General features: G+C 43.1%; 5 protein-coding genes across 9 annotated transcripts in view; 1 reads left to right on the top strand and 4 right to left on the bottom strand.

Moving 5' to 3' along the window:
* The window catches only part of wdhd1 (WD repeat and HMG-box DNA binding protein 1), a 40914-nt gene extending 26513 nt beyond the window's left edge, over positions 1–14401 (bottom strand). The window contains exons 1-9 of one of the 2 annotated variants that reach the window (XM_083759018.1): positions 14317–14401; positions 13423–13519; positions 12291–12402; positions 11885–12036; positions 11140–11251; positions 10325–10375; positions 9992–10087; positions 9053–9145; positions 7883–7989 (exon numbers count right to left, since the gene is read on the bottom strand). In XM_083759018.1, the coding sequence (XP_083615144.1) occupies positions 7883–7989; positions 9053–9145; positions 9992–10087; positions 10325–10375; positions 11140–11251; positions 11885–12036; positions 12291–12402; positions 13423–13499 (800 nt within the window). In that variant the 5' untranslated portion in view covers positions 13500–13519; positions 14317–14401. Of the gene's footprint in view, positions 1–7882; positions 7990–9052; positions 9146–9991; positions 10088–10324; positions 10376–11139; positions 11252–11884; positions 12037–12226; positions 12266–12290; positions 12403–13422; positions 13520–14316 lie in introns of those variants that run through there. The other variant, XM_083759019.1, reaches the window with a different exon arrangement.
* Positions 14402–18166: 3765 nt separating this feature from the next.
* On the bottom strand, positions 18167–19636 carry socs4 (suppressor of cytokine signaling 4; the record flags this gene model as incomplete). The annotated part of the gene is made up of 1 exon (XM_083757680.1): positions 18167–19636. The coding sequence occupies one exon, from the start codon at positions 19634–19636 to the stop codon at positions 18464–18466; it is 1173 nt and encodes a 390-aa protein (XP_083613806.1). The 3' UTR covers positions 18167–18463.
* A 10541-nt stretch (positions 19637–30177) lies between these two features.
* On the top strand, positions 30178–103580 carry LOC310855087 (C-myc promoter-binding protein-like). 4 transcript variants are annotated; one of them, XM_083759962.1, is made up of 33 exons: positions 30178–30362; positions 47468–47798; positions 50964–51210; positions 54508–54577; positions 57112–57281; positions 61224–61513; positions 61944–62010; positions 62436–62494; positions 62819–62963; positions 64355–64530; positions 65202–65302; positions 65689–65904; positions 69192–69337; positions 73135–73173; positions 76928–77061; positions 78600–78732; positions 78833–79039; positions 81235–81363; positions 83766–83907; positions 84691–84819; positions 86883–87005; positions 88146–88295; positions 88407–89614; positions 90641–90854; positions 91854–91942; positions 92534–92709; positions 93878–94042; positions 94805–94985; positions 98576–98830; positions 99305–99422; positions 101015–101177; positions 101623–101687; positions 102063–103580. In XM_083759962.1, exons 2-33 carry the CDS (start codon positions 47488–47490, stop codon positions 102197–102199), a joined length of 5955 nt encoding a protein of 1984 aa, XP_083616088.1. In that variant the 5' UTR covers positions 30178–30362; positions 47468–47487; the 3' UTR covers positions 102200–103580. The 4 variants fall into 4 exon arrangements, with proteins under 4 accessions (XP_083616088.1, XP_083616089.1, XP_083616090.1 ...); XM_083759963.1 differs by lacking the exon at positions 73135–73173; XM_083759964.1 differs by lacking the exon at positions 84691–84819.
* A 2946-nt stretch (positions 103581–106526) lies between these two features.
* Positions 106527–129706, bottom strand: LOC310854598 (sodium/potassium/calcium exchanger 1-like; the record flags this gene model as incomplete). Its single annotated transcript, XM_083759273.1, has 12 exons — positions 106527–106776; positions 107682–107848; positions 110890–110979; positions 111427–111684; positions 117407–117552; positions 118999–119052; positions 120702–120804; positions 122415–122541; positions 125250–125580; positions 125771–126200; positions 126312–126556; positions 128740–129706. 12 exons carry the CDS (start codon positions 129704–129706, stop codon positions 106527–106529), a joined length of 3168 nt encoding a protein of 1055 aa, XP_083615399.1.
* Positions 129707–134473: 4767 nt separating this feature from the next.
* The window catches only part of LOC310853358 (very-long-chain (3R)-3-hydroxyacyl-CoA dehydratase-like), a 10788-nt gene continuing 1082 nt past the window's right edge, over positions 134474–144179 (bottom strand). Inside the window, exons 4-11 of the mRNA XM_083757669.1 lie at positions 142400–142564; positions 142217–142265; positions 141986–142096; positions 139918–140045; positions 137486–137598; positions 136453–136559; positions 135170–135301; positions 134474–134729 (exon numbers count right to left, since the gene is read on the bottom strand). Coding sequence (XP_083613795.1) covers positions 134653–134729; positions 135170–135301; positions 136453–136559; positions 137486–137598; positions 139918–140045; positions 141986–142096; positions 142217–142265; positions 142400–142564 — 882 coding nt within the window. The 3' untranslated portion in view covers positions 134474–134652. The remainder of the gene's footprint in view (positions 134730–135169; positions 135302–136452; positions 136560–137485; positions 137599–139917; positions 140046–141985; positions 142097–142216; positions 142266–142399; positions 142565–144179) is intronic.

Raw genomic sequence — 144179 nt, 5'->3', positions numbered from 1 at the left:
ACCGTCACCTAACACAAGCACTGAGAGTGTGTCTCGCTCCACCGCGTCACCTAGCACAAACGCTGAGAGTGTGTTTCGCTCCACCGCGTCACCTAGCACAAGCACTGAGAGTGTGTCTCGCTCCACCGCTTGCCATCATGGACAGCATCTGTACTGCATGCTCGGCCTTACTGAGTCTGGAAGATGGCCATGATATGTGCCCGACCTGCCTCGGCATCGCCCATCTAAGACAGGCACTGACAGAGGAGGCCTGTACCAACTGTGCCAGCATGTCCTATGCGGCGAGGATTGCGAGGCTGGCTGCAGTGGAGAATTTCTTTAACGACACAGCTTGCCCAGTAATGCCCACCCTGAGCCTGGTGAGTGATCCCCGTAAACGCAAGGGTGTGGCGGTAATGGCCAAGGGCTCAAAGAAGCCCAAAGTAGCCACTGTGGTTAAAGAAGCCACTGTCACCAGCGTTGACCCCTTGGCTCACAAGGTGGACACGTTGGCCGCTGAGTTTGCACAGATTAAGGCCCTCCTGCTCAATCTGCAGCCTGGTGTTCCTACCACCAATACAATGGCTTCAGTGCCTCGGCACCGGGGCAGAGATGACCACAATGGTCATGCCAGGGAGAACAGAGGGTGGAATGAAGATGCCATTTCCATCGCAGCCTCTGATTCCCTCTTCACTAGTCTTGATGACCTGGAAGAGGACGAGGGGGGGGCACATTCGCCCCACTGCTCAGAGACGAGCTCTCTGGGGCCGGAGAGGGATGCTGCTCAGATGTCTGGGGACGAAGTCTCTTTAACCAAGCAGACCATCCTGGTGGCTTTGTCACGGCTGGGGCTTGACACCTCTGGGAATACAGCCCCAATTCAAAATGCCTTTTTTAAGGGCACTGACCAGCCGGCGTCCTTCAGTGTGCCGCCCTCTGCAGACTTCATAAAGGAACTCCATTCGTCTTGGGGGGACCCGAAGTCCAAGCTCCACATCACACAGGACTGCAGGACCTTGTTGGCCATGGAGGGTGCGGCCGCATTGGGTTTGGACCACATGCCTCCAATTGGTGAGACCATTGCGTCTCTGGTAGTGTCCCCAGACGAGGCCCTCAGGCACGATGCTCGTTGTCCACGAGCGCAGTGCAGAGTCACGGACGACTTCCTGACAAAGAGCTACGACACAGCAGCTCGTATGGCGCGTCTCGGCAACTCCCTTTCACATCTTGTCCTGGCCCTATCCCAGTCTCTCCAGACGGCGGGGGCTGATGCCCCGACACAGAGCCTGAGCGACGTTTCCCTCAGGACCTTTGCCTATATGACCAGGGAACTTGGCAGACTGATGTCCACTCTGACCATGGCCCGTCGCCAGGTATGGCTTGCCCAGGCCCCATTGTCGAGCAGATGCAGAGATTCGCTCCTCAAGCTGCCCGTCGTGCCAGGGGCGGTGTTTGGGCCCCCAGCTCAAGAAGCCCTGGAGCGTGGTGTTCAGACAAGGAAGTCTAGGAAGCAGTATGCAGACCTGCGTCAGGGATCTGACAGGTCTGCGTCCCGGGCTGGCAGATACTCGGCTTCTTCCTACCCAGCAGCGGGTGCTAGACGTTCCTCGGGAGGCAGGGATTCCTTCCCTCGGCAGGACCGACCCCAACAGAACCCCCCGCAGGCCTCCTTTCGGGCACCCACAGGCAGGGCGTTTCTCCGGACCATCTAAGGCCCGGGGGAGTCGGACATGACCCCCCGGACCCAGGCCCCAGCAGGTTCACCCCACAACATCTCAGCCGCTGGGAAGCCTTGACCACAGACCCCTGGGTGCTAGCGACGCTGTCCAGGGGCTACAGGATCCAGTTCAGACGTCGGCCTCCGCCATTCAACGGGGTAAGAATGACCGTGGTCGACGACCCACTGAGGTCTCAAGCCCTCAGTCGGGAAATTACAGAGCTCCTACAAAAGGGAGCCATAGAGGGTGTACCTGGTGCAGCTCAACTAAGAGGGTACTACTCCTTTTACTTTCTAGTTCCAAAGAAGGATGGCAGGCTTCGGCCGATCCTCGACCTCAGGCGGTTAAACCAGCACCTGAAGGTGTTTTCTTTTCGGATGCTGCGCACGGTGGACGTTCTCCAGTCCGTGTCAGCGAACGACTGGTTCACGAGCATCGACCTGAAAGATGCTTATTTCCACGTGCCAGTGGCACCACACCACAGACAGTTCCTTCGCTTTGCCTTCATGGGGCAGGCTTACCAATTCCGGGTGCTCCCGTTCGGTCTCTCTCTCTCCCCCCGGGTCTTCACCAGGTGCATGGCAGCGGCACTTGCCCCACTACAAGCCAGAGGTATGCGGATCCTTCCATACCTGGACGATTGGCTCCTGGCCGCCTCGAGTCGAGAGAGGGTGCTCTGCGACACGTCTGCCCTGCTGGACCATGTGGCACAGCTGGGACTCGCGGTGAATTTCGCCAAGAGCGCTCTGACTCCTCGTCAGGACGTAGTATTCATTGGCATTGCCATCTCAATGAGAGCTTGCCCCTCCCCGCAGCGGGTGGACAGCATCCTGGAGCTTGTCTCCCGTGTCCAAGGGGGTACAAGGTTGACCTATGGCCTGCTACTCCGGTTGCTAGGCATGCTGACGGCTGCATCCACAATCGTGCCCCTGGGACTCCTCTCTTTGCGCCCCCTACAGATGTGGACCAACGTCTTGGGCCTCGACCCCAAGAGGCACCAGAAGAGGCTGGTGAGTACATCCAGCCAGTGCCGGCGGTTGCTGGATCCTTGGAAAAAACGGCAAGACATTTGCCGCGGTGTCGTCTTGGGCTCAATACCCTCCCGCCGGGAGGTTATTGTGACGGATGCGTCCCTCTCAGGCTGGGGGGCCGTGTGGGAACACAGAACTGTCAGAGGGACCTGGGACCCACGGCGGCACATAAATGTACTCGAGCTCCGTACAGTGTGGCTTGCCCTCAGGCATTTTCTTCCTGCCCTGGAAGGGAAACATGTCCTTGTCCGGACAGACAATACATCAACTGTCTACCATATAAACCATCAGGGAGGCGTCAGATCCGAGCAGTCTCTGCAGGAGGCCCAGAGACTCCTTCGGTGGGCGTTCCCTCGCTTGGCGAGTCTCAGAGCGGTGCATCTCCCAGGGCTGAACAACCAGGCTGCAGACCTGCTTTCACGTGGATGCCCTCCTCCGGGGGAATGGAGGCTGAATCCCTCAGTGGTTCGGGAGATATGGAAGAGGTTCGGGAAGGCTGGAGTGGACCTGTTCGCCTCGAGTGCGTCGACGCACTGTCCTCAGTGGTTCTCCCTGTCCGAACCATCCAGCCCGTTGGGGCAGGACGCACTGGCCAACCCCTGGCCTCGGGACTGTCTGCTGTACGCGTTCCCTCCACTCCCACTACTCAAGCTCACGCTGCACAGGATCGCCACAGACGGGCACACAGTGCTGCTGGTGGCACCATACTGGCCTGGGAGGGTTTGGTTCCCCATGGTCCAGCAACTTCTAGACGGGACGCCTTGGCCTCTGCCGTCGAGGCAGGATCTCCTCTCTCAGGTAGGGGGCCGCATCTGGCACCCCTGTCCGGACCGACTTCGGCTCCATGTTTGGCCCCTGAAGGGCCGGACCTCCTACTGAACTCCTGTGATCAGGCAGTTATCCACACCATGCTCAATGCTAGGGCGCCCTCCACTAGAGCGCTTTATGCGAACAGATGGAAGCTGTTCTGTGGCTGGTGTGAGGAGCAATGTGTGGACCCAGCCACGTGCTCTGTCCCGGTGCTGCTCCGCTACCTGCAGACGCTGCTGGATAAGAGTCTTCAGCCCAATACAGTGAAAGTGTATCTGGCCGCCATTTCAGCCCGGCATGTGCCAGTCGACGGGCGTACCCTGTGGTCTCACCCATGGGTGGGTAGCTTCCTGAAAGGGGCCGTTAGGTTGCACCCCCCACACGTCACCCGAGTGCCTTCATGGGATTTGCCTATGGTGCTGGAAGCCCTGTGTTCAGCACCTTTCGAGCCACTGGAGCGAGCTGACCTCAAGTGGTTATCAGTCAAGACTGCCTTCCTCCTCGCCATCACATCCGCCAAGCGGGTGGGGGAGCTCCATGCCCTGTCAGTAGCTAGCGAGTGTGTTAGGTGGGCTGCGGACGGATCTGGGGTCACACTGTGGCCCAACCCCTCTTTTCTCCCCAAGAGGATCTCAGCCTTTCACGTCAACCAGCCAGTCAGGTTGGCGGCTTTCACCCCGCAGCCGGGAGCGGAGGAGCTATTCCCTGCCGCTGGGTTGTGCCCCATCCGGGCCCTGAGGCAGTACATCGCCAGGACGACAGCCCTTCGGAAGTCAGACGCCCTCTTCCTGTGCTATGGAGGACACAGAAAGGGGTGTGCCGTCTCTAAACAACGGCTTTCCCACTGGGTGGTGGACGCCGTTTTACAGGCCTACAAGCACCGGGGGCTGCCGGCTCCCCCTGTCAGGTGCCACTCAACTCGGAGTGTCTCCACCTCCTGGGCCGCGTTGAGGGGTGTCCCGCTGGCCGATATCTGTGCTGCAGCGACATGGGCCTCTCCGTGCACGTTTGCCCGCTTCTACAGCAACTGCAACTGAGGTTCGGTGAGTGCAGGTTCCTCGTGACCATGTTGGTATGAGTCATCCAGGTGTTGAAAACACCGCCCCTCTGGCGGTCAGTAGGTATGAAATAGAACGCAAGTTATCTATATAACTATGGTTCTATGAATACCGGATGACCGCCAGAGTTCATTGTCACTCGGAATCCCGACGAAAAGATTTCATGAGGATGATCCCTGTGGACTGAGCACCTATATCCTTGGCTCACGCCCACAGGTGGTCACGAGTGACAGTGTTGGTATTAATATTCGACCAATGCGCGAGCGCGTGATGTATATCCAGGTGTTGAAAACACCGCCCCTCTGGCGGTCATCCGGTAATCATAGAACCATAGTTATATAGATAACTTGCGATTTATTTTGTTGCGATTCACTTGCACTTGCACTTACTGGCCTACCAGCATGTGCACTTAGGCCTCTCCAGCTGATCCAAAATGCAGCAGCTCGCTTGGTCTTCAACCAGCCAAAATTCTCACATGTCTCCCCCCTGCTCCGCTCCCTCCACTGGCTCCCGGTCGCTGCCCGCACAGAATACAAAACTCTGATGCTGGCATTCAAAGCAACCAAATGTATGGCTCCCCCATATCTTGCAAGTATGATTGAACCCTACAAACCCTCCCGCGCACTCAGATCAGCCAACGCAGGGAAACTGGAAGTACCCTCACTAAAAACGCCGGGACAACGCTCCACACGTCCCAAACTCTTCTCCCTTCTGGCTCCAAAACTGTGGAATGCACTTCCCATTGCAGTCAGAACTGCAGCATCACTCCCAATCTTCCACCGTAGCCTGAAAAACAACCTTTTCAGACTCCATCATGGCCCATAGCACTTACCCTAACCCCTTAGATAGCATTTCTGTTGGCTTAGATAGCATTTGACACAGACTTATAGCATGTTATGTAGACAGCACTATAATTGTATTGTATATAGTCATAGCACGCCATAGTACATATGTATAGCATAGTAGTAAATATGTATAGTGTATGTATAGTTTCATTATATAGATATTCCACTGTTACTTTCTTAGCTTACGCATGTTTCATGATAAATGCTTTTATGTGATGTATTCCCATGCTTTTGTTCTTGCTTAAATGTAAGTCGCTCTGGATTAAGAGCGTCTGCTAAATGCCTAAATTGTAAATTGTAAATTGCATGAATGAACGCAAACTGTTGATTATCTACAGCCACACGGCGATGGAACAAGGTTGATTTCTCACCACAAATAAAAGGCATCAACTTGTATGAATAATGAGGCAGCTAGGCCCCAACTTACAGTATATACTGTAGTCTTGATATAAACATACTCACCAGAGATTTTTTGCATTGTTTATTAATAAGTCACGCTTGCAGTGTGTAACGACCTTTACAAATGGATAAATTAACACTGAATATTTTAAATGGCAGCACCTCAGGGTATCTGGCATGTTCTTCAGTTCATTCCCTTCACAGGCCCCCGATTGCTTTTTAAATCCTCATAATAATTAAAGCACGGTTGACTGGACACATACATATATATTTTTAGGCCTGCCTCCTGCAGGCACTTTACACAATTACACACATACAAGCGAGACAGCTGCCCAAAATTACCATTCTCTCTCAACTCAAGTGTGAAGTGCTGATACAGTGCCTGCCTAAAGTGCACATCAGGACGGGATCATTGTTCATTTTGCAATCAACACCCTATTCCACTCAAAGGCTCTGTGAATCAACACCCTATTCCACTCAAAGGCTCTGTGAATCAACACCCTATTCCACTCAAAGGCTCTGTGAATCAACACCCTATTCCACTCAAAGGCTCTGTGAATCAACACCCTATTCCACTCAAAGGATCTGTGAATCAACACCCTATTCCACTCAAAGGCTCTGTGAATCAACACACTATTCCACTCAAAGGCTCTGTGAATCAACACCCTATTCCACTCAAAGGCCCTGTGAATCAACACCCTATTCCACTCAAAGGCTCTGTGAATCAACACACTATTCCACTCAAAGGCTCTGTGAATCAACACCCTATTCCGCTCAAAGGCTCTGTGAATCAACACCCTATTCCACTCAAAGGCTCTGTGAATCAACACCCTATTCCGCTCAAAGGCTCTGTGAATCAACACCCTATTCCTCTCAAAGGCTCTGTGAATCAACACCCTATTCCGCTCAAAGGCTCTGTGAATCAACACCCTATTCCACTCAAAGGCTCTGTGAATCAACACCCTATTCCTCTCAAAGGCTCTGTGAATCAACACCCTATTCCACTCAAAGGCTCTGTGAATCAACACCCTATTCCACTCAAAGGCTCTGTGAATCAACACCCTATTCCGCTCAAAGGCTCTGTGAATCAACACCCTATTCCTCTCAAAGGCTCTGTGAATCAACACCCTATTCCGCTCAAAGGCTCTGTGAATTTGAAATGGTGGCCATCCAGTAGTCACATAAGCACTTTGCTCAGAGGTTGGGTCAAGGAAAAAAATAACTGCCATGGTCTCTGAATGAACCCTTCTGCGGCTGCCCAACCCTGTTTTTGGTAGTGATTAGAAGGAGCAAAAGGGTTTCCGTCCAAGCAGTCTATTGTTGCTGTTGTCTCAGTCTATGGGACTGAAGTCTACATTATTACCGCCGCCAGTACAAAAAAAGTAGAAATAAAAAAGAGATCAGAACACTAAAGAGACCAAATGTAAGGGCAGAGGAGAGTGAACCCAGTTACTCTATGTTTTCGGCACATTAACTGATTTAACCAAGGGACAGAAACCGTCTCACTGTCGTATACACACACTTCTCCCTCCTACCTCCCCAGTCCTCACCTGTCATATACGTATACAAGAGAGAACGAATCAAACTGGCACAGTCATCCACTGGGCGGCAGGTGCATAACAGTGGATAAGCAGTAATATATTAAAAAAAATATATATATATATATTTCTTTATATATATATATATATATTTATTTATTTTTTTATTATTTTTTTGAAATGCGCACACTAACTTTGTAAAGCTCTCAGTCAAGGCTTTATTATAGATTAACGTTTCGACACAGTCTTCATCTGAACTGACTGAGAGCTTGACAAAGTTACAGTCTGCAGACTTCTATTGTGTATATGTATACATATATACAAACAGACTTTACTGCAGTCGTTCTCAAATATTCTCCAGAAAGAAAAGTGGTTAAACTAAAGTGACATTGATGAATTCCCAAATTATCTAAGTATTCTGAGGCACCCCTGGACTTGCGTCACAGCACCGGAGCACCCAAGGGTGCAACGACACACACTTTGAGAAGCCCTGCTTTACCGTACCTTTCCACACACAGCTTGCGGTCCACGTCCCACACCGCCAACAGACCACCGACACAGCCAGCAGCCAGGAAACGACCACAGGGTGACCAGACCACTACGTTAATGGGCTAAGAGAGAGAGAGAGAAATATTGACTGATACACAGAGATTTCATACAAACCACTGCCAAACAAAACCCTATGCTTAAACCAGTGATTCTAGAGTCAGTGAACCACGACCCCAAAATGAGCCATAAGATAAGGTCACAGACTACAAACAGAAGGGTTCCAGAAGGGGTACGCTCGTCATAATGTGCCTCATTACGACATATTGTCTCTTTATTGTTACGTTTAATGTTTGTGTTGGCACCATTTGTTTTACATCACCATTACATCACCATATCAACATCAAGGTCAGGGTAAACTTCATTGTCTATTTCTTTAGGCAAAGCGAGCAGGCCAGCAGTGGAAGACCTTAGGGGGGGCGGTTTGGGACATATTTAGGCAGGCAGTCATGTAGGTAGGAAGGTGCAAGACCATTGAGAGCTTTATAAACAAGTTAGTGGACTGTACACAAGAAAAGGTTCTTTGGGGCATTAATGACTAATGTTGAATACAACAACAGATGAGTTCAGCTAAACTGGGGGCAATTAAAGAAAAGTGACTGATGGAAAACTGCAATTAAACACTGTAAGAAGACCATCTATTAACCAATAGAACTCCAGTCCAGAATGATAGTTCAATCTGTGTTTCAAACAAGCGCTGAGAGACCAAGTTAGTCAACATTTCCACTTGGTTAATGATGTTGCTATGCTATGCCTTATAGCGATATGTGGGTGACTGAGTTTATGACGGATCAAATATAATTACAGTTTAGACCATTACATACAGTATCGTTATAGTTATTAACAAAGCATTGTTTCCAGGTGATAAACTCGACAATAATGCTGGTTTTAACACCATTAAACGAACAAGATTTGGACTCGCTCTTACTGCAAGCTCTCAGCTGAAGAATGAGATTTTTCTTAAACTTGAAGCTCACTTCTACAGTTTAATCATACCACTTTGATTCCTTCACTCTGAGCTGCTAATGTCTGAAATATGACCGAAACATTTTTATTGCCCTTTGGTCCACTGCATTTGTGTCAACAGTAAAAGTTGAATATCTGTGTGTGTAATTTAGACTCACTCACCTGTGTGACCAGGTCATCAGACAGAGTGCTGACATGGTCCCAAGAATCCCTCTGATATAAGTGCACCTTTGTGTCCACGGGAACTGCTAGAAGCTGTGTATATATGCACAAAATGGAAAGTTCTCATATTGCTCTCAGGTATAAACTGTATTTTGTGGTGCATTGCAGATTCATAATACGACCTCATTAAGAAATAATAAGACTACCTTTTTACAACGCCTCTCATCTCTTAACACAGGGTTCTTGCACCATTTTGAAAGTGAAATTTAAGACTTTCTAAGACCAATTTAAGACCTCAACAAATGTCGTAACGTCTTCCTAAATTTTAATTGGCTATTGGGAGGGCCAGCAGACCCATCTTGGCCCGTAACCATGCACAATATCGTGTTTAAAAAGAAACACTTCTCAAGACCGATACCCAATGTTAAATAATAAAACTTACATTAAAAATATAAAAATATTTGCACAAAGAAATACTAGGAGTGGGCAAAGGTGGACTTAGCTTAGACCTAAACAAATAATATAGTAGGCCTATATGACATCATCACTATTAAAACAAAACAAAGAAGAGTTCTGACTGAAGATATTTCATTTTTTGAGGGGTAAAAAAAAAAGGCCCTCCTATATCCAGTTTTTGAGGGGCGCTAATACAGGTTTAATGTTTGTTTTTAGTTCAATGTTTGTTTTAAAAAAGCCATTGACAATGAAGGGAAAATGTACGTCATATTGTCCCTCATTACATCATATTGTCTCTTTATTGTTAATGGCATTTAATGTTTGTGTTGTCACCGTTACATCACCTAATCAACATGAGTTAGACTTTAATATATTAGCGCCCCTCACTTCACATGGATGTTTTTGTTCACAAACTTTGTCTTACAAACATTAAATTCCCATTGACAATGAATGGAGAATTTAACACAAGAGTCAGTCACTGACCTTGGCGTTCCTGGGTTGCCATGCCAGTCGACACAGGGACTTGGCGTTGCTGACATCAGTGGATTTATGCAGTACAGGCCAACTGATGACCTGAGTCTGTAAGACACACAAATATGCTTGTTACTGAATGCCAGGCTGGAGATATGGAGCCAACACATACAGCAAGTAAGTGACTGACTGACTGACTGACTGACTGACTGACTCGAGTTGAAAAGCAGTGAAGCAGGTAGATTAGTAGTAGTGACAGAAAGAAACTTTCCAAAGGAAAAAAAGCAAATCAATTAAAGATATAAACAGTAGACGGAAACAATAGAAGAAACTAATCAGACCAACCTGTTCCTCAATGTTCCACACCACTACAGAGCCATCACAGCTAGCTGAGGCCTGTTGGAAGAATGCAGAAGAATGAGTGTTATTGTATTTCTCCCCATGGTATCATGTACATAAAGCATAACGATCAACACGTAGATTCTAAGTGTTGATGAGGCAAATAGGAGTCGAGACAATATTCTACGATGTAACAATTATTGTTGATTGGATCAATTGCTGATTGATCCAGAATACCACGACAAAGAGAACACAGAACTTCATCATGGGTCTTTTCCATTCAATATTCTTTCTCCTGTATTCCATGTTGGAAATACCTGCAAACTAACTATTAATAGTGTTTTGTTTTGTTTGTACAATGGATTTGTTTTTAAAAATAAAATTGACAGACACCCTAAATGCTAATGTATTCTCCCTTTATGTATCATAATATAACTGGAAGTGCTCAGTGTTCACATACTTCTATGCAACCTTTGCATTGGCATAGAATCTGTTAAGCAATATCCGCTAGAGGGCAGTTAAGAGTCAAACATTTTCACACTCATGGTGATGGCGACTCTCCCTGCCTCCCCCCCCCCCCTTTTTTGTTGTTATTTTTCCTGAAAACAAAAGGAGCTTAGCTTGCACAAAAACTAATTTCACCCACTTCTTTACACTTGTAAAACTATGATGCGATAATAAAATAGATACAATTGATATTGTCAATATGAACTTAATGTGCTTCGATGTACATGTATCTGGACCTACTTTTCACAAAATCAAAGTGCTTTTGTTGTTCTTGGTGAATAAAGTGAATCTTGTGGAGAAAGATTAATACCCACCAGGAACTCATCCTTGGGGTCAAAGGACACACTGAGAACAGGTGCATCATGGCCCCGCAGTGTCTTCTGTTGACTGCTGTCTGACACCTCCACCACCTTCACCATGAAATCACTGAGGACATTGAAGGAAATAGTGAGAGATTTTTAAATTAAGTGTGTGTGGCTGCTGGTGTGTAGTTGTGTATTTGCACACATGCCTAGTAGCGAGCAGCAAAACGATGGAAAGGGCATGCTACACAAAAGGGTAAATTGATTAATCGAAACACAGGAGAAACATAATAATCCTCATTTCCTTGAAGATCCGTCAGGATGGATGTCAAACGTGCCCAAACGTGCACAATCAATATGACGACAGACATTAGCTGTAGGTGAATATAGCAACATCAATACGGCGCCGTGGCCTGTGCTTTTATTGTGGTGATAAACCTGTTTAGAGCAAATCAATACTGGCAGAAAACAGATATTCACCTCCAATCAAGACCAATCATATACCAATGCTAAGTGGCAGTGCTGCTCTGTCTCTATGGTAGAAAAATCACTCATGTGTGATCTGCTTTGTGCAACTGAAACAATGGAGCTAAACTCAATTTTTAGCAGCCTCCCAGTTCTGGGCATGTCATAATAGGTGAGCAAAATTGACGTTATACAAGCTGCTCGTAACTTACTGTCGTAACTTAATGTTTGGCATTGAAATAGTAAAAAACGAAAGAACAATTCCTGGCTCCGTAAGACAGGGCTGCTCTACCTGGAGCCTGCAGCGACTCTGGTGCCAGTGCTGTTGAACGTAACATGGGTGACATTGGTGGTGAAGCGGGTCAGAATGCCGTCTGGATCACCATCAGGAAACGTGTGGCACTGTACTGTGTTGTTGGAGCCCGCCGTCACCAGCTTGCCCTTCTGCAGAGTGAACCAAGAGACATAAGCCAATTTTTTATATAGAATTCAGACTAGGGGTCTAAGTACTGTATCATCATAACTGGAGATCACATTTGCAACGAATCAGTTTCCAGCGCTAGTTTGTTTCCGCCCCTCTATGCCCAGAAAAACTTGGGGCTCTTTCAGGCTAAGCTCCTCTTAATGAACCTACCTTCAGGGCTACAGAGTAGGCCTTGTCACCAACGTTGATGGACTTAATGGGTTAATGAACCTACCTTCAGGGCTACAGAGTAGGCCTTGTCACCAACGTTGATGGACTTGGGGTCATCATCATCCAAACCCTCCCAGATACGGACATCCCCATCACTTCCACAGGTCACTATAAACCTGAGAAAAATGTGCCCGTGGTCAGCCTTACTGCTTCTATGATTCTGCCCTGCAGTAAGGCTATGCTACTTTCGTTTTTAAATCTCAAATGGAAATCAGACCAGCCTCTCCTCTTTAGCGTAAATAAAAATAAATAACGTTTTTTTCTACTCACCAAAACAAAGACGGGTTGTGTCATTAGAAAGAAAAAATATATAAATGGTACTTTTTGGCCAAAAAGGGATTTTGTTTCCACCGGGAAAAAAATACTTTGTTACTCCAATGCGCCCTCTGCCAATATTGCCTAGAGAATTGCCTCATAGAGAATATTTTTCCTCCGGTGAAAGAAAATCCCTTTCTGGCCAAAAAGTACCGTTTATACGTGTGGTGGGGGGCTCAGAGTGCGTCCACTAAGGAAAGTAGGCTTTCTAATGACACAACCCGTCTTTGTATTGGTGAGTAGGTCAAACGTTCTTGAGATTTCCACTAAAGAGGAGAGGCTGGTCTGATTTCCATGTGAGATTTAAACACGAAAGTAGCATAGCCTTATACTGCAGGGCAGAATCATAGAAGCAGTAAGGCTATGGACCAGAGCTAATCAAGCACTAGCCTCGATACCCAGGCTTTCATTTCGTCTGAATCAAGCACCAACACTGCTGTCTGACCTCATGAAATACTAGCCTGGATTAGCATTGGTTCCAGCTTGCAAATAGGAGTTGTGACACAGTAATTACATTTTCATAAATAATACTATATTAATTCATTTTCATAAATACTATATTAATTCCTATCATGACAACACTTTGATGAATTGAAAATGGTTGGCCCTATTGTAAACAATTGTAATGCTTTATGGTGTCGTCCACTCACTGTTAACAGTTTTTGTATTGAGTTGTACTGTAATTCTGCAAAATGTTAATAAATCAATCAATCAATCAAACACATGAGGGTCATGCCTTGAGTTGTGTACTGTGGCGAGGATGCAGTTTTGTCTTATATGGATATTGGTAAAGATTATAAATGTAGGCAAACAAGACATACTTCCCGCTGTCATCAAAGCAGACATCTGTGTGTCCCTCTGAATGGCCATAACGCATTGGTTTTCTTTCACATGGCATTCTGACAAACAATGACCCGACTGTGGATGAGAGTACAGAACATGAATAACGTCAGACTCAGAGATTAGTTATCTCGTAGATTGAAAATGTCAGAATCGATAAATACATCTACGAGACATCTAGCCCCATATGTGCCCTCTCTCCCTAGCCCAAACATTTAGATTCTCGTAGAGGGTTTTTTTTCGATTCTGACGAATCTCTCTACGAGAGTCTAAAAGATAACCCCCCCTTTAACGTCGAAAGTTGAACGTTTGTGCCTCAAGATCACTCTTACCTTGTACAAATGCAAAATCTAAGCTGCTTTAAATGTTGTAGAGAGATTCGTCAGAATAAAAAAAAAACCCTCTACGAGAATCTAAATGTTTGGGCTACTCTCTCCCTACGCTCATTCTGTAGCTCCGAGATGAGCGTAGGGAGAGGGCACATAAGGGGCTACGAGACATCGAGAATCTAAATCTTAGGCTATTCACAATTTCACAACGTAGCCTAGCTGTTTTCGGGACACATGTTTGTATTTGGGACATTCATTCACAAGCGAAGTACCCCGCTACTGATTAGCCGCAAGATAGAAGTTTGCTCACATATTAAAGTTACTACCAAAACAATGCAAAATAATTGGAACATTGTAGCCATTACGCTAGTACTTCACGAATCTGACGGACAGTCATGTTAACTTTCAGGGCTAGGAACATTGCAACAATCTGGGCTGGCTCGTAATTCAATAATAATATATACACCTCAACCAAACGTTCAGCGTAAAACGGGTTCTTAACTGATACTTTATACCTATGCAAGTATGTCGTGTAAATAAACTTACGGTATAATTGAGCACGTAATGGAACTATTTTCGGTATTAGATGATCCTGCTAAATATCCCGCGTCCTACTGTCACTTGAAAACAAGGAACTGTGCGTGGGAACTCCCGCCAGCAACCTGACGTCATTGAGCTTAAATACGTCTACCAACGTCACATCCGGTTTCGGGAGAAACTACAGTTACATTTTAGCCAGTTTACTGGTATAATGTATGGAAATAATTTAATTTAGTCCAGAGTAGACTCTATCATGATGTCGTCCAGACCACAGTAACAGTTTTTGTATTGAGTTGTTGTACTTTAATTTGAAATGTACTCATTCTGCATACTGTTAATAAATACATAAATCAATCAATCATGTAATGTTTGTATGTGTTTCAGTCTCTATGTGATTACTGTGATAATATAATAATCAGAACCTAGATTATAGGTTCTGATTATATTATCATAGTAATCATTGCTGTATTAGAATAGAATGTTGTTTTTGATTGATTGATTGAAATATTTATTAACAGTTTGTAGAATTTACAGTACATTTTAAGCACAAACTCAATTAGTCTCAATACAAAGACTGTCAACTGTGAGTGGACGACCCAATTAAGCATTACACTTGTTTACAACAGGGTCCACATTGTTCAATTCATCAATGTAGCGATTGAAGTGATGCACATCAGCGTCGGAGAGTTACGCAACTTTTGGGAAATCGAATCCATTGGAATCCACATGAAAGAAATGCATTCTGAGAAGGAAGACATGGCAGTGTATCCCAAGCCGTGCATATCCACGGCTTCCCAAGCCGTACATGCCTATTCCCACTATAGGCTGAGGAAGAAATGCCACTTGACAGTTTTCAAATCAGCCTCATGGTGGCGCTACAATATGCCAATTAAGTTGCGTCTCACACACACACACACACACAAACCCAAACAAACATGTTTAAATTACTCCTAAACATTTTGCCAAACATCACACACTCTCCTGCCTACCTATTACTCCCAATCAGGAGAGACTCGTTGCAGGATACAGGATAAACAAGTGAAATTGGAAGTGCTGGGAATCGGTAGTCGGTACACTATCAAATTGAAGCTGATAAATGGGTTCTCTCTCCTAATTGGATTGAAATTGGTGAATGAAGAAAAAAAATCTGTTAACTCAAATCTTTGCTTCTTTGGAACAACATATTTTCAGATGGGGATCGGCGGCCAATTACAGATAATTCTGGGGGTCCTTGACGTAAGAAACATAGGTTTTTTGTCATGATTTTAGAAGACATTTTGTAGAATCGTCCTCAGGTCAAAATGGGTTAAAAAGCAGGAGAGATTAAAAAAAACACAATTCACAGAATATAAAGCTTTGATTTAACCAAAACATATGCCTAGAGGTTATACTATAGGGGTCGAGCCATCTATGCTTTAAACATGATCAGTAAAATATTAAAATGATAGTAATTCCAAATGTAGACCTATACTGTATAGATATAGGCCTATGTCTATGCTTCTTTCTTTCCAACTGAGACTGGATCCATCATATGACTTTTCACTGGTCCCATTTGGGAGTTATCCCACAGGATAATTTGATTAGCATAGCAAATAGCAGGAAATACATTGCTACCAGACAGCTGTGTTTCTACACATTACATCAATGAAATCTAATAGTCCACATTCTACAAGAGCAGGCATGTGTGTGAGTGTGAGTGTGAGTGTGTGTGTGTGTGTGTGTGTGTGTGTGTGTGTGTGTGTGTGTGTGTGTGTGTGTGTGTGTGTGTGTGTGTGTGCGTGTGTGTGTGTGTGTGTGTGTGTGTGTGTGTGTGTGTGTGTGTGTGTGTGTGTGTGTGTGTGTGTGTGTGTGCGTGTGTGTGTGGATGAGATGTCTCACATTCCCACTGAGATACCTGTGGGATTGTAGAATGGGGAAAAATCTTGGAAAAAAATGCATGTCTCGTCATAAGCTATTTATAAGTTAGTGCTGTGGGCCTTTATGGCATATGGTAATACTGCTAATGTTCCATTCCTCAGTTTTGGATTTCAAATGTATTGTATAGAAGGCCTTCTATAGTATTATATCAAATATAGCATAATGGTTGATATATTTGATATGCTGTATACTTAAGCAATGGATCATACGAGACATCATTAATATTTCATATCCATGTGGTCCGGGGGAATCAATATGTGTGGCTCCTTTGGCCGTCCATTGACCCAGACTGTACATTGACGAGCGTGGTGTCATATTGACCATTGAGGATGGTGTTACAGTGAAAGGGGATGAATAAGCCTAGATGGCCAAACAACAAACTCAAACCACCAGTGATTCGGTTTAGACATCAGCTTTTAGTGAAAAGTGCAGAATATTAAGGATTTCCATGTTTTGTGGCTCTTACGTATATGTCCATTTAAAGAATCACAAGTAAAGTTTTGATGCATGATAGGCCTACTTGAGCAGTAGTGAAGATAAGAAAAATCCACACAATTATAAATCAGTCTGTGTAAGGGTACAGAGTACTACTAACACTTAAATAGAGGTACATGTATTTGAGTTAGTCTAATAGTAAATATAGATGGTGTTGCACGTATACAGTGTAGAACAAATATATATGTCTAAAGGGGCAAAGCAAGAGCTGATGTTGTTTTACCCTACCATTCAAGGACATTAGGATGAATTACAAATGATTCATGAACAATTGCAGAATCTGAATGCCACCCCCCAGACATTTTCATTTTTATGTTCTTATCTCCCCATTCTGTGCTCAAGAGTTTGGATTTTATTTGGTGGTGCCACCACAGACCCTGTTTACAGACCCTGGACCACTACATCAAAAGGTGTCATTACCCTGTCTGATAAAACAATCTGCAGCCAGTGAACAGCGATAAGAAAGCATGACTTCTGATTTACCATTAATAGTGTGTCCAATCATATGCAAATTAAGTGCCTGGATAAGATAGCTTGGCTCTGAAGGTAAGCAATGGAAAACTGTCATGCTACAGAATCAGTGTAAATTATACATTTATTGGTCTGACATTTATTATGATGGAATTCAATCATGTGCCTACCCAGGTGTGAAATCTTGAATGTTTCAGTATTGCAACACAAAATTCTGAATACGGACTGAAGGTGAAGATTTCAAGCACACTGGGCTTACATGGGCCATCAAAATTGTCATCAATTGTTATAGATTATCGTTTGGTAAACCTGGTTAAAGTACCATGTGAGCATTGGCCCCAGCATGTAAACAATATCCAAAAAGCAATGCTTTTTGTTGGAAAGAAAGCTGTAAAGAAATCCACTGAGTCTTTAATATCACACTAAGTGATATTTCAGTCAGTATCAAATGAAGTAAAGATTGAATGGTATGTCAAATGAGTGGTTCTAAACATTAGCAAATTTAGCATTGTATTATGTAGATTTTATCTGTGCACTTGTCCTGCCATCTTGTGGCCATAATGAAAACGGCACCCTTGTCAGATCAGTTGAGTTGAGTTACCAAAGTAACTTCCCTGTGTCTAAAATAGGAGAATGAAACTGCCTCCCCCTGGCCAGCCAGGGCGCCTGATGGAGGGGAAAGGAACTGTTGCTCTCCCCAGGTTGGCGGAGGGTGTGTAGAGCCCAGGATCACATTAGATAATTGACACAGGGGTGAAAAATGGGTTACAAAAATCGTGGGATAAAAATTATAGGAGAATGAGGTGAAGCATGCAATATTTCATGGCATTTTTTTAACAGAACAGGTTTACACCAGAGTGACCAGATACGTGCAGCAACTTAGCAAGTCTTACCAAACTCTCTCTCTCTCTCTCTCTCTCTCTCTCTCTCTCTCTCTCTCTCTCTCTCTCTCTCGATATAAGGTGATGTCAAATAACTAAAGTTACCAGCTCTCCTGTATCTTCATCTAAACTTTCTCACAAGGAAACAAATGTGTTCAAATATTCATATGCACTCTGCAACACTCACTCTATGCTCAAAGTCAATAGAGGGAGATATTGTCCGTCAGCAGTATTGTACAGCGACCATGTTCAGTTATGTATTTTCTAGCTGACAAGTCAAAGCCCCTGGAAGTCCCATGGCTGTTTTCGCTACATTGTTAAGTGCTTGTGTATATCTTTTGGCTTGAATGGGGGTTGGTAAGGTGCGACAGCTGTTCCCCAAGACCATGTTACACAGCACAGGCCCCATTGCACTTGATGTGGTACTGTCGGAGGTAGTCCCTAAGTTGAGGTGGTAGCAAAAGACATTCAATGCCCTGATAGGTGGTGCAGCTACAGATGACAGCCCTGCACAGGTGCTGCAGTGGGAAAGGGAAGTTCCTGGGCAGCGGCCGTGACAGGAGGGGCTCAAAGAACAAGCAGGCGGCCGGGTCACTGTAGTGCCTCAGTAGCCCTGTGACACTGAGGTCCCGGTACATGCACGGGTCACGTCCGTCGAAGCTGAACCGCTTGCCGTTCTGCTCAATGCGTGCGTGCAGCGAGCGGCTGTAGCGGCGGAAGCTGACGGAGAAGAGGAACTCATCCTGGGCAGAGTCTCGCAGGAGGAATGTGCCCTCTGGCTGTCCTTCAAGCAGCTCCTCTGCCTCAAAGCGGTTCAACACACCCCAGTAACATGGGCTGTTGTTGATCTGAAGGAGATCTGGGACCAGGATGTAATCTGTGTGACCGCAGACATCTTCTGCCCCCGCATGGGCACGTGATGGGTCCCAATCATCCAGACTGCCGCTTCCCAGCCCAGGAGAGCAGCTGATGTCCTCCCAGGAGAGGGGGGTCGGAGGTGGGGAGGAAGAGCATGCCGGCACAGCATTTTTGCTGTGCGCTTCCAAACTGCTGATGGCACTCGGGTGGGTGGCGTGCTTTTTAATAAGGTGCCAACAGTGGGCCAGTTCAGACTTGGGCGAGAAGGGGCACTTGTCCTGCATCAGCTCAGAGACGTGGATCTTGCGCTTGGACCAGAGGAGCACAGAGAAGGGCCGTGAAGAGCTCTGTGGGTGGTGGTGGTGATGGTGATGGTGGTGATGGTGAGAGCGAAGGGGCAAACACTGGCCCATGGCATCTTGGAACTTCTGCCGTAGCGAACGGCGAGACAAGGCCTTCCGGCACGGGACATCTACATCGTCCAGAGTGCTGCAGCTGCACTTCCTCTCCCTGCGGCGCCGTGGACAGGACGTGGAGCGCACACCCAGCTCTTCTACACCCTCCGCCTCCAGGCCCCCGAGACCCGTCTCATTCCGGGAGCTCCGGGAGCGCTTCTTCGCTCGCCAGACGTAGCTGTCGGCACTCCAGCTCCGGAGTCCACATTTGGGACGGGTGTCTGAGCCCCGGGATTTCTTCTCTGACATAGTTTTCTCCTCCTCTTCTCCTTATTCTGTGGTATATAAAAAAAGGAAGCAATGCTAAATACAGAGTACAGCATGTTGTCATAATGAGTATATTTTACAGTCTTAAATTACAGCATCCCAGATTAAGTAGCCTATGCAGCTACAAGCAGCAACAATCATACTGTAAATTGTACAAGTGCCACAGTTATCACAAAGGGTATAGCAATCCTCAAAAGGGGAGATAAGTGGAGATGTAAAATCATATTCATACCAAAAATATTCCGCAATCTCATTGTAGATTTATCATAGGCTTATTAGGTCTAATTTATTAGTTTTTGGCATGTAGGCTAAAATGTAGGCCTATCCATTTCAAGGGTCATCTTCCTTTGTTAATTAATAAAATAAATAGCTCTATCTGATACTAATCATTGCTGTGTTTGTTCAGTAGCCTAAAAGGCGTCTCCCCATCTCTCCAACTCTTTTTGGAGAGAGAATGCACACAGGATAAAGGATGAACAACTTGAGTGATGACATGACACAAAGAAATAAGTTGACAAAATTGGAACTGGAACTGAAACACTAGCCTATAACATGTTGTAACTAGTAAGCCAATAAATGGGCACTCTCCAGTCCATGATTGGCCGAAAAAAAGAATAAGAAAAAAATAACCAAAAAATATCACTTATCCTTATCCTACCTTTATTAAATTTGGGGGGCAATCTGGTTCTCTGACATAGCCTACCGACACCGTAATCAAACAATGTCAAGAAATCTCGCACCGAACGGTATAAGTTCTGTATGTTCCTCACATCGCTTTAAAATTAGAAGCAGCTTGGTTGTTTTAGCCTATTCAATTTGACAGGACAGAGGACACTAAAACGGCGACTGTGGTGAATGAAAGCCAAACACTAGTTGTTAAACAACGACTCGTTTAGGATAGCCTACTGAAGTCCTATACTTTACTGGATAAAAAAAAGCCTTACCTTACCTTACCTTTCAAACTGTTTTAATTGGACTGCTCAATATGATCCATGACCATGATGATGACCAAGAAGTCAAGTAGACTGCGTACAGGACGTGCACGTGAAGACGAGCCGTGAGCGTTTCCAACTCTGGAATGGGCAGTGCCGCTCGATCTCTATATAATGCCCAGTCCCCGAGGGAGCAGCCGTTTCCTCCCAGACAGGACAGCACAGGGCCAAGGATGGATGAATGAAAGTGTGGAGGCGGGGTCTCTGATTAGTGTGACCGCGAGATGATTCCCCAAGCTCCTATACACATTCATTGACAAATTCTATAGAAAACAAGGTAGCCTATTAATCCATTAATCCTATTGTAGCCTATTATTATTATTATTATTATTACTGTAGGTATTTGATAATAATAATAATAATAATAATAATAATAATAATTATTATTATTATCAAATACCTACAGTAGCCTACAGAGCTTTTTACCTTTCCCTCGTGCCATAGCTATAATTTGATCAGTAAAGTTTTTAAATTGCATTTTTAATTAAAGCTCCCTCAGTGTTTCTGTTCAATTTGTAGCCAATCAAGACAGTTATATACTGCAGCATATTTTGATTTTACTTATAAATGCCATGATGATTTTTTTTAATTCAGCATAGGCTATAATTTATTATTATTTTCAAAATCGTAGACTACCATTACCATAGCCTACAATACCCCCTCACCTGGCTGTGAAGTCACCACCCCCAGCACCTCCAGCTAATAAATAGTTCCTGTGTAGCTACAGTATTGATCTGATAATCAATGTGTTTCCTGATCATTTTGCCTACATCCGGCAGTTAAAACACTGTAATAACACTCAACTTCCCTTGAGTTAAATATTGATCAACTTTACATTAAAGGAACTTGCCTGTTCAATTTATCAGACTCTAAACCAGTGTTTCTCATCTGGGCCATGCAGGATCTCTAGCCTATTTAGAGTAACAAATCATAACATTTTGAATCATGCTCGAACTAACTGCACTGCATGGTCACGTTTTTTAAATAGCTATACAGGACCTATTGACCCCTGCAGATGATTGGGGTTGTCCGGTCACACACTGTAGCCTACATTCACATTGCAGTAATCAGTCCGCTAATTGCTGTCTTTTATGATTTTTCAGCAAACACACATAGCTGCATGCACACTTTAGTCTCAACGAACGCACTTGCCATCAAATGGCTTTAACTTAAATTTCAGGAAGCAGGTGAAATTGACTGAAAAACACACACAGGATTACAGTTTAGGCAATTGGCAGTTTTGGCACCGGGTGAAAAATGGGTTAAAAAATCGCGGGATAAAAGATTTGGAAAAACACGCATGCACGCACGCACGCATGCACAGACACACAGACACACACACACACACACACACACACACACACACACACACACACACACACACACACACACACACACACACACACACACACACACACACACACACACACACACACACACACACACACTCATTCACTAAATGAAACGGGAAGTGTCTTAGTAAAAAACACATTTGAAGGGATTTAATAATTTACCAGCAGTAGGCTATGTGTTATAATAGACACATCCAGGTCACATTTATACATGGATGAAATTCTTCACATTTTGAGGGGTTTCTATTATTCGCTTGTATTTATAATTATTCTCATCTCACTTGCTGTCTGAGATGTCTCCAGTAGCTCCTATAAAGTATGCTATAGTTCATACAGTTCAGTCAGCACACAATACATTATCAAGTACACTGTGCTCCCCCGTACTATTACACAGCCATGGGCGATCAGATTACAACAGTAAAACACCCTTTTGTTTGTCATGCTCGTCTCACTGTAACATCGTCAGAGTTAAATTAACACTAGGGATTTTAATGTGTAGTTTAGCCCAGGAAGTACTGTACCTACTACAGTAGCTGGCGCAGCCCCACCTTCCCATTAATATGCCACAGTCCATCACGGCGGCACAGGGGGAATCAACCATAGGGGCTCATATCTGGCCAATATAACTGGGGCATTGATCTGATGGCAACAGAACTAACAGTAGGAATCATGAATAATTGATGTAACTCTGACTGACTGGGAAGTGTAGGATTAGCAAGCTGTGCTTGTGTTTTACAGGCATACCGTTCTAGTTTCCATTTGCCTTCATGTGGTGTCAAATATGTGTTAACATATAACATTGAATAACAATTGTGTAACAATTTTGTGTGATTTAATATGGGGGACATGAGGAGAGCAACAGACTTGAACTCATGCTTCCTTCATGCCTGAGTGTCTAAGTTGCTCCTTTACACCTGACAGGGGGGAGTTTCCCTGGTTGGACGTAGCACGTGGAAGGAACACGTTATTCCAACCAGTTCCTTTCCCCTCCATCAGGCGCCCCGGCTGGCCAAGGATAGGCAGTTTAGAGACCAGGATTACTGCATGTTTTTGTGAGGGTACCTACTGTACCCTAGGGGACACAGGGAGAACTCCACACAGAAAGGCCCTTTCGCCATATGCAAACTCCACACAGAAAGGCCCTTTCGCCATATGCAAACTCCACACAGAAAGGCCCTTTCGCCAACCCCGCCTTGGGTTTGGGCACTGATGACGCGGAGGAGGAGACACGCCACCAGTACCAATAGCGTCCCGAGCGGGAATCGAACCCAGGACCTTCTAGCTGTGAGGCGACAGCACTACCAACTGTGCCACCGTGCCCCCCATGCTGCCAAAACCATACTGTGTGAACTCTGCATTAGTCCTATTCCTTTATAATGCTCCCATTATAAAGGACTAATGCAGAGTTTCCATTACAGTATGGTTTTGGTAAAATGTAATATAATACTGTATATGATGTTATTAAGCAAGTCTGAGAGAGGGAGATTATTATGAAGCTGTTTACTGCACACATTTGATAATGGATAAACACAGACACACATAAAATGAAAAGAACAAACCCATACGTTCCCTGTGTGTGTGTGTGTGTGTGTGTGTGTGTGTGTGTGTGTGTGTGTGTGTGTGTGTGTGTGTGTGTGTGTGTGTGTGTGTGTGTGTGTGTGTGTGTGTTTCATGGGTAGCAGTGAGATCATGTGAATTACAGAGATGGTAAATTGAATCATAGGGGAGCCTCTGGCTCCACTGGTCTCAGTTCTCTCATTGATCTGTATCAGAGGACCGGGTAGAGGCAACTCACTCCTCATCCCTGCTTTGGCAAATAGCACTGGACCACTGATATTACATATCTTTGTCTCATTTGCATAATTGATTTTAACAACACTAAACTTCATTTGCAGTGAGGTCAAACAGTGTTTCTCCAGTTCCTCCGGTGTCACGGTAATGGTGTTTAATCTATAGTATAGTCAAGATGCAGTCCATAGGAAACCATATAATGGAAGATACTGCGCAGTACTTAGTTTAGACAGTTTTTGGTTTAGACTAGTCATTGGTTAGACCAGTCATTAGTCCTACAACTACAACCTTTCTCAAACCCTCACCCTAAACCTAACCTCCCACGGGGCAGCACACCTAAACCTAACCTTAACCCATGTCTAACCACTGACTAGTCTAAACTAAGTATGCACCCCATTATGTTTGCGCTGGTGTTTTGTTCCTATATAGGATATATGACCTACTCAAGAAACACATCTTGATCCCGCTGTTTTGGGTAACTATCGACCCATTTCAAATCTACCCTTTCTGGGCAAGGTTTTAGAAAAATGCATCTTCCATCAATTGGATGCGTTTCTACAGAACAATAATGTCCACAATAAATTCCAATCTGGCTTTAGGAAAGGTCACAGCACAGAAACAGCACTTGTAAAAGTAATTAATGATCTTAGGGTGTCTGCTGACAAGAAACATGTATCCGTTCTCTTACTTCTAGATCTAACGGCTGCATTTGACACGATTGACCATTCAATTTTAATACAGCGTCTGGAGCACTGGATAGGCCTGTCTGGTACGGCCCTGTCCTGGTTTTCCTCCTACCTATCAAACAGAAGTTACTTTGTCAATCTAGCCGAGTTTGACTCAGACAAACATGACATCAGTTCTGGTATTCCACAGGGCTCGATTCTTGGCCCTCTGCTTTTCTCCTTGTACATACTGCCATTGGGCGAACTCATTACCAATCACGGAGTCAATTTTCATTTCTATGCTGATGATACCCAACTATATCTTTCTGTGGCTCCAGATGATCCCTGTGCTTTAGACCCGCTGTTGACCTGCCTGTCTAGCATCAAATGTTGGATGAGTGAGAACTTTCTCAAGCTAAATGAGGATAAGACAGAAGTTCTCATAATCGGTTCTAGTGAGCAGAAAGAATCAATAATAAGCAGACTGGGCAACCTAACTGTAGAAACTAACAGTACAGTAAAGAACCTGGGGGTTATTATTGATTCTGAATTGAACTTTAATTCACACATTAATCATGTCACCAAGATTGCCTTTTTTCACCTTAGAAATATTGCACGAATCAGAGCCTATTTGTCCTTGGACGATGCAAAAACGCTAATCCACGCCTTTGTTTGATTGATTGATTGTTTGATTACTGCAATGCACTTTTTTCAGGACTGCCTAAGAAAACAACTGACAGATTACAACTTGTCCAAAATGCAGCAGCCAGAGTTTTAACTAGAACTAAGATGAGAGAACATATTACTCCAGTTTTGGCATCACTGCACTGGCTTCCGGTTGTTTTTAGGATTGATTTTAAAATTATTTTACTTGTCTATAAAGCTCTCAATGGTCTCGCACCTTCCTACCTACATGACTGCCTGCCTAAATATGTCCCAAACCGCCCCCCTAAGGTCTTCCACCGCCGGCCTGCTCGCTTTGCCCAAAAAAATGGCAACAAATAAATACGGGGAAGCAGCTTTTTGCTTCTACGGGCCGTCGGCATGGAACAAGCTCCCACTGTACCTTCGTCAGGCAGCCTCTGTAGACATTTTTATAGCTCAGCTCAAGACCCACTTCTACAACATTGCCTTTAATTGATCTTATATTTTTTATTTTTCATGTCCTCACTGTACTGCATTACTGCTTGTTTTTTAATGTCGTTGCCTTGCTTTTCTTTTATTCTCCATTGTTCTGTAAAGCACTTTGAGCTGCATTTCATGTCATGAAAGGTGCTATACAAATAAAGTTTTATTATTATTATTATTATTATTATTATTATACGGATCATATGTTCCATTTTAAGTAGGATACAAATACATCAGTCACAGACAGTACAGTCTTTCAGGCTAAATGCAGAGTTAAGATCATGTTTTCATCCGTGTTGGGTGAATACGTGGACCTATGGGTTTTTACTTTCAGATCGAAAAAAAATAAGCCAGGACTTCCCTCAGACCTGCAGTAGTCTACATAATATGTCTAGCCTACACTACATGTGATGTAGTTGTATAGGCTACTGAAGGCATGGCAGTCCACATGCCGTGCCAGAGTACCTACAGACGGATTGGATAATGTATATCTGCCTCTCAGTGTACAGATCTATGCTGTGGACATGTGAGCCAGTGGATCAGCTTTCCACAGGGGATATTTATTTATGCTTGCAGGCGGACCCATTTCCCGCAAGGTCCATCCAATACCTTCTGGTCCGATGCTCCGCCTTCTCCTCCACATGTCCTCACAGGCTCACACTTTAAGCTTCTCTGTGGCTGATTCACCACCGTAACCAAAGCCAGGCCTGACACTATAGGCTATGTGGTTAAGTCTGAATACACATGCTGTACAAGCGTGGATATGCTTAGACATAAGCATACTACATACGCACACTCCGGTACAAGCGTGGATATGCTTAGACACTGTGACTGTGTCACTATATTTGTAGCAGTGGTGATTTGTCATTTTCTTTCCCATTCCACATTTGACCATGTTAAATTGCTTCTAATGTTTGCTCTATATGCCAGTTGCAGTGTTAACGGTGTAAAAATACACGTATTAGTATATATATATATATATATATATATATATATATATATATATATATAATTATATTTGAAATATTGGCATTATTCAGCATTATTCAACTGCTTCATGGTTTTCAACACCTTTTGTTGTGTTCCACATCCATATGAGCCAGGTTTATTCTGAGGGCAGCAGGGGTTGCAAAGCATTAGGAAGGTGTCCCTAAAGTTCTGTACACTCAGTTTGAGTTAATTAGTGATAAAATACAGTATTTTGAAGATATAAACAGGCTAATAAGTGAAAGCTGAGCCTGCTGACAAAGGGTTAGTTGATCTAATCTGAGTCATGATGTGATTCATTTTGGAGCAGCGCACCTGATGATATCTTTGGGATTTATCAGGATGCTAATAGAGGATGCAATCGAATATCCCACAAGATGACTTGTTTCTGTGTCATGCTGTGTCACAGTGACTGACCAGTACTGACTGACCACTGTCCCATCGTGTCTTATATCTCCCCCTGAAAAGTATCAGTTTAAGTGGCAAATGGTAATACAGATAAAGAGTGAGCTTAACCACGACAAAAATGTAGATCTACTATTTCTCCGGTGGAACACCAGCGTATAAGATATATAAATTAGGCATATAAGTCCAGGCTATTTTTGACAATTTTTCCCTATAATGACATGACCAAAATATGTACACCAGCGTTAATGTGCAACAAATGGGTTTCTTTTCATGTTGACATGCACATCCATGTTACTGTAGTTGTGCTTGTGCTATGTACGATTAGTCAGGATTGGAACAGGCTATAACTGAGGAAAAAAGGTTTTAGAAAAGGAACAAAAACTAAAGGCCAAGTTACCTACCCAGGGCTGTGTTGTGACCCATTTCACTTTTTTCTATTCATTTAACTTTAACTTTGTATGATTTGTGTACCTGTTAATAAGAATCAAGGATGACTGATTCGACTCACCTGTTTCGACTCACCTCTGCTTTCTAGCTGACATAAGTCCAGGGTTGGACAGGAGACCACAAGGTGAAGAGTAATGTCTGAGGACCAGACAAGACCAGAAAGAATTCACTCAGATAAGCAATATAGATTTTATATTGAACTGCTTCTTACACAAGAAAATAAGACAATCCAGTTCAGGAACATTTTGGTTGTGTCTTTCAGAAATGTAATCACTTCATTGCAGACAGAGTTTTTGCGCTGTTGAGGGTTGCACTATAGACTCACCAATACACACCCAGGATTTTATCTACAGCATTCCTGGTCAAGACTTTAAATTAAGATGTCAGTCTCCGGCTGACATCTTATCAGTATTATAGACAGACATACAGACAGTAAGTCAGTCAGTCAAACAGAACGACAGACAAACAGATAGATGTAGAATTCCCTGACAGCTTTTCCATCTCTCATTCCTCCCAGAGCAGCTTATCTGCCAGCTCACATCCTGCATGTCTGACCTCTAATGCATGGGAGGGGGAGGAATCGTTGCTGAAGGCTTGAATGTCTCTGCAAGTCATGTAAATGTTCACAAAGACCACCATAAAATCAATAGCAGAGAGGCAAAATTCCAGTAACTCTGGTGTCTGTGTGTGCATCGCCTGCAGCTTGTCTTATCTTACAACGGAAGCACAGGGTCCTGGTGACATGCTAAAACATTAGCATCCAGAGCCATTAAACATATAGCCCATGATACTGTACAAGGTGTTTGGTCAGCAGTTGTATTAATGATGTGTCTATTTCTAGTAGTAGTAGTAGCTCATTCTACAAAAGAATCTACAAAAAATCAAGAGACTTACAAATGCTTAAATCAATACACCCGTCTAATATTACACCATGATACATAAGCAGTATGACTCAAAATGAAACAGATCAAGCCGCTGGATCAGCATGTGCTCTTCTAGGATCACAGGAACATTGCTGAGGGGTTTGGACCCCCTGTCCTTATTACTGTTAGTTTGTTGTACTATTAGCTGTTGATGAAATTCTTCCCCATGTCCCTATATTGATACACACAATCCAGACATGTTGGTTAATGTTCTCGTTATTAAGTGCTAATTACGTGTAGGAATTTGCCCCTTATGAGGAAGTGTAGCCTACTAAGTATTTTTTCTTTAAGTACTGTTAAAAGAATATAACAAATTGTGAAATGTAAAATAGAAAATACCAAAAAGAATTAAGGTTAATGATACTAAGAAATGGTTAAATATATAGCTAAAGAGTGCACTATACAATATATATATATATATATATATATATATATATATATATATATATATATATATATATATATATATATATATATATATATAATAGAAAATATATAGTAGCCTACTGTTAAAAAATAGAACAGTAGGTCCCTGGAGATAAAAAAAAAAATACTTTTGACATCATTGTTGTGTTGTTGGGGGTATAAAGAACAGTGGGTTAAATATCACAACAACAAAGCACCATGCTATGTAAAGTTCATCCAGGTGCCCACATGTCCTATAGTGCCCAAATGGTTTTGGTGCAGGTGCCCAGTCTGCCCACCCCACCAGCACTAACTAAGAAACACAGTTTCTTATGGTTCAGCTAAATAACTGTGCTTGCGAGCATAATACACAAGATGGCAGCAAAGGGCTATGTCAGAAAATATTTGTCATGTATTGTTTCTAGCCTACTGCTGTAGTTAACAAATAACAATTGTAATATCATCATCAGATCAGTTAATACAATTAATACATTTCTAGACTTCTCACTTGAACACTTCTGTTCAAATTGGTTATACATTTCTGGACTATTTAATTTAGGCTACTGTTAATTACTGTTACGGCTACAAATCAAAGCAGCTGCGCTGGCAGGCGCTTTTTCAGCAGTCTCCCTCAATTGTGTCCGACTCCTATCTGAGACCGATCTCGACTGTTGTGCTGTCTCAATAAAATCAAATAAAATACACAGAAGTAAGTAATAATTAAGTGACACCGAACAGAACACAGTTAGAAACATGGTAGCGGAGACAATAAATAAGTAGGCTGTATAGATCTGCGAACGTAGGACTAGGCCATGCGACAAGAGTCGGTCTAAATGCGATAAGCTAAGCGACGAGCGTACGAAAATAAATATTAATCATAATAATTATAGGCCTAATATAGGAGTCAGTTCAGTTGCCGTATTACATTTGATATTTAATTTGGGAATGAAAACTGCGTGCGTATAACTTTCATTTCACAATCATTTTTATATTTGTAATTTTGTATCATCTTCATCTTTGGTCTGCAGACCTGTGTATCCGACTATCCGTACAGATGTGATTTACACTGAGAGAAAAGGCAAACACGTAGACTAGCCTTGGATCAAGACTGTCTATGTCTATCGTAATGTTATCTATAAAATACATCTACGATAGTCTTGGTCCAATTAAGGCTGCTGCTGCAGTAGCATGACATTTTCTCTGCATTATTATTATCTAGTCTATAGTATAGGCTACCGTACTAGTCAATAGAGTTTTTTGGTCCCTTTGGCTTTTTCAATTAACCGAAGTGACGCTGTTAAAGTGTTATCGCCCGGCCCTATTTGCACTGACACGCGCTGTGCCAGCCAGCCAGCCACGCAGCCTCTTGCCCCGGGGCTGTCGTCAGTAAAGTGATGTAAACCGTACTCAGACGGATTCCCATCACAACCAAAATGGCGTCGGAGCGTACAGCAGCCGGGTCGGCATATTGAAGGGTCGGGATAGAGTCAGGCTTATTAAAAGATCTCCCCGTAACGTTTATGCACTGACAGTGCTGTAATGCAAGTGTGTTATTAACGCGATATACCAGCCGAAGCTGTGTGAGGACCAATTTCACGTTCGCAAGTGGTGTAAGTATGACATGATGTGATGACTTGACTGACTGTGTGTGGACGGATTTACCGAACAGCTGCCGATTACTGTGTGAATTACCCGAACAGGCTAGAAATCCTAGGGAGAGAGTGCCAACCAGGCTGTCGCTGTGTGCACCCTGTGCCCGTACTGATAGGGCGATGATCTAAATGGCATGCAAATGAACCGCGCAGTGGGCATAATTGTTGCAGATGTCATGCTGGCTCGATAAGATTTGACCGGACCCAGAATTGCCATGCTCTGCTCTGAGCTTGCCTCGGCTATACGCATGTGCCACAGGTTGTTCTGTATCATTCCTAATCCTTAGATTGAGCAGCTGTCTATATGTGCGGGGTAAAAATGCAAATCGACACTTTTTGGAGTCATACATCTATTATGCTCGTACACAGGTCGTCCAGCGAGCTGATATATTTACCCAATGTATACTGTCTGTAGGTTAGCCCTAAAAATAACTGGTCTGTCGGACTCTGTCCCCATCTCTCTCTGCCAGCAGCATACGTGCTGTTAGAGAAATATGTTCTTTAATACCAGAATATTTATTCAGTAGATATAGCCAGTAGTAGTAGCCTACTACTATAATGTAGTTGTCAACTGATTGCTTTTAGTGTTCCCCACAGGGTCCTCTTTAATTGTGGTAGCAGCCAGGGAGTCAGGGACACAACATCGATCTGCGCAAAGAACTGTGGATGCATGCTCTGACAGTCTGACTGCTACTATATCGAATCAGATCGGGAGCTCTATTCATGCTGGCCCTGTCCAATATTGTGGCGGATCATAATATATCATAGGGAAATAAATGAGCTGAAAACTCATCCATTGAGCTAAGATTTCAGAATGGAGAGAGTGGACTATAAGACAATGGATGTCTTGGCATTTTGGAGGTATATGCGTCACAAAATTCCCTCACTCTGAGTTTAAGTGGTGACACACAGGACAGGCATGTCTGGTCAAATCATACAATACAGAAATACTTCCAAGCCTGTAATTTAAAAACCTCAGATGTGCATGAAGGTAGCTCTGGAGCCTGCAAGAACCCAACATGGCCTTATTTGTGCAGTTATTGGTCTCCATAATTCATGAAAAACGCAAGCTGGTAAGGCTTGTTTTTTTGTGCATTTTGGGCAGAATGTTTGTAATCTCTTTGCCTTGCCTGTTCTTGTTTGGAGCCGTGATGACTGCCACATTGGAATGTCGAAGAGGAGACATGGGTCGGCTTGAAAATGAGTACTGTTGTGTCACGCATTTGAGTTGCACACGTGGAACGTGCAGGCAACTTTACTGTAACTAGGTTCTGCCCTATGAAGTTCTGGGATGAGGAGGATTCATTGCATTGAGTAAAAGATCAAAGAGCAGTCTCAGACGCAGGACATCTGCTTAGCACCTTTAAGACCACACGAATGACCCTGATGCCCGGCCTTTGCCCTAACACTGACCTAAGGGTCTGTGTTTATAGTCTTTGTTTATAATTTAAGCCCAAGAAGCATTTGATCTATTTAGGCTACGGTGTATGGTAACTGGTATTCCTTACTTGTCAGTATAATGGACATTTTGGAAGATTATTTCTAAGGCATTTCAAAGAGACGACAGAGTGTTATGCTCTGATTGAGATATAGATCTAAATGAGTTCCTGATAGGCAGGTTAGAATGTCATCCATTTGTACTTTGGGCAGACTCGAGGGCTTTTGATGAATGGAGAATGTGTTTTTTTGTCGAGATCATAAATTAAGATAGAAAAGATGCTAATCTCTCCCGTTCTAGAGGGTTGGTATAGTAGAAACCTAGACTAACGAAGGATTCTGGTGTTCTTTTAACATGAATAGCAATTACATTACATGGTTTATTATTGCAGTTCATTGCATTTGGCCCGTTGTACTCTTGAGTTCTTTATTACAAGTGTCCAATTCATTCGCAGAGATGCAGGTCAACAGTGACCAAGGTCAACTTGTGGATGTGTGACAGAGAGACACACACATCTGAGTCTCATTTGGCCCTCCATGTTTTGGAAAGTCCCAGCACCATTTGCTGATGTTGTTTTGACCGATACTGATATTGATTAAAGTTTTTGGTAGGTATAGGGTGGTCTATAATGCATCATAATCACATTTAAAATGCATTATTATGCACTTAATGCTTCATAACACTAATTATAAATGTTTATATTCATGTATGACAACTTATAACAAGGTTCATAAAGTAATGGTCATAATACATAATAAGCTCAGTGGAACAGCACATTATAAGTATACCATACAACCATACAATATATTAAGACACTTTATGACTAAGTTATGGCTATAATGTGTTGTTCTGATGATCTTATATTCCCATTCCTTTAATCCACTTTCTCCCACTTTGCTATATATTTCCCCCATATTTCATCCACTTATTCTGTGGCGTTGTTGTTAGCAAAGTTGGAGCACTAAATGTGTGTGCCCCTGAGTCATGCTGGGAAGTCCCTCACTCATTCTGTGCACACTCCAGGATTCTACAGTTGTAATAATGTGTGGTTTTGGGGGCATTCTGGTTTTTAAGAACATTAGAGTGATTAGACACTGTAGTGTAAATGACACACCTTAAGAGTGAGATATGTTAAACCAGTCGTTATTGTTTTGGGGCATTTTAATTATTATTATTACTTTTGAGAATTTTTGCCCCAAAAGGAGGATATTCATGTCACAGGATCAACACAGCACAGCATTAGGTGTGTTTTCATAAAGGTTTTGGGTAAAATGAGACCCTGCGTTGGGAACGGGGCACTGGTGTGGATTAGTGGTCATGAAAATTGAGCACCTGGATTATATGAACCCAGGAAGTCCTATCCATAAACACTAATTACTCATAAACTCAGAGTAGAGTCTCTGAATTGAGAGGGCAGGATGTCGTCTTAGGTGTGGGTGGTGTCTGGCTTCGCACACCATGAGTTAGGATGGGTTGGTATTAAGGAACACATACGGTAACAGCTTATTTTTCACGAGTTCATCTCATTCCCACAAGTTAGGAACTCATGAGATAATATTAAGGAGAAGTTGTTGGATTTATTTATTTATTTAATTATTATTATTATTATTTTTGGCTACCTAACCAGTTTGTCGCCCTAGGGCAAGGTCGCGTGCAGGCCCCGCCCTTCTATACAGGCCGACGATGCAGCCGCTTGGGGCGCCATGGGGGGGGGGAGGGGGTCTGGCGCTTTGGCAATGGGGGTCAGATAAACATATGGAAGCGTGTCTTGAGTGTACAGGGTTTGAGGAGGTCAGATCAACATTATGGAAGAATCCCATTGTACATACATGCTATGCCAGCGCAAGCAACAGCACATACAGTAGGCCTACATGATGGCGTGAAGCTCGGCCAATCCAATCGGGGAAGCTAATGCCTATTCCCCCCACACACAGAGATTCAGTGAGTCCTCCACAGACCCACGGTACTGCCCACAGATAAAGACAAGACTGACTTCCGAAACTGCACACTCTCAGGTCATTATGGAACATTGGGACACGCATGCCAAGATTGAGGTCAATTGGTCAGATGCCACCCCAGCTATGCCTGGGAACTAGTGTGTTACTAGTGTTACACAATTCTCTCTAATAACATTGACACAAAAGACAATAGCTGAGGATGTAGAGCGGCTGCTCGGGAAACAGAAGGTTTCCAGTTCGATCCCTGGCTCCCCCTGGGTTAGTGTCGAAGTGTCCTTGAGCAAGACACTGAACCCCTTCTGCTCTCGATGAGCAGGTTGGTGCCTTTGTTGCATGGTTTTCACAGCCATCCTGCTTTGGACAAAGGTGCTATATAAATGCACCATGTACCATTTATTTATTTTACCATTTACAAAGATTATTAGTAAGGGCTGATCTGGAAGGTTTCAGATTCAAAGCTGGTGATGAGATTCCAGAGGAAAGACCTCAGAGTGAAAGGGGATCAACCTGAGAGACACGTGTGACACTTGGCTGACTTGGAGGCAAAAACTAAAGCACTGTCTGAAGAATAGTTTGTGTGTGAGTGAAGACTGTTTGTGAGAGATTCCCTTGCTTCAAGACATGGCTATAATTTCTCAGGCGTTGGCAGTAGCACTTCACTGTACCTCTCTGAATTAACAGAGGAAGAGAGGGAACCTCTGGTTATTCTGGTTATTAGCTTTCCTTTGATATTTATTAACAGGATATGGCGTTATTTGATTGCAACAAAGCATGACACATACGTCTCATGCTACATACATACTGTAGTAGATTATAGACATAGCCAACTCCTGTGCATAGAGTTTTGTCTATAATCGGTTAAATTAGCCAATTAAATCCATTAGTCAGATTAAGCAATAAGGGCTATTTTATACTTGAATACAGAAATGCTATGAATGAACACGGAAAAATAAATAAATAAAATAGCTTAAAAGGGTTAGTTCAGATTTTTTGACTTAAAGCTGTAGGACATACTTGCCATTAATATAGTGGTTGCAAAGGTATTGATTGCCTGAGTCCCGTGGTGAGAATTAAGTAGTTTCTGTAATTTGGAACGAGTTGGAGTTTCGTTCAGCCATATGTGGGGCACATTAGGCAGTCCTCAGTATCAATAAAACTTCAAACTTGGCAGGTATGTTTTCTATTTGTAGATCACTGTAGTAATGTGGTCTCTGTCAGGCTCTCTATCGAGCACTGCCCACCTAATCTCTCAAGACAGATGTTGTTTACCGAATGGGTTTTCAGATTGCTGACCAGTGACCACTCAGCGGGTTGGGGTTTAACGCCCCAAGCTGAATTGATATGATTATTTTATGCACTCATGGCCCTCAGGGCCATTAAATCAGTTGAAGTAATGATCATAAAACTAAAAGACACCACTTTGAAATGACAGGTGGTCATTCTCTGTCTGTAGAGATACATACTCTGAACTAAGCAGTGTTGCCAGAGGAGCTTGTGATTCTTTCAATGTGATCTTTTCAAAAAGCTGAGCGACTTTTGGTAGTTGCATTCTGAATCTGATGGGAATCTGTGTTCTGCTGCAAGCAGAGTTCTAAGGGGCATTTATTTATTTTATAGCCATAGATGAATTGACACCTTTTGAGATTTTGTTGATAACCATAAATAATCTTAAATTCACAGCTTCAGCTTCCCTTTGATTTTGAATAATTACGATGAAAGTTACTTTGCCACGCACTATGGGAAGAAGGAAATTGCGGGAGTTGACTCCACATGTAGTAACGGATGGGTTATTACTTATTATTATGTGTCCTTATTAGTGTAGTGTAGTGTAGTCAACACGTTATGGCTCATACACACTGCCCGGTATTTGATCCGATGATGCTGTCGGGGAGCAGCCTATATTAGCCCAATATTGCCGTTACGCATTTCACTTGAATAATGTTGTGTGCGCACGTGCGCGTGCGGAGAAAGACAGTTATTTAATGAAACTCAAGATTATAACGTCCTGTCTCGCTGCCGCGGCGCCGCCGTGCGTGTATAGCCTGTGTGTGTGTGTGTGGCGTGGTGTGGCGAAAGAGAGAGAGAGAGAGAGAGATCGTGGCTTCCAGGCGTGCGTGTGTGTGTGTGCAAGCCAGGCGTGCGTGTGCGTGTGTGTGCAGGCGTGTGTACTCGGCAATTGGCTGGCAGGCGAAATAGCCAAAGCGTTCCGTGTAATCGTAATATGTAGGCACAAACAAACAACTGACAAAGTACAATGTTGATGTAACTAAGAGATTCGCTGAGAGAGCGATATTTTAAATACAGAGATTTAGAAGGAATAAGCAAAATCGTGAGGCTACAATTCCTCTCCCCTTCAATTTACAATTTACAATTTAGGCATTTAGCAGACATCCAGAGCGACTTACAATAATCAAGAACAAAAGCATGGGAATACATCACAAAAGCATTTATCATAAAACATGCGTAAGCTAAGAAAGTAACAGTGGAATATCTATATTATGAGACTACATATAAACTATATATATATACTACTATGCTATACATATGTACTATGGCGTGCTATGACTATATACAATGCAATTTAGTGCCGTCTACATAACATGCTATAAGTCTGTATCAGATGCTATCTAAGTCTACAGAAATGCTATCTAAGGGGGTAGGGTAAGTGCTATGGGCCATGATGGAGTCTAAAAAGGTGGGTTTTCAGACTACGGCGGAAGATTGGGAGTGATGCTGCAGTTCTGACTGCAATGGGAAGTGCATTCCACAGTTTTGGAGCCAGAAGGGAGAAGAGTTTGGGACGTGTGGAGCGTTGTCCCGGCGTTTTTAGTGAGGGTACTTCCAGCTTCCCTGCGTTGGCTGATCTGAGTGCGCGGGAGGGTTTGTAGGGTTCAATCATACTTGCAAGATATGGGGGAGCCATACCTTTGGTTGCCTTGAATGCCAGCATCAGAGTTTTGTATTCTGTGCGGGCAGCGACCGGGAGCCAGTGGAGGGAGCGGAGCAGGGGGGAGACATGTGAGAATTTTGGCTGGTTGAAGACCAAGCGAGCTGCGGCATTATTTTCTCACATGTAACTTGTTTCTCTTCTCCTGCGGGAGATCAGAATCAGATTCTGAGAGCTAGTGTGGGCCTATTAGAAGACAGGACAGTGTTGCCAGGTTTGCGAATTGTAAGCGAGTCGTAGTGTGTGTTGAATGGCATTTGAATGGCATTTGTGGGCTTGTGAATGAATTTTCTCACATGTAATTTGTGCTCACTTGCATAGACCTGGCGAGTTTAGCGTGGTGAAAGGGCAACAGTGTTCCGGGGGTGTGGGTGCTTCGGGCGATAATGTTTGTAGTAAACAAATGCATTGGCGGCGTGAGTGTGGAAGGGAGGCATTTTTGGTGGCAGTGCCAGTGCCAGTGTTTGGCGGGTGGTGTTGAGTTTTGGCGTTCGGCGCGATAGGAGGAGATAGCGTTGCAACACTGCGAAGGTAAGTGTGTGACGTCACTGCCGTGTGAGTGTGTGTGGGTGTAGTGTGTAAGATGGTGTTGTGGGTGTTGCAATAGTGACGTAGCTGTTGTGGCTTTGGGTTTCTTGCCATGTGTTGGGTACAACTTCTCCAATATAGAATAGATGGCTCCTACCATGTAAACATTTATTCAGTTAAAGAACGTGTATACAATGTCACTTCTGACTTGTTTGTTTCCATAGTATGTTCAATTCTGAACATAACACTTCAGGTAACTAGGTTGGACATGGTTGCACGGGTGAAACACACAAAAAAAGATATCTGGTTCTCTATCAAAGAGAAACAGATTGACTTAGAGTCTGTATAAACCAACATTGGACTCTTGTGCTAATTCAAAAACACCCTGTTTATATCCATAGCCCCCAGAGGTCATGCATCTGTGATATATAGCTTACTATTAATTTGCATGGTGTTCAGAGACCAGGGAGTTGGCATTACAACTCAGTCAGGCGTGTCACAGACACCCTTGTGGGTCAGAGGGGATCTGGGTGGGTTCCTCTCAACATTCAGCATCGTCACATCGCCTCTAGCTCGCATCAAGGAACCAGAGGTGTGCGGATCACGTTCTGACATGGAAAAATAAACTGCTAATATCCTGCTGGGTCATCATCTTCTCCCACCACACAAACATGACCCGACAGTGATGATGGAGAAGGGAACTTGCGCCTGAGCTGAAATAACTAAGTAGAAGCAGATGCTTAACCCCCGTGAAAGCTTCCTACCGGCTTGTGTTTGTGTTCTTGTGCATTCCTGCAAACCACCCTGTGGTCGTGTCTCTGCTGGATGTCAGTCCAGCTGGAGCCAAGGACACCAACAGTGCTGTCAGAGTGCCCGAGAGGTCACCTTATTAAGGGCTTTCATTGGTCCTGGTTCTTCCTGAAACTGTAGACAGCTGGTAAACGTTGCCATGTCATGCTGTCTCTATAACCCCACCCCCCCCCCCACACACACACACACACACACACACAGAGAGTAGTGCCAATAAAGCCCTTTGAATTGAATTGAATTGAATTGAGTAGTGAAGGCTTGTGGAGCTTGGAAACTGCATTGAACTCCTCCCTGAAATAGTGACATACTGTACAAACCAGGGTGTCTTGGATGACACCCCTGTTAGTTAGTTTCTTTTTTTTCTTTTTTTTTATCAAATGTTTTTTCTTTAAGACAAAATAGCACAATCAATGTTAATACCATGAATGAATAAAGAAAACAAAACAAGTAATACACGTACAACAGCAAAAGAAAAGGAACACAAAAACAAACCCACCCACCCCTCCCCCCGGGACCAAAGATGCCACAAAATGCACACCTGTGCCAAGATTCCTACCACTGTGCAATAGGAAAATAAAGACTAAATCATGTCCTTGACCAATCATGTCCTTGACCAAATCTGCAATACTAGACCAAATATTAATGTTTTCCTCTTTCGCTCCGTGTAATCTTGCCGTGGACATCTCCAGATAGATGATATCTAGAAAGGTCAAAGCCCATTGGCGAGATGTCAATGTATGAGGAGGTTTCCAGCGCATAGCAACCATCTTCTTTGCGGCCGTTACGCCAGCAAAGAAGACACGGATACGGTTATCATTTAATGGCAACTGGGATACATCATTTAATATGAATAAAGATGGAGAGGGTGTAATGTTAATTTGTAAAATAATCGAAAGATTAGCAGCAACCATATTCCAAAATGTGAGAACACTTGGACACTCCCAACCCATATGGAAGAATGTACCTATGGTGTTTCTTTTTTGTCTTTTTTTTCTCTCTCTTTTCTTTGGTCTTTTTTTGGTTAGAATAAATCAGTGGTTCTTGGTGGAGGGGGGGGGGCAACTCACATTGTGGAACCGAGTAAAACTAAATGTAATGCCTCAACTCCTATAATATTCCAAGTGCTTTAATATCAGGGTGGGGGGTCCCCAGTTCAAATTTCTTTGGGGGGTTCATGGCCTGAAAATATTTGGAACTACTGTTTGAGTGAAATGTCCAAGGTTCACCTGCATGAACTTTGGATTACACAGTACACACAAACATTGCATTTGGGTCCATATAGAGGCAGGTGCACACTATTGTCAGTGAATTCTGCATGTCACATGCTCTGTAAGCACGTAGCCTGAAGAAGTGTTACAAAGACCAGAGGGTTAAGCAGACGATGCACAGCCTCATTTTAAGGCATTTGTTCTGCTTTTTCTTAACAAATCTTGCATCATAAATAATTCAGAAAGGCATAAATATATATAGTGCCGCAGGACCCTGGCGGAGGGCTCGAGTGATCTTTTTGAAGAGGCGTGTGGCTACAGCAGTTTATAGCCTGATAAATCAGCTGTGTGACTTGATTCTGTGTGTTCACCCCAAGTTCAAGAAACACTTTCTTAAAAGGGTTGGTCTGGTAAAGGGAACCTGCTAGCAATTAAGTTACTTGGATTAGTCCCATTACAGTAATGTGATTTTATATTCTATTCTGTGGCAGATTCAGAATGAATCATGATTTCAGCTTGGGTGTCGTGTTGTGCAGCTCTCAGTAGGGTATCTAGTTATGATCTGTGCTTTGAAGATGCATGCTGCTGTAAATCTGACATCATGTGGGATATGCTTTCTGAGTAATACTCAGCAAAGGATATCAGTTGTGATCAGTTGTGTGGAAGATTACTCGGCTTACGATTCTTATGGAGCTTGCATTCTTAAGTCTTAATTGCCCAGCAAAAGCATTCACATGAATATAAAGCTTTTGAGTTCCAAAAGAAACAATTCCCTATCAGTGGCCTTTCCTGTCTGCCTTCAGCGTATTATCAAATAAAGCAACAGCGTGAAAATGCTTTTAATATCTTCACTTTGTTCTATACAGTGATGCCAAAAATAGCCTTTCACCTTCCCCAGACATCAAGTTACAAGTTCAAAGTTCTGTTTGAGTGATGGGTATGCATTTTTCATTTTGTCTTCAGTGTTTCCACTTTCAAAATTGTTAGCTGAGCAGTGCTGCTGATTTCCTCTGTAGACTGTATATGTACTGTACCCCAGATAAGGCAGAGAGCTGAACACAGACAGAGTGGGGTGGCGAGTGGGAAGCGGGAGCCCTGGATGTTGTGCTATATATACTCTTTATGTAATGTGTGGCATGGTGCTGTTGGTGTTTGGATGGAATTATATTTTTAGTAGGCTGAGAGCATGGCTTGGATGCGTTGGATTCTTTAGTCTTTCATGTTGTGCTGTGCTCTAAAATGGGAGACACAGTGGACTTTGCGGCTCTGTGTGTTTACCGTTTACTCTTTCAAAGTTAAATTTACACTTAGGATCTTTCTGTGTGCTTTGCCTCAGTTTTGAATCCAATAGGTGCAATAGGCTACAAAATTCATTTGTATTAGCTTGTACAGTGGGTCTGTCTAGACGTTATAAAAATGCCGTATCTCTCAGAAATGCAAAATAGCTCCCATTTACATTTAATATCTTAATAGTCATTTAGGTAGCTGATAGGCGCACCTGTACACTATAGATTGTTCTTTATGCTTCATTATGTGAATGCAATTTGTATTTAAGTTTTTTTTTTCTTTTTTCAAGGTCTTGCTTTTAGTAGTTTATTTTAATGAAGAGCAATTTATAAGCTTGGGTTGGCTTTGAAGGTTATAAGACAAGAGTGTAGGCTAATTGCTAAAACCACATATTGCACATAGTACTGTACATGCACACGCACGCACGCACGCACACACACACGCCCGCGCGTGCGCACACACACACACACACACACACACACACACACACACACACACACACACACACACACACACACACACACACACACACACACACACACACACAGTGGTGTCCATGAGAGGCAGAGGGGGCATGCAGGAGGAATGTGTTTAACTACTGTTCCCCTAATGAAATCTTGTTAAGCTATATGAGCACAAATGATGAGTAACCCTTGCATGCAGCATCATACAGATTAAGGTTAAACCACTCTGAACTAGTAGGGTTAACACCAGTATCAAACTTAGTATGCTATAACTGTAACTGTTCAGTCACCTTGATACTGGCAAAACTGGTGGGAAGATCCTGTTAGTGGTTTGTTATTGTGTTTGACACCTGTATTTACTTTGAAGCCATTATCAATATTGCTGTTTGATCTACCAGGGGCAAAAGAGGCATGCACACATTTTGCTGGCAATAGAGCGCCGAAGTCCTGACGTCACTCGCTCATCCCCTCGATTCCCCTGGTTCACGGAAGTAATTTCTCTATGGAGAATAACATCTTAAAAACGTTTCATATACTGTAAGCATTGTGGTCCAAAAATAAACAAGCTGTCACAGCGTTATTGTCAGGGAGGTGTCTCTGTATCGTTTGCGACAGTCAGTCAGTCATATATGATACATATTTTCTAGCGAAAATGTAACTAATTCAGTAGCAGTAACAATAGCGTTTTCTCTCAGTCAGTTGATTCTTCATATCCATATGAGTGAAACGGCCGGGATGACTATCGCCCTCTAGTGATATTGACGTCAGACTTCTGTGCTCTATCCAAACCCAAGAAAGACTCAGGAAGTACTAATAAAATCTTGCTAATAACAGGGTTACTTATACTACTTATAAAATCCTGTGCTTCTTTTAAAGTAATACGAGTGTTCCCATTGAGGGTCCCTGTGGCTCTTAAATTTAGGAGGCCGTATAGTGTTTTGGAGTTGTTTTTGTCACTTTTCTGTGTTGAATTACTTAGTTATTTCCCAACTGCACAAGGTTTGACCAATCAAGCAGTATACACTCACAGTAGCCAAAAGGCGAGTTAAATGATCTACTGTATGTTGTATGAGGCCTGGACATCTTAAGAAAGTACTCATTATGCAGAATGTCCCGTTTCACAAGTTTCCAAATATATAAAATCCTTAGTGTAGAAGTAAATAAAGGGCTGGTTAATTTACATTTTAGTTATTCGTTACTTCAAAGTGACTAATAACTAAAGTTTTCAAATAATAATTGTAGTTGAGTAAAAGGTAAAATGTTTGCCTCTCAGATGTAGTGGAGTAGAAGTAAAAGTATTGAAAATTGTAAATACTTAAGTAATGTAAAAAAATAATACCTAATTGAGTAAATGTACTAGTTACATTCCACCACTGGACCAGACACTGTCAAGCACAACTCTTCCCCTTTGGCTTGTCACTGTTGGAAAATGATGAGGTGAGAGACATTTGTAATCTGAGTCCAGAACACAGTGAACCAGCGTTTTCCCAGCATCTGTCAATAGTTGTAGAGACAATAAACTCAAGCTCCCATCCCTCACATATAGGTACAGTATAGTAGAAGCTGCACTCCTTGACCTTGCTAGGATAAAACTGTTGCAAAGAATACCAAGTCTTGCTTACTTAAAAGCTTTTGAAAGAGATGCATATGGCTAGAATGTAGTTAGGCCTGCATTCACCTTAATGAATGGTGGGAATCAGCATGTCTTCTAGTCATGGGTAAAAAACATTAATGGCCTTGTGAAAGGAAAATATCAAGGATTGGGTTAAAAAGAACATGGAACTGGCTGACCGCAATAATTAGTTTTCCCCGCAATACTAGACAGTATTAGTATTATTTTAATCTGTCCTTGTTGAGTATCATCCATCATAGCCTCCAAGAATTGATTCACTTCACTGCGTCATTGGTACTGCTGAAAAAGGTTGAAGCATCTTCATGTCGCTGGCTTCCATTTGAAAATTGATGTGACAATTTTAAGCCGGCTTCAGCATCACTAAATTCTTGCTGAGTCTGACAATAAATATCCTATTATAATTAATAGACATCATTGTGTGCTACTGCAAAGTTTAATGAGTTCTTTCCATAGTGTTAAACTAACAACTACAACTCTTGAATACAGTGAGTGGAACAGTTCAAACATGTTAACGAATAGTGCTGTGATTGGTCAAAATCCCACACATAAAGTGCATAATGTAGGTCTTGTAGCTCTTAGTTGGCGCAACTTGGCACTTAACTAGTATAGCATCCCACAAACTTAGTTTGGGCTTATAGTTGGCAGACTTTTCATGTAGCCTTCGGCCAATACATTTAAGCGAGCTAATACACCCGCTAATTAAACCACTCCTCCCCACACCCTCTGACACCATATGCCTGGAATCACGGGCCATGTCTTGCTGGCCACAGCTGAAAATATTTAGAAATAAAATAAACAGACTCCCAGTTTAGAAAACCTGGTTGTAATAAACGGTCTTTCTCTAGAGTGTGGGGTGGGCCGGTGGGGTGGGGGTTAATAAAAGTACAAGGTTTCAAATGTTAGCCGACCTGGTGGTGTCCGCCCCAGCCCTGAGAGTCACTCAGCATGCCTCCAGTCTCGAGTGTGACATTCCCTAACTTAGTGGTTCCCAAACTTATTACCATTATAAAAAATCTTTTGAAATATTTACAAACTAATTGTAAGAAACAAAATAAACTGACCTGCGACCCACCACACATTCCCCCCGACCCACTGTGCTCGAATACTGGACAACTCACCCCGGTGCGTGCCCGTTTTTCCTCCCGGAATTTTCACCAGTGAGGGCGATAACTTTGTAATATGCTATTGGCTGTTTGTTGGCTTTTGTTGGCTTTTGTTCTTGATTATTGTAAATCGCTCTGGATTAAGAGCGTCTGCTAAATGCCTAAATTGTAAATTGTTATAAATTGTTTGTATTATTTTTGGAAAAATATAAAAAGATACTCCTGTGGAAAGGCTATATTATTTTACTTATATTGACCCTATAAACAATTTAGTATTATTTAGTATATGTAAGGTTTTGCCCACTCAAATGGTACCTCGTCAGATAATCCCCACATATCCTACAACTTCTGTGAACAGACTTCACTGTAGTAGCTTTTCATGAAATATATTTGTACTTAGGCTGTCTGCTGTCATGAAAGTTTATAGTTAGAGAAATTCAAAATCCAGCCGTCTGCTGTCCAGCCTCTCCCACCCCTCACTGGGGAAAATTCTGGGAGGAAAACAGAAACGGGGTGAGTTGTCTTGTTACCGCTCTAACTCCCGTGTGTGCAAATCTAGCCAACCCTCATGAAACCTCTGGGATGGGGTTGAATTGTGACCCACTCTGGATCACATCCAGTTTGCACTACATGTCTTTGCAGGCACTGTTATACTCTTTTCTCTATTCCGTTCCCTGTGGAACTTGGGAAGTGGTTACCCCAGTTCTCCTTTTCTGCTAGATTGTGAGACTGAAGAGGGCAGGCTAGAAGGGCAGTAGTGGAGTTGCACTTGAAACCCACGGGGACAGGACACTCTCGCCCTCCTCCCCGGGGCTCTGTTGTCAAGGAGTTGAGCGATGAACCTGAGTCGGCCGCTGTGGAAGAATGGTGTATGTTGAAATAAGACTGGTGCTACCACACCCAGATGCTGTAATAGAAAATGCCACTTGAACAATGAACATAATTCACATATGTATACAGTACATTATTTCTATCATAACTAAAGCCGGCCAAGGCATGTATAGTGTGTGTGTGTGTGTGTGTGAGTGTGAGTGTGAGTGTGAGTGTGAGTGTGAGTGTGAGTGTGTGTGTGTGTGTGTGTGTGTGTGTGTGTGTGTGTGTGTGTGACTGTGTGTGTGTGTGTGTGTGTGTGTGTGTGTGTGTGTGACTGTGTGTGACTGTGTGTGTGTGTCTGTGTGTGTGTGTGTGTGTGTGTGCGCATGCGTGGCTGAACGCGCATGTGTGCCTGCGCAGTGGTCCAGTCCTCACACATGCGTCACAAGTTCAGACACGGTCTTCGACAAAGACAACTTTATTAACAAAATATTGTGCTGTTTAGTTTTGTTCCTTACTTACTTACTGTCTAAACACAAAATCCTGATCCCCACTGCTCTACCCCCTGAGCCAGTGAATGAATGGGGTATTGGGTTCACACTTTGTGGAGCTGTCGTTTTCTGAGCTTTGACGACCAAAAGTACTATATAACAATGAACGAGATAGTTTTTGGAGGTTATAATTGCATTTACAATGACTGAAGGTATCCTGAGTAAAGGTGAGAGCAGAGTTGTGTGTACAAGCCAAGGCAAAAGTGACGTTACTTACAGTTTCTTGGAATAGCTGTAACAAAAATAACCGTTGGCCATATACTACAGTATCATATGATATACAGTAAGAGCAAAATTGAGCTGTATGAAATGAATATGATCAATTGTACTGTACTTCAGAATCACTATTAGTATTATTTTAACCTGTCCTTGTTGAGTGTTACATCGTGACTACATCGTGTCAGATGTGAGGTGACAGACTTTGGTATCTCTTGGCTTCATTACATTGCTTTTTGTCCCTCAGCCCAATGCTCAATGGATTTGTAAAGACCACTGTCTCAACCATTTGGCAAACATTTTTTTATCTATTTCCCTGTGCCACGTGACTGCACAGCCTCACAGTGTTTCATAGTACAAACTGCATTTAATCCAAACTTGTGCCCTCTTTCTCTCTTGACCTTCCCCTATTCTATCTCCCTCTGCTTTGCACTCGTCTCATTGTAGAAGTCCAATGGGGAGGATTATAGATTGTCCTTTTTAGAAAAACATATACAAAATAAAAATATGTTTTGCAGCTGTGAAGGAGTGAATGTTTGTTGTCACTTCCTTTCACAATTGAACCATGTGTGAACTTGACAGCAATAAATACTCAGTATTATTATTATATAGGACTTTTAGCTGCAACATGGACGTGGTGTCGATAATAGTGTGATAAGAATTCTCAGAAAATATATCTCTGGACTGAATTGTCCATGTCTATAGTATGTAACTGCTTTCCCACATGATTTCTTGTGAGCTACGCTAAATTTTGCATTATTAACAAAACAAAAAGAAGATTATGAATTGGTTGTGAACTGAGCTTGCCGGCTTTTCATGGTTTGTTTTGGCTACACAATTGTGACGTCCATGATGTTCCAAGTTTCACTCGAAGGCTCAAAGCTACCTTTGATCTGTGATAATTCCGGTGTCAAATAATTATTTCCTACATCAAGAGTAAGAATTTGTCACTTACTCATACAGTCACATAGATACTCATCAGCTAAATGTTGGTGTGGCATGTTCCGCAAGACTGTGCTAACAGCAACACTGTACAATAATGAAGATAATACTGGACTGTAATGAAATGGAAAAAAATAATAATAAAAAAAAAAAAAAAAAAAAAATTAAGAGAGACACAAGATATCTCAAGTACACAATTTTCTGTGGTTTCTGTGGTATTTCTTCTGTATTCTGTTAGTTGTGTCCTTTTTTTGCTAAGTAACACCAGGGCTCCACCGGGCGCGTCAGCGTCGCGTCTCCGTCACCGTCAGGGAATGTTCCCTTTTTAATCAATGAAGGGTGGCTCCACTGCTCGCGTTGCGTTGCGTTGCATGACTGCATTAAAATTTCCCCGGTTCGTTTTTTGACGCACGCGACGGAGACGCAACTCACCCGGTGGAACCCCGCCGTAACAGTTTGGGTTCTCCCCCTCCCCTTTGGTTAAGATGAAAAATGCCATGAAGCCTTCTAATCAAGAGGTGTTTATGTTTATATGGGCACACCGGGACATTATTTACATGAGGTGTGAGGAGAATAGACCGAATCATCATGTTATCACCACAACCTATTATTTATTTCTGTGTAGATAATGCCGGCAGCGTCACATTAGAACAGTATTATTTATTAATTTATCTGGAAGAACATGATATAGTATAGTTATGATTATTAGAATACTTTTTGTTCTGAATATCAACAGGTTGACAAACTAAACATAGCTAATGTTTTGGGTACTTTATTTTATATTGTGTAAAATATCCATAGACAGTCTACCGGAAATATAGTTTTTTTGTTTACGAACATTCTGATTTGGTCTATACTGCCCTTTTCAAAAGAAAAGCCTAGGCCCCTCTGCGTTGCAATTAGTCCGTAATGTTAACGCGTGCTCTTTTGTGTTATGAAAACATGTCTGGCAGCCATATGTAGCTCTTCTCCTCTGCACACACACAGGCACATTCCATTCACATTCCACTAGCTTCATTTCAGCTTTATGACTTTATGATATTATGGAATGTCCCCATCCTCTAACCACAAAATAATATTTACACACCGCCCGTTGTTTCTATCGTTTTCCTTCTCATCTTCCCTTCCTTCAACCTCCTTCTTCTTTCCCACCTTTGCCATGCAGGACGCCAGCGGGGATGGGAGATGATGGAGGACAAAGGCCCTCGCGTAGCCGACTACTTTGTGGTGGCTGGACTGACGGATGCGTCCACACCGCTGGACCAGGCGGTCCGCTTCGACGACGCGTGCCACAAGACGGCGCGGCCTAAGGCGCCCATCACAGACGTGGCGGTGGTGATCCGCTCGCTGGGCGAGGAGGTGCCGCCAGGCTTCACCTGCATCGAGAGCACGCCCGGCGGCCTGTCGGCCGACCTCAACAACGGAGGCCTCATGGCGCCTCAGATCTTTGTGTGCTACAGACGGGGCCGCGACAAGCCGCCGCTCACCGACCTAGGGTGAGTTCCTTTAACGTTTTTAAGGCAATAAGTATTTCAGTAAAGTGAAGTATCACACAGTGTGTGTGTGTGTGGTATAGTTCCTCGGGTTTGATTGCTCCACAGTGCCTCTGGCTTGGCCATGAGCTTCAAGGAATACAATTCCAATTCCACTGTTCATGGGTGGGAACCTGGTAAGGTATAGGTGACCCTTACATGTTCAGCATGTTCCTCCACACACATTACATCCTCCCGGGAAACTCCTTACTGTCAGTAAAAAGAACCACCTTGTGGTTTATTGTGTTCTGGAGCTGGAAACAAAAGGTTGTCTATACCGTCCACAGAAACATGGATGAGTTATCTCCATATTTGGGCAAACCTTCAGCCCAATCTGGCATTGACTTCTAGTGTGAAATCAAAGTTATAAAAAGTAAAACTAAATATTCACAATATTTATACACCACCATGCACACACAGCATTATGTCATAGTAACATCCGGTTACAGATATTTGGCTCTTCAAAATAAGGTTTGCAAGCAGAAAACGTAATAGATTAATTAATCCTGGCGGTCATTTTATTAACAGTTTCCGTGCCGCGAATGGATTACTCCAGGTTAATGTCGCTGCCGTATCGGACATACCCGCCTTTTGTTTTATGTGTTTAATCCGCCGTAATGTAATGAATCAAAAGAAAATCCGTCTTCGTCGCGGAGTATGAGCCTGGATGGCTTCGCTGTGATGACGAAACCGGAAATCGTCACATGCTGTGGGCTGCTAGGGCTTCTGGGAAATTGAGGCCAATGGAAATGCATTGGGTGCAACGCCTCATTGAGACGAGTCTTGTGTGCGTATTCCGGGAGCATCCGGGTGGTGGATGCGACACTCGGATCATAACAAACCACGGGACCTTTTTTCGCTGGATTTTCGCGGATTAAAAGCCCAAATAATCAGCGTATGCTCTAAAGGTAATACAACAATCTCGGCAGTGAAAGGGGGTTGATTAAAATGCGTGTTAAACGTAAAAAACAGTCAAACTGTTAATTGAGCGTGTCAGAGTGTGGCAAAAAGCAACAGTTGCTAAATTAGCATTGGACCATCGCTATTGGGGGATGGGGCTTATAGGGAACGGTCCATTGGCTCCCTTGATTTCCACTGGCGTCCCCTCTGGGGGCCACGACCCCCCCAAAACCTGTGAACTAGCCATATCAGCAGCAAGTGCTGCCTCTTTGGACTATCAGCACATACGGTTTGCTGAGGCCCTCTGAACACAGCCTCTGTCTGTGTAAGCGCTTGATAAGCATTTAGTCTGCAGTCGATCTGCATGGTGTTAGCACCGTTTTGTGTTGTCACCACCTGCTTGTGTCAGTCAGAGGTGACAGGCCTGTCCAGCAGCCTACAGTACAATGCTTTCAGTCCTTAAAGGTTGTTTTTGTTGAATTGGTGATGGCATATGTGAGTCTCAGCCCGTTTCCATCACATGTTATACATCCACTTAGATTGCTAAAGTTGGCAAAAAGTATGTGCTGGGACTACTACAGTATGTATGCATACTGTCCATAATGTCCAAAAGTGTTGTGCCGGAGTGTCACTTGGAGTTCTACTGTATTTGTCTACGTACTTTGCCAGTGTTAGTGAATCACAAATTCAAGTTGTTGGCTCCCGGTCGCTGCCCGCACAGAATACAAAACTCTGATGCTTGCATTCACCCATGTCAACTATACATACTATACTATATTATATATTATACAATATACATGTGTACTATAAAGTGCACTATAAAGGGCAAGGTGGAGCCTGCGGAACCGTTGCGGCTCGAGAATCCACCATTCCTGAATAAAGTGCCTGGTGCTGGGAGTCTGGTGTAATGCACAGGGCCTGACCTGGTGAGAGCAGGAGTGGACCTGGTGAGACGTAGGAGGGGCCCGGACAGGTGTCAACCCACAGAGCCTAGTCCTTCCATGTGCCAGAATGGTACCTCCCAGTCCCGGCAGAGTAGTTCAGGAGGAACGGATTGTGTGGCCCTGGTTTTTCCCTAATGGGACTTATCGAGGGTAGCTACTGGGACGTAAGTTGGGACTTGAACACTCCCGGCTGGGTCACCTGAGTGAGGGGTATGATGTTGCGAGACCCGAAACCCTGATGACCTTGGGATACATCACTGAGGATACGTCCCAGGTGCATCCATTTATGTGTGTATTTTGTTATATATTATACAATATACATGTGTACTATAAAGTGCTATGACTACATAAAATGCAATTCTAGTGCTATACAGACTTATAGCAGCATGTAGACAGCACTATAGAATTGCATTTTATGTAGTCATAGCACTTTATAAGTTTATAGTATATGTATATAGTATAGTATAGTATATAATGTATAGTTTATATGTATAGTTTAGTTTCATTATATAGATATTCCACTGTTACGTTCTTAGCTTACGCATGTTTTTTTTTTTTATATATATATATATTTTTTTTTATCCCACGATTTTGTAACCCATTTTTCACCCCTGTGTCAATCATCTAATGTGATCCTGGGCTCTACACACCCTCCACCAACCTAGTCTCCCCTAGTTCATGATAACTACTTTTTATGTATGTGATGTATTGCCATGCTTATGTTCTTGCTAAATGGAAGTCGCTCTGGATTAAGAGCGTCTGCTAAATGCCTGAATTGTAAAATGTAACAGTTAGTTTCACTGCAACACATTTCAATAAAAGTTCCTTGCATATTGCCTGGCAATAAAGTACTTCTAATTCTGAAGACATAAAGTAATTATGTGACTGACTGACGGCCGTTTCCCCACCCACCAAATGGTTTGACAGATGAACCGCTTCTGTTTGCATGCCTTACCAGAGGTGGACAATCAAGGAAAGGAAAGGAAAGGAAAGGTACTATGTTTACCCAGGGTAACTGGACTAAGCTCAATAACTTGTTTACAGCCAGGCCCTGCTCATAGAACATTTCATGGTAGGGGTTCAATGCCTTTTCCAAGGGCACTTCAGTGGTGGTAATTTTAACGTGCCGGTCCGGGGATACGAACTAGCGACCTTCCGATATCAAGACAGCTCCGCAAACCGTTCGGCCACCGCTGCCTCAAGTGGATTCCACCCCTCAATTGTCAACGACAACTACGCGAATGAATGCTTAGCAGCATATACACCAATGTATCCTCCTCTACAGGGTGTTGTATGAGTGGAAGGAGCGGCTGAAGGTGGGCTGTCACCTCATCCAGACGACACCCTGCGGTCGTCCTGCCAACATCAGCAGTACGTCGTCCCAGCGGATCTACATCACCTACCGCCGGGCCCCCGAGGGCCAGACGTACGCCGCCCTGGCCGTCACGGACATCTGCATCATCATCCCTGGCAAGGGAGAGACGCCGCCGCACACCTTCTGCAAGGTGGAGAAGAACCTCAACAGCAGCATGGTGAGGTTTGACCCTCTGTCTACTAGTGCAATTTTTAGATTTGACCACTTTGTTACACAAAATAGGTAATTATCCATAAAAACCCTGTTTCAACAACACTAGGGGTTCACTACAACATGGCTCGTGGATCTCAGACTTCATATAAATTAACCTACAACCAGCAATGTCCGTGCGTATCTATCTATGTATCATGTATGTGTCCGTCATGAGCACGAGTATGTGACTTATTAGTACCAGTAGGGGGCGCCAGAAACAGAGAGTGATGTGCCTGCTGCCTGCTAATGAGAGAGAGAGAGAGAGAGAGAGAGAGAGAGAGAGGGGTGGGGGGGGGGGGGGGGATTGCACCACTCAGTTCATACGGGTGTGATTTCTTTTTAAACATATGTATGTGGAAGGTACTTGGCCTACTGGGTGTGTGCACAAGAAATCTTCCAATTCTAATAATGACTATTTGGTTATTATCAGTGATGATTACACAATTATGAATTTCTTTAGTTGATATGAATTGGGATTTTGGTTGGTTTTGAACAAAAGAAAAGGACATACTGTACCAACCTTAACATGCTTTGCTTTGGGCAGTTTCCGCACATGCTTTATCGGAAGCTTTGACTGGAGATCATTAGCACTGAAGCGTCTCTCGTTATTCTGAGGTTTGGTTGATACAGTGCATGGAGGTTGATAGGCTCAACCCTCCTTCCTGCACCCCTATACTTTATTGAGACAGACAGACAGACAGACAGACAGACAGACAGACACAGAGACAGAGACAGAGAAACAGACAGACAGACAGACAGGACGAACTACATGATGTAGGAGAAACACACAGGATGAAAGCCATCACAGGATTTGATCCCGGGCCATTTGGGTGTGGTTCCCAAAGCGAATGTCTTAACCGAATGTCTTAAATCGACAGACAGGCACTGGTATCATTTCCTTTGTTGAGACACATGGCAGGAAAGCTGAGAACGTGTGTGTGTGTGTGTGTGTGTGTGGGTGTGTGTGTGTGTGTGTGTGTGTGTGTGTGTGTGTGTGTGTGCGTGCGTGCGTGACCATACTGGTCCATTAAAAAGTGGGATGCTAACTTATTTTTATTGGATTGTCATACTTTCCCTCAGACAAGACTTTTCCATAAGAAATGTAAATGATGCGGTGGTACTGGGCTGGTGACAGTGACTTTCCGCCGTGCAATCAAATCAGTCACATTACATACCATACATACACATACAGTATATAGCACACCTATTAGTGGTGGCTGCAAGGTTGAGAGAGAGGAAAGGAAAGGGGAGAGTACATGGTGTAATGCAGAGCCATAGAGTAAGCCAGAGTTACGCAAACTCCGTTCACTTCATGGGGCCAGTCCAATATGGCGGCTCTTCTACATAGATTTCTATTGAGCATGGGGACAACCAGGAGGTTTACAGAATGCATTGGAGTCTATGGGCTCGCGCGAGTACATGAACCACGTGAACGGGCTGTTTTCTGCCCCCTCAATATCGCAACTCTTCTATTAGATGGCTCAGCCTCTGGTGTAATGATACTGCCAGTCAGAGCTCTTGCCCTTTCTGCACGACTCTCCAGCTGAGTTGTTTTTAAGTAGCGAGGGACAGATTGTAGATCGTGGGTAGGATGCACAAACCACAAAAGAAAGCTGCCCCAAAAAGCATTTGAATACCCCTGGATATTTTCTCCCCAAGTGTGTGTTTTGTGGAATCAAAAGCTAATAAATCTGTCTTTTCAATGAGAGTCACTTAACTTTTCCCCTCTCTCTCCCTGTAGGCTATCTGGTTTTTCCTCTTAACTCCTAGCTATAGTACTCTACTCCATCTCTCTCTCTCTCTCTCTCTCTCTCCGCACACGCACAAGCACACGCGCACACACACACACACACACACACACACACACACACACACACACACACACACACACACACACACACACACACACACACACACACACACACACACACACACACACACACACACACACACACACACACACACACACACACACACACACACACACACACCACAAGATATATATGACTTGGCTGGCTGGCGGCTGCACTAAAAGTGTCCTTGCTGTGTCAGCCAGGTCTGTTTTTATCATTGGGTTGAGCGGGCCAGTCCGTTGAGGAAACCTCTGACTGTGTATGTTTTACATGCATGTGTGTGGCAGGCTGCACGTGTGTATAAAAAGTATTGTAAGCCTAGAGGGAGTGAGCCAGGAAATGGAGCTGGGTAGAGAGAGAGAGAGAGATTGAAAGAGAGACCATCAGAGACTTGCAAATGGTGCACACAGCAGAAATGGCCTAAACACACGCACGCACACATGCATACACGCATGCACGCACAAACAGTAGCCTACACAAAAAAATCATATTTAGAAAGCTTGGCATGTTTTTGTCTGTTACTTATTGTACAGGTTTTGAATATTCTAATAGTCATACTAGTCATAATAGTAATTTATTATTATGACGTTATCTTGAGAAGTTATAGTATGACGGGATTTGCAAAGCAGTTTGTTGAAAGGTTGGGCCAATTAACCCATTGACGCCTGGTGCAACGTATACGTTGTTCTACCCTTGATGCCGGCGCGCTCTCTGTGTCTCATCAGCTATTGCTATACATGTAGCAACATAACTATTTAAAAGAAAATCATCAGAATTTGAAGGTTTTCAGAAACCTTAGGTCAGGCCCTAGAAGGCGTTCCCAGATTCGGCCTCAGGCATCAATGGGTTAAGGATGAACCTTTTTCATGCTGACAAAAACATTCATGATAGAAATGCACATAACTTCTGAGCAGATTAACATAACGCCACAACACTTTAAAGGTTTGTCATGAGCCCAAGAAGAAGTGATTAACTTGTCACACTCTGTTTTGTACTTCACGCGTCGGCTTATGCATCATGAAGTTATAATTGGCCAAAAGGGGACATGGCGTGCCGTCAGAATCACTGCAATACCTAATAGACAAACTGACACCTTGGTGGAGGGCTAGCTGTGCTCTACTGAGCACACTTCAGAATGATTTATTGTAAAGATAAATTTAGCCTCTAAAGGCAAAGGGCTTCTTACCACTTCTGTGTCATGCAGAGCAGTGTTGGCCCTATGATAACATCACACTGAACACTCAGCATTCATTAAGCTACAGTGCCACACAGTAGATTGTGGACCCCAAGATAACATCACCCTGAACAGTTATTAAACAAGCTTCTATAACCATGGCACCGTAGAGTTTTCCCCAACATGTAAAATATTAATATGTGGCTTTTCTAACACCATTTTGTGTCTTTTTCAGTGGGGATCCTCCGTGTACCTGTGTTATAAGAAGTCTGTGGCTAAGACCAACACGATAGCCTACAAGGCAGGTGAGTGGCCTCCAATGTTCTCCCTCTGATAATAAGAAATAAATAAAACTATGGTGGTAATGTAATGTCAGCAACCCAGGATAGGAAATGGATGAAGCAACAGGGGGGGAGGAAAGATTTGGCAACAGAAGATAAATGCGGATATCATTAAAGAAATTAAAATGAATATGCGTAATCTCAGCAGGTGTTTGTATCTGCCGCTACAGACAGTGCAGTGCACTATCAATTATTTACCCCCTACAACTCTGCATGGTATGTAGAAAAGAAGAGCTTGTACAGGTTGTCACTGTCAGTGTAAAATATGTGCAGCATGAATCCTGAACATGCACTGAGGGTCTACAGTTTTACAGTACATTTTAGATATAGATTTGAACAGTAAATGTAAATGGTGTGCATTTCTATAGCACCTTTATCCAAAGCACTTTACAGATGTGTATTCACACACCGACGGTGGAGGCAGCAATGCGGTACCATCCTCATCTGGAGAGGTTAGGGGTTTGGTGTCTTGCTCACTGAGAATAGAAATTCCAGAAAGAGCTGGGAATTGAACTGGGAATCTTCCCAAATGGCCACTCTACCTCCTGAGCAACAGCCACATCATGTGATTAATGTGTACATACTTTAATAAGTAGGACAGTACAAGCTGTCCTGTCTCCTAGTTCCCCATTATCACAGGTATTGACCAGAGTTTCAACAAATCGTTGTAATGTACTGTGGTCGTTGTTGGTCTGATTTGGAAGGCTGACAAAGAGGCTTGTGTTCGGGGAAGGGAAGCTAGGCAGGGAGGCTGATATACAGCATTTGTCACTGCAGTTACTACTCCTACGGGCTGCACCTGTCAGCAGGGACTGTTGGGTGGGAGAAGTAGGAGGGTCCCCCCGGTGGGGGCTCCTCACTGGCAGGGGAGCCCGTAGGCTACAGTAGCTGTGGCAACACACAGACATGTGTGTGGGGAGGAATTAATTGGCATAATGATGACTAAACTGTGGAGAAAAGGGGCTAATAAGCAAAAGCAAATAGAAAATAATCCATAGCAATACATCTGGTCATTTTTTAAGATATCTTGTCTGGGAACAAAGCAAAGTGGTGCACACATGAACTGACATGGAATTGACGCATGGCATTTTCCAAGCCACACCAATAGCAGGGCTATAAACAAAATAAAACAACAAAAACAGTGTCAGTGTGGGATTCTGTATAGCAACGTGGCCTTTGAGGGCCCATGAGACTGCTTGTCGTGTGCTGGCATATCCAGGCCTGTTTAAGCTTGCATAAGTCATCGTCTTATTTTTATTTCAATCTGTTGAGGTTTTCAGCACAAGTATTGTATGCAGATGCAGTCATTTCCTCTGACATTCTTAGATCCTAGTGTCACAATATAGTTTATAGTACACAATATAGCTTTTCTCAAACAAATCAGTCAGCTCCATATATGGGCACAAAAGGGGACATTCCCATATATGGGCATATACTGATGACATCAGCGATCTCCATAAAAGCTCATAAAAGGGATAAGGACTGACTGACAGAATGATACAGAGATCACCATGTATGGGCATATTGGTCCGATCGGCGCTCAGCCCTCACACCTACGGCCAGGTCACTATGACTCAGACATAACCATAGACAAACCCGATATGCCCATTTATAGGCATGTCACTATGACTCAGACATAACCATAGACAAACCCAATATGCCCATTTATAGGCATGTCACTATGACTCAGACATAACCATAAACAACCCCAATATGCCGATTTATAGGCATGTCACTATGACTCAGACATAACCATAAACAACCCCAATATGCCCATTTATAGGCATGTCACTATGACTCAGACATAACCATAAACAACCCCAATATGCCCATTTATAGGCATGTCACTATGACTCAGACATAACCATAATAAACAAACCCAATATGCCCATATAAAGACATAAATTGAGTTCCGGCTGTCCAGAGCCACGGATCTGACCTCTATGCCCATATATGTTCATGCGCATACTGTATATGGGACTGAATGGGTACTCTGACATTAAAACATACAACACTATAAATTGTTTTATATAAATACATATTTGACAGGGTTTTTATTATTCCTGTTACTAAAGGCTGAGGAATGCAAAACAAATCATTATACAGAGGTGTTTTTTATTAACCGTTATTCCAGCAACTGCTAATAATTACAGAGTTGACACATTGAATTGGTCTCTGCATACTGTATATGGGACTGAATGGGTACTCTGACATTAAAACATACAACACTATAAATTGTTTTATATAAATACATATTTTCGACAGGGTTTTTATTATTCCTGTTACTAAAGGCTGAGGAATGCAAAACAAATCATTATACAGAGGTGTTTTTTATTAACCGTTATTCCCGCAACTGCTAATAATTACAGAGTTGACACATTGAATTGGTCTCTTAACGCAGTAATCACAGGGGAGTGTTTGCACTCTGTGAACTTCAGGGAATGAAGTTGTAGAGTGGTAATAAATAATCCTCTCTTGGTTTTCGCCCCTCTCTCTAGGTTTGTTCAGCAGATATCCAGAGGAGGACTATGAGTCCTTCCCACTGCCAGAGTCTGTCCCTCTGTTCTGTCTGCCCATGGGGGCCACTATCGAGTGCTGGCCTGCCCAGACCAAATACTCTCTCCCTGTCTTCTCCACATTTGTTCTGACCGGAGCTTCTGGGGAGAAGGTGAGATACAGGGACACACGCGTTGCTGTTTGTTTATCTCTCTCCCTTCATGTCTCTCTCTCTGAAGCTCTATTAGTCCATAGAGTCCATGCATTAGTCCATGCATTAGTCCATGTATTATACACCGCATGGTCACAGTCCAATGTGACATGTGATGTGACATCCTGACATAACAATGAATAAGAATGAATGCATTCTACAAACAAATCCCCGTACAATCCAGTGATCCATGATCCATCTTTTCATTGTAAGAAACCTTTCTGAAAATGTAAGAGAAGAGGTTCAAAGCATAATATGCCCCAGTGGAATATCCTCCTGATTGTGTCATAATTAACAGCATAAATGTAGGCTACCCTGCAGTGTTGTGGGGAAGCTGCTCTGAAAATGTAGTTAACTAAACTATTACTCTATGCTGAAAATAGCTGAACGGAGACCAATGAGCGAGAAGTAGTTACGCTAAGCCAACTGCATTGAAGCTACTTCTTACAACATTTAACGATAAACATGCTTTTACTAGCTGTGTTGTCAGAAAAGCAAAGTGAAGCCGAACAATAATCAAACATGGATATTGTGAAAAGGATAATGTAAATCTGTTGGCTTGTCGCATTAAAAAGGTTGCTATAGTATGCTGAAGTCTCTGATATTGAAGATTCCCACTAGCACTGGGATGTAGCCTGTAGGGCATACAGTTTGCTACACAACTTATATAAAGAAAAAGCCAGCAGCATGAATTTAAGTGAAATCAGGTTGGCATGGTGAAATCGTGCTGCACTAGAAATGAGTGGTCACAAAGTGCAACAACTAATTTCCATAAAGTGTGGAGGAGTTATTGTATATTATACTGTACACAACTCTATTTCTGTCTGTCTGTCTGTCTGTCTGTCTGTCTCTCTCTCTCTCTCTCTCTCTCTGATGCAGAAGCCTCATAACATTCACTTGACAAACACTGTCCCATTTACACTGGCAGCCAAATCTAGCCTGAATCTAGCCTGAACATCAAGACTGAAATCTGATTTGTTTAAATAAGGCCCCATTTACATTGGCACTTTGGCAGACAAATCTAGCCTGAATCAGATCTGTGCCACATCGAGATTGAAATCTGATCTGATTTAATTTAGACCAACATGTCACATGACTCATTTAAACAAATCAGATTCCAATCTGGATGTGGCTCAGATCTGATTCAGGCTGCATTTGGCTGCCAGTGTAAATGGGGCCATAGTCTGAATGCAGACAGGTCACATGGAATCCGATTTTTACAAATGTTACTTGAGTCACATTCAGAGGTGGGTTCAAATCTGTTTTAAATCTGATTTGAGGACATCTGTCTCAGTCTGAATGCAACAACCTGATCTAAATCAGATTCCATGTGACTTGTTTGTGTTTAGACTTATTTAAACAAATTGGATTCCAATTTGGATGTAGCACAGATCTGATTCAGGCTGGATTTGGCTGCTAGTCTGAACACACAGATCTGTGACAGATCCGATCTGATCACTTGCAAATGCAGTGTGAATGTGTGAATGGTCGGGCCAAAAGATCAGATTTGAGAAATAAATCAGATTTGAATCAGATTTGACTGCATGTGACTGCAGTCTAAATGGGGCCTAGCTTAACAGTCAGTATAACTGCCGGCTCAACAGCTGACAACAGGCTGCTAGAATGGAACAGAAACAAAACAAAGTAGCATGCCAGGATGGAAACTGGGTCAGGCAATGGCATACATATTCATGTGCGTTGTGCACGCACATACGCACGCACGTACGCACGCACGCACGCACGTGCACACACAAATTCACAATACTATTGTTTTAACTTTGGAAGAGTTCAGACATAAGTATTCAGTGGAAAAGGGTACTGTACTACTTAAGATTTATTTTTGGCATTGCCATGCTTTATTCAGATAGTTAGAGTGAGAGAGAGGACATGCAGACAAAGAGCAGCAGAGTGACATGCAGCTAATGGTCGGACTGGCCCAGAATCAGATGTGTGTACTCTCGCTGTCTGGCATTAGAGTTAGGGTGAACAGACGTCCCAGTTTGGCTGGGACTGTCCTGGTTTCAAGCAAGTCTCAACAAATATCTCTAAAATACTAATATGTCCTGGTTTTCAACATTCACTATGAAATTGTCCCGGTTTTAGAATTAAAATAACAATCCTAGTTTTCAGTGGTTGCATAGATGTTTATCATGTTCTTTTCATGCGCTGCTCACCTAACCAATCAGAAAACATGAACAAATGTACTGCATGTCTGAATTCAGCACTGGGGCTGATGTTTGTCAATCAGTCGCTGCCTGTATACGGCCCCTATGGTGCATATACAATACATGTGTGCGTGCATGAGCTTGACGAACGTATACATTGATTTAGGGGAACTGGTTTGAGGGGCTGAATTATTATTGTCACCCTAATTAGAGCCTGTGTGGTATGTGGCCACTATTTGTGCAACACGCATGCACGCACACGCACACACAGAGATAGATAAACTGTAGACATAGCTATGGTGAAAAATGGGCTGTCTGTATATAGACAGATATGTTATGTACACACACAGACAGCCAGGTCTACGTTCAATCTCAAATTCTCAACCCCTGGAAATAGGTGCTCCTACTGTAGGCCCAACTGTTTGCTGAATCCCTGAATCACCATGAAACCCCCACCTTTCCCAGAGCCTGTGATCGTCTGTCTTGTTATGTTTTGCATTGAATGGAAATTACTGTACATTACCTTCTAATAGTTTGAGCAGTCCTAAATTATGTAAAGTTAATAATACACATCATACCTTTAATGGACCTACTAATACTATACAGTATACCACTATACCCTCCGTAGACTTTATGCACTCATCCCTCAATACATTTATTCAGGTGTTTAACTGTTAGTTGTGGCTTCCCTGTCTGATCCTCCAACCTCTCATTCCTGTACTTGGAGATCGGGGCTTGAAAAGTGGGCCATCGAGATAAGACCATGTTGATACATATCTGTGCTGATGTTGTGGTGTAATATCTTTGTAAATGAAAAGCAAACATCACCCAAAGCCCCTTTGCTGTTTAGACAGCAGTCAGTGAATGTGTGGGTTTTCACAAGACAAATCAAAAAAGACCAGCTGATGTCAGACCTGCTGATGCTTGCGTGTGAGAGGAATCTTCAGTTTGAGTGTTCTGTATGTGTTCAGACTGTGAGTGAGTGTAGCTGAATGTGTGAATGTGTAATGTGTGTGTATGTGTGAATGTGTAGCTGAATGTCTATTGTGTCTGCTGTAGCAAGCAGGAGGACAGTTTGCTGCTGTGAGCAGTTAGGTGAGCTCTGTTTGTCTGTTCCTGGTCCCTGGGGGCCCCCCTGGTCAGACAGGGCCCCCCTGGGGGCCCCCCTGGTCAGACAGGGCCCCCCTGGGGGCCCTCTGCTGAGAATGCACATGACTCCCTCTTAAAAATAAGATGTCAAAATAATACAATAAAATTAAAGCAAGGCCTCATTTAGAAATTGTCATGAAAATGTGAATGGATTCTGCAACATACAGTATAGAAAAGATCTTACTGCCTCAAAACAGAAAAGGCCTCAGGGCCCCCAGTCTCCCACCCCAGATTGTTGCCACCCCCAAGTTGGGAAACATTTTGATTAATATGGAAGAAGAGGAGATCTGGCTGTCCTACTGCTTACTGGCAGATACTGTAGCTAAAGCCCCACTTGTTTGCCCAGAGTAGCTGGCTGGCACTGTGTGCAGCGACTGCAGCATTCAAGACTGATCAAGGTCAAACAGAAGAACAGAACATTTGTATCATTCTCATTCTGTGCCGACTGTGGGTTCTGTCTCTTTAACAACTTCTTCATGCATGGCTTGTTTCAGTGAATCAGAGTCTTGTCTGTTCCACATCATTGGCTTATTTAAATCGGTTTCAAATGGGCTGAGTGTTCAGCTTTCCGTGTTGTCCTTTGTTGCAGGTGTACGGTGCTGCCATTCAGTTCTACGAGCCCTACCCCAAGGAGTGCCTCTCTGACAAGCAGCGCTCTCAGATGGGCCTGCTGGCTCCAGAGCCCCAGAAGCAGGCTTTGCACAATGCCACGGCTTCGGCTGTCACCAGCAGCGCCACAGCATTCGACATGCGCACCGTCCACACCATTAAGTGCATCTGCCTGCTCTCTCACTGGCCCTTCTTTGACGCCTTCCGCAAGTTCCTCACATTCCTCTATCGCTACTCCATCTCTGGCCCACATGCCCTGCCCATTGAGAAGTGAGCATCTCCGGCTTTTATTTTTTATTTAAAGGCTTTGGTTTTTTCGCCATTAAACAGAGTAGGAAAGGATGGCAGGAAAGAGATGGTGGAGAGAGAACATATTGCATGTACTGTAACATATATACGTAGGCTGTGAGTCGGATTGGCACCCGTGACGTCATGTTAACACTAGACTAGATGATGAAAACTGACAAGCTACTTATACTCTATAAATCTGGAGGATTTCTTTTTTTCAAAATACTTAATCCGTTGGAGGAGACTGTAGAGCTGTGTCAGGTTGATTAAAGTCACATTAGACATCTCTTGCTGACATTTACTTTGTTCCATACTAACCACGCTTTACTGCCTCTTCTAACACACTACTGTACATTGATAGATGATTCCGCCGCTCAGAGCTTCATATCCTCCTAATTCTGCTTACTTTCAGACACATCTCTCATTTTATGCACAAAGTTCCCTTCCCTTCCTCACAGAGGCCCCGCATACTGGTTCAGGTACGTTTAGGTGGCTAATTATGCATTTAATTCTGAGTAAAAAAAAACACTTTGATTTTCTTAAACACATTCTTCTGTATGTCCATTTATTTTGTGCTCATACGTACAAACAATTTGTAAATAATTTTAAACATTCTAGGTTATTGTTCTGTGTTGCTGTCAGTATGTTTGTTGTATTTTGCACTAAGATAAAAATTATACCGAAGCAGCACATTGTATGCAATGTGGGCCTGTTGAAAAGAAAGAGTATAAAGTATGTGTAGCCTCAAGGCACTGTAATTTCTCTGCATAAGGTGCTGGTTGGAATGATTATAATGACTGCATAATTGGTGCTCTCAGCAAAAGAGTTGCAAGTTTATTGCCATGGACAATTAGATTTGCCCAGGGTTTATTTGAACCTCTCAACTTTTGAATTTTCCCATCAGCTATCCCCTCACGACAGTTTAATGTTGAGCCAGCCAGTGTCTTCTCCTTTACCTCTGAGGTAAGACTCCATTTCCCCATACACAAACATACAGTTTCTGTCATTTTAATATAAAGTATTATAAAATATTATACATATTTTAGACACTCTAGACACCTATAATGGAGACAATATATTTTAAGCGGCCAAACGTATCCTAAATGAATTTGAGAAACTGTCTTTCCAGGATCCAACATATAATTTTCAAATGCTTTCGAAATTGAGTGTAACTTGTGAAACATGCACGTGTCTTAGTCTGGGTTACATTTTCACTTCCTCGACATTCTATAACACCAACCAACCAATGTGAATGGGAGTTTTGTTTTTGTGTGTTCTTTGTTGCAGTGGTGGTCGGTTCTCCACGTTGCTCCAGAACCTCGGCCCAGAGAATGCTGTCACCTTACTGGTGTTTGCCGTAACGGAACATAAGATCCTGGTCCATTCGTTACGGCCGGCCGTGCTGACCAGTGTCACAGAGGCTCTGGTGTCGGTAAGTAACTCCAGCAGAGTATTCAGGGGGCGCCTGGGTGGCGCAGGCTGTAAGTAACTCAAGCAGAGTGTTCTGGGTGGCGCAGGCTGTAAGTAACTCAAGCAGAGTGTTCTGGGTGGCGCAGGCTGTAAGTAACTCAAGCAGAGTGTTCTGGGTGGCGCAGGCTGTAAGTAACTCAAGCAGAGTGTTCTGGGTGGCGCAGGCTGTAAGTAACTCAAGCAGAGTGTTCTGGGTGGCGCAGGCTGTAAGTAACTCAAGCAGAGTGTTCTGGGTGGCGCAGGCTGTAAGTAACTCAAGCAGAGTGCTCTGGGTGGCGCAGGCTGTAAGTAACTCAAGCAGAGTGTTCAGGGGGCGTCTGGGTGGCGCAGGGATAAGTACTATTCATACTCCAGTTTTAGGTGATGAGGTGACCATCTCATCACCTAAAACTGGAGTATGAATAGGCCTATACAGTTCAGTGGCCTTGTGGTTAGAGTATGTCCGCCCTGAAACTGGGAGGTTGGGGTTCGATCCCCAGCCGGGTCATACCAAAGACTGTAAAAATGGGACCCAATGACTCCCTGCTTGGCACTCAGCGTCAAAGGGTTGGATTGGGAGGGTCAAATCAACTAATAAAATTATTCCCTAGTGGGCTCACGCCGCTCACCGCTCCTTGGCTGTGGCTCACCGCTCCAAGAGATGGGTCAAATGCGGAGAACAACTTTCACTGCGGTAACGTGTGTGACAAATCGTACGACTTTGACTTATACAGTTCCAAACAGTAGGGGTCAGCAGTGACGGGGGATTGGGAAAATGAACAAATGCGACGGAAAATGGAAACAAGATAGAGGGCTCAATTATATAGGTCATATAATATTACATATAATATTACAGTTTTAAGAGGTGGAAGCGTGGCCAATGTCATATTGCAATTATAATCACGGTAAGGAGTGTTTAAGGCGTACCCAATCAACATGTCCGTACTATTCTGTTCTAAGCATGAAAAACAGCTGTAATTTGATTCATAAATGAATAACTAAGCCTTTGAAATGGCACCTACCTACCTTTCAGATCGGAATGGAACTGCGAGTAGATACGCAGCATATGGCTGGCAAATTAGCAATCCATGCGTAATGTTCCCAGAATCGTCTAACCCCCGAACATACAAGTTCGTTTGATATTGTTTAATTCGATAATAATAGAACCATGTACCATACAGCGAATGAAAGCAAGATTCATAAGGCATATGAAGATTTTTTTGTTTTGTTATTACTATGTAGTTGATGCTCTCTTGTTGTGTTTTTGCTCTTTGTTGTATTGTATTTTATTTCATTCGAGTCACGACGCAGGAATGATAAATTGCATAATAATAGTAAAACCCCTTATGTGTCTCTCTCTCTGGTGGTCTTCAGATGATCTTCCCCTTCCACTGGCCGTGTCCATACATCCCCCTGTGTCCCTTGGCGCTGGCGGACGTGCTCAGCGCCCCCTGTCCTTTCATTGTGGGTTTGGACTCGCGTTATTTTGACCTCTACGACCCCCCGCCAGACGTCAGCTGTGTGGACCTGGACACCAACACCATCTTCCAGTGAGCACCACAGTTTATGAAATTAATTCGGCGAGCTCGGAATGCTGATTCTCAAAACGACGATGCCATTTATGCAGAAGTTAGTCTTTCTGCTCCACCCTGCACTGTTGACTTGTTATAATGGATATTGCATCATGTATAAAGCGTTTTAATGCTCTTCGGTTCACTGTGGCATTGAAGCACAGTGCATGCCGAAGAAAATCTCCCTCAACTCTATTTCCTTTCTCTAACCTATGTTTGGGGGGGCTGACAAACTGCTAGCTCATTTAGTGAAATGGTTCTTATTCTGGTCTCCGTTGACCATAAGCTTGAAGCAGCAAATAGAATTGTCTGGAGTGTATATAATATATATATAATAATATCATAATATATAAGAACCAGGGTTATGCTAGTAACCCATAGTTATTTAAATAGTATCAGGTAAATTAAACAAATGATTTCTTTTACATTTTAAAGGCAGTTTTCTGCAGTGTTGGGTCCGTTCAGTAATGGTTGACATCTTTGTGGCCTCATGGCCTGGCAGCCAGTCAGGCAGCGGGCTATGTTGCTCTGAGGTGGTCCCAACTACTCCCGGCCCCAAACCCATGTTGCTTTTGGCCTATGAGCCTATTTGGCCTATGAGCCTGTGTGCTCACTGCACACTTGTGTGTTTTTCTTTTCTTTTCGTCTAGCAATGATGATAAGCGCACAGTGACATGGAAGATTCTGCCAAAGAAAGCGTGCAAAAACCTCATGCTTGTGCTGAGTAATCTCTACCAGCAGCTGGTTGATGGTAAGTACTGGACTGCTCAAAGGTGTGGAGAGAGAGGTTGCTATAAATGTTGCTCCCTTAAGCGGTCACACAGTAAAATCCTGTTAATTAAGTTGAGTGTAACCAAACGGACCCCTACTCTGCATGTTGTTAGTGTTTTATCATGTACTTATTGCTATTGATCAAACTGTTCAAACATTAGAATACATCATGTGGAATTGTGGACAATACAACATGTTCTATAGTTCACATTTACAAAACAAAGTGCAAAGTTTCTAGAAGATCATTTAGAATAAACATGGTTTCATGCAGCACAAGTAATGAATGAGGTAATGCATGTGAGCTGACAAAAAGACAGGGTTGACATTCCTTAGCAATAACACATGGTTCATAAACTTATACTTTAGGACAACTCAGACCAGATGGTCTTCTGGACCTGAGCATGAGCGACTCCTCAGAACTCAGCTGCGGTAAGAGCCTCCACACATTGGAGTTGGAGATCCAGGAAGCCTTCCTGCGCTTCATGGCAGCCATTTTGAAGGGCTACCGCTCCTACCTGCGACCCATCACCCAGGCCCCTTCCGAGAAAGCCACAGACGCCAGCTCGCTCTTTGACTCACAAGGTACACAGGCTAAATGTCTTAATTCATCGTCAAAATAAGTTTGGAGTTGGCCTCTCAAAGAAATACACTGTAGGCTACTGCAAATGTTGCCAAACTTACCCAAAATAATATGACTACCATATTCATGATCTACAACCTCACAGTTGTTTGCCTCTTTCTTACTTATTTTTAGAAAAAAGGGGTCCTAAAAGAAAGGTGCAGATACCCTGTATATACAGTACACTTATACTATATGTTGGTTTGTTTACTGTTGAGTGAGAAAACAATGTTGCACAATTTGCGGATCCCCCTGTGGATCCCGACCCCCAGTTTGAGAACCACTGTTGTACAGTACGTACCACCATTGTTACTGAGTCCTACCACTGTTTTGAGGATCTTGATCTGTTTTGTGTTAACTTGTTTTCTGGCTCTATGCTGAGTCACGTTGTGTACAGTAACTTGATGTAGCAATGGTGTTTGCTGTTTGCTTTCCGCCAATGTTTTTAATTTTGGACTATAACTACTGTAGGCTATGACTACCATATACAAGAGTTCCTATGGCAACATCCTACTTTATACCGACCCCAAAAAGCTCACAAATGTTTAACAGGGAATTCCCACGGTCATGAAATTCCTGGAAATATTTGTCATTCCTTTGCCGAACGGGATGCGTCATTGGATGTAGTCGATGTGACAAAAATAACAGATCTACAAGCTCACAACGTGCTGCAGCGTGATCCTATGCCCTATGCCCATAAGTGGTGTAGTAAAGAAATTGGCACAGCATTTGGAATGGAATTATACCCTTCTATAGTCTATGCTTTATTTTTGCTCAATGATTGTTATAATAGGCCTGGACATTGGGTTAAATATTCTAGAAGTTTTATGGAAAAGTTTTGGAAATGAATTGGTAAAAATGTGTGGGAACCCTGGTTAAATCAGAACCCACAAAGCATTCCAGCATTCTGTCCATCACTAGACTTGTTGGTCTGTCTGTGTCAGTACCTTCCCTATCCGTTCAGTCCAGCTGGCCAGCCTAGCTCTCAAACCCAGATGGTGTTTAATACATGACTGACTCCACTCCAAGTAAACACACACGCAAACAGTTTGGGGAGGAACACTGGGATTTGAAGGGGATTTGGGTTCAAGGCTGTTTCCAGCCTGGAAAAGATTTAGCTAGCTCGCTATAGTTCTGCAGCAGTTAAATTGCTTCTTAGGGTTACTTGTGGCCTTACGGAAGTGGCTGAAATCACAGCTGAAATGTGTTAGGTTGATGTCATCGCTGCTCCACGGGAGGAGAGCCGTAGCCAAGGTCATGTCCAATAGTGTTTATGATATATAGCCCCAATAGGAATGGGTAACTTGTTATTTGAGGAGAGCATTGCAGTGAAGGTATTATGTGAAGAGACAGGTGGTGATTAATAGAACCCATTCTGACCTGAGATCAGATTCTAAATCCTCTTCTACATCCTGAAAGTTTTCTGAAAAAGCTATGTTTCTATGTCAGTCGTTCTTCGATTAAAAAAAAATAGCAGACCTACAAGCTCAGCAACACCAAAAACGGGTTCCCGCCCAAAATGGGTTAAGGCCTGACCAAGGTGGTTCAAGGTATGGATATTTTAAGGAGAAACATTCTGTTTATTTAAAAAAAAAAGCCAAACTTTAATTTAGGACGGGAACCCAAATGGGTTAATTATGCAGTGTACACTTTTTCATACAGCTTTTCAATTTGAGTGTGCCTCACACAAATCTAGTACAGTGATCAAGACATTTCTGTTCAGACACTGTTCAAGACATACTGTTCAGACACTTAACTCAGAGCACGGTGCTCTGAAACTAGAGTGGGCTCTGATGCACTGAAAGTTCATTTCCAAACGCACTCAGCGTGACAGTTACACAACATTCGCAGCAGGAGCTGCCAGTGAATTTATAACGCCATTGGTGGCATGTCAGGTGGCCTTACTGTTCAGCTGTTAGGTCAAATCATTGCACAGTGCACACAGGTGGTAATAGTTGTAATGTGTGCGTGCGTGCGTATCTTGTTTAGGTTTGTGTGCTAGGTTTGGTGTTTCCGTCAGTTCTAGCGAAGTGCTACTCAGCAGGGACACGTGACCTGGCAGGGACACGCGACCTGGTGCTTGGCTTACATTGCCGCACACCGAGCCAATAGCCATTCATCCTGCTGTCCATCCCATGGCACCATTGGCCCATTACTCACTGCAGCTGCTTTCAATGCACGTTAGGGAAGCCATTCACCATCTTGTTGTAACTCCCTAATCAACCATTATACTAATAACACCTAGTTGGCTGCGTTGTCCAGAACAAGACAAATGTGACATTTCACACAGGGTCGTTGATTGGCTAATGATTTTTTATCATCTAAAATTATTACATAATCCCCCTTAGGGCTTCTTGTAAAGGAGGAACTTGTAGATGATTTGTTTAAGTTTTGAATTATGAGTGATTACACATACTATTATCTAACAACAACAATCAACAATGTATACATGTTCTGAATGCCTCTGCTGACAGATTCAGTAGCGCAGCTCGGAATCTGTTCTTGAGAGATTATGTCGCAAATGGATGTAAATTTGCTCTTAGCTGGGCTCCTCTTTAACAATCCATGTATGTGTAATATATTTTGTTTCACATTGGAAAAGCCAATAGTGGACAAGAAAATGCCTAGAAAATATGCTAATTTTCCAAATATTATTTTGTAATGGCATAGAAATGCTACAGTAGGCCTATATGTAGCATACATTTCCATGCAATTAAAAATAATATATAACATGTGGTTGTGCTGCTGTATGTATAATATATGGGTGAGGTTGGGGTTAAAGTAGCTATAAGCAATAATATGTCAAAATGTAATGACTTTTCTTTTTTTTTTGGTATTCAGACAGAGTGAAACGCTCCCCCAAAAAATGTAGTGTCTATGACACATCAAGGGGCAATCTGCATTCAAAGATGTTCCTAGAAGCTTTGCATTGGTCAAAAAAAGCCCGGCCGAAATGACTAACCAATCAGGTCAGACAAATCGACCAATGACAAAGCTTCTAGCTAAATCTTTGAATGCAGTTTGCGGCCCTTAGATGTGTCACAGAGACTAAATAATTTTTGGAGCGTTTTACCCATTGCTTGCCGTCTATAGGCATAATGGCTTATAGCAGCTTTGATCCCGAACACTCTTCTGGTACGGGGAGAAGGTGGAAGAAGGGAAATAATTGTCACTCTGTTGGGGGGAATAAGGTGTGTAGTATGTAACCCATTAGCTTGACCCTCTCCCCCCACCCCCTACCACCCATCAGGATTCCTGAAGAGTCGCGACCGCTCCCACCAGAAGTTCTACTCTCTGATGACCAAAACCCAGATGTTCATCCGCTTCATCGAGGAATGCTCCTTCGTCAGTGACAAAGATGCCAGCCTGGCCTTCTTTGATGACTGTGTGGATAAAGTGAGTTCTTGAAATAATATTAAAAACAATATAGGGACCTATAAAAATGTGTCTGCGACCCACAAATGGGTCCCGACTCAGTGTTTGGAAAACAGTGCTCTACTGAATGTCCACCTTGTTTCTCTCCTGCTTGTTTTCCGTTAAAAACCAAGCTTGTTTGTTCTGAGTTTTATGGATGAAGCCCTCCGAAAGGCTAGTAACAGGCAGCACACACGGGCATGACTCGTGTTAGTCAATTTATTGATACAAAAGACCACAGGTGATAAACCTGGAAGAAAAAACAAAATAAAAATGGCATTACAATAATATTCTTTTGAATATAATGCAATAATTAACAAATAAGCATCACAATATGTTATTGTAATTGACTTTCACAAAATATAGCTATACATTCTCCCTGAATATACCTGCTGAATATAAGTATAACATCATTTTACAGCTCCTCTCATTACTGATACAAAACTGCAATCATGCATACATTCCCTATATACACACAAGTAGCCTACATATAACCAAACATACATATACTGCATATACACTAAATATATATATATAAAGCAGCACAAAGTAAACTCTGTTACTACAGCGAGCTGGATACAATGAGCATAAACTGCATTTCCCAGCATGCAATTCACCGAAGTGCCTTGCGCAGATCGCACGCACGCACGCACGATACTACAACATTACCATGGCACAGAGTCCGTATGTTAATACTGACGTGACTCTTTGTGGACGTACAAAACACCACCACGCAACAACACAGCCTACAGGACTTCTCCACCACCCACCACACTACAGTCCGCTAAGCGTCCCGACAGAGCAACCTGTCTAAACAGCCAGCGCTGACCACAGCTAAACGGCAGCATTGCTACATAACATTCACTGCACCCCATGCGCCACTCGCTCAATACTTGCGGTATCAAGAATGCGGACACAACGTGATAATTGTATTGTGATAATACTACTGCACAAATGCTCATAGCAAACATTATACATTCACACGGTTCCAAATCTAACTTACCAACGGCTGTGTGCTCCTGATAGAATGAACTGAGTGACGCTCTAATCAACCCTTCATACGGTCGCGGTCGCGCATGCGCAAACACTACCATCAAAGTTCCATAATCATGACCATCATACTGACACACGTATTAGTACAGCAGTTTAGCTCCACTATATCAATGAATCGTTCAGTTTGTGATAAAAGCATGAAATTTGGTACACTTATAGCCAAAGGCATTCTAAAAAGATTTGGATGTGGACCCAACTTGAATTTTCAACATGGCGCCCATAGCAGCCATTTTTCAAAATGGCCACCAGCAACAACCGTTTTCTTATGAGTGATGGATATAATATGATATTCGAGACATATTTGGACATATTTCCATGCATAGTACTTGGTAAATGTTTCTTTTGGATAATATAACATTTTAAATGAAAATTCAAAATGGCCGCCATTTTTCAGAATGGTTAAATATGGATGATCTCTGTCTTGAATTATACAGTATTCTTGATGCAGAATTTGAATTAGGAACTTTGTAATTTCTAAGAAGCTTCCTTCTGTCTCACAATACTCATATTACTACAGTGGCTAACAGCCATATTGTGAGAGAAGATGGCGGCCATTAATTTCAAGATGGCCACCAATATTAGACTGATTTTGCATTTCAGCATATATTTGGCTATACCTTTGTGATGTACTGTACCATACTGTATAATACTGTACGGCACTGTAGGGCATCATACTGTACCTTACTGTATGGTATCATACTGTACTTTACTGTACTGTACTGTACCGTACCGTACCGTACCGTACTGTACTGTACCTTACTGTACAGTATCGTACTGCACTGTACTGTACCTTACTGTATGGTATCATACTGTACTGTACTGTACTGTACTGTACTGTACTGTACTGTACTGTACTGTACTGTACGGTACTGTACTGTACTGTACTGTACTGTACTGTACGGTATCATACTGTACCATACTGTACTGTACTGTACTGTACTGTACTGTACTGTACGGTATCATACTGTACCATACTGTACCGTACTGTACTGTACCGTACCGTACCGTACTGTACTGTACCGTACTGCACAGTACCATACTGTACCGTACTGCACTGTACCGTACCGTACCGTACTGTACTGTACCGTACTGCACAGTACCATACTGTACCGTACTGCACTGTACCGTACTGTACTGCATTGTACTGTACCATACTTTATGGTATCATACTGTACCATACTCTACTGTACTGTACAGTGCCGTACCGCACGTTACTGTACCGTACTGTACTGTACTTTACCATACTGTACTGTCATACTGTAGTGTACTGTACAGTACCGTGTGTGTGTGTGCACTCGCAGGGAAAAGGGAGGGGTCGGTTAATGTGGAAATTGTAATGTAATTTGCGTCACAGTGAAATGTTGCGCAATAACAGTATGTCATACAAAAGCAATATCAAAACTATATATTTTAAATACTTTTCATTAGCACATGCTTGAATTTTACATTCCATAGGGCTGGACCACACATGGACCCCATTTGGTTTTGTTTTCTGCATCTTCCTCTGTGACCTGCCACCTTCATGTCATCTCTCACAGCATCCTTAAACCTCGTCTTTGGCCATCCTATTACCTGGCAGCTACATCTTCAGCATCCTTCTCCCAATGTACCCTCATCCCTCCTTTTCACATCTCACATCTCAACCTCACCTCTCTTGCTTTATCCCCAAACCTTCTAACCTGGGCTGATCCTCTAATTCAGTAATTTCTGATAATGTCCTTCCTTTTCACTCCTAATGAGAACCATAGCATCCTTAATTCTGCCACCTCCAGCTGTGCCTCCTTTTCATCAGTGCCACCGTTTCCAACCGTACGGCATGGCTGGTCTCACTACCATCGTATACATCTTCCCTCTCACTGGTAGCCTTCTGTCACAAATAACTCCTGACACATACTATGTCCCATATTCTCAATACATTGGCTTCTCTTGCTAGAACATTTCCATCTCTATACTCACCTTAAACTGTTACACTACTGTCTACTGTCTAGTCAATTGGTACAAATCATTTTCTCCCTCCCTCACCATCTCTCTTTGCACTTACTGTACATCTCATATACTTTATCTTAGCCCTGACCACTTCTTAGCCCACACCACCTGACATCACATCTCTCTCTTCTTACCCATCATCTAAAGAAAACCCAATGGGCATTGCCCATTGACATATATTCAAGTCTGTGTGTGTCTGTACATCTGTAATCCACGTAACTCGAGAACCGTTTGCCCCACCGACTTCAAATTCGACACACACGTTCCACACCCCCACAGGGAGTGCAGTGCCCGGTGTCGAGTCGGTCGGACCCACGGTTGTCCAGAACCATCACAAAAGGTGGCGGCCATCTTGAAAAATGGCTGCTATGAGCACCATGTTAAAAATTCAAGACGGGTCCACATCCAAATCTTTGTATAATGCCTTTGGCTATACGTGTACCAAATTTCATGCTTTTATCACAAACTGAACGATCGTTTTGCTTAGCTGCTGCACTAATCAAGCATAATGTAAAACATGAAATTAGAGTTATGAAATTATTAAATAGGACAATTATGAAATAACCATCTTTTAACATCCCACAGTTCCCATTATTCATAAATGAACCTTTTTATACCCATACATTTTACTTGTTTTTAAACCAAAACCCAAAAGAACCGAACATTGTTTCTCTCCTGTCCTGTCCCCTACTCCTTCTGTTTCTCTTTCTGTTCTAATGCCTGCCTCTGATTGTGAGCAGCTCTACAGCTCAGAGCGCAGTGCAGACAAAGCAGGCAAGGTACGTGGACTCCATTGTGGTCTCTTGTGGTGTATTTCCATTGTCTCCATGCATTCAGTGTAGATATGGCTTAGGTTATTTACAAATTGATAAATTAACATTGCATGCAGTAAGAGGATAAAATAAGACAAAACTCAGTTGATCCAATAGGACTTTTGGGCCTGCCATAAATATTCTCACAATGCCTGGAAAAAGGCCACGTATCACTGTGCACCAGACCTGGCAGGCTTCTAGCCGTATGCTAGGTTTGGATGATATTAGCTGTCCTGCCTGCTACCAATCCATGAGTTCCATACAAAGCACACAGTTGGAATCATTATAGGAGCCTTTGATTATCACCTTCTGCCAACATGAACCTCTCTTAATTTACTGTAACAGCAGTTTGACTGGAGATGCAGATTGACTGACACCCCATGCGTGCCGCTTCTAGCTACATTGGGCTTTTTTTTCCTGTCTCAGTGCCTCCCAAAGTCCTGATTGAGATGTACAGTGAGTCCTGAATTGGTCCCAGTTTAAAGGGGTGCATATCTTTGGTTGGCAACAAACCATAGCACTATTTTAAGGGGGATTTTCATGGATAAAAGGCGCAAATACTTCGGTGTATGCTCCAAAGGTAATTAAACAATATCGGCAGTGACTGTGGCTTGTTATAATAGGCTATAACGCATGGAATGTGTTGATGTTATCTAAATTAGTAAATGTTAAATAATTCCAGCAAAAAAATAAAAAGAGGAAGATTTTTGCCCACCTCTTTCTGATTTAAGGGGCATTGTAAGCTGCTATGGTTATGTGTGCCCTTTGCGCTCTGGTATATACAGTATATGTATTCCTTGAGGCTGAACTTCAGCCTGTAGTCAAAGCCATGTCTCCATATCCTTCCTGGGAGTGAGTTTTCTGGACCATTAATCCCTCAGCCTGCCTCTTTACGCTGCACCTCACAGAATTATGGCACCTAGGCTCATTTGGGGGAGAGGGAGGAGGACAGGAACTCAGACCACAGCCAGTCAATGTGCCAATGCACGCACATGCATGCACATGCACGCATGCACAATCACACATACATGCACACATGCACACACACTCACTATATGTGCACACACACAGAAACATACACTTGCCTGAACACGCACACATACTGTTTCTGTTCCTTTCACACAACACACAGGGACACCGGTGTGATTTAGGCAATATTGGAGACAGTGCACTTTTCTCTTTCTCTTAATCCCTCTTCCTCTCTCACACAGTCTTGCTCACGTTACAGTATTTACTATTTACATACATAGTAGTGCATACACAAATCTCTCTCTCTTGCAAGGCAAGGCAAGTTTATCACATTTCAACAACAATGTGCTTTACCCAAAACATTAAGAGCATTAAGACTTTTGTATTCAAAATGACTTTTGAATACCATTAAAAGTAGTTTGTAATAATTAGTAAAGAGTTAGACACTGTTCTTCAGTCATTCGACTATTCAACATACTTTATCTCACTTTCTCTCTCACTTTGTCTGTCTGTCTGCCACACACACACACACACACACACACACACACACACACACACACACACACACACACACACACACACACACACACACACACACACACACACACACACACACACACACACACACACACACACACACACACACACACACACACACACACAGACAGGCCTACAGGGAGAACATATCGGAAGCAAGCTGAACTGAACATTCTTTAACAGACAAAAGTAAGGCAACTAGTTCCTGACTCAACAGCTGTGTGTAGTTGTGTTTGGTCTTTGATGTGTGTGTGTGTGTGTGTGTGTGTGAACTAGCAGAGGAAACGCTCCTGAGACCTGTGTTCGTCACAGCTGTCCATCAGACTCTCACACATCCAGTAACTCCTGTTCCTATATCCACTGTGAAGCGTTACTGGAAATGTTGAAAAATTGAATTGTCAATTATTCTTCAACTCTTGCATGTGTACAGTAGTTTGCAGAATTAGTAAATGGTTGTGTTCTGTGATCAGCATTTTTTTCCTCCACTGCACATTTGTCATAAAATACTGTAATACTGAAAAAGATACTTGAAATAGTACATTATAATGAAGCTACCTTACTGAAAGCTCAGGGTACCCAAGTAAGTAAAGTTTTGTAATAGTAATCAAATTCTACAAAGTAACTATAACTAAAATTCGAAAATAATTGTAGTGGAGTAAAAAGTATATATTTTTAATTTAAATATTTGCCTATGAGATGTAGTGTAGAAGTAAAAGCATTGAAAATGGGAAATACACCAAATTGTACTATAAAGCACAGTACTTGAGTAAATGTACTTAATTTCCACCACTGTCATGTGTAGTGTTGTTGTGGTCTTGTTGGAGATGTTTATCTTAGCAGATGTGTGTACTGTAGGAACATGTGCTTTCTACACATGGGCTCATGGGCTCGGTCGTCCTAGATATGAGGTCCAGAAGGACAAACACTGCTTAGTTACACGGATCAATATGTTGTCCATCTGTCCTCTCTTGGTGTAGCATTCACCATGATCACATCAGATATTGTCCCATTTGGTTGCTCTCTACACACAGAGATAAAAGAAATGTAAATGGGATGTATAACTACTATATACTATACTTATTTAACATTTTTAATAAATATTTGAGGCCAAGAAAGAGTTTGTCTGGGCCCTATTTTTGCCTGGCTGCCTTACCCCTTATCCCTAAACATCTTTGCCTTTTTTTCCTTTTTTCTTATTTATTTTTACTATTTTGAAAAACATTTTACTTCAAATACTTCAAATAGCCAACCTACTTCGACACATTATGAGCTTGTAGATCGGCTATTTGAACTATTCAAAATAGCAAAAAAAAGGCAAAGAAGTTTAGGCATAAGGCACCTGCGGAAATAGGGCCCAAAGAATGACCTGCATACTGTGTGCGGTAAGCATGCTAACTAGTTGAAGCAACAAAAGGTTGCCCTTTTGCACTTTTTTTTTCTTTAGTACTGTAGCATGCTCAAATATTGTCTCTTTCTCCTGTATCCTGTATGTTGCAAGGCCATGGCCTTCTGTTAATCCGAGCAAGCGAGCATGTCCAATGTGTGTTTTATTCTTTGCCGTTATTATTATTTTTTTTTTTTCCAGCTGTGGCGTAAGTTCTTTGCAGCCTACAGAGAGTCTTCAACAGGGGGAAATATTGACGAGAGAGATAGACTGATTACGGACATCCTACTTCTAGCATGATAAAGTCAAAAAGTGTATTATTATACAGTGTGTGCGCCTGGGTGTCTGTTTTCACACACAAAACACCGTCCAGTATTTTCGTAAAGTGCACTGAGTGTGAGTACAGACTACAGTTTACAGTTTTATGTCCATTTCCTTCCTCTGTCGTTGAAGAGAGGTAATGGTAATGAAGTCCAAACTACAGTATAAAAAGGACGGCAGCACATCTAGTGTTAAAATGACCTTTTTATTGGATTGTATTGTAGTTTTAAAATATTTTGACGTACAGTATTCCTGTGTAAAGCTGTACCAGCGGTGACTGTCCTCTTGTGTAGTTTTGTAAGGCATAAGGCATCAAAAGGTCAGCTATCAATTCTTCCATGACATACTAATCGCATTCATTGTTTTTTGGAAGGTCAAAACCTTGGCACTTCATTCAGGTGCTCTAAATGTCATACATCAGCATTTGCATTAAAAAATAGCTTGTAGGGAAACATCACTGCAATGACACTGCAAAAATATCCACTTGTGTGTGCATGCTCCTCTCCCCAGGTGGACAGCGATAGGCCGGAGGAGACCAGGCTAATAGAGTTTGACGAATCGCAGCGCAGCGAGCACACCGTGTTCATCACACCCCCAGAGTTGCCACCTCTTCCGGGCGGGGAGGAGCACCCTCTCTGCTACAGGTAACACGCAAAGCCACCATCAAGACTACATTTATGCAAATTCATCTCGTTTACCAGCACCTTTCAGGCTATGCTAGTCAGTGCAAGAATAATAAAGCCATCATCTGTCTATAAATGCGCCACGTCTCTAGCCTGCCACATCTCTGTATGTCTGTACATGTGTACGTCTGTAATGCACGTAATTGGAGAACCGTTCGCCCCCACAGACTTCAAATTCGACACACGCGTTCACACCCACCACAGGGAGTGCAGTGTTGAGTCGGTCCCACGGTTGTCCAGAACCGCCACAAAAGGCCTCTCTGCCTGGGCTCTGGACAGGGCCCATGCCCAGGGTCCATATATGGAGCTGGCCAGTTCTGACATCACAACACACTGACACAGAACTCCATATAATAAAGTGACCACAGAGAGACAGATACAGAAATCTCCATTCATAAAACCTCCATCTTCAAGGCCAGCTGTTAATAGGAATACAACAAGTACAAAATGGCCGTGGCTTGCCAGAAGAAAAGAATATAATAATAATTGTATTAAAAGGGACATTATAATATGTATGGACCATACTATGTCTAAATGTTTTCATATTATGTATACATTATATGGATTATATTCAGTACAATGTTTTGTTATGAACATTATGTTCCATCCGTTTGTTCTGAAATCTGACTTCTGTATAGACCACACAACAGAGAAATGTACAGTGAAAAGTGTGCTCTTTAAGAGCACATAAAGGCATTGCTCACAGCAATACTGGTGCCTTCAAACTGTTAAATTGACTTAGAGGCCTTCCACACGAGAACGGCTCGGGCTGTTCCCCGCGCAAGTTTATAAACGATATAAAACTTTCCTGCGTCCTCACACACATAACTCCTCTACAATAATCATCATCCGTTTTTTTTCTTGTCTTTCCAGATTGGTAATCACCATCATTTATATCTGTTCTCCAAAAATAGCTCCTCTACAAGCTCATGCATGCGGGCTGCAGATCGGCTATTTTTGGAGAAGAGATTTATAGACATTATGTGCAAATATAAAATAGCTGTGATACTTATATGCAAGTGGTTATGGTGAAATAAACAATTAACACTGGTTAGTTTGGACTCTGGGGCGAGGGGACTATGACATCACCGTTTCAGCAAATTAGGCGGCATTTGCTATACACACGGAGACGAGAAAGTGGCGTCTCCAAACTTTCCCACTCTGGAAGGTGGTTTCAAAATCAGCCGTGTAAGTCCCCCAAAACGCCGTCTCCGTGTGACAAAAAGGGCAGATCTGCTAAATACTTATACCTCGTCTGAAAGGCTCCTTAGCCTGGTCCATTCTCTCATCCTTGAGCTGCCAATAGAGAAGAAAGCCGACACAATGACACGCACATCAAAACGTGGGATTAACAACAAACAGGTGATCTCCTACTTCTCTCACTTCTCCATATCCTGGGTCAACACATTCCCATAACAGCCTTCTAGGAAGGTTTCGCTGATCAGTGTGTGAAAACCTGTGCCTGCCTTTTTGCCACTCATCCGATTTTCGTCCACTAGGTATGATGGCTTCCCAGTGCTGAGTTTGGACCTCTTTGACCCTATGGAAGGACTACGGACACCTTTGTCTCGCCTCGCCACCCGCCCAAGCTGTCCCCCGAGCCCTGCGCCCATGTTTAGACGTACCAAACAGGTCAGCGTGTGCACAAATGAACACGCACGTGTGTGTAAACTCTACTACACCCACCCACCAAGTCCACTTCCCTGGGTAAACAAAGAACTTTGCCTTACAGGAGATCAAGTCTTCCCAGAAGAGTTCCAAGAGGTACTCGTCCATCCCCCAGCTGTGGTCCAAGTGCCTGCTGCGCCACTGCTATGGCCTGTGGTTCATCTGCCTGCCCGCCTATGTCAAGGTGTGCCACTCCAAGGTGCGGGCGCTACGCACCGCCTACGACGTCCTCAGGAAGATGCAGACCAAGAAGCTGCAACCGCCCGATGAGGTAAAGGAGGTCGACTCGCCACACTCTGCCCCTTTCACAGGTTTGGTGTAGTGCAGTATGATGTGGTGTTGTTTTTGGGGTTTTTTGCGGAGTGGCACCAAAGGGCCAGCCAGCTCTATTCGTGCAGAAATAGACCAATCACAACAAACCACACAGTTCAGCTGATAATGCTAGCGACAGTCACAGCCCCCCAAAAGTAGACCAGAGCTGTCAGAAATGTCAGATAAAAGGCCACAAATTACTTTTGAATATTCTGAAATAACCAAGACTGATAGAGGAGTGCGTGTACTCTCTCTCATTGATATACTAACCTGAAGTTTGGAATATTATCCCTGCTGGGTCTCTCCTCTGCGCTTTGACGAATGGGGATTTCAACATAACTGCCATTTCCAGTTGGCATCCCAAACATTTTGTCCATAAAACATATTTAACCCCCCAGAAAGCATATAGAATGAGACTTGCTATATCACCACACTGTACACTTTGTTCCTTAAATACAACTGGTACCTTTATACATATGATGTGGGAATGTCCCACAGTCAAAAGCTTCTGGGAACAGACTACTAACTAGAAAAAGTGCCCTTCTAGGCACAGGTCTCCACCAGGATTTCTTCCTCAGCCTAGTGAGAATATGCGTGCACAGTTTCATCGCAATCGGACGCTGCGTTGAGGAGTTGTGGCGATTTGTACAAAGCGGGCTACTCCTGAAAACTGTAGGAGCCAATCGTGGCCAATCAGGATGGAATATGAGAAATCAAACAAACCTGCCTTGATCACATGACTATGGAGATCATGTGTACCGATTTGCGTGAAATTTGGAGAAAATCTGAAGGAGTAATAATAGAAAATGTGTTTTACATATGTCGGCCTCCTGGTGGCGCTATAAAGAGCAGATGTGAAAAATTCCAGGCAAAGGTTTTTCCTTGGCCTCTAGGGAGTTGGCATACAAAGTTATCCACAGGTGCAGTTAGAGGTAAAACACTTTTCGGCCAGTTATAGCGCCACCTTGAGGCTGAGTTGAAATTGTTGATGTGGCATTTTGTCCTCGGCCTAGTGGGAATGTGGGTGCACAATTTCACGGAAATCACGCGATGTGTTCATGATTTGCAGCATTTTGTTTGAAAGTGAGCACTGTGAACTTTGGAAGCCAATCTTAAGCAATCAGGATGGAGTGTGAGAAATCTGAAAGACCGGTTTCGTTGAATGGCTCTAGAGAGGCTGTGTACCAATTTGCGTGATGTTTGGACAAAATCTGTAGGTGTACTGTGCAAAAACTTGTTTTGCACAAAGCGGCCTCCTGGTGGCGCTATAACAGGCCGTTCTGGAAAGTCTGGGGCAGAGGTTCATCGTTGGCATCCAGGGAGTGTGTGTGCAAAATTTGGCATTGACCGGGTTAACGGTGGCCGAGATTAGCTGCTCACGGACACACGGACACACGGACGGACACACGGACACACGGACGGACGGACGGACACACGGACGGACGGAGTGCAAAACATACTCTCCCCACATGCCTTCGGCCTGGTGGAGACAATTATCTATCTAAAGCATAGGTTTTCAACAGGTGGTCCGTGGACCACTGGTGGTCCGTGAAGGTATTGTATGTGGTCCCTGACCATGCAAAGTTGCGAAACAGAATGACTTGGTGATGTATGATGACACGTCAATGTTACACGAAAAAAGTACAAAAACATGCACATCCAACCCAAACAGTTGGATGGCAGCAGTTGGCAGGTGCCAAGCGGCGAGTAGTATACGCTCGGAGACGCTCGCACACGGTGGGCTCTGATGCTGTGACAAGTGCCTTTATTTGCACAAATAGGTGACTGATAACTGACACGTCAATGTTGTCATTTACTGGAAAGTTGGATGTCAAGAACTTTCACAGTTGTACGGGAAAGTGTACGCCCCACACACTGTAAGGGATTGACTGGTTGAGTCAACATTATTAGGAAATGTGCCCATATAACCAATATAATAACACAACAGTGGTCCCCAGGTTGATTATCAGTCAACCTATAGTTGGCAAAGAATTTGAATTAAGTTTTACTTGCATTTTCTGTATGCCTGTCCTTTTTCTCTCTCTCTCTCTCTCTCTCTCTCTCTCTCTCTAAACTTGGATCAACAACACCATCCACACTGCCTCTTTTCTCACACAAGGAGAGAACAAGGTAACAACGTGCTGTCGTCCGCAGGTGTGCTACCGCGTGCTGATGCAGTTGTGTGGTCAGTACGGCCAGCCGGTCCTGGCAGTCCGCGTCTTGTTTGAGATGAAGAAGGCTGGAGTCCATCCCAATGCCATCACATATGGGTACTACAACAAGGTAGAGACCTACATCCTCTGTGTGTGTGTTTGTGTGTGTGTGTGCGTGTGCGCAAGATGCTTTTTTCGAGCGATCGAAAAATAAAATCATGGAGGGAACTCACTGGTCTGCTACATACACAGTGCAGTACATGACACCTCATCAGAATAAATCCTCGTAACAGCCCTTCACTGACATTTACACTCACCTCAAGGTTGTACAACAGCCTTTGTAATCACATGCAGCTGCCACTGCGAGTCGTGACTTGCATGCCTTGCTGGATGGTGAGTAGTGGAAAGTATGGGTAAATATTGTTATCAATATTAGTAATGTCTCCGCCAGCCGGAGATATTGCATTCAGCCATGTCTGTCTGTGGTAGAGTTCTCAACGTGCCTGAAAATTAAGGCCTGGCCCTAACTGGGCTCTACTCGGTCGGCTGGCCCGAACCATACTTTTAGGCCTGAAAACCCAGAAAAGGTGTCATTATGTCCAACTCTTTGGATGCCAAAGATGAGATATCTAGTCTATTTTTGCCAGGTCTCAATTGCGTGACGCAGACAACGCAATTGCGTGGGGGCCCAAGGCACTCGCTGACCAGCCTGCGTCGGGGCCTAATGATGTCTAGTTATGGTTACGCCCCTGTGTTAAAAGGTCTATTTTTCATAGTTTGTCAGAAAATGAAATGCCTCATGTTGGGAGATTATTGTTCTACTGCGAGCACTTTTTCTTTTTTTGTTATCAAATGTTTTTTATTTTAAGACAAAAATCACAATAATACACGTTAACACCATGATTGACTTAAAGAAAACAAAACACATATAAAACAACACAACAGCAAAAGCAAGGAACACAAAAACAAACAATCCCACCCACCCACAAATGTCATTACTCCTACTACTGTGCAATGGAGACAAAAAATAAATAAATAATGATAATAATAATAATGATTAAACCATGCCCTTAACCAAATCTGCAATACCAGACCAAATCTCAATGTTTTCCTCTTTTGCACCATGCAATCTTGCTGTAGACATCTCTAGATAAATTATGTCTAGAAAGGTCAAAGCCCATTGGCGAAATGACAATGTATGAGGCGGTTTCCAGTGCGAAGCAACCATCTTCTTTGCGGCCGTTACGCCAGCAAAGAAGACACGAATACGGGTGTTATTTAATGGCAACTGGGATACATCATTTAATAAGAATAGATGCGAGCACTTTTCTAGTTTAATGTAGGTGAGTTATGTTAGTGTGCTTGTTATCTGGCTTGGAGGCAGTGGATTCCCGCTAAACAGGTCTACGGTTGCTAACACGAATCACGTGCATGGCATCCTGTGAAGTGACATTTCATGGGGGTTATCAATGTATGCTTTTACATGTTTAAGTGTGTGTGTTGAGTACAAATAGTGGCTTAATGTTCTCACCCATAGAGTGCCTCTGTGCGTGACTGGGTGCATTAATACAAACTGCCCTCCCTGACACTGATCTCCAGACAGACGGCTCTGTCGCCCCTCTAAACAGCTTGTGGCCTAGAAACGTGTTGTCATAACAATGGTACTATCGATCTCCCCGGGCATCTACCTCATTTCACCTGGTCAGGTCCTGGGAGCCTGAGGGAGACAGATCCTCAGCTCTCACTGCTTGCTCCCTCCTCCTGCCAACTGGAATAGCATTTAATTTGGCAGTGTGCCCGTGGCTTTCTCAGGGAAATGTTCAAGTGGCTTTTATGTGCGAGAGAGAAAGCTAAATGTGAGATTTTGGTGTCCAATCCATTAGTAATGGATAGTTTCTGTGAAGAGATAGGGGTGGGCTGGGTGTTACTGGCGGAAATTCATCTAAATTGGACATGTTGTGGGTACATTTGTGTTTGGGATTAACATTGATTGATTGTTCTAATTAGCATGAATGTGCATCCTTCTGGCATGACCATGTCATGCTTTAGATCTTGAATTGAATGACGGTTGAATGAGAATTCCATCCATTCAAATTGAATTTGACTCAAAATATCTGTATTCACAGATTTTTTTTATCTCCCCTCCCTCTTGAGTTCTATGTTTGTTTTGTTGGAGGTTTGCTCATTGCATCAACAATGAGCGTCTCACTCTATATGTGATCCTGTGGTTTAAATCATGGTTGAATTCATGGAAAAATAAAAGAACGTTTGTGCTGTTGTGTGACTGGTGTTGGTTTCCATGTCTTGTGCACTGCTTTAATTTGTATGGTAATGGCCACATAAAAATATATTTTGCATATTTTTGCTGCAAAGCACATTTTAGTTTCCCTCTGTGTGAACCAGATAAGTTTTGACCCCCCTCCCCTCCCCTCCCCTCCCCTCCCCTCCCCTCCTCTCCTCTCCTCTCCTCTCCTCTCCTCTCCTCTCCTCTCCTCTCCTCTCCTCTCCTCTCCTCTCCCCTCCCACTCACAGGCGGTGTTGGAGAGTACATGGCCCTCCACTACCAGAGGTGGTTACTTCCTATGGACGAAGCTAAGAAATGTGGTGCTGGGTGTGGCCCAGTTCAAACAGGCGCTTCGGAAACAAGGCCCGCTCACCCAGAGCCCTCTGTCAGGTAACTATGATGAATAAACCTCGTCTCTGTCTCGTCTTATGTTGTCCTCTCCATGTACGAGAGACTAGATTTGATGTGGAATAGAGGAGAGGTTATTGATTTGAGTGAATTTTTTAATTGAATTGTTTGTTCTATTGGAATGCAATAGTCTGACACACATTATGAGGGTTGTACCGTATCATAAGCAGTCATAAACATGAAGTGTTCTGGGCTGTTTGACTCAACAGAAAACAAGAACCCAGGAAGCTATGTTCTTCACAAAGTCTATATTTTGTATTTTGGATGTGCCACCCAAAATAAGAGTTAACAACCGACAAGTCTGCATTGGATCATAATGTGTGATTTGGTTTACTAGAGCCATGCATGGCAATGCATGCCCCCCCCCCAAAAAAATAAAAAATAAAATAAACAAACACACAGAAACCCATAGGATGCATGCTACTCTGTTATGCAAATGCCGGCTTTTTATGCTAACTCCCTGTACCAGTGATGTGTTGCTGAAACTGCATGTCCCCTTACTGATTTACTTCAGACTCCGCTACAAAAACTATGAGTGCCGGCCTGCCGGGTACCTAAACAATATAGACATCCTCACTTATACACAGATTTATAGACACAAAACAGTAAACACTGACTGAGGGACACAGGCCTACTGTGTAACGTTCAGGGAAGTACACTTTCCAGCACTACAGTAATCTCCAAATAGGAAAAAACAAACAAAAACTAATAATTTCTCTACAAGAGCCCCTGGAGCGGCTTTAATGCCTTATTGTCTTTGGGCAGATGGCAGCGATGCGGACGCAGTGAGCCACGGCAGCGTGGATAGCTCCGTGGACACTAACGTGGCCGAGCAGGGCCCCTACGCTGCAGACCCCGTCAAAGTAGACCCCATTGATGATAAATCTAGCACAGGTACACTCGAACACGGCTGCCGCTCTTTCACGGGGCAGCCATTTTGTACCTGCATATTCTCTTTTTTTCTTTGTTTCACTGACACCTTTTTTTATTTGCTTTGTTCTTTCTCCTTTTCCCATGCTTTTTCCACACTCCTTGCTCGCCTTCCAAAAACCCTCTCTTATGATTTGTTTTCCCTTTTCCCCTCCTTGACTCCCTGTCCATACGTCCTGTTTTCATCCCCATTGGTGTCTCTCCTGGTTGTTTTGGTTTTGTTGCCGTGGTTTCTGCTCTTGCACTGTCCCCTAACCCTGCCCCTACTTTACTCTGGCCCTGCCTGTGTGTGCCCCTTGCATGCAGTCGGCCGTCTGAGCGGCAGTGTGGGCTTGCGGGGCCTGGCGGCCCTCTCTGAGCCCAGAGACCCCGCCCGCCACTCAGGTAAAGCCTCTCTTCTGTCTGTCCATCTGTCTGTCCTTCTGCCTGTCTGACTAGTAATTTCAGCTTAGGTGCCCTCTCTCATGTCTGTCTGTCTGCCCGACTGAGCTACATTCTCCTGTCTTTCTTTCTGTCCCTCGGTCTGTTGTCTTTCTGTTTGGAGTTTTGTCTTCTCTCTCCGTTTTGTCTTTCTGACTGCCTGTGTCGGGTCTCTTCCCAGTTCCCACAACCTCTTAGGTGTAAATTTATTTTTGACTTTTACCAAACTAGCCATCCTGTCATCCACCTTTTGTCCTTGATATCCCACCTGGCCCTCTCTCTGTGCTGTCTGCCCCCCAAACCAAGACACAGCATTTGTGTGCGTGTGTGTGTGTGTGTGTGTGTGTGTGTGTGTGTGTGTGTGTGTGTGTGTGTGTGTGTGTGTGTGTGTGTGTGGTGTGTGTGTGTGGTGTGTGTGTGTGGTGTGTGTGTGGTGTGTGTGTGTGTCTCTCTCTCTCGGTTTCCTTGACCGTTCCTCACAGGATTGTTGCATGGTGCTCTACAGTGTACTGTGAAGTGTACGGTTTACACAGAGCACAGAATAGGAGGCTGGTCATATATACAGCCTTTATGCTTTATCCAGAGGAGAGTGTGAGCGAGCTCGCTCCCTGCAGGGAAAGATGAAAGAGGAGAGCAGATGAAGAGAAATCTGGTTGCCTAGAGACCCAGGGAAATTGGAGAGAGAGAGAGAGAGAGAGACAAAATGTCAACGAGACATTTTGTTTTTATTCTACTGCTTTCTCAGCCTTCCAAATCTTTTTCATTCTACTATAGTAGAATAAAAAATACGATTTTTGTTTAAATGATTTGTCACTTAATTTACTAATTCACAGTGAATGGAATTAAACTGAACTGAATTGAATTAAACAAAAGAAATGAGAGACTTTCATTATAGACACAGGAAAGTGCAGAGATTGAGAGACAAGGTGCGTGAGCTGAGCATAGCCGCCGTTGTGTACTGTGCACTATATTCTTATGGACTTTTAGTTTAGGTGCTAGAATAAAAACGATGAACACAAAAGACAAAAGTCAGTGAGTTGTACATGGGATTAACGTGCAAAGTGTAGGTCCTTGAGGAAGAGCAAAGAAAAGGTCAAGTTCCTTGTCCCTGGTATAACCCGCAGGCGAGTTCAAGGAAGAGCCAAGTCCAAGTCAAAGCTTATCCCTGATCTCTCCACTGTTCCGTCTAAACAAAGCAGAACTACCTAAATAATATTTATGGATCATGTTGATACGGTGGACTGAATACCCGTCAAAGTCCATAATATAAAAGAGGTTAAAGGGTGTGCAACATGCTGCAAGATGCTCTACACCTGTGCTTGTCAACGTGAGAGAGGCCCCCAGCTAAATGGCATGTGGGCGATGACAGTTAGGAACTAAAAGTTCAGAGTTGGAATTTTGAAATATGCACGCCCTGCTCACATGCTGACCCACTGAGTCGCTCTTTAAATAAGAGACACAGGTTCAAAATAGGAGGTTCACCAGTTGATTGTGAATAACTATGATGACTGGTTCCCATGTGGGGAGGTTTTGGTCGTCATAACACTTCCCATACAGTCTCTGTTATCCTGCTGTATTCAGTACCTGTTCTCCTCTCCCTCCCTCAGGGGACCAGTCAGATTTGGGCTATAACTCGCTGTCCAAAGAGGAGGTGCGGAGAGGGGACCCCAGTGGAGGAACGGACATGGCCGCCGATAAAGACGACAAGAAGGAGAGCGACTGCAGCTCCTGTTAGTAATCGCCAGCCGTGCATATGAATTCTCACACGTTTAACACAACAGCACCTGGAGTTCTAACCACTGTGTAGTTTCTGTGTTAAAAAATAACTACATTGCATCCAGCTTGGCCCGGGCATTCATTTCCAACAAACATAATTGGCTGTGTTTGTGGAGGGGAAGCCGGGTGGATAGGGTTATCTATTTCACTGACTGTAAGGTGAAAAGAAGCTGGCTGGCGACTTCATGTTTAGAACGTTAACACCCTGAGCGGCATAAACGGAGGTCTCCGACCTATCAAGTAGTAACGCTCGACGCTCAGGACGGAGATTAATCACAGGACGGAACTTTATTGATATCATAACCAAGCGCATCGCTCCACAGGCTGTGGAGGCGCCTGTTGGGCAACATTCAATGTCACTTCCGGTTGGGACGTCATCCTAAATGTCCCCCCCCCATTTTAGCATGTTGAGATCGAAAATCTTAAAACGTGAATAACTCTTGATCTAAATCAATCCGTCCAATTCGAACCAAATATTATGTTTTTGACGGCCCATCGCCGTCCCGTCGCTAGTCGTGCTAGAATTAATCATACCTCCCGTTGTTGTCGATCGCCTCGGGGGTGTTTTGGCTACATCCAAGATGGCGCCTGGTGCACCTTATGAAAAGAGAAGGGAACCCGCAATTTATTGACGACGTTTCAAGCCAAGGCTCTTCAGCTGGTCAAAAGAGTTTGACCAGATGAAGAGCCTTGGCTCAAAACGTCGTCAATACATTTATCTTTTGGAGCATATGTTACTTTTTGAACCCAGCACCTCCACGAAGTGATGTGCGTATTTTACTATACAGTAGTTTCTGCCTGGTGCACCTTGAAATATGCTCCGTTGCTGCAAATCGCTGTCCGCTCTAATTTAATGGTCCTAAATACCCCCGAGCGTTTGGGGTGTTAATGTTCTCTAGACACGTACAGTATCAGTTTATCTGTCTAATGCCCTTTGGTGAATTGTCATGGTAATTAATGTGCAAGCTGCACGCATGATTAATTAAACAAAACTGTGTGTGTGTGTGTGTGTGTGTGTGTGTGTGTGTGTGTGTGTGTGTGTGTGTGTGTGTGTGTGTGTGTCTCTCTCTCTCTGTGCTTGTGTGTATGTGTAGTATCTGAGACAGAGAGTGCTAAGGGCAGTGGGGACTGTCTACCGCAGCTAGACATGGAGGTTCCTCCGTCCTTCAAACCTCGTGGCATCGTCCGTGGCAACTGTCCCTTTGATGGCGCGTCCTGTAAGCCCAAAAGCTCTGCCAGCACAGGTGAAATAATAACCCACTGTCATCGCCACTGTTTCATTGCATTTGATCGTATTAAAGGATTGCAAATATAATTGATGTTCTTGTTCTCCATTTCTCATCTCCCTCTCTCAGGTCACATAGCAGGCCTCCTGTTCACCTCCTCCCTGGAGGAGATCGGGGAGGTGCAGAGCAACAGTTTGCTCCGGCGCCACAACAGCGCCCTGGAGGAGGCGGTGGTGGGCAGCGGCAGTGCAGACTCGCAGGCAGCGCTCCGCCGCAGGCTAAGCGGTGACACGGTGGTGTCCGCCAGCGGTGGCACCCCCGTCCTCGGCCTGGGCATGAGCCGCGGCGAGACGGACCCGGCCAAGATCGTGGAGCGCCTGGGCGCCGACGTCAAGATCCTCTCCTTGAGTGCCAACTTCAGTCAGAGCAAGAGACCCCGCTCGCTGGCGCTGGGCGCTTCGGAGGGCGTGCGGAAGGCGGCGGCGGCCATCGCCGAGACGGATGACAGCGACGGAGACGACAAGGGCGACGGAGACGACAAGGGCAACACCGACGGCATCTTTGATCTGGAGGATCTGGATCTGGACGGGCCTGCCCAGGAGCCGGCCGCCGGCCTCTCCAGAGGCGGCGAGCCGCGTAAGAGGACGGTAGGGCACAGTGCCAGTTTCGGTGGCGTGGCCTCCAGCGGGCCCAGGGTGGCGGTACAGCGCACGGGCATCGAGGCGGGCTACGACCCGCTCTCCCTGCTGGCGGCCGAGTCGCAGTGGCGCGGCACCGGCGAGCAGGAACCGGAGCAGGACGAGCCGGGCGGCACCACGCCCACCACCCGCAGACCCCTGGCCAGGGAGATCGAGCTCTACATGAACCACATGGGCAGCCCGCTGGGCAGCCGCACGCCGAGCCTGGACCTGTCCCAGGACCCTTCCAGCCCCCGGCTGCTGCACCCGTACTCCTCCTCCTCTTCCTCCCTCTCCACGCCCCGCAGGTCCAGTCTGCCCCACGGCTCCCCCCTCAGGCCCGGCAGGGTGCCGCGCTCCCAGACGTACCACTCGCCCTCCTCCCCCTCTGCCTCGTCGCACTCGCAGCGCCTGTGGTCCTCGCCCCCGAGCAGACGCTCCAGTGCCACGCCCAGTCCCCGGCCCAGCCCGTACAGGGACAGGGACAGGAAGGACAGCTTGGCGTCCGCCTCTCCCTCCTCGTCCTCGTTTGCGCTGGACACTCTGCTCACGCCCTCCCTGGACGTGTTCAAGAGCAGCATGTTCTCCGCCGGGAAGGGCGTCGCCGAGAAGGCCAGCCGCTGGTACTCTCGTCTGGCCACCTACACCACACCCACCAAGGTACCAGGGTTTGATTTTAGTTTTAGCCATAGTCTTTTCATTTAGTTTTTGTGATTTTTTTTTTTTTAGTATAGTTTTAGGCGATATAATAGTAAGAGTTTAGTTGACTAAATCGACACTTTTTTGGCAGGCCTTGATGGCACCGTAATGCCTGATTTTACACTTGGATCCATGCTGAAAATAGCCGATCTTCGCGAAGCGACGCATTGTGAGCTTGTAGATCTGCTATTTTTTTTCCAGAGTGCAACCAAACTACAGGATCTCTGCTCCACTACTCTGTCACCCACTAACACTTATGGCGTCCTCAATTTTCTGTCCTCACTTTTTATCCTCAATATGTACATTGATCAACCAATTAAATCATCGCTATGGGGTGCTCAGCCAATCAAATCATCGCTATGGGGTACTACACACGCACACGCAAAGCTGGGCATAGGAGGGGCTAAGGTAGTCGACGAACATTTCTCGTCATTGTTTTAGTCGAAGAAATCAACACTACTAAGGTACAGCACGCGCTGGTCAGGTCAGGGGCACTGTGGGAGGGTTTGTTGTGTTATATAATATATTGATTTAGGAATCACATATACACGTGATTCTCCATAGGTTTGGCACTTGAACCTGAACTGCATTGTCCATGAAGTCAGGGCTTTGTAAATGAGGCCTTAAATGTCATAATAAGTTGTTTTTTGTCAACTTTGGGTATATACACAAAAAACACCAGTCTTACAAATTCAGCCGTAATCATCTAAGAACAAATTTGGAGCACCACTGCCCCCTTGTGGATTGTCCACTGTCTGACAATCTGCCCTCCCTTGCATTGCTGAACATTTCCCTGATAATAATTCCTACTAACACTAGGCGTTTGTCAGTGTTTAAGTTTAGTCACCGCTTTTTTCAAAAATGTCAGTATACTGAAATACATTAGCAATTAAAGTGTCAGAATGATATTTATTTCCCAGTTATAGTTTTGAATTAAGTGTAGACATTATCTGATGCTCATCATTACCTTGTCCTCACCCACACCAGGACGGTAACAGTGACCGTGTGAGCGTGTCCTCCCTGGGCATGGGGGATCCAGACGGCTCCTCCCTACTGGACGAGGACAGCTGCAGAGAGCCAGATGGCTACTCGCTGTTCCCCCAACGGAACGGCCCCGTCAGCCCCCGCAGGAGTCCCAGGCCGAGCCCCCTTCGCTCGCCCACATGCCACAGCTCTGGGAGACGTACGCCTATGCATGCTGGTAAGGTTACCTTTGTCCATTCTGACCTGAGATCAGATTCTACAAATGTCTTCTACATCCTGACAGTTGTCTGAAAAAGCTATGTTTCTATGTCAGTCGTTCTTCAATTTTTCAAAAATAGCAGACCCACAAGCTTGTAGCTAAAGCATAACATAATGCTAACACCAAAAGGGGTTCCCACACAGAATGGGCTAAGCTAAACAAACAAAAGCACTCATCCTGTCTTGACAGTATGTCGGCAACTGTGAAAATTATGAACTGTCAAATGCATGGAAATCCCAATATTGACCAATGGAAATTGCCAATTGTTTTCTGCACACGGAAGAAAATATGTGTTTTCATATTGCAATGCACATCACAATGGCAGTATTGCACAGAAATATAGCTGCAGTACACAGTATACTTTGCATGTAGTGCTCTGCCTCGGACACAGGTACAGACCATGGGACAGGGACAGACCATGGGACAGACACAGGGACAGACCATGGGACAGACACAGGGACAGACCATGGGACAGACACTGGGACAGACCATGGGGACAGACACAGGGACAGACATACATACATAGCTACGTAATGGAGCGGTTAGTCACCGCTCAATAATAAAAGAATTAAAGACAACTGTCCCCTGCCATGCACATTACCTGGAATGGTAGTGTTTTGCATAGAGGGCTCCACCACACACAAAGACCATTCTGTACTGTACAGTACAGTAACAGCTTCATTGTGTTGTTACCTCTCATTACCCTCTCCTATACTGTCAAATAAAGCGGAATTGTCCATATTAGAATGAGTATACCGTTATACCGTATAAAATAATTATAAATGGAGTGAATATATTGTTTGCTTCTTTGATATACAATTTACAATTACAATATACAATTACTTTCTTATATACTTGAAGGCACCACCTCAACTTCTGGCTGTTTGAGAACAATGTTTCTAACTTCCTTAAAGATATGTGTATAAATAACGGTGGTGTTTTGTGGTGTCACTCTAGGCTCTCTCCTCTCTCCACCTGACAAGTCTGACCTGGGCTCCTCACACTACACTAGCAACACCAGTATCTTCAACAACTATGCCATGGAGGTAAGATCATAATTACACAATGTAACTAGTACTATAATCACAGGCTTTGCTCTCTAAGGCTAAAACAGGTTAATTTGGTCCATTTGGAACATCCCTCAAGGACAGTCCCTCCCTGTACGGTCCAGGAAACCACCTTTCCGACCCCATGTTTTTGAGCCACTGCTCTAGTACGGTAGTCCATATCTCCAGGGATGTGTGCAATTTAGGCACTTTAGAGTAGACGCTCTAATCCAGAGCGATTTACAGTAAGCAAGGTAAACACGAGGTAATACATCAAATGCATAGAGACAGCTTTGGTAATCTAGGATCATAGGTAAACCAAGAACCATTATCACCATTATTATATTAAAGAATAAATAATATGTACACTGAAACTATAGACAAACTATAGGATGTCAGGTCAACAAATTAACCTGGCATTTGTCTAAATAACATACATTTTAACCTTTGCATAAGACTGCATGGTCGTCAAGGCTATAGGGCAAGACTGCTCCCTATGCCTTGGTCTGTGTGTATGAAGGAGGGAATGCTATCCACATTGTGACGCACTTTGGATGAAGTTGCTTAAATAATAAACTGGTCCATTTATAGCTCCTGATATCCAGCTGTTCGCGCTGTAAGACGTGTGACGGCCTAGTGTATGACGAGGAGATCATGGCGGGTTGGACGGCTGACGACTCCAACCTCAACACCACCTGTCCCTTCTGTGGGAACCCTTTCCTCCCCTTCCTCAATGTGGAGATCAGGGACACGCGAGGACCGGGGAGGTACTGATCAGATTCTAAAAATGTCTTCTGAATCCTGACAGTTTTCATTCTGACCTGAGATCAGATTCTAAAAATGTCTTCTACATCCTGACAGTTTTCTGAAAAAGCTATGTTTCTATGTCGGTCGTTCTTTGGTTTTTCAAAAATAGCAGACCTACAAAAATAGCAGATCTACAAGCTCATAGCGCGCCACCGAGTGGCGCGCTATGAGCTTGTAGATCTGCTATTTTTCAATAGCTAAAGCATAGCATAATGCTAACACCAAAATGGGTTCCCGCCCAAAATGGTTTAAACCATGTAAATGCCCACTCTAGGGAAACCAGTGAAAATTCACTAATTTGGTTTATAGTTATTGTTTGCAGCAGGTGGTTAGAATGGTTTAAATGTCTTATTTTGATTATCAGTAGACAGTTGAAATACGTAGTAATAACAAATAACAAATAATTTATAGAGCTGATGTCCAACAATATTATATTCACATTTTCACACTAGCTCTGGCCATTCTGGAAGCAATTCCAACATGTAAAGCCAAGGCTCCAGTGAATCAGTCAAGCGTGGTAATATTCTTCGTTACGTGAATGTATGATGTCAGCGCTTACATGGCAAGTATTGGCAGATCGAGCTGCATACTTGACACATTTAACAAGGACCCAGTGTGGCAACAAATCTCTTTATGACACCTACACCCCACCCACACTTTATGGGCTGAATACAAGCTGGCAGGGAAAGCAAAGGTACACATGGAAGGGAGTGAAGAATAAATAAATACAATATTTAGACCTATTAAACACCTACACCTATTAAACTACACCTATATCTAATCTACACCTATTAAACTAGACAGATTTGAGGTACTATTTGTACTGTGGTGTGCTTGAGTAACACTAGAGAGCAAACCAGGTAAAGTCACAATTCATAGAGGAAAACTTGACCGAACACGACTCGCTCACTGTACTGTATAACAAAATTAAGTAAAAACTTCTATAGACTGAGACTTAGGAAACATTTGTCCTTGTATTTTATCATGATAAAATAAAAGGACAAATGTTTCCCTAACAGTTTTCTCAGTGCTTCAAAGTCACAATGCATGCTGCATGAGCATTATTCCATGGATTAGCTTGAAAAGAAATACCTCTCTAATACCTGTTTTTTTCTCTTTCTTTACTAGACTATTCTTGAAGAACAGCCCCTCTGGGGATGAGGCAGGGACGTCTTCCTACTCCATATCCACAGGCATGGATACAGGGACATCCACACTGTCCACCCCCTGTCCCACCATGGCCCTCTCTCCCCCTTCCCCCAGGATTGATATCCTAGACTCAAGGAATGGAAGGTAATGCAGACCAGTCCACCCTGACGAAACTCCTTGCAACAAAATGCTTTTAGAGACCGCTGGCAGTGGTCTGGAGGACTCTGGACTGACCAGTTTAATAGGGGATATTATTGTCGGAAATCGTTACGCGGCGGATAAATGCATGACATTTATGGTACAGATGTCCCCTTGGGTCATTCTATAAGACATCCTAGAAGGGGTGCCCAAAATAATCTGAAACAGGCAGTGAATTATTGACAAAATAATTGAAAATGGCCGACTATACAGTGTTGTTGTCGATTGACTCAAAAGACGCCAAAATAATATTCAAAAAGCATAAAATGTGGCACACATGTATCCCTTGGGGTCATATCCTAAAACATCCTAGAAGGGGTGCCCACAATAATCGGAAACAGGAAGTGAGTAATTGACTAAAGTGAAAATAGCCATATACAGTTGACAGATAATAACCGGTACCATTTGGGATAATGGTTGCAATGAGTTACTAATTACCTTGTTGGTTGCATCTGTGTGCGTTTGTGATAAACCCATTTTGACCTGAGATCAGATTCTAAAAATGTCTTCTACATCCTGACAGTTTTCTGAAAAAGCTATGTTTCTATGTCAGTCGTTCTTCGATTTTTCAAAAATAGCAGACCTACAAGCTTGTAGCGCGCCATAGCTAAAGCATAACGTAATGCTATCACCAAAACAGGTTCCCGCCCAAAATGGGTTAAGAGTGAGTAATGATAGTAATGATAGTGTGTGTGTCTCTCTCTTCAGGATCAGATCAACCATGGCCCAGTGTATAGACATCCCAACAGAGCGCCGACAGGGGGCGCTGTCCCCCGGGGCTCAGATGGTCCGGAGTGTGAGCGCCTTCAGCCCGGCAGTGAACACCCCCAAAATCAACCACTGTATGCCCACCTCAGGCAGCCTGCCCAGCCGCCTCGACGAAACCACTGTAAGACACTGCTTATTTATTATTGAAATTGACTGATGCAAGTTTAAATATGGCCCAGGCAGAGACGAAGAGTTCTTATAATTGTCACGGCGGGGGCCCGCCCGCCAAGTTACATCCCCTCTCTTGCTGAAGGCAGCACAGACAAACCCTGACTCAGCAGAATGCACAAACTTCCCTGGGTCAACTGATTTTGACCCAGGGAACACCATCCTGACTTGGAGCAACCTGGGCACGACCACCACTATTGTGTCGGGTGGGTCCATCATAGACCGACCTGACACAATACGGTGGGGGGTTCATGCACCATTCCATGGGTTAAGATTAGGGTTTTTTCTTTTCTTCCTTGTTACTCACTAATCACACTATCACAGACTACATTCATGAGCTGGACCAAAACAATAGCACAACATTTTTGTTGGATACAGCCACATTTGAATGCATCAATTTAAGTATTTTTCCCTGGACCGAAAGAAAGAAAGAAAGAAAGAAAGAAAGAAAGAAAGAAAGAATTGACTGCATAGACATTATTTGCCACCATGCCAGTCATGAACCAATATAGCCACCCTGTCACAATGAACCTCAGCAACCATAACATAACACACATAACCAACTACTGTATGTATCAGTCTTCAATTGAAACTGAACATTTGGAATTATTGGCTGTTATGTCAAAGCCCAAAACCTCTAGCACAGAAAAACGAATTCACTCATAGGATTATTGAAGTGATAACATAACACATACTGCCTACTCACATACTACCTTCAACGGCAGATACAACACAACATACAAACTGTAGATTCACATCAGCATTCAATTCCAGAGCCACAAACAGTTACCGAACATATTTCATTGCCACCCAGTCATTGGGTCCCAAAATGACAGTAATAGTACACCAGCTGGAATCACACTACTAGTATGCACAAAGCAGCATGCAATACAAGCAGCAGCAAAGAAGCAAAAACAAAGTTCCTACCTTCTGTCAAACTCTGGAACCCATGGATAGAGATGAGACCTCCAGCGGTGTCTCCAGTCATCTCCATCCTCCATACATCTGGCTAGCTGGCCAGTACTTTGCTCCCAGTATCAATGGCACCGACCAGCCTCATTCCCCTGGCTGCCTTCTTCTCACTCAGCCTTGGATGTTTGGTAGTACTGCAGTGCACATAGCATTCTGGTGTAGTGCAGTGGTCAGGGATTTAGGGTGCAGGCTCTAGGGTCCAGCAGCATTCACAGCATGTCACAGGAGAATGGACTCAGGGCTGAGAAGAAGCTGAGCTTGGGGGTCTGGGGTCGTCACCCTGGTTCGTGTACCTGTGGAGCAGGTTGAGAGAGACACCATAAGCTTTGAGTATAAGAAAGAAAGAAAATGAGCTGACCAAGAGCCACATACTGTACAGTGTACACTGTACCCTGTCACAACTCACTAGCAACAGCAGACACATCTGTATTTTCATACCGCGGTCAAGATCTCACAGGATTCACAATGCCACGCCAGACTTCGTGTTGTAACAGGATATAATAGTATACTGTATGTAGGTGAACATTCGTAATGTTAGTTTTATATCGGATAAATAATACATTTTAGGAAGGAAGCTGTGTGGACTTTGGACATGCCTGGACTAGGAATAAAATGAAATAAATTAAATTTAGAGATAGATATCTAGATTTACAATTCAGGTTCTAACATTTGGTTCAATATCACTTTCAATTAAACCATCAACAGTGTCAGGGAGTGTCTACCAATTCATTGAAGTGTCTACTTGCAGTGGTTTTCAACCTTTTTCAGTTCAAGATTCAGTGATTTCACTTAATTCAAATATCACTTATTTTTTTGTTTTGTTGTGATAATCTTCCCTACTATAGAGTGTGTTGACCATATAAGGAGTTCCTCCCTGTCCTCAGTTAACCCCTGCGGGTCAAAAAACTAGGTTTAGTTTTTGGCTAGGTGGCCAAGCCTTCATCCAATCAGGATAGAGAAGGGCCTTCCGCCAATCATGATCGAGTGGGGGCGGGCCTTGGTGTTGGTCTGTCGTGTGTGTCCCCCCACTGTAGTGCATGCATGAGCACATCTTGTTACCGGGGCGGAACAGGGGGGGGGGGGGGGGGGGGGGGGTTACCAAATCACCCGAATCACTGAATGCTCCTTTAAGTAATGCAGATATTTAACAGTAATTTAACTTGAGAGAGTAAACCAAATGGACCCGTAAGGGTAAGGGTTTCATATGTTACGCTCTCAAGAGTTAAAAATCTATAAGGGTCTGTAAAGTTGGCCGAGTGGCCAAGGCTCCAAAAAGTGACAGAATCCAGCAATACCATTTAGAGTGTTTTAGTCTTCCCCGATGCAGCCGCATTTACAATGGAGACCTAACAGCAAAAACCACTGAAGACTAAACTCCCAAAAAAGACAGATGAAACTTGACAACAAAAACCGAGAACTTAAGAAACTGTATGAGGCCATAAACCCTTCCAAAAGGGGACCCCTAGCAGCTCTCCCTGGGTGTTACCTGCTTGTTGCCCAAGCCCCTACTCAACTCAACCTCTGCATCCTGCAGCCTCCATTTTATACTAGGTGAGACCATACCAAGAACACAGAACTAATTGGTAACCACTTAACTCAAATAAGGCAAACTATGGCCCATGAGTTGATTTATACAATTATATACGGTTTTTACTAAACCTATCCCAAATACATTTTAGGCACCAAATCATTAACATAAGAGAACTTATAACACAAGATCTCTTGTAACCCAGACAGACACCCCTCCTGCTCTATAGCACTTGGTACCTTCCCCCCCTCAATCAAGAGGATCACCAGTACTGCAGGAGAGCCAGCCAGGTGCCAAACAATCATAATTAAACACAATTCCCAATCAACAGAAATGCTGTTAAAACCCCCGCACCATCTTTGTGTCCTTTTATAATTCATTGGTTGTACAAATAATAAGAAATAAGAACATGCAACACTAATGTCCAGTCACACAGTCCTCCAAGCCGGCTTGCTGTTAAATGGAAGCAGCTGTGTAGTAGTATATGCCTGTTTGTTCCTCTTTAGTCTATAGAGCGTCGCAGTCCCACCCTCTTTCAGAACTACGAGTGGCCCAGGAAATTATTCTCCATTCATTTTCTCCAGAGGCTTTTCAAAAAGTATTTATATAAAGACGGTTACGCCGCGGACAAAGCCAACTCGGATCGTGACAAATCAACGACAACAAACACAATATTTTGTGCCGATCAAATTATTTGAAAGAAGAAAATAAAGGCAGGATACAACACTATTTGTTTTGTTTTTCTTCTTACAAATTATTTGATCGGCCCAAAACATTGTAATTACTGTCATGATTTGTCATGATCCGAGTTGGCTTTGTCCGCGGCGTAACCGTCTTTAAATAAATACTTTTTGAAAAGCCTATGGAGAAAATGAATGCAGAATCATTTCCTGGGCCACTCGTCGTTCTGAAAGGGGGTGGGACTGCGACGCTCTATAGGGCACGGGCTGCCCCGTGACAGGGTTACTTTGTAATCTGCACTTTTGAATAATGGAGTATTTTACTTCTGCTGAGCCGCCCGCCTCCCCTTATCTCTCCCATAGGACCCGCTCAGCATGGAGTGGCGTCTCCATAACCCAGAGCCTGTGACCGTGCCCTACCTCAGCCCTCTGGTGCTGTGGAAGGAGCTGGAGAGCCTGCTGGAGAACGAGGGCGACGGGGCCATCACGGAGGCCGGCGTGGTGGATCACCATCCCATCATCTACTGGAACCTGCTGTGGTACTTCAGGAGGCTGGACCTGCCCAGCAACCTGCCCGGACTCATCCTCACCTCCGACCATTGCAACACAGGCTCCCAGGTACTGTACAGAGGATGGCCCATTATTTATCTCTTCATTATCGTTATTACTTTCTGTGCGCGCGCGTGTGTGTGTGTGTGTGTGTGTGTGTGTGTGTGTGTGTTCTGTCCGTGGATTGCCTGCACGACTTAAAACTGATTAAAAACGTGGATTAAACATACATAACTCGGGCAACTCGCGAATCGCATGGAAAGTGTACAATTAATTAACTTGAGCAACTCGTGAATAGAAGTTAATTAAAAGAAATTAAGGTCCTGTACATGTGTCAGAAATACTTTATACTGAATTGCAATATTTTAAACTTGATCAACCAAAATAATATTCAATTGAACAATCAAGATTTCAAAGTACAAATGAAAATGTTCAATCTACTTTGTCGCACAACAATCAATGTATCCAATGAGTCAAGTATCAACAAGGTAACCCCAAAAGTAATCCAAAAGTAATCAAATCAGTCTCTGTCTCTCTCTCCAGATTCCACGACACTGGATGTCAGAGGACAGTAAGCATGTGCTGATCCAGATGTTGTGGGACAATCTAAAGCTCCACCAGGACTCCATCCAGCCTCTCTACATCCTCTGGAACACACACAGTGGGTCACACTGATACTTTAATCACAGATTGCATGCTGACTGTTGTGACAGGAGTGAACTGGTACAAATGGACTAGATAACAGCTGGGTTTATTCCTTCGGTAGAGGTTTGGGTTGTGTACAGTAGTTACCCTTTGCCATCATGATGTAACTCCAAATATCGGTGAGATTACTGAGATATGTTTAATAGTGTTGCTCTTTTGATTAGAATTTATACTCCAGATTGGTCTCCTTGTTGACTTACCCTAGCAACCACAGGGGAATGATTAAGCCACTCTGCTGTAAAATGAACCAACATTAAAGACTCAAATGATGAGACAGTGACTAATAATAATAATAACCATTGTTGATTGGTACATTTTAGTGAGTGTTTACTGCTGAACAGAACACAGAGGGATCTTGTGGAGACGGCTCTGAGCTAACCCCATCTGCTAACAGCCCCCCTTTTCTGTTTGCTCCCTCTCTCTCTGTCTTTCAGGGCTTAATTGTACTCTTTTGTTAGACCGTGAGTGTTCATTTTGTGTTGCTGGACACCCACAGATGAGTCATAATTTTGTTTGTTGTCTCTCTCTCTGTAGTAATCCGTGTGTCTCCGACCTAGCTCACTCTCCCCCTTCCGCCCTCATTTGTATGGAGACAATGCATCAATGTTGTGATTGTTGTTTTGTGCACTTCTATTAGTAAGACAGGTTTCACTGGTTTTCATCACACTTGAAATGTCACGGTGAATTGAGGCAGGGTATTATGGTTTGTTATATTTAATCATTTTAGCCCCGTTAGTGTTGGGATTAGCCTCGGAGACCGCAGGCGTTTTGTTTTCAGTGGTATAGGGCTCCTATAGGAATGTTGGTCCGCCCGTGTGTCTCTTTAACACCTTACTCTCAAACGAAGTCTCTCAAATTACTGGCGTGTCTGGCCAAAAGATACTCAAGATTGATTAGGCAAATTGCAGGATGAATCCTACTACTGGCTCCCTTCTCTCACTATAACCCATTCAGGACGGGAACCCCTTTTGATGTTTTAAGCATAGAGCACCGAAGTCTGACGTCAATATCGGTAGAGGGCGCAAATCCACGGGTTCATGTACTTTTTATTTGCATTGTAATCCCCATAGGGGGTTTTTAGACCGCCTCATATAAGAACTGTGTTTGAAAAATAAACAAATCATCCAGGCCGCTCCACTCATATGGATATGAAGAATCAACTGACATGACAGGAAAATGGTTGAGCATCACTGACATAGAAACATGGAGGATTTAGAAGAATTTTTTTTTTAATCAGCCTCAGGTCACATAATATCTCCCATCTTCTACCTGGGGTGTGAGGAGCAGCAGGACCTCTAGGTGGCACTAGCAGGGCTTTTATAATCTTAGCCTTGTTTCAGTAGTAGGGTATATTATATACATATTATATCTATATAATATACATATATCATAGCATGGTTGGCAAACATCTGTGTGTCGTCACGTCAGATCTCAAGTACTGTCAAGTATTTGAGGGTGGGTTTCTCTCTTAAATGTCCGCCTTTTAATACTAGAGCCTGACCGATACTGGATACAACTAACTCATATTAAACAATAATATGTGTGTAGATGTGGGCTACCCTCTGGCACGGACCGTCCGGGAGGAGGAGAGACCATTTAGTGAGGACCTCCTGCAGGACGTCGTGAAGAGCATCCAGAGAAATGATGTCACGCGACCCATGGGACAACTCCTCCACCTGCTGGGACAAACGCTGGGCGTCAAGAGACAAAGGTCAGTCATTATCAGTGTGCTTATACTGCGTTCTCTTCTGAATCATGGGCAGAGGGGGGGTTACAGTATATTGCTATCCCATTCTGACCTGAGATCAGATTCTAAAAATGTCTTCTACATCCTGACAGTTTTCTGAAAAAGCTATGTTTCTATGACAGTCGTCAGTCATTAAAAAAAAAAAGCAGACCTACAAGCTCGTAGCGCGCCACTCGGTGGCGCGCTATGAGCTTGTAGATCTGCTATTTTTCAATAGCTAAAGCATAACATAATGCTAACACCAAAAGGGGTTCCCGCCCAAAATGGGCTATTATTACCTTTGCTACTGACATGATATGTCATTATTTTGCAAGAGGGTGCATGCTTAAAAAATAACTACTCCCAAGAACTAGAAGCTTATGGGATCCTACTTGTTAATTGTTGATTCCAGTTTTGTTTTCTTTCACAGGAGTTTATACAGAGACATCATGTTTCTGTCGCTTGTGGCTTTGGGAAAGGACAACATCGACATTGGTGGGTTCAGTTTTGATGTTATCCAAGTTATCCAACAGTGTTTTTAGTTTTAGTTTTTGAGGGGTGCTAGCCCCTCCTATATACAGCTTTTGTCCCCACATGTCTCAATATTTGACAATGAAAGGAGAAATTAGGTAAAATGTCTGCCAAATATGACTCAAACTTTTATCTCCACACGTCTCATATTTGCCATTGACAATGAAAGGAGAAATTAGGTAAAATGTCCGCCAAATATAAATTTGTACGATGACAAAAGCGCCCCTCACTTCACACGGGTGTGATTACGGTATTTAAATCAATCCACACTACACTACTCATTGTGAGGTTATTTTTTATAGTGCTTCATGAAGTCTGTGAACCCTCTTCTGTCCTCAGATGCTTTCGACCGCGAGTACAAAGTGGCGTATGACCGCCTCACCCCCGGCCAGGTCAAACTCACCCACAACTGTGATCGACCTCCCAGCACCGGCGTCATGGAGTGTCGCAAGACGTTTGGAGAGCCGTATCTTTAAAAACGTGAAGACGTTGCCTCGAACTGTATAACCACTCATCTCCGCCATGACGAACGGTCGCAGGTCACTCACACCACCCAGTCTCAAAGCATAGCTCAGGAAAATTCTCAAACTGTGAATGTCCCGTATATATAAAACCACAAGGCGTTTGGTCAACTCTGTAACCTTTTTGGAAAGAATTTGGCAGAGACACCACAAGTAGCAGTCCTAACGAGCTAATACTACCCAGCTGGACTCCGTAGAGTTTTGTTTCCCTTCAAAATCGACACATTAATAACTTGGACGATAACCACTCTGTCTGGTATCCATAGAGCACGTTACACACTTTCATATGGCAAAGGTACCTTATTTTGATTTGATACACAACAGTAGATTTTTTTTTAAATGCAAACATTTATATTGTATAGTCACACATGAAGAATGATATTAGCAATATTTTAATTAACATGAATTCTATTTATACAAAGTACGTAAGCTTTATTTATTCCCCTTTACGTGTTGGATATGGTAACTTAATGTCCACTGGCAGATGAGTCTGATGAGCTTATTGGTGGCATTTCTGCATACAATTTAGTCGTTTTACCAATTTCTTCTGAGGATGTAGACCAGTGGTTTTCAAACATCGGGTCTGGGGACCACCAGGGGTTCCAAATGGACCCTCACAGGTGTGTAGCTCTTGAGATTTAGTTAAATAAACACTGGAGATTTTACAGTGTAGATTTGGATCAGAGATACTTTTTTTTTAAATCACATTGGGGTCCGTGAACCTAATGCATATCAAACTTGAAATTCAAAAAGTTGAGAATCACCGGTGTAGACAAACATGGGTCGTCTCCTTCTTTTCACCGGACAGTGAGTGACAGCAGTGACAGCAGTTTCATATGCAGAGCAGTCACCACTCACCACACAGTGTTTCTTCATTCAAATGAAGGGAAACGTCCGCCTTCTGCGGCACTGAGCTGCTGCCATATTATAGGAATCACATAGGGCCCTCAGCCACCTGGTAAACTAAATTGCAATCAGTCAATTCTCTCTGGCATTTTTCTTTTCTTTCTTTTCCACTTTTTCAGAAAATGTTGACGAGAATGGCACAGTTTTTGTGTACATTTTGAAACAATATTAGAATCTCTTTTACGCTATCTATAATGTTTGGTCTGCATCAAATTGTAATATACACATGCTGTCCAAACCACAATTGAGCCTTTGACTTGATTAACTTCTGAAGTGATGTCTGTTACATTAAGTAAAAGTAAATTCTGTTAATGTTTACAATTATTTTGAAAATATTCTAATGTCTTCACATTTACAATATTATGAAATGCTGTGGTCTCCAGTGAAACAGTATGTTGTACATGTCGGTTACAAATATCAGTGTTACTAATGGTTGTCGTGTCTCTCTTTGTGCTTATAAGCATGAAGGTACAGTACATGTGGGATGAGAAAATGACCACCGTCATGGGGGGGGAACAATGAGGATTGACATACTCAAATTCAGTTTATTGACCTTATTCGGTTCTACCTACATTGCTAGTTAATGTTTGTTTGGAATGGAAGTTTTAAAAGACAAACAGTTTGCTTGCAAAAGTGTCATGTCCCCCTGTCTGCTTGGCGGATAGGTTGAGTAACCTTTAAGTCCTTCCCCAGGGTAAAAGTCAGTTCAAGCCAGGTTGTGACAAAATTGAGATTGTAAAAGGTGAGGATGTCGTATACATTTACCATGAAATTAACAGCCCAGTATTTTGTTAATATTGATGTATGGGCCACAACCCTGGTGCAAGATAATGTTTCTTGTAGAGCATTATATAGTATTGATGTATGACGGAGGGGACATTTACATTCATAACAATAGCCATTGTTTGGACTCTTCAGAATGTTAAGCTTATAATGCAAAGGGTTAAAGCGTATGCCTGTGTTACGACAGTATAACAGAATGTTGAGCAATACATGCAGTGAACCTGTGATGAACACGATGAATAAGGAGTCACTGAGTACCTCAGTGATGATGCAGACAGAATGTGGTATTTTATCCATGAATGTTATGGCGCGAATTAGAATCTTAGCAGTTGTTTTTCTTTAGAGACGTAATGACTCTGAGATAATACTAGTCTGTTGATTGTATCATCAAAATTACAATGTGGAGAGCTGAAAAATACTTGTCCGTCATCACGGAAAATGCTTATCAAGTCACTGATTTAGACATCTACATAATCATTATTATCATTGCATTTTTCTGACTGCACATGTATGCATGTGATGCATTCATGTGTGTGTAGTTAAACTATTTAACGCACTAGCTTTCATTGAATGAAAAGTGTTTTCTACAGTATAGTAGTAGGTGGGCTTCAAAGTGAAACGCTTTGGCTGGCAAACTACTGTACATACAGACTTGACAAAATTAACCAAGACTTCAGCCCAATATTTTCATTCATTGTCACCGCCATAGTGATTGCCATTCCCATGTTCCCCATGGCTTATTTAGCTACATTATGCCAGTCGCAAATTGTCTGGGCTTTAATATTTTAACATGTCAGAGTGAAGCAGTCTTTACCTTTTCCCATCTACAATAAAAAGGGGGTGTTTAAGACTAATTTATTTACAAAAGTCATATGGTATAAAACTACAATTCATTATACCGGTACTGTAACCAAATACATTCTGAATTGGGCCTTTAGATTTTCCACTTCTGTGTCCTTAACGATGAAAACCCAAAGTTGAGAGATTTTAGTCTCGCTAAGCTTATTTAAGGTTGTTTTCTTTTTTTTTTATATATATATATATATATATATATATATATATATATATATATATATATAGCAGAAAGTTATTTGCATCCACCTGGTGTCTCAGGTGTGAATTGGTCCCCTGAATAGAAGGGCAAAATGAAAACAAACTGTACCCTGGGTTGACTAAAAGACTAGAGTTAAATAACCACTGCCCAAATGAATGCCAGCTGCGTGGCTAGTTCCAAGACATAAGAAGGCTCGCCACAGGACTATACACTATTGTTCAGCGACTTTTAAAAACGTGAAACGTTTTATTTTTTTTATAATTCAAAAGGCTAGTTTCCCATCAGTAGATGGAATACAGACACTAAAAAAGATCATGGTGTGAACATTTGTGTACAAAAGAAAATGAATAAATTGTACAAATGAATGATTTTACTTTCTGTACATTCATGTATATTTTAATCTGCCCTTTGTAGAGAGCCCATTTTGTAATGGTTTATTTACACATTGTACAAAAGTAGTTTGCATCAGGTGACGGTATACTGTATATATTGGCCTTCCAGGCCTTGTAACTGTAAATAAATTCACTTATACTGTGACTCTGTCTTCATTGAAGCAACAAAATTCACATCACAGACAGCCTTTCACAATAATGCATACGCAATTCACTGTTTAAAAAAATATTTTAATTGCAGCATGGATTTTGTTTTGTTCAAGATAGCCCATCAATATTTTTTGCCTCCAACCTGATGACACACCCACAACAAATATACGTATATATATATAAGTAAAATTGTGACATGACATTGACGATTCTTAAAACATTACACTATGGATACACCTTAACTTGACAGACGAACGCAAACCACTCTAGTCTCTTCACTTATGTATACTGAACATGGACACATTAGCATGAATACAGATAATCCACACTAAGGCCTATGGAAATACTTCAGATAAATTGAACTTTCATCCAATAATAATTAAAGGGAAAACAAACTTATTATATTGAAATTGAAAGAAACACTCAAATCAAGCCCTTTTAATTATATCCTTCAACTAAATTACAATCTTCCAGAAGCATAAGACATTCAGTCAGCGATTTGCCTTTCATTGTCAAAAATGTACGCGTTCCTTGAGGGGGTTCTAAATGGACCCTTAGAGGTCTGTATTAACTCTTGAGAGTGTACAAATGGAATAATAAGAGTCTATTGGTACCATCTCAGAGTTGTTCTCAGAGTTTGAGAACCAATGCTTTATAGCAGTGTTTCCCAAACGTTTCAGGTCGAGACCCAGAAGAGAGATTAGACATTTGCCAGGGACCCAAACTTTTTTCTTTTTTTTCTCAAAGGAAAATAAATTCGTATTTTTACTCGTGACCCATAAAAATTGTCTGACCCACAAATGGGTCCCGACCCACTGTATGGGAAACAATGCTCTATAGTGCGTACCTTTTTTTGTTGTTGAGACACATGTGTGCTCTTTCCAGTTAGGGCTAGGGGGATGTCCTCAGCCCAGCTTGGGCTAGGGGGATGTCCTCAGCCCAGCTTGGGCTAGGGGGATGTCCTCAGCCCAGCTTGGGCTAGGGGGATATCCTCAGCTTAAATGGAGATGGGACAGGTGAGCACCCTGTCCTCCAGCAGCACACTGAGCACCAGGAACACAAAGTAGAGCAGGAACATGGTGAAGCCCAGCAGGCGGCTCATCCTCCAGCGGCAGGCGGCGATGGACGCCGTGACGAAGAGGAGCATGAGGAAGAGGAGCACGATGGCGCAGAACAGGCCGTTGGAGCTGACGGCGATGGACTCGCCGCCGTTGAGCAGCGAGTACATGAGCCACGGAACGGGCAGGCTATGAAGGACAGAACGGACGAGATGGACACATGTATATTGTATGATATATAATATAGTAAAGTATGTATAGTTGACATAGATACTCCACTATTACGTTCTTAGTTTATACACGATTCATGATAACTACTTTTTATATATGTGATGTATGACATGCTTTTGTTTTTGCTTAAATGTAAGTCGCTCTGGATCAAGAGCGTCTGCTAAATGCCTAAATTGTAGAGAGGAGCAGGGTGAAAAGCTGTGGTCAAGGTATTCTTTTATTTGAAACCTCGAAGAATTTGTTTTCATTTTTGTGATACCCATATAGGAACTTCAAAAAATATATATATATATATTTTTTTGAAATATTTTTACAACACAAATGTTATGTATGGGGTGCCCTGTCACAAAATAGGCAGCAAATGTAAATGCCTCAGGGTCAGGTGAGATCAAAATGATTAATTAAATAAAAGAGAATAATTGGCTGTGCATGTATTATCTTCAAATCCTCACTTAGGTAATTAGATTTGATAGCACCGGGGAGTGGTCCGGGGACCACCAGTGTTCCTTGAGGCGGTTCCAGGTGGTCCCCAGCTAAATGATGGAGTGTTGGTAACCAAATAGACCCTTATAGATATTTAACTCTTGAGAACCAAATGGACCCATATGGGTCCATTTGGTTTCATTTTCATTGGTTGAAAACCAATGCTATATACCTGTACCACTGCTATATATGTATATATACACGTACCTATATATCATATTTTTGTCACACAGTACTATCAATAGCAAAAATAGCTGATCTACAAGCTTACAGTTGAAATGCAACTTGTAGATCTGCTAGTTACAGAAATTATTCTTTGTTTTTCGTCAATAATGACAAAATAGTTGAATGTGGTTAATCTGGATGATGGAATCATTTACCCAATGGTGATGTCAAAGATGTTACTCCCTACAGAGCTGGACACAGCCATGTCACCCATCCCTTTCCGGGCAACGATCACGCTGGTGATGAGGTCTGGAATGGATGTTCCCGCTGCCAGTATGGTCAGACCCATGATGGCCTCTGAGATGCCTATCGTCTCACCCACCTACAAGCCACAACAATCCAATCCAATCCACTTTATTTATATAGCACGTTTTAAAACTCAGAGTTTACAAAGTGCTGTACAGGAGAATAAAATAAAATAAAAACAAGTGCACTAAAGCTACCACACAGAAAAACAACAGCGAGAAAACAAAGTACAAACAGTGACATCAACTGAGACACATTACAGAAAACAACAGAAAAGCAACAGCATCACAGTGAGACGAAAAATATACAAGGACCAAAGGAACTCAAGCGGGGTTAAAAGCCAAGGTAAAGAGGTGGGTCTTCAGGCGGGATTTAAAGGTCTCGATGGAGGGGGCCAATTTGACGTGGGAGGGGAGTGCGTTCCATAGTTTAGGGGCTACAACAGAAAAGGCTCGGTCGCCTCTGGACTTTAAGCGGGTCTTCTTTGTGACCCTGAGGTTTAGCTGGCCCTCAGACCGCAGTGATCTAGCGGGAGTATAAACCTCAATAAGGTCAGACAGATAAAGAGGAGCCAGACCATTTAAAGATTTAAAGACAAATAAAATAATTTTAAAATCCACTCTGAAGCGGACAGGGAGCCAATGAAGGGAGGCCAAGACAGGTGTGATATGCTCACGTCTGCGAGTACCTGTGAGTAGACGAGCGGCTGAGTTTTGGACTAGCTGGAGTCGAGCAAGGGAGGCTTGGTTTAAACCAGCGTAAAAGGCATTACAGTAGTCCAACCGCGTAGATATGAAGGCATGTATAACTCGCTCAAAATCACTAAAAGATAGCACCGACTTGATTTTGGCCAGCAGCCTCAGATGATAGAAACTAGAGCTAACTACCGCATTGACCTGTTTGTCAAGTTTAAGGGCATTGTCTAGTTTGACGCCAAGGTTTGAGACCACAGGTTTCACATATGGCTGCAGGGAACCTAGGTCAGTGGGAACGATACCAGGACCGCTAGGTCCAAACACTATAACCTCCGTTTTACTTTCGTTGACACTTAGAAAATTAAGAGCCATCCATGCCTTGATGTCACTTAGACAGTCAAGCAGAGGTTTCAGGGAGCCGTTATTGTCCTTTTTAAGGGGCATGTATATTTGCGAATCATCCGCATAAAGGTGATACGAAATGCCATGTTTCTTAAAGATAAGGCCAATAGGAAGTAAATATAAAGAAAATAGAATAGGCCCAAGGATCGAGCCCTGGGGGACTCCAGAGGACAGGGGGGTGGAGGACGATACGAAGTCGCCAAATTTAACAGAGAAGCATCTCTCCGATAAATAGGAAGAGAACCAGGCTAAAGCGGTATCTCTGACACCAACACAAAGCTCCAAACGAGATATGAGAGTATTGTGATCGAGAGTGTCGAAAGCAGAGCTTAGATCTAGGAGTAGTAGGATCACAGAGTCCCCAGAGTCGGTGGTCAACAGGATGTCATTGAAAACCTTCAACAGCGCTGACTCTGTGCTGTGAAACGCTTTGAACCCAGATTGAAAAACATCAAAAATGCTATTAAGCTGCAAAAAAGACTGGAGTTGAGACAGCACCGTTTTCTCAAGGATCTTGGAAATGAACGGAAGCTTTGAGATGGGTCTGTAGTTAGACAAAACAGAGGTATCCAGACTAGGTTTCTTTATCAGGGGTGTCACCACTGCTGTTTTAAAGTATGCTGGTACAATACTTGAGACAAGGCTGCTATTTATGATAGCATGGACTCTAGGCCCAATGGTCTCCCAGACCTCCTTAAAGAGGTGTGTGGGGATAGCGTCTGTAGGGCAGGATGATGTTTTGAGTGTAGTTGTGCAGGTGACGGCCATGGAGGGGTCAAAAGCAGGGGGGGGAATTTGTGCTCTGATCATATTGACCTTGTCTATAAAAAAGCTGAGAAATTTCTCACAGACATCAAGAGAAGCTTCCAGACAAGTGGGTTGGGGGGGATTTACCAGCTGCTCAATGGTCTTAAAAAGAACACGTGGTTTATCCATATTTTTTTAAATAATGTCAGAGAAATGCCTTGATTTTTCCTCTTTGACAGTCCTCTGATATTTTTTCCAACACTCATTAAGAACAATGAGATTAACCACACTGAAGAAACTACCCCCATTATGGAACCTCCCCCTCCGCTATGTAGCTCTGAGATGAGGTCCCACTGCGCCCCCTGGGTACAGGCAGAGCGGGACACCGGCCAATATATTTGCCACGATGCACAATTCTTGCCTTTTAATGCACATCATATCCAAAAAGTAAAGGTCGGGCACCTGCACTGACGGTTTGAAACAAGCATTTTACATCGCTAAGCTTACATCGCCAGTTCCATGTTTTTAAGTTCTTTCCGGAAGACTTCTATTGGTAGCCAGCCTGCTGGCTGACTAAATAATTTATTTAAACGCTTGTTTCAAGCCGTCGGTTAGATTTTCTTGTACACTAGGAAGAAAAGAAAACGCATCTGAAAGCAGGACCCACGACCTTTACGTTTTGGATATTTTAGGTACGGATTGTGCATCGTGGCAAATATTCGGTACCCGCTCTGCCGGTACCCGGGGCAGTGGAACCTAATCTCTGAGCTACAGAGCTGAGGGAGAGGTTCCATAATGGAGCTATGAAAATAACTGAGTGTTAAAGGATTTTTGTATTTTTTTTGTTCATGGGGTGACAGTACTTCATTAGACCTCTCGACGTGGTTATGTGCAAAAGTCATCCCTTTGTATTTAGGGTTTCTTCCTGGAGGCTGAAACCTTGACAGTCAAACGTGCCAATGGACAAAACTGATATAGTGACATCACAATATCATCCCCTCCCCCTTTATCATACAACAGCTGTGCGTGCGGCTTTGTGTTTTTGTAGGTGAAAGTTAGCATCTTCCTGGTTCCCTTGATAAAAAGTCTATGGGATTCTAAGTTACAAAAAAAAGACATACAAGCGGATGAGTTTGTATTTTTAAGTTAATATAGGCCTACTGAGAATCATAAATCCTAACACTATACTGTAGCTGTTACATTGAAATGAAATGCATAATGTACTTTCCTAGCCATAGCATACGGTTAGCTTACAGTGTGAAAACCAACTGACCTGATGGGCCCACCAAACCATCAGATAGGAGAATATTGCGATCCACAGAATCGAGCCGATGAACGTAATGGCAAAGTACTTTGTAGAAGCCTAGAGACGACAGCCGAACATAAGTGATACAAAATATATACCTTCAATATGTGCTTTCTGGTTTAGCTGATGTAAATGAGGTCCTATCCTAAATGATCTTAAAGTAAATATATTGCATGATGAAATAGATTCCATCTGTATAGTAGATTATTTACAATCATATCTCATCTTTACTCTAGTCTGTATCACTGTTTTGCTACTTGACTTCTGTAATGGCTAAATTATGTAGGGATAAAAGTTTAGTGTTATTCTACAACATTCTGAAAGTGGGGTCCAGGGATCCTCTGGGTTCCTTGAGGGGGTTCGGGCCGGGGTTCCAAAAAGACCTTTACAGGTCTGTATCTCCAACAGTGGAATGGAACTGCATATATATATATATGCTCAAAGTTATGGACGTCCTAGAAATTTAAATTGTTCCATTGCATCTCTTAATGTATTTCTACTCACCGGGTTTCGGACATCAGGCACAGTGAGCCACAGTGGGAACACTATAGGGAGCAGAATGAGATAGGTGGCCTGCTTGATTCTGCCCTCAGGCCACTCCAAAGACAGAGGCTCCTCCGTCTCATCCTCCCCGTCTCCTTGTCCTTCCTTTTTATCAGCACAATCATCGTCTGCATCCTCTTCCTCGCTGCTCTCGTCCTCATCACTGCTCTCATCGTTGTCACTGCTTCCCGAGCCGTATGCACCTTTCTCCTCTCCCTCCTGGTGAAGAGGAGAAAAGCAGGAGAAATGAAGGAAGGAGGTATATCGGCACCGGCATTTAGAAACAATAAAATACTTAATCCTGAACATGTAGGTGAATTATATAATCGAGAATAACCTTTGATGTGACACTGCATACAATGAAGTCCCAGAACGCCAACAAGACATGTAGTGGATTAGGATTTGAAGCTCATAAATTGACAACACAAATGGAAGGTTTTAGTGGCCAATGGTCATTCATGTGAAAATCCAAATGGATCTGTGTGCTCGCGGCAACGGGCAGACGTTATATTTTTGCCCGACAGCCTGGATGATTAAACACAGAGGCATAACCGAGTGTTTGTTTACGTGGCTGTCATGTTGGATAAGGTATAAAATGCAAGCAGTGCAGATTGATACGAGCAGGTGCTCTGAGCATTTGATTAGACAGTGGTCTGTTACGAGCCAAGCGACATAATCAAGAAATAACACACTGTTGAATTCAGTGATTGACCAATCAGAATCAAGCATTCAACCAAGCCGTGTAATAAACAAAAATGGTACCCAATGCTTTCCTACTTAGCAATCAGCAGCAAGATTTGTATTGCAGCTAAATCCCTGCGACATAGGCTACTAGCATCATCTGTACTTACATCAAGCTGCCTCACGTTATTTGTTTGTTTAACTGTATGCAATGTGTTTTTGGTTTTTTTCTGTATTTATTGTTGTCAAAACATTTCCTGATAAGATTTTGTTTGTATTTGTGCTGCCATGGGGATGTGGGGGGGGAAATATGTCAATAATTGTTTTGAAATTACTTATTGTGCATGAAGGAAGCATGAGTTAAGTCCGTTGCTCTCCCTAGGTTGGCGGAGGGTGTGTAGAGCCCAGGATCACATCACAGGATGATTGACACAGGGGTGAAAAACGGGTTACAAAATCGTGTGACAAAAAATATAAATTATAAAAAAAATTACTTATTGTGCTGAAAAGAAAATCAATAAACATATGTTAAAAAAAAAAGAAAGAAGCTGCCTCACGTTACAGAAACAAGGGACGGGCTCCTGAACCATGGGGCCACATGGATCAGGAAGTCAATGCTTCCCAAGGCTGCTCCTGCTCCTCGTACAGTGAGGACGCTTCGCTTCGCCGCTCTCGCCTATGCTTGCATTCCTCAACTGATAGCCATGCTTTATTTTATTTTTTTATCTCTACAAGTGGATCCTAGATACCTGTAAACCGATGGGATTGTTTTTGTTCTTTAGATAGAAGTTTTTGCCTACTTCAAAATACCCTGTGAAATAACTGTGAGTAGCGGGCGGGCGGTGAGAATCTCACCGCCCGCTATAATATCAACAATCTCCACAGTGATTACTAACAGAGATAACATGAAAGGACGGCTAAGTGGGAGGACTCGGAGCCCTGATAAGACCAGCTGGCCTACGCTCCCAGCCCGACCCAAAACCACCCCCCCGCAGTGGAAAAGTGTAAAAGGCAAATCAAAATTCACACCTCCCCAAAGGGAGAATATGCGGTTGACTAATAGATTTAACCCATTGCTGAATGCTGCTGACTCTAGTGGCCCATCAGATAACCGTGTTAACGCCACTCCGAGCAGGGTAGCTAATGGAGAGCAAATGATTGAATGTCTGATTGTCGGCGATATGCTTTCCCAATGACACTGTCTCTGATATGGATGACAGAATTTAAGAGATTGTTGATGCACACCCCATGGTAAAAACGCTGATACTGCACATCGGTACACGTGATGCGGAAAAACGAGAATCAGAAATCGTAAAAAAGGATTTCAAAGCCCTACTGTCCACCCTGAGCTCACTTGTTGATGTTGACATCTGGATAAGTGGCCCACTTCCTCCGATGACAGGGAGTGAGCGTTTTAGCAGATTGTTTGCATTCAATGAATGGCTCTCAACGGCATGCACAGAAGAATCGCCCGGGCAAAAATCATTAAATTTTATTGACAATTTCAATTTTTTCTGGGACAGAAGGCATCTTTTTGTAGACGCAACACACGTAAACAAGTTGGGTGTTAAATTATTCTTCACCAACATATTTCATAACATGAATCATCCCTGTCAACTCTCCAAACTGGCCAGAAACGTGTTGCCCCACAACATAAATTCCAAGCAGAATCAAGAGATAGCGCCCTAGCCAAAACAGATAATATGGTGGCAATGGTCGCCAAGCAGCCAAAAACAGGGAATGTCACAGATGGTGAACCCACAACTCCCCCTGGTGGAGACACAGCGCCTCCTGGTGGAGAAAAACTCACAGAGCGTAAAGTCACAGCGCCCCCTGGCGGAAGAAAACTAACAGAGTGTGAAGTCACAGCGTCCCCTGGTGGAGGAAAACGCACAGAGTGTGGGGTCACAGCGCCCCCTGGTGTAGAAGAAATCCCAGAGCATGAAGTCACAGCGTCCCCTGGTGGAGAAAAAAACACAGAGCATGAAGCCACAGCGTCCCCTGGTGGAGAAGAAATTACAGAGCATGAAGTCACAGCGTCCCCTGGTGGAGAAGATACTGAGGCCGCCGAGAGCATGAAGCCACAGCGTCCCCGAGTGGAGAAGAAATCTCAGAGCATGAAGTTCCTCAAGGACATGACATTGGAAGAACTGGAAAAATTGGAAGAAAGATTGTTATTCAATGACGATGATGAAGACGTTGATGAAGAATTTCTAACTCCCTCACCAATACGTCTCCTCTCTTTCACCCCGGGCATGGTGGACTGATGAACATTGGAATAAAGTCGACCCCCCTTACCAGACGATGTCACCAACTGACGGCGTCCCATATGTTAAGCCCAGCTCCAGATAGCCTAGAAAATACATTTGATAACTGATATGAACAGGGTCCATTATGTGCAGCAACAAACATGTATGGACCCCATGCTTCTAGAAAGCCTGGTGTTTCAATCACTGCACAGGTTGAGGCCCACAACATTTCTACTGTTATTTCAAATAGAGTGTCCAACACAAGGAGTGGTCTGGAGAGAGAATGCTGTTTGGTTACTGTACCTCACAGGCATCACAGCCCCCAAAAATGTGATAACAAGCTTAACCTTGCCTTGTTTAACATCAGGTCACTAACAAATAAGTCCTCCTCTGTAAATGATATAATCTGTAAAGAGAAGCTAGATATAATCTTTTTAACAGAGACATGGCTTGGCTCAGATGGAGCTGTTCTAGCGCCAGCCTGTCCCGCAAACTACAGTTTCATTCACTCTGTTCGCGAGGCTAAGAAAGGAGGTGGACTGGCAATAATCTTTTCAGACTAAAATTTTCAGTTAAAATTCAAGGCTCTGACCCTTGGCAGCTTTACATCCTTTGAATACCAGGCCACTATACTACATGGTCAAGCCTCTATGCCAATGATTAGCATTTATCGCCCGCCAAAATGCAGTAAAGCAATATTTCTAACAGAAATATCAGAACTTTTATCTATCTGCTCCACTAACTATGACAGAACTCTTATCTTGACAGAACTCTTATCTCAGGTGATCTTAATCTTCACCTGGATGATGCTACAGATGCTATGGCTATGGGTTTCTTAGAGTTATTGCACTCCTTTGAATTGATCCAACATGTTGTTGGGCCTACACATAAACATGGGCACACTCTGGACCTGGTGATTTCTAGAGGGCTGAACATCACTGTGGAAAGTACTATTGAAAGGCCTGAGCTATCAGACCACTATCTGCTGTGTTTTAATATGACTGTCTCTGATCTAGAGAAAAACATCACTGAATATACCATAAAAAAGCGTTTTTTTAGCTCTTCTGCAGCCGACGAGTTCTCTCGTCACCTGGGGCCCCCCCCTGCCCGATACTCCCCCAGTGAATGATATGGTTTGCATGCTTTTTTGACAACAACATTTTTAACATTAGAGCTGATATTATGAATGGTGCTGCTGCTAGCGCAAACCTTCAAACAGCAGCTAATGGTCCCAGGGTAGATCTCTCCAGGGGGAGCCTATTATCGTTCTGCGCAATTGATGAAGACGAACTCCGCAAAACCATATCACAAATGACATCATCCTCCTGTTCATTGGATACAATTCCCACCACCTTTCTCAAAGAGGTCTTAGACAGTGTGATTGGAGATATCCTAAAAATTGTAAACAGCTCGCTACAATCAGGCGTCTTCCCAGACTCACTGAAGACTGCTGTAGTTAAGCCCCTTCTCAAGAAACACAATCTTGATCCCTCTGTTTTGGGTAACTATCGACCCATTTCAAATCTACCCTTTCTGGGCAAGGTTTTAGAAAAATGCATCTTTTATCAATTGGATGTGTTTCTACAGAACAATAATGTGCACAACAAATTCCAATCTGGCTTTAGGAAAGGTCACAGTACAGAAACAGCACTTGTAAAAGTAATGAATGATCTTAGGGTGTCTGCTGACAAGAAACATGTATCCGTTCTCTTACTTCTAGATCTAACGGCTGCATTTGACACGATTGATCATTCAATTTTAATACAGCGTCTGGAGCACTGGATAGGCCTGTCTGGTACGGCCCTGTCCTGGTTTTCCTCCTACCTATCAAATAGAAGTTACTTTGTCAATCTAGCCGAGTTTGACTCAGACAAACACGACATCAGTTCTGGTATTCCACAGGGCTCGATTATTGGCCCTCTGCTTTTCTCCTTATACATACTGCCATTGGGCGAACTCATTGCCAATCACGGAGTCAATTTTCATTTCTATGCTGATGATACCCAACTATATCTTTCTGTGGCTCCAGATGATCCCTGTGCTTTAGACCCGCTGGTTACCTGTCTGTCTAGCATCAAATGTTGGATGAATGAGAACTTTCTCAAGCTAAATGAGGATAAGACAGAAGTTCTCATAATCGGTTCTAGTGAACAGAAATAATCAATATTAAGCAGACTTGGCAACCTGACTGTAGAAAGTAACAGTACAGTAAAGAACCTGGGGGTTATTATTGATTCTGAATTGAATTTTAATTCACACATTAATCATGTTACCAAGATTGCCTTTTTTCACCTTAGAAATATTGCACGAATCATGTGTCCTTGGACGATGCAAAAACGCTAATCCACGCCTTTGTTTTTTCTCGGCTTGATTACTGCAATGCACTTTTTTCAGGACTGCCTAAGAAAACAACTGACAGATTACAACTTGTCCAAAATGCAGCAGCCAGAGTTTTAACTAGAACTAAGATGAGAGAACATATTACTCCAGTTTTGGCATCACTGCACTGGCTTCCGGTTGTTTTTAGGATTGATTTTAAAATTCTTTTACTAGTCTATAAAGCTCTCAATGGTCTCGCACCTTCCTACCTACATGACTGCCTGCCTATATATGTCCCAAACCGCCCCTATGGTCTTCCACTGCTGGCCTGCTCGCTTTGCCTAAAAAAATGGCAACTAAAAAATACAGGGGAAGCAGCTTTTTGCTTCTACGGGCCGTCGGCATGGAACAAGCTCCCACTGTACCTTCGTCAGGCAGCCTCTGTAGACATTTTTAAAGCTCAGCTCAAGACCCACTTCTACAACATTGCTTTTAATTGATCTTTTATTTTTTATTTTTTATTTGTTTTGTTATTCATGTCCTACTGCTTGTTTTTTGTCGTTGCCTTGCTTTTCTTTTATTCTCCATTGTTCTGTAAAGCACTTTGAGCTGGATTTCATGTCATGAAAGGTGCTATACAAATAAAGTTTTATTATTATTATTACTTAAGTCTCGGTGTCTACTCTGTGTACCTTGGTTGAGTCCGGCTGCTCTGGGCTTTTCTCAGCCATGTCCTCAATTTTGAGGTCCTGTGAGGTTGAGGGCTCAGCTGCAGTACTCGCCTGCCCTCTGACAGCGTTGGCATGTTCTGCTTTTGGCGCTGGCTCTAGCTTAATTGCTGAATGGAAAAATCAGATCACACGAGTTATGTTTTAAACGCTAATACAATTCATGTAAATATAGACTTACTATATCCCCCCACGAGGTAGAGCACATACAGTTCCTGGAGGTTGGGATACTTGCTGGAAAGGTACATCAACAGATTGTCATAGAGGTGCAATAATACCATGCAAGTGCCAGGCAATTGTATCAGGTAAGTTTGGAGATCTAAATCAACCACTGATGATTTCACACTGGTTGTTTTACGTGCTGAACCTTGCAGCCAAGTCTTATCAGAGTATGTGTGCCTGCGTGTGCGTGCGTGTGTCATGCATAATTGAGAAATGTGTGTGCACTCTAACACCATGTAGTACAAGGTCTATGACACTGTTAGTTATCACAGGCTATAAATAAATTTGATAAATTCGACTCGAGCTTGGCCAGTTTCCATTCTTTTTCAGAAAGCTTGAATTGAATTGTAAATTCCAGACACACACTAAGACACAAACACAACCATCGTGTCCCAATCGGCATGCTAATCCTAGGACTGATTGAGATGTGCTACTGGAGGCCACTCCAGTTCAGACTGCGTCAAAAAATAATCAGGCCCCACACTGAAGCACCTCATTACTCATTACTCTGATTGTGAAGTACAGCCTCTCCAGCGCTCAGCTATCACACTGCGGCCATTAAGGACGTCAATCACAACAATCTGATTTATACTTTAGTTGTGCACTGTGTCGTGCACCTAAAATAGTCTACGGTAAATCATCTAAATAAGTTCACAAGGCGTCACAGTGAGACACGATGCACAAGAATAACTATATAAGAATAAAACAATGCAAATATGTTTAAACTGTTTTTACACAAAGGCCACAAATTATGAAGCACAAATTCTTAGCACAGGGCCAGGATTGCACCTCAGCATACAGAACAAACTCACCTTTGGACTGATGATTCCGTGACGTGTTTTCTAATTTCACTCTGATGGGTGAGTTCAGTGGCTTCACTTTATTCCTCACTGCAAGCAAGAGAAGGAGCTTTCTGATGTAACCTTTTAAGTGTTTCTTGCATTTAAACCGAGACAGTTACTCAGTCTACAGTTTGGGTCAAGGAGGAAATACAGTGCTGCCGCTGCGCAACCATGCTGGCCACATCACAAACGAATACATGAGAGCCAGTAAACCCACTGCACAAATCTCTAATCGACAAATACGGCAGTCAGTAAATTCAGTTTAGTTGGGGCACATGCAGACTTGCCATGCAAGAGGAGACACAGGTGCAGACATATCCATAATAATTATTCATATTACCTTTCCTCTGTACTGACACCTCATCTCTGACATCACCATTAAAGGATGTTTCTGATTGGCAGGGATGCACAGAAAAGTTACAACTGGGATTATATCTACACTAGTATGGGCATGATTCTATGCTGTAGCCAATTTGCTGACCCTCTTCTTACCTCGTGTGGCTCTCCTAGGGCCAAACCTGTTACGCCGCCCTCTAAAGGCTGCATCTAGAGTGGAAATTACAAGAAAATTAGCTTGAGTTTCTCTGATGAAAGGATTGCCTTGACCTCTATTTTTTTGGACCATTGATTGGACTCATATTTACTATAGTAAATAAAGAGAACATTGTATCCAAAAATTACAAAGTCTTTAGTTTGAGAGCACCTATCAGCCCTTGTCATTTCTACCTTTTCACCCCTGTTCAATACCATTGACCAGAGGGTCAATTCCCAGATGGCCACTCTAGCTCCTGAGATTGTTCTACCAGCACCACCAGTGGACTGGCTCTTGTGTGTATTGAAAAGCTGATTAGGCTCAGCCCATGCAAGTGCTGAAAGTGGAGGTGAGGTGCTGAAAGGGGGACAAGTCAGCTAGTGTGAGGACACTGAAGGACAGGATGCTGTGCTCTATGGTGGCGTTATGACAACCGTCAGTACAGACAGATGAAACACCTTTACTCACTGCATGCACGCTTGCCAAAAAACACTGCAGTCACTTCCTTTCAGAAGAACATGGTATACACACTGACAGCATTATCATTTTGTTGGAAGAGCAATATATATCTATTATATATTCAAACTAACAAACTGATTATTTATAGAATATTTGTTCTATTAACCCATTCTGACCTGAGATCAGATTCATACGAGGTTTCCACTGGACACACACTGGTCTGATTAACCCATTCTGACCTGAGATCAGATTCTAAAAATGTCAGTCGTTCTTCGATTTTTCAAAAATAGCAGACCTACAAGCTCGTAGCGCGCCACTCGGTGGCGCGCTATGAGCTTGTAGATCTGCTATTTTTCAATAGCTAAAGCATAACATGATGCTAACACCAAAATGGGTGCCCGTTCAGAATGGGTTAAGCACAGATGAATGTGATCGTTCAGCCATGATTCTAGGGCAGCAATTGACAATCAGATTCAGAGCGCAATATGTCTGCTAAATATTGTGATTTGTGTACAGCACTGAAGTACACAAGAGCAGAGCTTTTCTTACTTTCCCCGAAAGACTTTCACAGACATGGAACTTTGTCTGTGGGCCATTGATCTAGGATACTTTGTCAAGAAAACATGCTGCCTTGCTGTTGGAATGGGACATTGCCATCAGGGTCTCCGGACCTTTTAAGAATAACTGGCCAATTAATTAATTAATAATAATTAAAAAAAAATGTCTTCCTGTACAGTGCACAAAGTTATTATTGTTAGTTTAAAGTAAGTCGTAGTAGAAGTAATGTAGTAAGTTGCCCTGAGGGCGAGAAGCGAGGTTGCGAGATCAATCATTCTGTTGATCTGGTCGAGTCATCATTGTGATGTCAGATCATTATTGTGAACCCAGAACAGGAGATCTAGGGGTTTGATGAGGTCATATCAGCATGAATTCTGTACTGGCCATATATTGAGCATGTCTTGAGTGTACAGGGTTTGATGAGGTCAGATGAACATATGGAATGTCAGAACAGGTCAGCTCCATATATGGAGATCTACTGTAAGGGTTTGATGAGGTCAGATCAACATATGGAATTAATTCTGTATTGGCCATATATGGACCGTGTCACGGTGCGTGACTGACTGACGGGAGATGCAGGTTTTCATAGTAAACTGCGACCTACAATCGCAATAAGTAGAAACAGCAGCAGCAGTAGTTGCTGTACCTTCTCTTAGTGGGTCCAGGGTGTATATCATGAGTTGGAAGATGGTGCTCCTCAAGGAGGTGTCGTGGAGGGAGCTGCCCGACCGCTGCAGGGCAGGATGCACCTATAGATGGACGTACAGACACCCAGTTTAGTTTTAACCCGTGCCTCGAGAAAAGAAATATGAAATCCCAAGGCTTGTGGTATAGATGAGACTTATCTTTCTGAATCCAGCTGTGTAGGAGATCTGTATGTATTCTTTGTTTTATTGCTTAATTTATTGCTTATAACCAGACAGTGGGCTTGTGGTTTTAAACTGGGAGGTCGGGGGTTCGATCCCCGGCCGGGTCATACCAAAGACTGTAACTCAGCTGGCACTGGCACTCAGCATCAAAGGGTTGGATTGGGGGTCAAATCAAATAATGATTCCCAAGTGCGGCGCACGCTGAGGCTTCAAGATTCAATAAGTTGATAGGAACTTGCCTTGGTTCATACTCAACATATACAGACATCCATAGATACAAAAACAAGAAAGACAATACACTACAAAAACCAGCAGCATAGGGATATATTGCATATTGCTACATACATACCTCAGCCCAACTGTGCCTAATGAGTCAAGTTCAGATGTCTAATGGCTACGAGGTAAGTGCTATCTCTGAAGCGAGATGTCAAGCTCTTGATACTTCTATATCTCCTGCCTGATGGGATGAGATTGAAGAGGTAATGTGCAGGATGGGAGTTGTCTGCTATGATTTTTTTAGCCTTCCTAATTATTCTGGTGGAGTGAGGAAAGTGTACTACTCTTTTAGCTTCGATTTGTCTCGAGAGGTTGTGTGACCAAACCAGACAAGCATGGAGAAGGTAAGAACACTTTCAATAGTGGCCCTATAGAAGTGAGTCATGGCTGCTTGGCTGACTTTAAACTTCTTAAGCTGCTGCAGGAAATAGAGACGCTGGTGTGATTAGCTTATTATGAGACTGTTGTTGAGATCCCATGATAAGGATTCATGGATGGTGGTCCCGACTCGAGGAACCGGAAGGAGGAGACTCTTTCTACCTCTTCCCCATTGATGAAGAGGGGGGGGACTCGATATCTTTTTTCTAAAGTCGATGAACATCTCTTTGGTTGTAACTCTCACACCATCTCACCAGCTCCTCTACTGCTCTGCGGTAGTCGGATTCATCCCCGTTGGTAATAAGCTACTGCAGAGAACAAATTTCACTGCGATAACGTGTGTGACTAATCGTACGACTTTGACATGAAAATATATATACTTGTCAGTAGTTTAGCAGCAATATATAATAATAATGAATTGCATTTTTATAGCGCTTTTCCAAGTGCTCAAAGTGCTTTGCAATGGTTCATTCATTCATACATTGGGAGGTGAAACTGCGAACAATCGACGCCAGCGTCCTCACTTCCCACATTCACAAACCAATGGTGGCGAGAACTCTGCCGACCAACTCATTGGAGGCAATGTAGGCTTCAGTGTCTTGCCCAAGGACACTTCGACATGTGGACAGGAGGAGTTGGGATTCAAACCGCCGACCCAGGGATCATTGGACGACCTGCTCTACCGCCTGAGCCACAGCCTCGCTGCCTCCCATGAGATATAGAATATATCTATGAACATATATTGTTGCTAAACTACTGACAATCAAATAATTAAAATGTGTGTGAAATGTGTATCCTCTTTGGCTCCTGCATGAGTCCTGCCAATACCTGTTTACGCGAGCTGCTCTCCGCTGGCGCTGCCTCAGGTTTAGCATTCGGTTCGGGGTTAGCTTTAGGAGCGGGAGGACGACGAACAGGAGGAGGTTGAGGCAGCGGATGGGGTGGTACTGGTACTTCACTGTCCTGCAAGGAATTATAGGAATTGAACTTCTAATAAATGAGAACAGTAGATGTGTTTTGTTCCGATGGATCAGCCAGCATGCAAACGATTTTTTTTTCTCTTTTTGTATTTTTTTGCTTACAGTACATATATCGATATCGACTTGTGACATCATGGGTTCAAATCCGTCCTATAATGTCCTATGTGTCTTCTCATTCTAAACTCTCCTCTAGCCTACTAGGAAGCAGAAATGTCCGTTCATCACAGCAGAATATGTCCTGAATTAAAATAATTAGAATCCAAATCAATTCAATGATTGAAATTTGCTCAATAAGTCTTCAAGCATATGCATGCAATACGCGAGACAGAGTCAAACATGACAGAGTCAAACAGAGAGACAGAGGGCTGTATTTTGCGTGTCTTAAGTACCAGGTCTTATTCCCTAACTTGAGTAAACTAAAGACCTGGAGGCGTGGTCAATGCTCTTTGGCCACTCAGAATAGCCAAATGGCATTGATCACGCCTCCAGGTCTTTAGTTTACTCAAGTTAGGGAATAAGACCTGGTACTTAACCCATTTACACCTAAGGCCGATTTAGAAAAGGCCTTCTAAAACCTATGGCAGTTTTATGAAAGACACCCTAGAACCTGAGGTTTTCTGCAAAACTTCACAAAATTCCCATGGTTCACTAAAACATATATTACTCAGCCTCTGTAGCAGATAGAAACAAAATTCCAAAATCATTTCAGAGCTTACAACTTTGGCTATTGTTCAGAATAAAATTTATTTGCACAAATATGTATCACAAACTATAAAAAAATAAAATAAAGTAATATAAAACGAATAAATTAGGTATAAACAACTACATGTCTGCATATCTCCTGAACCGCTGATCCGATTGACTTCATACTTGGCAGGTGTGTTGTTGTACAAACAGGGAAGTGCAGAACCAAGTATGAAGTCAATCGGATCAGCGGTTCTGCAGAACCAGCCCGACCCGCCTGGAATGGACAGTAATATCTCCTGAACCGCTGATCCGATTGACTTCATACCTGGCAGGTGTGTTGTTGTACAAACAGGGAAGTGCAGAACCAAGTATGAAGTCAATCGGATCAGCGGTTCTGCAGAACCAGCCCGACCCGCTTGGAATGGACAGTAATATCTCCTGAACCGCTGATCCGATTGACTTCATACTTGGCAGGTGTGTTGTTGTACAAACAGGGAAGTGCAGTACCAAGTATGAAGTCAATCGGATCAGCGGTTCTGCAGAACCAGCCCGACCCGCCTGGAATGGACAGTAATATCTCCTGAACCGCTGATCCGATTGACTTCATACCTGGCAGGTGTGTTGTTGTACAAACAGGGAAGTGCAGAACCAAGTATGAAGTCAATCGGATCAGCGGTTCTGCAGAACCAGCCCGACCCGCCTGGAATGGACAGTAATATCTCCTGAACCGCTGATCCGATTGACTTCATACTTGGCAGGTGTGTTGCTGTACAAGCAGGTAAGTGCAGTACCAAGTATGAAGTCAATCGGATCAGCGGTTCTGCAGAACCAGCCCGACCCGCTTGGAATGGACAGTAATATCTCCTGAACCGCTGATCCGATTGACTTCATACTTGGCAGGTGTGTTGTTGTACAAACAGGGAAGTGCAGTACCAAGTATGAAGTCAATCGGATCAGCGGTTCTGCAGAACCAGCCCGACCCGCCTGGAATGGACAGTAATATCTCCTGAACCGCTGATCCGATTGACTTCATACTTGGCAGGTGTGTTGCTGTACAAGCAGGTAAGTGCAGTACCAAGTATGAAGTCAATCGGATCAGCGGTTCTGCAGAACCAGCCCGACCCGCCTGGAATGGACAGTAATAGCTCCTGAACCGCTGATCCGATTGACTTCATACTTGGCAGGTGTGTTGCTGTACAAACAGGTAAGTGCAGTACCAAGTATGAAGTCAATCGGATCAGCGGTTCTGCAGAACCAGCCCGACCCGCCTGGAATGAACAGTAATATCTCCTGAACCGCTGATCCGATTGACTTCATACTTGGCAGGTGTGTTGCTGTACAAGCAGGTAAGTGCAGTACCAAGTATGAAGTCAATCGGATCAGCGGTTCTGCAGAACCAGCCTGACCCACTTGGAATGGACAGCAATATCTCCTGAACCGCTGATCCGATTGACTTCATACGTGGCAGGTGTGTTGCTGTACAAACAGGTAAGTGCTGTACCAAGTATGAAGTCAATCGGATCAGTGGTTCTGCAGAACCAGCCCGACCCGCCTGGAATGGACATTTGGAAGAGACCCTACAACGACACACAGACAACCTGTTACCATGGAGACAAGAGATAAACAACACCCTGTTACCATGGAGACAGAGATAAACAACACCCTGTTACCATGGAGACAGAGATAAACACCCTGTTACCTGTTACATTTGGAAGGTTGCCTTGGAAACACAACAGAAGAAGAAAGGTGAATTCAGTGATCATTAGTGCATAAAACGACGGACAAAGTGTCACAGTGTTCTTTTTTTCAAGTCAAGAACAGGCTCCCTCGGAACCATAACATAAAATAAATTATTTCACAAAAATGTAAAAACAAAAAAAAGAAGAAAAGTGAACTCAGTGCATATAACGACGGACATGCTTGCCGAAGCATTCCATGTGCACAGCTTCCTTGCACTGTTTGCACCCGTACACTGTGGCTGTGGGACGCTCACCAGTGCCACACTTTGCCACTAAACACTCTCTGCAGCCCCTTCTCTTGTCAAAGATCTTCTCAAAATCATGCTCTGTGGTTAGCACAGCTGGGGATGGAGGGGGGAAGAAATCGGGAGGAGGCCTTGCCACCACTGGGACAACAAGTTCCTCCATCAGGTCCTCCAGCCAATCTTTGTACCCCTTGTAGGAGGCGGAGAATGCTCTTCCTCCAGCAGCTCTATGGGCAACGAACCCGTTGTAGCAGGACACGGACAGGAAGTAGAAAAACACCCTCCTCCACCACTTCTTTGAGCGATGCTCAATTTTATAGTAGCCCACCATTTGATCCAGAAGATCCACACCTGGAACAAACACATAGGACTCAGTTTACACGCACATTTACACTGAGAGGACCACAATGGGAAAAGGTTATCAGGCTATTTGTTTTATCTTTTTTGACAGATGTGTTCAAATACTGTAGGCTGTGTCATTTACAGTATTGTTTTTTTTTCTTTTTTCAATAAATAAATAAAATCAATAACTCAAACAAACCCTTCATGTGCTTCTGGTAATCTGCAAGGCAGGATGGAACTATCACAGTGGTTTGGTTGGAGGCACCCTTCCTTCTCTGTACAGTCCCTGTCTCGGTGGGGTCGTGATGGTTGGACAGAACCATCACAGCCTTAGTGTCTTGCCAGACACAGAATGTGAGGTCGTCCTTCTGGGCGACTCGGAATTCATGCTTCGCCAAATTAGCCTTTTTTGTCAGCTGTCCGTCCTTTGGCAGCCCCTTCCTGTTGGCCCGAATGGTGCCGCAGGCATCCATACCCTTGCTCTTCATGTCCTGGAAAAGCTCCACCCCACTATAGAAATTGTCCATATATATGGACAGGTTAGAGCCATAGTATGGTTCTGCCAGATCCATTACCACACGATGAGCAAGACCCTTCTCTGCGACATTCCCATCACGACCTGTGTAGACCTGGAAGTTGTAACGAAAAACCAACAACATGAATAACTTTGGTACTTGAAACGTACTATTACATCTTTGAAAAATGGGAGCTAACTGGTGTGATGATTTTATCTTTCTTACCTGGAAGGTTGAACAGTAACCCGTGGAGCTCTCCGCCATGACCCACACCTTGACACCCCACTTTGTGGGTTTGAGGGGAAGGTACTGCCTGAAGGAGAGTCTGCCCTTGTACTTGATCATGCTCTCGTCAACAGACACAGTACCGTTTACCCCATAGAGGGACTGGTACTGTGTTGCCAGGTGATCCAGGAACCAACGCAGCTTCCAGAGTTTGTACGAGCGGTCCAGGCCTTCCTCGTTGTTGTCTTGGAGATGAAGATATCTGAATATACACATAAGTAAGTAAGTAAGTAAGTAATGATAAGTAAATAAGTAAGTTACTTTGGATGAATAGTACGTCTTTAACTTTTCATCATTTGGTGATATTGTTAGTACATTGCATTATTCATGCACACACACACACACACACACACACACACACACACACACACACACACACAAATGTAATAACAATATCACCAAATTATAAGTAAAAAATATTCAAAACTCACATGCAAGCTGTCATAATAATTATTATCATAATGTATTACTGTCATAATAATGTATTACTGTAATGTATTACTGTCATAATTATTATTATTATCATAATGTATTACTGTCATAATAATGTATTACTGTAATGTATTACTGTCATAATTATTATTATTATCATAATGTATTACTGTCATAATAATGTATTACTGTAATGTATTACTGTCATAATTATTATTATTATCATAATGTATTACTGTCATAATAATGTATTACTGTAATGTATTACTGTCATAATTATTATTATTATCATAATGTATTACTGTCATAATAATGTATTACTGTAATGTATTACTGTCATAATTATTATTATTATCATCATCATCGTCATCATCATCATAAGAATCTGTATCATCATCAGACTTGATTATACTGTATAGTATTGGTAATACTTATTGCTAGTACATTCATGTAATGTATTGTTTATTGTGTGATAAATAAAACCACTAAATAAAATACTACTACTACTGTTATTTCTTATCATCATTGTAATTAATTATGAACTTGTATAACCATTCACTATCATCAGACATTATTATACTACTGTGTCTACCTACCTATAGACGTGTCTGTCTGTCTGTGTACAAATGTAACCAAATTACAGATAGATAGGATGGATATAATAATAATATAATAATAATAATAAAACTTTATTTGTATAGCACCTTTCATGACATGAAATGCAGCTCAAAGTGCTTTACAGAGCAATGGAGAATAAAAAAGAAAAGCAAGGCAAGATATAGATATATTATAGATAATAGATATCATGGGTTCATTTGGTTTCATTTGTAAACTTGTTATGGGAGGGGGTCTAGGTAGCATATAGGCTCATCATCGTTTCTTGCCAGCGTTATAATCATCATAATCATAATTTATTACAGTTCATAAAATACTCATCATTACCTCCAGATAGCAGCAAATCTGTCTCGTGACATGTACTGGGGAAAGTTGGTCTGAAGTAGGGGGCGTTTTATCCGCCAGTAATCCCGCCTGGCTGGAAGTTTTATAATGCCCATTCCGAGACAAATTCCGATAAATGTTTTCATCTCAATGAGCGTCACATCTGCCCATTTGGCTCTGGATGGAGTATCGGCTCTGCTCTGTGCAGCGTATCGATTTGTCTCCACCACCAGACGCTCAAACAGCTCCTCCGTGAACAGATGGGAAAATACCTGACCAGGTGTTGTTTTGTCAGGCATATCAATTTTTACACCCTTAAATCCAGTATATGACTTTTGTGTGCGTCGGGTAAAATTGTTGGTTTTCCAGTCAGCGTCCCAGCCCCTGAACTCCTCATCGTCGGTGTCATCATTGAACAAAAAGTTGCGTGTCCACTGATCTCGGTCCAGTGGTTCTGACGGCGGCTGTTCATAAGTTGGATCATCCAATAGATCACTGAGATCAAGATCACTGTTAGTACTGTAATCAAGTCCATCCACTTCTATATCACTTCCATCACTAACTTCATCCTCTCGTCTGCTCCGTCCTGCTATTGCCTCCGCCATCTCTAGTATCGCTCCCCGTGATACGCGATACAAAATAAATCACAGAAAATCGTAGAAGAAGAAAAAAAATCCCAAAATGCATTGTTTCATCCACAACAAAGTATTCTAGCGAATCATCATGCAGTTCATTGGTCACGTGTCCGGAAAAGCCCCAAAAAGACTACAAAACAACAATGAGACGTCTAGCGCACGCCGGTATCAGAGGTAAAGTGACGCTGCTGTAGCAGACGGTCTTAAAGGGAGAGTAACGTCCCCGCGGCAGCCGGTCTAAATGGACCTGCCTGTGTTGTTGCACACCGACTGCCTTACCCAAAAGGTCAACCCAAAAATGTCTCATAAAGACTTTTTCTCCCCCTGCGCTCAACAGAACTAAGACTACCTTATATGTTCACATGCGTCACTGACCTTCTCTTCCGCAGACCAGACCTTGACGATGATCATGTGCCTGTTGAGCTGCGTCTTGAAGGCCTGCTCGATCTGGACGTTATACCTCATGAAGCTAACGTAGGTGACGTAGCCCAGCACCAGCATGGCGCTCTCCCACCACACGATGGTGTTGTCCAGGAAGAAGACGATGAGCATCGCCAGGTCCAGGATGTAGAAGGACACGTCGCGGAACAGCGGCCACCAGGTCAGGTGCAGCACCTCCCGGGAGAAGACGGCGCACATGCCGATGACGAACAGGATGTTGAACACGGCCGAGCCCACGATGGTGCCGATGCCCACGTTGCTGTGCGAGATGAAGACGCCGATCAGGGAGGTGAAGAGCTCGGGCGCAGACCCTCCGGCCGCCATGAAGGTGGCCCCGGCGACATCATCGGATATCTCCAGCTTGTTAGTGATGACCCCCAGGGAGGGCACGAAGAACTCGTCGCAGACGATGGCCAGCGCCACGAACATATAGACCATGCCGATGATGTGCAGGATCACCCAGCCTTGTTGCCGCTGCTCAATAGAGAAGAGGTCCACCGGGTACTCGGCCTTCCTGTGGGTGGTGGGACGCGGGGGAGCCGTGGTAGATGTCGGCGGTTCTGTCGGGAGAGGTCTTGGCGTTTCGGGCTCCACATAAATGCATTGTTGAATATCGGTCCTGTTCACCGTCACTACTGTGGGAGCTTGGGTGCTCTTAGGTAAACCGACATCCTCTCCCGTTGTGTTTGACCCCGTTAACTCCCGTGCATCTACCTTGAGAACGTCGTCACCATCCCATGATCCAGCAGGGAGGCCCCCAGGAGCCCCTGCCCGGGGCTCCAAGAGCCTGACCTTGAGGGTCAGTGCGTAGATGCAACATAACACCACACTTGAGACGAAGAATAGAACGCGATGGTGGTGCAGCCTCCTCCGTTGAAGGCGATGCATGCTCGCTGTCCCTAGCAGTCTTAGTCTCTAAGTCTCTGAAATTATTTCAGAATGCATCTGAAATTCAGATGCATTTTTACACTTTGATAGTTCCAGCACCATCATGTGGCAAGAAAGCAGACCTGGCAGGAGAAATTTGTAGTGAGTTTCATCTCTTTGGCATGGAGCGCTACTGTCCTGGCAGGAATGGAAAACAGGAATTCAAATTACTCTCTTCGTTCAAATCAAATGTCACATTAGAAGGGCTATGGTAGATTCACTTGCAGCTGCTTAGTGCTTAGTTAGTCTACAGAAACAGAATGGTGGGATGGAGAGAGAGGAGGGGATACAGGCAGACACCCGTTACTATGGCTACTGTACATATCAGAGGCTTTTGGTTCTCAAACGACTCAAGACATACGTCCATAGAAAGGTATGAGACCATGCAACAGCAATATATCCTTATAATATCAAATACCTGTGTAGCCCAAGTACATTTAAAATAAATTAGTCAATTATAATGCGTCGATTAACGTGCACAAAAAAAGCATGAAATCAGCGGGAACCCCTTTTGGTGTTAGCATTATGTTATGCTCTAGCCATTGAAAAATAGCAGATCTACAAGCTCATAAGGCGCCACCGAGTGGCGCGCTACGAGCTTGTAGGTCTGCTATTTTCGAAAAATCGAAGAACGACTGACACAGAAACATAGCTTTTTCAGAAAACTGTCAGGATGTAGAAGACATTTTTAGAATCTGATCTCAGAAATGGCGCTAAGCATTTTTGTATTGTTAGGCTACTTACCATGTGCAGCAGTGGGTTTGGAAAGCAGCGCTGTGGAGCTCCAGCTGTGCATTAGTAAGGACTCAGAGATGCTGACTTGGTAGTTAAGGTTACGGCTCAGCAAGCATAATACCTGGAGTCTTGTTAAGAGGATTATTAGGCGAGCCACCTCGAGCATTTTTCTTTCACAGAAAGCCAGCCTACGTGTACTTTCACATGGTGGCTTTCACATTCACAACAACACTGAAGCGGCTGTTGAACAAATGCTTTGATGAGTAGCCGCAGGCGGAGTTTAGCTGCTTCACATGGAAAATTGATAGAACACACATAAAGCATATTTTAGCTCCAGCCAATTAATGTGGACTGGAGTCCATTCTTGTTTCCGATCAGAAATGTTTTTTTTATATCCCACAATTTTGCAACCCATTTTTTTTTCACCCAGTGTCAATTATCTAATGTAATCCTGGGTGCTACACTTCCTCTGCCAACCTGGGGGGGCAGCGGACTGACCTCATGCTTCCTTCTATGCATGAGGAGTCCAAGCTGCTTCTTTTCACCCGACAGGGGAGATGTTTCAATTCACACACAAACATTAGGGAGAACTACACTTTTGTCGTCACTTGTTTATTAAAACACATTGAAAAAAATAAAGCAAAACACTCAACCGAATGAAACCCACAACAATGAAAATTATTGTAGACTTGATCAACTGCCATACAACTGTTACAACTCTGTTCTTAAACAAAAGCTTACGTCTTTGCTGTTTGCAACGATCTCTTAGGTGTGGTTCATGTCTTCTGCTGCACATTTTAGCTTAGACCTATTCTTATTTCATTTTCTCATAACTCAATTTAATTATATTCAAATGTCTAAAATAAAAATCTACCAAACAAACAAAAATATGAATAATAAAAACTTTGAAATGGTGTGGAAAGGGGTCGTTCTGGGACACCAGACTGTAAACCCTTCTGGAGGTATATTGGGAAATTCATGAAAACATCTGTGGGGGTTGTCTTGACAGCCAGGTCTCACCATTCCCCTTGTCTACCATCTGACCCAGTGGTTTTGCACATGGGTTTACATAATAAATAGCACTATAGGATAGAAATGTCACATCCTGTGAACAGCAAAAAAAATCTAAGCAGGATCTATTCTGCTTCATCAAATATCAGAACAACCTTGGTGTGAACAACCAAATTAGACTCCACTCGTATGGACCAGTGCATGTCTAACACCCAGGAATCGTACCCGGGACTCCCGCGTGGAAAGCCGTCTTAACCACTAAGCCAAAAGGGATATCCCCTATGACTCTGGGGAGATACAATATTCGACTTTTAGGACATCATGCTGAGGTTGTGAGCCACTCTGACACACTCACCCTCCTTTTAACCTCAGTTGTGAGCCCCACTGCCACACTCCCCCTCCTTTTAACCTCAGTTGTGAGCCACTCTGCTACACTCCCCCTCCTTGTAACCTCAGTTGTGAGCCACTCTGCTACACTCCCCCTCCTTGTAACCTCAGTTGTGAGCCTCTCTGCCACACTCCCCCTCCTTTTAACCTCAGTTGTGAGCCCCACTGCCACACTCCCCCTCCTTTTAACCTCAGTTGTGAGCCTCTCTGCCACACTCCCCCTCCTTTTAACCTCAGTTGTGAGCCACTCTGCCACACTCCCCCTCCTTTTAACCTCAGTTGTGAGCCTCTCTGCCACACTCCCCCTCCTTTTAACCTCAGTTGTGAGCCACTCTGCCACACTCCCCCTCCTTTTAACCTCAGTTGTGAGCCTCTCTGCCACACTCCCCCTCCTTTTAACCTCAGTTGTGAGCCTCTCTGCCACACTCCCCCTCCTTTTAACCTCAGTTGTGAGCCACTCTGCCATAGCCTGGTTAATAAACCAGACTAATATCGCACGGACCGCGGGATATTAGTCTGGGGAGGCTCAGCTTGGATTTCATTTCCAGGGAAAAAAATTCTCTTTGACGCAATTGGTCAGAGCTACTGTCAGTCAAAGGTCTCAAGCATTGAAAGTCACTGTACCAAAGCCCGCCCATATTGCATACCGTGTCCCGATTGGCCGCCCACATTCTCTGGTGTAGGAAATGGGCGTACAATTGAGCCTCTCCAGACCGAAATCCGCCGGCAGGCAATTTATTTTTGCCAACGGCTGATTCGGTCTGGTTTATTAACCAGGCTAACTCTGCCACACTCCCCCTCCTTTTAACCTCAGTTGTGAGCCTCTCTGCCACACTCCCCCTCCTTTTAACCTCAGTTGTGAGCCACTCTGCTACACATGGACCATGTAGTCAGACAACAGGCTTAATGGTGTCAAACATGGGGTAAAACATACTGTAGCATACTGTACCGTACATCCACCATCGAGGTGGATATATGTATGCTGAAATACTTGCAATAAAACCTTCATCAACAAAGACAAAAAAGTAAACAATGAACACAAATAAATACAAACATGCCAAACAAACTAAAGTGAAGTACGTATGACTCAGTTGCACAATTCCCAACTGAGTCAATCAATACCTTATATAAAAAAACACTTCTGTTCACAGTTTCAGATTTCATGACATATGACTTCAGTAACCAATTTTCAATACCATTAAATGTTGTACTCCATTACTCTGTTTCTATGGAGGCTGTTAATGAGATGTCCAAGGAGACAAGCCTTAAAACACATTTGCACTTTCAAATGTTTCGAGAGTCGACCTTTAATTTCACAGATTCTGGAAAATTCAAGTCTGTGGAATAGTTATGAATGATTCTTCATCTTTCAAATAAATTCAAGTATAGCATGTATAGACCAATTAATCTAAATTAGTATTCACACATTTTCTTAACCTTTTCACCTTTAATCCCTTAAAAAGGCATGCAATTATTGTTGTACTACACTTTCATCTACTGTTCAGGTCAATTTCAACGCATTCCATTTTCCCCACAGGTAATTTGGTAAATCTGTTTTTAAGCCAAATTTCACTAGGATATGCTGTTGGGCCTTTCTAAGCATATATATACACACACACACACCGGTATATATATATATGACATTTTGTTTAATTTGGTTTTATTGCTTTGATTCTATAATCCGACTTAGTCGTTTTACTACTGGGTAAGCTCCCAGGGGCTAAGTGGAAGAAATCAAATTATGTTTCTCGTGTTTTTCTGTTTCATTTGAATTTATATATGTAGTCCAATCTCTTCTATATAATATTACTGTAAAAATAAACTAAACTAAAATTCACTCGGGAGTTGCAATGATTTAATTTTAAGTAGTTGATTTTAGTAATTGAACATCTTGCTTTAGATATTTACATGGGAAGAGTTCTTGAAAAGTCATCTTGTTTGTCCCTGAGAATGAATTTACCTGGCAAGTTGAATCTATTCCTATATATACAGTACTGTCAAATGACTGCACCCTTTACCTGATTAAAACTATTCCTATTTGCAGGTAGGGTCCGATAATGTTTTAGAAGATGGAAGTGGTGCATGCCATGAACATGGTATGTTTCTTCCATAAGTAAGTCTGACTCTGAAATATTAGGACCACTATCTAATGCCCCTTGCTGCCCCAAAATGTCCGCCACGCGTAGTTGAAAGAATGTAAAACCACCTCAAAACTATTTCGAGAAATGAGAGAAAGTGCACAAGAACATTGTGATGTGCAATTTAGTCTGAATAGCTTGAGCAACACTGAAGTTATGGAACATTCATCATAGCAATTACTACAATTGAACTTGGATTAAGGAATATTCATCTCGACCACACACACACACACACACACACACACACACACACACACACACACACACACACACACACACACACACACACACACACACACACACACACACACACACACACAAACACTTAGAGTAGGGGTTCTCAATAAGTAGGTGGGGACCCCAAGAGCTGCAAGATGTCTTTGTCTTCCCCACAGGATCAGGGATGAAAAACTATAGCAATAATGGGTTATTAAAAAAAACTAAAAAACACACAGGACTGACTTAATTATCAACCAAACTAGCTGAAAGTAATATGTTGACAAGAAGTCCATTATGTGGTCTGTGTGCATGTGTATATGGAGAGGAGAGAAGGCATCCAGCAGTGACCAAAGAAAGAAAGGATGATATACATTTTACATAGGGATGGTATTTACGCTGCATGACTAGGTTTATTCTTTAGTTGGTTTTCCTCTTTCTCGAGCGGAACCGTCTCCTCCTCTGCTTGTAGAGGTGTCGGAAGTTGATGAAGAGGCCTGCAAAAGACACAGGATTTTTTTTTAAGAAAAGACAAATACTTACAATTGTGTTTCTCTCAGTGTAAATTAATGTAGGACTATTTGGTCTCTAAGCTCACAAACAAGAGATTCGGTGTGACTAAGGAGTAGCCTAATATTGTTGTCGTTCTGCAAGTCCTTCAGATGCTTAAAGACATTTTATATTAATATTATTTGAAGGCATTTGGTACTTAACACAGAGAGAGAGAGAGACAGTGAAAGACAGAATAGGGATGGGGGCATGTCACAAAGGTCCTGTGCCTGTTACAAACCCAGAACGATAGTGTAACGCATATTAACTGGTTGAGGCTGCAATCCGAACATTATGTACAACCTTGCTTTGTGACAGCAGGTGAGAGTCAAATAGAAGAGAGAAGAGTAAGAAAGTACGTGATGGCATTCAAGTATGGTTAGCTCACCCAGAAACATGATGACCAGGTAGATCTGCAGGCTGTAAGAAAAGCTCAATGACTGGCCCAAGAACTCAGGGAGGGGGAGGCTGTACAGGCGCGTCTCGTCGAAGATGGGCAGGGACTGGATTAAAGCCACCGCTGATGAGACACACAACACTTAAGCACTTGAAAATTGACGATCTGCAAGCTCAGCCATTTTCACAACTCTTGCCTCTTTCTTATATTATTTGACAATTTGGCCAATGAATGACTTTGACTTTTGATGCAGCAATGGTCTTTTTTTTGTATTAAATAAGGTCTTAAAAGTCTATAGATTGTATTTTTCTGTCATCTGGGGACCCCCCCGGAATCATGTGGGCACCAAGGACCCACAGGTTGAGTCCCACTGCTGTACAGCAGCAAGGGTAAATGTGTTCCCATGAAAGGATGTTCTTCTGATTTGTTTTGATAAGAGAATCTTTAGCTGCCACATGAATCCTATTAGTCTATTAGAGGTAATGTACCAGAATACTAAACTAACTGCAATAATACACTTATCAGCTGAGCAGAGCATTAGTATCCTTTGAAGATAAACCATGAGACGCAGGCTGTATTTTGATAATATTTAAATGTCACGCAATTGTTTAGTTCCTAAAGGCATTACGGTCATAGCAAAAATAACAGTAAAGAACACAGACCCTCCCATTTAATATTGCAATCATACAATGTTACCAAAGGTTACCAAAAGTACTGCAGCTCCTTATATTAGTTAAAGACTGAAGATTCTAAAAGCAAAGCAACAGCAGCTAGACAGATCAGCATCTCCATTACTGTGTGCAAAGTTTTTTCACACAACACAAGTTGTTCTTTAGTTCACGACATTTCAAACTATGCAAATAACATGAATTTATCAATTTAGATCCTCAAGATCAAAATTGATGAAAAGCAAACAAACAGACAAAAACATTAACATCTCTTTGTGTTAATTTTCATATCATCAATGGCTCTCACAGGGACTCTGTTTTACCATGAACTTTAAATTAGTTTATTAAATGTTTTTTAAACATTCTAATTATTTATCATTCACCTTTATGACATTACGTTTTTACATTTCTCAATACTGGATTTACATTTCTTTACCTCTCACTCTGGAATGGATCACTGTATGACCACCAAACTCATTCTGATTCTAAGACATTTGAGCAGTAAAACACACACACTATGAAACAGAGATGTTTCCAGTAACGAGAAATGTAGTAGTTTTGAATAAAACTGCAACAGCTAATTCACCATACTGTACAATAGCTCACCTTCTGCTATTACCCCCAGTGGGTACAGAGGGATCCAGAGAGTGTATCTCACCCAAGTCAATAGCTTAAACTCTGTGTCAATGCAGGCCAGCATATAAAATGGATACCTGAGGAAGAAAAGGAAGGAGTTAACATAAGCTCTGCAGTCTGTTTGACACACATAACAGATCAACCGAGTTAAGGATTCAGGTTTGAGATTTCCAAATTAATACAACTTTCAAAAATACTTCACAATTAGTTTTGACCATGTGTCTACGCAGAGCACAGCAAAGTGTTAATTTTTTTTTTTTTTTAAGATATTTTTTTGCGGCTTACGCCTTTATTGATTTTTTAAGGGATAGAAAGTAGGCTGACAGGAAACGGGAGAGAGATGGGGGGATGACATGCGGTAAAGGCCGTGTCGGGTCCGGGAGTCGAACCCGCGGCACACCGCGACTGGATCACCAGTCCGGTGCCCAGACCGTTACGCTACGGCCTGGGCCTCAAAGTGTTAATTTAACTAAAATATTCCTGTATGCTAAATTATCCTTACATATTAGTTCTTTATATTCTTGGCGGGAACGCCTTTTGGTGTTAGCATTATGTTATGCTTTAGCTATTGAAAAATAGCAGATCCAAAAGCTCATAGCGCGCCACTCGGTGGCGCGCTATGAGCTTTTAGATCTGCTATTTTTGAAAAATCGAAGAACGACTGACATAGAAACATAGCTTTTTCAGAAAACTGTCAGGATGTAGAAGACATTTTTAGAATCTGATCTCAGGTCAGAATGGGTTAATATAGATAAAGTCTGATACAGAGGGAAATCTAAAACTCAGTGGTTCTGAACATATGAATGTTTTATAGTTGAGCAGTGTTTTTCTGTCAGTCACTTTCTGCAAATCTGCAGGGTGCTGAAGCAGCTCAACTGCTACAGTATATGCACATCTCCAGGTTGCATTTTTTTTGTTTCCATCCCATTGCCGCTTATAAAGCACACCAAAATACATTTATGGAAATTATACATAATATTTATTATAATATAATAATTATTACCTAAAGATCTCAATGGTGCTCCACAGGTAGAACACAAAGAACACCACTGGCTTGGTCTGCATCTGCTCCAGGCTGCCAAAGATGACAAACAGAATGACATTCCTCCCTGCCACCTGGCACGATACAAACACACATAATGAAGATGTTAAATAATGGACCTCGTTAAGAGATCAGTGTTGAAGTTTTGTTAATAGCTTCTAAATAGCCAATACAATGCAGAGAAAGTTACAACAAGCACAATTAACCCATTTTTGGCGGGAACCCATTTTGGTTTTGGTTTTGGTTTTTGCAGATCTACAAGCTCATAGTGCGCCACCGAGTGGCGCGCTACGAGCTTGTAGGTCTGCTTTTTTTGAAAAATCGAAGAGCGACTGACATAGAAGACAATCTGATCTCAGGTCAGAATGGGTTAAAGATATTTGAGGTCCTTGCCGTTGATGTGGGCTTGGTGTTGAATTGTTATTCAAAAACAAATAAAACTGAAACTAGGCATTTAACCACATGAAACATATACAGTACTAGTAGCATCCGTTTTCTGGGGGCAAAAAACAAATAAATAGATCAAATGCTCATGCTGTAAGTTTGTAGTTCAAAGGACCAATCGGGCCAAGTATAGACCTAGACATAGTACGGTTTAAGTAAAAAATGGTTAAAAATATTACGGTACATAAAAAACATTCTGTACAATGGCCAGAGAACGACAAGAAATTGTTTTAGCCAATTTCTCCCATTTAATATTTCCTTGTCACTGCTGACATCTACTGGTTGGTCTTTTGACTGGTTGGTCATCCTAAGGATGGTATCAAGGTTTCTTTATTTTGTCTCCCAAGGGAGAAATTTGTCTTGGACCCCAAGGACCCGCCCTGCAGCATACAGATACAGATACAATACAATACAAGACAACAAAAGGCACACAGTGACCCGTACATCATTAAAGAAAACCACACACCAAAATACCTAGTGCATAAGTGCAAGAACATCACCTCATAATCTTCGACCCCTACCCTGTCTACCCTCTGCAAGGACTCTGTTAAGGAGTGTGATTGACAGAGGGACAAAGGAATGCTTGTACCCTACCTACCTATTGTATTTGCACGCATGGACCCTGTACCTCCTACCTGATGGCATTAGCCGATATTCAGGGTATAGTACATGGGAGGGGTCAGACACAAATTTCTTAACCTGTCCAACCGGTATTGAAACCAAAGGAAAAATGTATATCCGCACACTTGTAGCTGCCAATGCCAAGAGTCTATTGTGGACACAGAGAAAACAAACCAACGCAGAAATACTGCCTTCTTCAGGGAATGAACACAAAGTACACACGGAATAGCACTTTTAGTGGGGAGCCTCAACTGGAGGAGGTAGCGCAGTGGTTCCCAAACTTTTTAGCTCAATATCCGGGATGGTCCCAAACTAGTAAAAATCTACAAGCTCCCAACACGCCGTACAGATCAGCCATTTTCATTACGTCTTAAACATTTGTTTTCTAATTTTGGGAAATTTTATTTTATTTCTTCCTGAAATTACTGAAAACATCCATTGAAGTCATGAAAATATTTCCTTTTGGAAATGTTTTTTTGAAAATGTTTTATAATAATGTTTATATAATAATTAAAACAAATTGTAGGGGAGCAAAAAATTAAGAGACCCATAAAACTGACCCACAAACGCGTCCCTGACCCAGTGTTTTGGAACCAGTGATGAATCAATACCCCTGCTGATAGAACTCTGACCAGAACCAGTGATGAATCAATACCCCTGCTGATAGAACTCTGACCAACCTGCAAGAGCAACAATGAATACCCTCCATGCCCAGCCTGATAAGCAATTAGCTCCTTTTCTCAATTGCCTACCCCTGAGTGGGGGTTGAAATTGTTCTTTTAACCATTACTAAACTGAACAAAATACTACTACTAAACTAAATAACACAAAACCGTGAGATTAAGAAGTAGAACATACCCGTTCTTATAGTCTGGTCATGTTCCTGTTACTTATCCTTTTTTTTTATTATTATTATTAATTTTCTGGTCTTACACTACACTCACTTTTTCATAATGCATCTTCTCCAATATAAAAACTAGGCATAAGAACATTATGTTTAAATAATGTACCGAAGCTGATGCAATCATGCATGATCATATATGCACACGAGCATATCAACACTAACTGTTCACTCACACACACAACTCAAATTATATTCTACAAGCAATTCCTGAAGAAATAATGGGCTCGCTGCTAACAGTAACAACTCATGAGTGTTTTGCTGTGCAACCTCTGATTGCACCACATCAAGACAGCTACGAATACAACAGACATTCTCCTTCTACCATGACAACTTCTCCAGGAATAGCAGCTTTGGGCAGAATGATGGTGGCATTGGGGCAAGTTGTAATTACTCTTAATTATACTATTAAGATGTGGAGCATTACCTGTATCATAGCTGGGAAAAATCCTGTCTTAACCAGGCCCAACAAGGGGTTAATGACCTCGATAACAGCCATCATCTGACAAAAGTACATCACATCAGCAGTGGTGTGGAATGTGTCATAGAAGGAATCTACAGAGGAAAGAAGGAAAAGAAAGGGGAAGGGGGGGGGGGGGGTGAGATGCTGAAGCTACAAACTGTAGTGACGGCCCGACACATGTCGCTGTGTGACGTGCTACAAACTTGTTTTTAGCAATCCAATGACGCAGTGACACATCAATCATGTTTTTCTTCCTCCGATTCAAAAGTGCACATTAGCACAATGCTTGAAGGTTGTCTGGCCTGAAATAGAGTTCTTTATAAATAGTTTATCTGCTTCGTAAAACATTTTAGCATGCTGCATACTACAGTAGATTATCAACTAAACTTAAATAGACTATTGTTGATAATGTATGCCTGTCTTCAACAGGCATGATTATCTGATCCCCAACAGGTGTGTCATTGTTGGTGCGGCCATGTACAAAAAAGAAAATAAACTAGATAAAGTGCCAATCGGCACAGGTCTCCACCAGGATTCTTCCTCAGCCTAGTGGGAATATGCGTGCACAGTTTCATCGCAATCGGACGCTGCGTTGAGGAGTTGTGGGCATTTGCTACTCCTGAAAACTGTAGGAGCCAATCGTGGCCAATCAGGATGGAATATGAGAAACAAACCTGTCTTGATCACATGACTATGGAGATCATGTGTACCGATTTGCGTGAAATTTGGATAAAATGTGAAGGAGTAATAATATAAAATGTGTTTTACATATGTCGGCCTCCTGGTGGCGCTATAAAGAGCAGATGTGAAAAATTTCAGGCAAAGGTTTTTCCTTGGCCTCTAGGGAGTTGGCATACAAAGTTATCCACAGATCCGTGCAGTTAGAGGTAAAAACACTTTTGGGCCAGTTATAGCGCCACCTTGAGGCTGAGTTGAAATTGTTCATGTGGCATTTCGTCCTCGGCCTAGTGGGAATGTGGGTGCACAATTTCACGCGATGTGTTCATGATTTGCAGCATTTTGTTTGAAACTGAGCAGAAATCTGAAAGACCGGTTTGGTTGAATGGCTCTAGAGAGACTGTGTACCAATTTGCGTGATGTTTGGACACAATCTGTAGGTGTACTGTGCAAAAACTTGTTTTGCACAAAGCGGCCTCCTGGTGGCGCTATAACAGGCCGTTCTGGAAGGTTTGGGGCAGAGGTTCATGGTTGGCATCCAGGGAGTGTGTGTGCAAAATTTGGCATCGACCGGGTTAACGGTGGCCGAGATTAGCTGCTCACGGACGGACGGACACACGGACGGACGGACACACGGACGGACGGAGTGCATAACATACTCTCCCCCATGCCTTCGGCTGGTGGAGACAAATATGATAGCTGTGCCGATGCTGGTTGGGGTCTTGTGTCTGTAAGCCCACCAAGTTGGAGGCCCCACTATGTTGGTCAGTGAAAAGAGGATGAGATCAGATTGTACAGCGGTGTATGTTTTACAGAAAACACCAATTTCTGCATGTTTTTGTTTAGTTTTCTTTTGCGTGTGTGTAACTGTAAAAAATATTTTTTGAGTAGCAATTATTTGGGAGTAGCAATGATAAGGTTGGAATAAGCTCAACAACATAATTGGACCTGCATCAGAACACTTAAGACACTTTCCATATGTCTTTCTTGGACTGCATCAACAGAACATTTCTGAACAGACCAAAAAACCTGCTACTGACCACAAAATCACAACCGTGTGAAGTGAAGGGCGCTCTTATCATCGTACATCATCCATTCATTGTCAATGGGAATTTAATCGTGTAGGACAAATATAGCCGATTTGCTTGTCTACATATGACGTAAATTCTCCATTCATTGTCAATGTGAATTTAATGTTTGTGTAGGACAAAATAGCCGATTTGCCTGTCCACATATGACATAAATTCTCCATTCATTGTCAATGGGAATATAGCGTTTGTGTAAAACGAAAATCTACACTATAACTGAATATAGGAGGGGCTAGCACCCCTCAAAAACCTTGGTTTTCACTCACCTTGGCCCAATACGAAAAGACGAACCGTCATGTTGACAAAGACCCATGAAAACCCAAGGAACTGCACCAGGTTGTACATGAATAAATATCCTTTCTTCAAACCAAGGTAGGCTGAGAAGAAAATGAAAGAAAGTGTAATGAAAGAAAGTTATTAATAGGCTCAGTGGTCCAATCACAATCTGTGAGATATTCTAGTGTTCTCGGCCATAGAAGATCTAGTGTTCTACTTACGGTCTTTACGGACTCTTGATTCCACGTGTATCTTGCTTATCGTCTCCTCCTGAAAAGGAAATGCTGCATGTAACAATCACACTCTGCATTCCAATTATTTTACATTTTAGAGGTTAGAGAAGCTTCTACAAAACTCAAAACATGCCTTCCATCTTCCTGACCCAGAGTTTCACCTACTTTTACCTTGGACTGAAGCTCCATTTCGGCATCTGACTCATCCAGCCAGCGGTCGAAGTCTGGGGCCAGAAACAGTGGCTTCCTCTCCTGCAGCGTGAGCCGATCCCACCAGCGTTCATCCTGTTTTTTTATCTTGATGTTCACCTGACGTTCTGTGGATTTGTGGCTAACCTGGGGTACACCATGACGGAAAGATGCACAATGGTATATTATTATAGCAGTGTTCATTTTGACAGCAAATGTTGAGTCTTTTAATTTTGATTTAGTTCTAATCAGTGAAAAAACAAAAAATGTAATCTACAAACATTTTCCGATACTGAATTATAGCCTGATTTATACTTAGTTGTGTGCTGGTGTCCTGCACCAAACATAGCAGATCTTCAAGCTCACAACACGAATTGCGTTGTTGTGAGCTTGTACATACTGTAGGCTATGTTTGGTGTGCAATTTGGGCACGCAACAAAGTATAAATCAGGTGTAACAACCCTGCAAAAGACCCGTCACGGGAAACAAGCCACTCCAAGAGAGATAGCTCCCTTGGAGGAGCAAGTTACGGCCGGGTCGTTGCACAGTACACTGTAGGGCACATTTCCTGTGATATCAAAACGATACTGTGGTGGTGTGTATTTTGCTCACGTATTTGCCTAAGGTTGATGACACAGTGACAGTTGTTTTTGTACTGTAGGCTATTGTACAGGCCGGGTGTGTACTGATATACCATCTGCATAGGTATTATTTGCCTTTGCATTGGGTGGGATACTGTAAAGGCTATTGTATAGGTTGGGTGTGTACTGATATTAATTATTAATTATTATGAATTGTGGGCCATGACCGAAAGAATGAGGTCGCGAATACAAGAGGCCGAAATGAGTTTTCTCCGAGGGGTGGCTGGCATCTTCCTTAGAGATAGGGTTCAGTCACGCAGGAGAGACTCGGAGTAGAGCCGCTGCTCCTTCGCCTGGAAAGGAGCCAGCTTAGGTGGTTCGGGTATGTGGTTAGGAAGGATGCCTCTCGGGTGTCTCCCTAGGGAGGTCCTCGATGCACGTCCCACTGGGAGGAGCCCCCGGGGCAGACCAAGGCGCAGATGGAGGGATTACATCGACTCACTGGCCTTGGAACGTCTCGGGATCCCCCAGGAGGAAGTTACTAATGTTGCTCTGGAGAGAGAAGTCTGGAGCTCTCTGGTGGAGCTGTTGCCCCCTCGACCTGACTACGGATAAGCAGTTGAAGATGGATTTAATTCTGCAAAGTACTCATTAATGATGATGCTTTTGGAGACGTTACTCTTCCTCTGACTCCTACTTTTTTTCTTTTTCTTTTTTACTATTGCTCCCCTTGCTGTATCTTACAGCAAACAAGATACTCTGTATCAGTACCTTAACTGTTGTTGTGTCTCTGGTGACTGAATTTCCCTCACAGGATCAATAAAGGTCTGTCTGTCCGTCTATCTACACACACACACACACGTATGCACACGTGCAAACCTACCCACCCACCCTCACAATTGTATGCCTATAGAGCGGTATGTGCATGCATAAGGTGAGTGGCAAAAGTGGCAAAGTAAGTTTAACGTTGTTTAATGCAATCAGATAGGACTTTTCTGTTTGGATGTATGGGCTGCCAAGGCCAGAAAGTAGTTTTTTGCAACTCAGTAGGCGTTTCCGGCTTTCCACATAACTTCCGGATATGATGATGTCACGCGCATACACTATTTCCTAGGTATGCCTAGAAAAGGGTGCAAACTTCCTCCTATACTAAATTAATAATACCAACTCATTAGAAATAC

The sequence above is a fragment of the Protomyctophum parallelum genome, assembly GCF_964188405.1.
Source record: "Protomyctophum parallelum genome assembly, chromosome: 2".
NCBI lineage: Eukaryota > Metazoa > Chordata > Actinopteri > Myctophiformes > Myctophidae > Protomyctophum > Protomyctophum parallelum.
Note: the sequence above shows the minus strand (reverse complement) of the source record. Positions and strands in the feature narration are given on the sequence as shown.

Excerpts from the sequence above, each read along its gene's own strand:
- LOC310855087 (XM_083759962.1), top strand. The coding sequence starts at position 47,488 with ATGATGGAGGACAAAGGCCCTCGCGTAGCCGACTACTTTGTGGTGGCT. Across the intron at positions 54,578-57,111 it reads CACGATAGCCTACAAGGCAG|GTTTGTTCAGCAGATATCCA; the intron begins GTGAGTGGCCTC and ends CCCTCTCTCTAG. Across the intron at positions 77,062-78,599 it reads GAGCACCCTCTCTGCTACAG|GTATGATGGCTTCCCAGTGC; the intron begins GTAACACGCAAA and ends TTCGTCCACTAG.